The sequence below is a fragment of the Corylus avellana genome, chromosome 8 (assembly GCF_965113065.1).
Source record: "Corylus avellana chromosome 8, dhCorAvel1.hap1.2, whole genome shotgun sequence".
NCBI classification, from domain to species: Eukaryota; Viridiplantae; Streptophyta; class Magnoliopsida; order Fagales; family Betulaceae; genus Corylus; species Corylus avellana.
The window spans coordinates 18,196,430-18,340,608 of record NC_142497.1 but is presented as its reverse complement, the minus strand read 5'-3'; the positions used below and the strand labels follow the sequence as shown (position 1 = coordinate 18,340,608).

General features: G+C 36.5%; 7 protein-coding genes and 2 pseudogenes across 8 annotated transcripts; 3 read left to right on the top strand and 6 right to left on the bottom strand.

Moving 5' to 3' along the window:
* Positions 1–6,777: 6,777 nt before the first annotated feature.
* LOC132163325 (two-component response regulator-like PRR37) lies at positions 6,778–13,416 on the bottom strand. The gene is made up of 11 exons (XM_059573573.2): positions 13,154–13,416; positions 11,753–12,199; positions 11,409–11,570; positions 11,148–11,281; positions 10,629–10,790; positions 9,475–9,658; positions 8,958–9,342; positions 8,852–8,879; positions 7,750–8,526; positions 7,222–7,295; positions 6,778–7,107 (listed from the first exon to the last, which is right to left on the bottom strand). The coding sequence occupies exons 2-11, from the start codon at positions 12,111–12,113 to the stop codon at positions 7,029–7,031; spliced, it is 2,346 nt and encodes a 781-aa protein (XP_059429556.2). The 5' UTR covers positions 12,114–12,199; positions 13,154–13,416; the 3' UTR covers positions 6,778–7,028.
* A 20,533-nt stretch (positions 13,417–33,949) lies between these two features.
* On the top strand, positions 33,950–35,005 carry LOC148584224 (uncharacterized). The gene is made up of 3 exons (XM_088518807.1): positions 33,950–34,051; positions 34,212–34,415; positions 34,622–35,005. Exons 1-3 carry the CDS (start codon positions 33,950–33,952, stop codon positions 35,003–35,005), a joined length of 690 nt encoding a protein of 229 aa, XP_088374933.1.
* A 1,425-nt stretch (positions 35,006–36,430) lies between these two features.
* Positions 36,431–45,205, top strand: LOC132164313 (Polyketide synthase, enoylreductase family protein). 2 transcript variants are annotated; one of them, XM_059574803.2, is made up of 11 exons: positions 36,431–36,655; positions 36,736–36,833; positions 37,282–37,413; positions 38,395–38,538; positions 38,611–38,713; positions 38,893–38,992; positions 39,233–39,309; positions 39,421–39,499; positions 41,022–41,140; positions 41,245–41,370; positions 44,922–45,205. In XM_059574803.2, the coding sequence occupies exons 1-10, from the start codon at positions 36,489–36,491 to the stop codon at positions 41,336–41,338; spliced, it is 1,113 nt and encodes a 370-aa protein (XP_059430786.2). In that variant the 5' UTR covers positions 36,431–36,488; the 3' UTR covers positions 41,339–41,370; positions 44,922–45,205. The 2 variants fall into 2 exon arrangements, with proteins under 2 accessions (XP_059430786.2, XP_059430787.2); XM_059574804.2 differs by lacking the exon at positions 44,922–45,205 and adding an exon at positions 41,471–41,664.
* Positions 45,206–45,593: 388 nt separating this feature from the next.
* On the bottom strand, positions 45,594–50,098 carry LOC132164143 (hydrolase family protein / HAD-superfamily protein). The gene is made up of 12 exons (XM_059574576.2): positions 49,889–50,098; positions 49,670–49,773; positions 49,473–49,508; positions 49,240–49,313; positions 48,973–49,013; positions 48,494–48,565; positions 48,172–48,373; positions 47,894–47,989; positions 47,730–47,797; positions 47,433–47,637; positions 47,256–47,339; positions 45,594–45,895 (listed from the first exon to the last, which is right to left on the bottom strand). Exons 1-12 carry the CDS (start codon positions 50,011–50,013, stop codon positions 45,827–45,829), a joined length of 1,176 nt encoding a protein of 391 aa, XP_059430559.2. The 5' UTR covers positions 50,014–50,098; the 3' UTR covers positions 45,594–45,826.
* Positions 50,099–51,450: 1,352 nt separating this feature from the next.
* Positions 51,451–55,004, top strand: LOC132163042 (protease Do-like 1, chloroplastic). The gene is made up of 7 exons (XM_059573242.2): positions 51,451–51,459; positions 51,702–51,773; positions 52,305–52,342; positions 52,549–52,735; positions 52,876–53,028; positions 53,237–53,371; positions 53,855–55,004. The coding sequence occupies exons 1-7, from the start codon at positions 51,451–51,453 to the stop codon at positions 53,930–53,932; spliced, it is 672 nt and encodes a 223-aa protein (XP_059429225.2). The 3' UTR covers positions 53,933–55,004.
* Positions 55,005–55,660: 656 nt separating this feature from the next.
* Positions 55,661–60,030, bottom strand: LOC132163040 (putative receptor-like protein kinase At3g47110). Its single transcript, XM_088519148.1, has 3 exons — positions 57,351–60,030; positions 56,076–56,542; positions 55,661–55,690 (listed from the first exon to the last, which is right to left on the bottom strand). Exons 1-2 carry the CDS (start codon positions 60,028–60,030, stop codon positions 56,088–56,090), a joined length of 3,135 nt encoding a protein of 1,044 aa, XP_088375274.1. The 3' UTR covers positions 55,661–55,690; positions 56,076–56,087.
* Positions 60,031–76,628: 16,598 nt separating this feature from the next.
* Positions 76,629–77,117, bottom strand: LOC148584223 (putative receptor-like protein kinase At3g47110; annotated as a pseudogene).
* Positions 77,118–79,775: 2,658 nt separating this feature from the next.
* Positions 79,776–89,290, bottom strand: LOC148584222 (uncharacterized; annotated as a pseudogene).
* Positions 89,009–106,792, bottom strand: ATMPK13 (Protein kinase superfamily protein). The gene is made up of 6 exons (XM_059573966.2): positions 106,490–106,792; positions 105,470–105,599; positions 104,872–105,009; positions 90,136–90,468; positions 89,773–89,956; positions 89,009–89,678 (listed from the first exon to the last, which is right to left on the bottom strand). The coding sequence occupies exons 1-6, from the start codon at positions 106,642–106,644 to the stop codon at positions 89,503–89,505; spliced, it is 1,116 nt and encodes a 371-aa protein (XP_059429949.1). The 5' UTR covers positions 106,645–106,792; the 3' UTR covers positions 89,009–89,502.
* Between the last annotated feature and the right edge of the window lie 37,387 nt (positions 106,793–144,179).

The following is a 144,179-nucleotide window of genomic DNA, read 5'->3' as shown; positions in this document are numbered from 1 at the left end:
GGGGTAAGTAGGTGGTGTGTGATAGCAGACAATCAGCGCTCCACAGTTAATTCTTTTGGTTTTGGTCAACGGCCGTGAATTTTGAAGTTTTAAACCAACGCGCTTGTGTAGTTGGGTGAATAAAACCTCCCAAACCTCTTTTAATGTTGTTCGAAGGTAGTTTCAAGGGTGTTTTTTTTTTTTTTTTTTTTTTTTTTTATGATATAAATATGAGTAATAGTTTTTAATAGAGTCCACGTTTAAAAAATATTTTGTGTTTTGAATTATTTGTTAATAATTATGACAAAGTTATTTAACATTCTGTCAATATAGCTCAATTACTTATAATTATAATAGCATGAAAACCTAATAATGGATATTCTTTTTTCAAAAATAATCCTTGATGATGACTTTATTTGATTTAGTTTCATATTTATTCTGAGCATGATATTATTTCAAGCCCCAAATTGTAATTTTTTTCTTTCACTATATTAACTAAGGGGAAATGCTAAGTGTTCTTTTAACTGTGACGTGACTTTTAAAATTACCAATAGATTAAAAGTCAATAATGATAATCTTAAATTCAACAATAATTTTAAAAGTCACATCACAGTTAGGAGGACACCAGGAGAACACTAGAAAAATACTTAGCATTTCTTCTAACTAATACCTAATTATCAATTAGAAAATTATTTTAATTTATAGTGACAATAATGTTATTTGGGAAACTAGTAAAAAAAGCAAAAGATTTTGGTAATTAAGTGTTGCTGAAAAATTATAGAATTAATGGAGATTTACATTGGAGATATCAACCTCCCTTGATTTCTTCCATGGTTTTGAACTTTGTGTACGTGTACATAATAAATCAAGCAAAACAAAGCTGGAAAATGAATTTATTTTCATAATTTAGATATATTGTTATATAATAATTAAATATGTTGTTATTTTATAATTTAAATTACATAATATTATAATTTGAAATCAGAAAATCTCATTGTGTGCATTGACTTTTGTTGATTTTTGCTTCGTTGTTTTGTTTGAGTCTTATCTACCCAACTGCTATGTTACTTAATTCTACCAACTGGGTACCTGGATGAATTTAAAAGGAAAAAATGTGGGCTGTTAATTAAATGAAAAATAAATAAAAATCATTTCATTGAAGCTCTCAAGATTTCCCAACCTTGTCTGTGTGCAATCAATTCCAATCTGAAAGAGGCACACGTTTTTGTAATTTCCACCGTCAAATCTCTTGCATTTTAAAAAGGAAACAAAAATCAATTTTGCAAGTCAAATTATAATTAGAGTTCCTTTGGATCACTTAAAATGACCAATCAATATGCAATTTAGTACTCGTAAAATGGGTTCATATATCGGGTCCGTGTCAACTTGGTTAACCTATCAACTTGTTTATGTCAATTTGAACACGACACGTTTATTAAACAGGTCATAAATAGGTGACTCGTTTATGAGGCGTAATTTCTGACCGATTAAACTACCATTTAAGTACGGCGTTTCATTGATTTCAACACCAAGAGTACTGCAAGTGGGTTTTTATTTTTCGAGAGTTGTTTCCTTTAGAAATGAGAATGAAATTTAAAGAATATGCTGCTAATGAATAAAAATATAAAAATATATGACTTTTGAGGCAAATGATGAGAGGTAGTCAACTTTTGAGTGCCAAATCCTACTCCTCACAAGAAGCAAAGATGGTGCCACATCAAATTAAAGACAAAACACACATCAAAAAAGGTACATTTAACATCTGTCCAAAATAATAATAATAATAATAAGTAAGACTTTAGGGCGCGTTTGACAAAAGATTTAAAAAATGAAATATATTGAAACTGTAGCAAATTTGATTGATATAAGAAAATAAAAAAAAGTAAGAATATTTTGCAGCAAAAGACTTAAAAAATGAAGTGTATTGAAACTGTAGCAGATTTGATTGATATAAGAAAAAAAAAAAAAAAGAGTAAGAATATTTTGTAGCAAAAGACTTAAAAAATGAAGTGTATTGAAACTGTAGCAGATTTAATTGATATAAGAAAAAAAAAAAAAAAAAGTAAAAATATTTTGTATAAAAAAGTGATATATATATATATATATATATATGTTTTGTAGTAATTTTTTTTATTTAAATAGTAATAAAAAGTTATTGATGTGATGTAAAAAGTAAAAATAATGAGATTAATTTTGAGCGGAATAATTTGATTTTTTTTTTTAGTCCTTTTTGGCAAACACAACTTTAATTTTAATAAATAAATGTTTTAAAAAAGGTCAAATAAAGTTTTGGTGCAACGGTCGGTGCGAGCATTCCGAGCGTGCAACGAAATGTGTTTAATATATAATGCGTACGTTGATGCAACGAGTGGCGTAGAAAGTTCCACCGCCGGAAACAAATTGACCACTCTATATTCAAAATAACTCCTACGTACACTTGGATGGCTGTGATCGATCAACAATTATATACATACAATCCCTTATTACACTTGTCACAAATTTTATCCCTTCCATGTAAAAATATTGGAACATGTTGTGTCACTCCATACACACACACACGTGTATATATATAGGGAGAGATTGGAAATATCGCTGGCATTGTGGGATAGTTGTAAGCAGGAATGGAGCTAGTTTTGAATTTAGGGAGAGTCAAGCCAAATATTTTTTGAAAAATAGCCCATTGGCAAAAAATATCTTAATTTTTTTTTTTTTTTTAGGTCTTAAATTTTTTTTTTCCTTGTAATTTGGGGGGACCAGGGCCACAGCCGGTCCCCCCCTAAATTCATCTTTGGTTGTAAAATAAAATCATAAAAATATGATATCTAGTATTACTCATACATATATGTGGGCGCACACGCGAGTGTGAGAAAATCACAATATATAAACATGTGAGTTTAATAAGTAATTATATTCATTACTCACATTCCGCTCACATTCTCCAAAATTTGTTGCGTGATCCTCAACCAAAAAACCAATTAATCCCTATGCACCAAGTATTATGGGGTCACGCCACATAAGATTTGGAAAATGGAAAAATGATGTATAACATTACTCCAGTTTAATAGACAAAATTGAAAGAAATTTGTTATTAACGGAAATTTTTTTTAAACTAGTTTGGAAGAAATATCTTCCAACCCATTTAAAATAATGTCAAGTGTCTATAAACATTTGAAACGTTAAGTCTAATTTAGTAAACTGTTATTAATGACCTTAAGAGTTTAATATGTATTTTAAATATTTATAAATACTTAATACTATTTTAAATGAGTTAGAGAATGTTTCTTCACAATTGATTTGAAGAAAATTTCTGTCTATTTGATATTGAGTCAAATTGGAAATAAAATTAAAATAGGTTTTTCAAACAGACAATAAAAGAGACAGCCATTAATCTAATCAATGATGATTAGTTTGAAGATATCGGTGTTGTACGTGTTGTTAAGTTGGATGTTTTGAATCTTTTAATTATTAGTAATCAACTTCATCTTTTTCTTTTTCTTTTTTTTTTTTAACTCGGCGTCGTGAGGGAGACGGTATCTTTGAAAGAGACAGCCATGGAAGTGCTTTTCACATCCTTTTGGCTTTCATTATAGAGATTGGGTGAGCACTGAGCAGGAGGGGTAGCCAAACACCTCCCAATGATGTCAGTGAAGCCGTTCTTTTTAGTTTTTAAAGAATTAATGTTGTCATTTTGTTCTTTCTTTTTTTTTTAAAAAAAAAATGTTGTTGTTGGAAGATAATTTTGTTAAAATAGCATATATATATATATGGTGAGGAGGGACCCTCCACCTCCACCTCCACCACCCCCCTTCCCCTTCTCCCCCTCCTAATCCTCCCTTCCCATCTTCGCATTTTTTCTTGGTTTTCTTTGTTTTTGTAAGTGTTTTCGGCCAAAAATCAGCAATTTTGGCCGCTACTGCTCACCCTCTTGGTTGTGTTGCTTGTTTTGTTTGTTTTGAATAATAGTTTTCTCTTTAGATCTGCTGTCGTGAACAATTTACGAGAAAAATGATGTAGTTTCCCATCCGTTTTGGGTTGATGAGGAGTAGATCTAGTCTTCTCAAGAGCAGATCTGTGCTTTTATGACTATTTTTTTGTTGGGGCTGGGTTTTCTCTGTTTTTTGTTGCCCGTATTTTTGTTTGAATAAGGATTGTCCAGACTTTTGGGTTGTGGATGTGATCTGTTTTCAGAACGAGAAAGATGATCTACTTATGCATTGAATTGAATTTATTTAGAACAGATCTGATGTTATAACTGAGATCTGGTGTTATAACTGAAAAATAGTCATAAGTTAGCGGATATTGATGTCATAGATAAGTCTTAAATATTTGATTTTTATATAAAGATCTATGATTTGTAACCTTGTAACTTTGGCTATGATTTTTTAGAGTTTTTTGTTTTGTAATGTAAGAGCGTTAAGCTCATGATCCTTCAATAAGACTAAATTTTTTTCAAAATATATGTGTGTGTGATAGTTATACATTCAATTTCTGCTCTTAAGAGCTTTGTTGGTGGGTGTGGTACACTTCAAGACGTTAAGGAAACCAATTATTTGCAGCCACATTTTTGTGTGTGTTTTTTTATTTTATTATTCCTTTTAGTTTGTTGAATACACCTGCACAGCCATTTTCTGACTTCTGAAATTGTATGCTTTCATGGTCAACGTGTAATGGTGTATTATTTTTAAATTAGACAATAAAATATTTATCTTTCTTTTTACTTGAAACTAAGATAGAAGATCCATACTCACCAAAAACAAAAAAAAAAAAAAAATGACAGAAGATCCTATATATTCATCATCCACCAGAAATTAAATCTTGAAAACAAACAGCACAAATAGCGTTTGCTTTGCTTTTGCTGTTGTTAAATCTTGATCGTCCAATTCTTTTACAAGAAATGTTTTTGTCAGTTTTATAACATTAGATTTAGCTTAGGTGCTGTAGTTTTTTCAATGGTCGAAATTCAATTTCAATTTTTTCGTAAGAGAGAGTAAAATTAAATCCCAACCGTTAAAAAAAGATAACGCCAAACCTATAACAACAATACAACATGTAGGCGTGGCCCAAAATTAAATATGATAGTTAAGAGTGATGATATGGGAAAAAGATGGAGAGTATTTAATCCAAGTTAAGAGCATTGAAAGCAAGTCAAATCTATGAAGGAGTTGGTGGTGCAATTTATGGAGCAGCATTATTATGATCCTAATGCTCCTCCCACCTCCACCGTTGTAATCATGGTCGGAAAGAGACGCGGTTTTGATTAATTCATATAGCGTGCATGTTGTCAGGAAACAGTTGGCGTTGTTAGCCATCATCCAAACCATGCCTTTTCAAAAGTGGGACGCACTTTCCTCTCTACCATGAAACCCTAAAACCATTGATTCCTTTCTTGCAGCTTCTTCCCACCATTTTCGATTCTCCTCCTCCTCCCCCCCACTAAACGACAACCAACTTCTTTTTTCTAATAAACTAGACGCCCAAAAGAAAACTTATTGAACAAAAGGAGTATTGGGAAGAGAGAGAGAGAGAGGACTATACTATACATGCACGCAATCACACAAAGAAAGAAGAATATAAGTCACCTACTCTAGGGAAGTGCTTTTGACTTTTGATAGGAGCTCCACCATCATTGCAGTGGCAGAGGCAGAGGCAGAGCAACATGAATAAATTTTATGGGAGATACTGCACGCGCCTGCCATCATACAAATTGGTAATGTGCTATGATCCTATATAAACATACAGAAGAAAACTGTTACAACAATCAACATGATGTTTGGGGGTTTCCTTTTTACTATATATGAAATACTATATATGTTAATAGGAATACTATATATGAGAGAGAGAGGGGTTTCCTTTTTATTAAGGCAGAACTTTTCGGACCCACCCCTAAACCCCAGTCCCCTGCACCGCACCTTCAAAAGTTTTATTACACGGAACTGGTTAAATCGCTAGCTTTTTATCAGGGGGTGTAACCCCAAGAGATTGTTTGCACTAATGAGATATTGAACCTTGAACCTTGAAGGGAGCAAACTTATCTTATCAATGATATATGTTAGTAGGAATAGATAAGTTCAATTGGTAAAAATTTTTGGTAAAGATGAAAGTAGTTTTGGGTATAATTTTAGATTGTTTGATAATGATTTTAATTTTTAATTTGTAAATTTGTGAAGTAGAGTTATTAGTTTTGTCACTTTCTAAAATGAAGCTAGCCTTTTGATAAGGTAATAAACAAGGAAGGACCAATTAGCTATTTAACCCTTTCTTTTTATGGTAGAATGCAGGAGTCGTCCCTCTTCTCTCCCTCACACCCTTTGCATAAAGGCTGGAAGTTTCTAATTTACTTAGGTGACTTGTTCTCTCTCCCCCAACATTTTGATTCTATTTTTAAGATGGACCATTTCTTGTTTGGTTACTTAACAGTCTTGAATTAGGCTATTGACTAGATTTTATTCAGTTAAAATGACTCCAAGATTCTAGGAAAACATGTTGTAAATAGGAATTAAGCTGCATAAAATCAGGAGAAAATTAGATCGTAGATACGATACGATACCCTACATGTCTTCATCCAGGCAGGATAATCTGGTGCTCTAGAGCAGAATCAGAAATGTAATAGCGTCACCAAAAAGTGCTCTTCCAAGGTTTGTTTTACCCTGCAAGCAGGAACGACGTCGGATCCCGGGTGGGGAATCTCTGTTCACCACAGCATCCTTATTCTTATGGGGGTGAAGCTGCCAGTTGGTCCATGGCGATTGGTTCCTGCATCCTCAATACATTAACAGAAAGTAACCAAGAAGAAGGAAAGACAACACAACAAAATGACAGCTTTATTTCGTAGAGAGGTTAGGTTATCCTGTTCAACAAAATGACAGCATCCTCAATACATTAAATGTTTGTTTTCACAAATATAATAATAACACTATAAAAAAAAAAACCTTAAAGAGTGCAAATCTAATACTCCTTCCCTACATTCACAACTAGTGCTAGTCTCATGTACACAAACCCAGAAGCATTGCCCAGCACAAGGGTTATAGCGATCTGCACTCTGGCTCTTGTTATTGCGCACCGTCACAAGAATCATCCCCAGATGCATCATCTTTGCTCTCACAGTCTATTCCTGCTATTGAGTCAGACCTGAACATAAAGACAAAATTAGAAACATCGTTGTTCTCCCCTGTACTTCTGTTAAGAAACTTAAGACATCAAAAAGTAAAAAGACGATAAATTGTAATTTCCATCCCAACTCACGTTATCTGCCGAACAAATTGTCCACGGATACGAGGGCGTTGTTCTGCCAGTTTTTTCCTGCTATGGTATCGAACCTGGAAAAACAAGACACAAGGAAGACTAAGTTTCATATATCCTGGAATAATAAGCTAGACTTATATAATGATAGCAACCATATAGAATGGAAAGTGAAGTTCATATGCTCTACATAACAACTTAGAGGATCTAGAAGTATGAATTATGAATAATAGACCAATAGGTGTCAAGGACCCACCATGTCATGAGTACTATATTATAAATGAAAATGATTATTTGTTGCTTAGAGGAGATGAGTTCAGCATGATTAGGGTCAATGTGATACATTTGTCACGTAAACTATTACTGTTTTCATTCGTCAGGAGCTCACCCAGCATCATATATTATTTCCAATCAACGAATTCCATAGGCTGAAGAAGTCAGAAAATTTTTCCCCAGCAAGTTAACGGTAGGAAATAGTGGGTAGCTATGTTTTGCTCCCTAGTAAAACACACGCAAGGAAAAATGAGTTACCTTCTTTTCAAAGCATCTCTCCTTCCTTTTCTGACGAAATTTGGTCAACGCAGCCTCTCTATGTGCCACCCGTTCATCTGCTCCACTCCCACTGTTTTTCCCGCTAATGCCACCAGCTCCACTGCTTCCACCTGCCCCATTTTCACTTTCCACATTTGTTACTCCAGCATTCAAGGCAGTGCTGCTTCCATTCTGTCCATTGCAGCCATAATTACTTCCAGAAGCACTTCCATTGACGCTGTAGTTTCCAGCATTACTTTCAACGGGACCTCCTAACACATTTGATGATCCACATTGCTGAGCAGCTCCAGCCATGTTCTTCTGGGAGATATCTTCATGGTCAGGCTGCGGCTGACGCTGCTGCATGTTGTGGACATGATGGTGATAATGGTGATGGTGATGATGGTGGTGCTGGACTTGGACTTGCTGTTGTGAGCCTCTCGTTTGGGCTTGAATCTTGTTAACTTCCCCATCAGCTGCTTTCACAGTGGTTACTTGCTGGGATGAAGAAATACAACTATTCTGCACGGGTTGGAATGCAGAAGAATGAAAAGATTTGAAAGCTGATGCAGACTCTGGCTTCTCTTCATACACTTCTGGCTTGGGGATAACACATTTATTGGTGGAGGCCATGTCAATGTTGTTGCTACTCCCATTAGACTGCTGATTTGGAAGAGTGCCACTTGAATGAGAAGGAAAAGTGTGCATTGTTTCTGTATTCAGTGCGACCGAACTATTATCAAGTGGAGAACAGCTTCCTACATTCCCCATCTGTGCCTGATAAGAAGTAGGAATAATTAGACCTGCATAGAAATGAAGGTATGGCCTCTCTACACTTCTTTCCAGTCATTTTTATCAGCAGCTGCTTGCCAACCACTGTGAGACACATTATGATAAAGAGGATGCTAGTATCATTTCACTAAAAAGAAAGAGGAATCTCTCTTAAATACTGATTTCCTTTTCTTGTTGGATTGGCAGCAAACCATCCACATCACAATGTGGTGCACAATGATTGGGAAGAGAATGCAATTGTACTGGTGAAAGAAGAGGCTATGTCCAACAATATAAGGCACTTGCTGTCTAAGGTGATACAGAACATTACCCTGTTAGCAGAAGAGGCAGTATTGTATCTGCACAGTGAAGAAAATAAAATAAGTAAAAAAATTTGTTCAAAGTGTAATGTGTTAACAGCACTAGCATCCTCTTACTTCGAGAATGCTGACACATCTGAATGTCTCAGAACATTGCGGTCATCATGTGCAACATTTCCAACATCTTCTCTCAGCCTCTTCAGAGTTAGTTCCAGGGACGGAGGTTGTCTAGAATCAGAATGTGCTTTGATTTGTGAGATATCAGAAAGGCCATTTGGAATGTCAAAGTCTCTGCTTTCAGCCTCAGGATCAGTAGAATTGATAACTGCACTAACTATATTGGAAGATCCGTTTGCTGGTTTGCTGGCTAGGTTCTCACTGTTCTGCTCCAGCTGACCACTATCAGATGGCTTACTATCTACTTCGAGCAATTGATTCTGCCTTCTGCTTGCTAGATGGATAGATAGCATTTCATGTTGACATTCTGGATTTTTAGATACTTCTATTTCCAAGTTTTTATGGAATGTAACATCATCCAAAAAATAAAATGCAGATAGTTGTGTTAAAATAGTGAAAACTCAAACCAAGGATAACGCAAACAAGCCAAAAAGAGATAGATATCACTAAGACATACCAAGTTGCTCATCCTGTTCAGGGCACTCTTTTGTTTCAGTAACATGCACCCGCCTGTTGCCAACTTTTTCAGGCTTTTTATGAGTCACCTGGGCACAGGTGCTATCAGGTGCATCAGCAATTTGATCTGGAGGTGACACTAGTTGAGGGCTTTCAACTTCAGCTGCCCCTTTGGTCCATGAACTCTGCAAAGTAAGAGCATTAGTATGTTCAACTTTTGGTAGTGTCAGTATTCTAGAATCTTTTGCTCCTTATATCCTCATCTCCAGTTTAAACTTTCATATTCAGTGGCAGACTGTTGGAAATGATAATATAAGCCCATACAACTCAATTCATATACCGCAGAAGAAGTAAGACTAACACTGACATCTACGGCAAAATAATAAACCCAAAATTAGAGTTAGAAATGATGTTGAAGATGATTAATGAATAGTCACATTCAGTACACTTGTCATGGCAAGAAACTGGGGCAGACCAGGTCAAATCAAGTTATGAAGAATTTTATCCTCTATGTTATGACAGTTAATGTACTTTTCCCTTTCTTTTAATTAGGAATTTCTAATTCTACTCTAGCCCAATGATATTGATGAGGCATAGAAGGTGGGATAAAGAGGCACAGGTGTGTTATATCTTTGCCCTGATTGCATAGTGAGGGCCAATACTCAAAAGTGCCGTTAAATGGTAAATTCTTTATATCTAAGAAGCAGGTGTCCAAAGGAAGAGCTCTACACTCCAATTTTTGGTCAATGGCAGGCCCATAGTTCAAGAAGCTTGAGCTTTTCAATAGTTATTCTGAATGTCTCAGCATCTTTAGATAGGCATACTGAATAAATTAAGTTCACGGTTCAGGGGATTTGGACATTCCTCCAAGGGAGCCGAATTATTAGTTCTGAAATCACCGTATGATCTTGCTTCAATGGTCTCCGCTATAAGAAAATCTTGAACAAGCAAAATAAACCACATAAAATGGAATAAGACGCTGGAGTACATTAATGGTGACTATGCACCCTTATCCACTTATGCTTTCATCAGTAAAAGGAGTCAAAATTCAAAAGGAATATATATATATATATATATATATATATATATATATATATATATATATTAAGAAAAAGGATATGGGTATATAACTTCAAATTGTTTGTAAATAATCACCTGAGTTCCACTTCCATTGTCACTTCCATCCCGAAGACTTGGACCATTACTTCCATTATCATGCTCATCGCTGCTGCCAGTATTGTTGTCAGACTCATCATTACACTCTGATTTTGCTGATTTTCTAGTCTGTGTCCCACTTTCACTCCCACTGCCACTAGACTGAGAAATGGTGAGAAACAGAAACCAAGTTGAGGAAGTAATTTCAACACCAATTGCCCCAAAGTGAACCGCGTGGTAATAGATTGATCAAACAAAAGATAAACAAATGGACTGTAAAACTAAATATGCATAGTACTGGTTATATTTTGATAATTTAGAGCTATTGCTACAACAAGGCATCAATACTTATATTAAAAATTAAAATAAATTTTAAAAAAACAAATACTAAAAAAGTGGTAAATTACTACTTTTGAGGAAGGGGATACATGTCCACTAAAATATCCAAGAACACACTGATATTGACCTGAGTATATGTCCACATAAATTCATGAGTATGAAGCAGAAGTAGCAACTTACACTATGGCATCTTCTCCAAACATGCTGCCAGAGGTTTTTAAGTTCATTTTTCCGAATAGGTTTCACCAGAAAGTCAACCGCACCCTTGGACAGACATTTAAAGACTATACCCATCGAATCATGAGATGACATCACTGAATCATAGCTCATCAGGTTTGGCAAATAAAAGTACCAAATCAGCAATAGTTATAACAACATAAGCCTTACATTTTCGTAAGCACCAAGTTAAAAAGGCTAGAAATGCTATTAAATGATACTTACTAATTACGGGAACATTCTTGAGAGTTTTGTGGTTCATAATCTTGGATAAAAGACCAATTCCAGTTAATAAAGGCATGGCTACCTCTGTTAGGATGAGATCCATATGATTAGTTGGATCTTCTAAGATTTTCCATGCGTGAATGCCAGTAGCAACAGCAGTAACTGCAAAGACCAGATCAAGAACTAAGAAGTTTGAAGGAAAAGCCAGCACTAAGATTGAAACACAACTTCATTGGGATTTATTGGATGAACCATCAGTCCAGTCAGAGAACAAATAAGTTCTCCAGCGGCACTTGGCAGGCAAGACAAAGACCTTTCACCACCATGAAAAACAAATTACTAACCTTCATAACAGCAATTTCGTAGCAGAGCACTGACAACCTGGCGTGTAGAATCATCATTTTCAACTAGCAAAACTTTCAAAGATCTAACAGGAAGAAACCTCTCCCAACGTATCACAGGCCCTGGAAGCTGTTGTTGCAGTATCTGCAACCCATCATGAACCTGAATCAACCCTCCGGCCCCATTGCTTACATCTTGAGTTACCTCATTGTTTCTTGACTCATCTTCCTCTGACGATCCCAAGCCTTGCCCTTCACCCACTGCTTCATTACTCACTTCCTTTTTCTCGTAACACATTCTGTAATTTTGTTCTACCAACCCTCTACCCCGAACACCATCACTGTTTGCTGGAACAGCCCCCATCAACCAGTTTCAAACAGACAAGTAATTAAGAATGGATAGGCTTTGTATACATGAAACCCTTACATGTTTTCTTCAAAAATCGACCTCTGCAAACACAAAGCCCTTTAGACTCAATCTTAAACTTAGAATATGATTCATAACATATTTCTATCACAGAAGATCCTGGAGAAGGTAGAAATATTAGAACCACACTCCATCCATCATAATCTAATAAAAGATTCAACATGAAAAACAAACCACCTCTCAGAACAGAACTTGTAGAACTGTACTCCATACCCAGTAATTTCCCGGAGCAAAAACTACTAACGCAACCAAAACAAGGGCAGCCAATCTAAGGAAATTGGAATACAAGAATCTACAAGAACATTTTAACTCTAACAGCTCAAAAGGCAAAAGGATATTTACACAAACACACAAACTAAGGCTCTATATGCAACCATCATCCTTAACATATATCAGAAGTCAACCTAACCTAGATAACTCTGCCACTACCAAAAATCCCCCCTTAAAACAGATAAAAAGCCTGAAATTACTCACACGCTATACCGATCTTGAAGCTAAGAGACAATACTCCAATTAGAAGAAAAAAAATTACTAAAACAGATATATCTGTCAAGCACCCAAGTAAAAATATGCTTTGAAAAATTAAGTAAATGAATCCACAAAGAGATATTAACATTAATTTCAAAAATTCGAACAAGAAGCAACAATTATCCTCTGTATTCCAACAAAACAGAGCAAAGTAAAAGAAAATAAGCTCTTTAAGTCAAAATCTTTTATGTCTGGATTTCAAAGCTCATCTAAACAAATCGAAACAATTATACTAGATTGAAGTCTATTGCTTTATCATGTCCGAAGAAATGCAAAATTTAAAAGGAAAAAAAGCCCTATGTTTTCTACTATTTTCACGGACGCCAAACAGAGCACTATATATTAAACAAAATAAATATCCTCTAAGGATAAGATTTAGAATCCAAAAGAGAGTATTTGTAAACAAACTTTTAATATTAACCAAAAACATATTACTGGAAAAATCACACCTTAGGCGATCTTCTGACAAGGACCAAATCGCCATTGCTAAGCTCGATTTAGCACATAAAAAAATGATAATAATAAAACCAGATCAGAGCTCTAATCTGGTTTCTAATTCAAGAATCTTAAAAGCTGAAGCACGATTTTTCGAAACGTAAAAATTACGAGTTTGGAAACGTTTCAGGATTTCTTGATTTTCAGAGAAGAAAATATAGTTCGAGAAGAAAAAGCTTGACTGGTTAGGAAGTTGAGAAGCTAAAAGGTAAGAGAGAGAGAGAGAGAGAGAGAGAGAGAGGGTTGGAGAAGATATTATTCGGGGGTGCTGACGTGGAACAAATGGAGGTCCGGAGAGGCCCGAAGCCCACGTTGGAATCTAATAGTCCGACGTGGTAAGAATCAGGACCATCGATTAGTCCTAGCTGGACAAAACGTAAAGGTTAACCGTCGAAAGGATGCGCCGAATCTTATATGATCCTGCAGATCTGGGAGTCGCGACGTGGCTCTATAGAGGCGCAGTTAAAGGTTTTTTGCTTGGGCTGGAAACCCTAGACACATAGACGGCGTCGTTTCTAAGGGTCGTGTCAGGTGGTCGCTAGTTGTCTTTTACAAGGACACGTGTGGCGAGATCTAATGACAAGAGTACCCTTACCTAGTTTTTTTGTGGGCCGACATCCAACAATACCCCCATCATCCATGCTATTCATATTTTCCCCACCACTGATGGATAATAGATTCTTGTCTAACCCTTTCTTTGCCAAAACTGGCGGTCTTTATTCTCCAAGGCGGTTGACTACAATCATTTCTTGTAATGATTTCTTGTTAATAAACCTCGTATTTATACCAGCCAATTAAATGTTGTCCACTAATTTTAAAAGATGTTTTTGGATGTTATTTATTGTATATCTGTTATCTCATATGAGTAAATAGTAGATCTTATAAATTCAATGGTTAACTATAAAAAAATATAAGATAAATATGAAAAAATTATTGACTTATAGCATTTCTTTTTGTAAAATTTATTATTGAATACGTGGGACTTAGTAGACTTACATAAATTTCACATATTCAATAGTTGATTTGCACATGAAAAGAGACAGAACTACATAATGACCAACAATGGCCATGGCCCCTCCCCTTCCTCCCAAAACTCTATAGTTATAGTTAATGTGCCAAAAAAAAAATACGTTTGGCCCTGGCAAAAAATTAACTTTAGTCGTTGGCCCCATAAATAACTAAAAATAAATAAAGAATTCATGTGATTAGTTTCATGTCTCGGCTTAAAGAACGCCATATAGTTTTTCTCAGCCTAAATAATTTAAGGGTTTACCTTTTTGGTGAGGTTACAATTCTCAATATAAAACATGATTATGTTGACGATATGTTTATATTATTAACCTTTGAGATATTGCTAACCTTTTCGGTGAGTTTTTTAAATTGGAAGCATTGAGATATTTAAAAAAAAAAAAAAAAAACTCATAGTTTTTATACACAATTTTTGAGGTTTTGATGGTTCCAACTTCCAAATATCTCAATGCTTCCAAAAATATAAGAGACTAATTACTCAACAGTCCCTTGTCAGAAGTAGCATGTGCTCCAAACGAAACTCATCTTCAATGTCGTTCTCTCTGCCATTAAATTTTTATCATCAAGCATCACGATAATCTTCTTGCAACTTGCAAGCATAATCTAGATTTATGTTTATATTTCGAGTAATATTAACTAATTCTTATATTAGCTCTTTTTTTTTTTTTTGAAACTAAAAATAAAAGCTTTTATATTAATAGCCTTTGAGTATCTCCAGCAGTAATAGTGATTTTAACAGCTCAAAATATAATTTTTTTGTATTTTAATTACTAGTTTTTTATTACAACTTCCAACCGAAACATCTATTCAACTTGCTACTTTTTTTAAATATTGTTTTTTATCTTGAGAGACAAAAATAAAAAAATAAAAGTTACGAGGTGTTCACTTAAAAAGTCATTTAAAGTATTTGTTGGAGATGTTCACTCTGAATAATGCTAGAAGGCATTCAAAATATAATATGATTTTTGAAATTATTATTGACCTTATGATTAATTATTATTAAATTTTGATTAAATAGAGTGATAAAAAAATATATATATATTTTTTTAAAAAAAATGACTTATAGAATTATTGCCGCATACGCACAAATAATAATTGAATCAGCTTGAAAATAACGTTTCTTGAAGGAAAATCAGATGCTCAAATTCTCCTTTCCTTCTTTTCTTTCCCTTTGTTGGTAAAAACAAAAAAAGCAAAAAAAGCAGAAGCGTGATCCGATCGAGATGTCTTCCGAGTCAAAATCATGGGGAGTGGTAGCTCATGACCCACAATAATTAAAAAGATACGTTAAGAATAGTTGTTTTGTTTGGCCATTCTTGACCACAAAATCCCAATTTAGATTTTATACGTTTTGTCTTACATCAGTCTTCGATTTTTTTGTTAAGATGTGAGATTTTTTTTTTTTTTTTTTAGTAGAGTTACTTCATTAAAATTTAAAATTTTAATTGGATCGTGTAAACATAAACTTTACAAAGAGTTTTTGTGATAAATAGCACCACAAAGAGAACATAGCATAGTGAGGAGGGGAGGGAGTTACGATTAGGGATGGGCACGGGTTGGATTGGGGCGAGTATCACCCATTTTGGCTACCCGACCTGCATGATGCGGGTATTAAAAATCGTATCTTAAACCTGGTTGTAGAGAACATTATCCGTGGGTCTCGGGTTTTGCGGGGTGAGTCGAGGCTGAAATTGAAAGAGATTCAAAGAGAGCGAGAGAATGAAAGAGATTCAAAGAAAGAGAGAAACCTAGATGGTGTGGATGATGGTTGATCGGCGCAAGGACAAGAAAGAAGAAAGAAAGAAGAAGCAGCACAGCAATAGAAAGAGAAGAAAGAAAGAGGGAAAAAAAAGAAAAGGAACCATCGCACAAGAAATATGATGGGTATAGGGTTTAGTTAAGGTAAAATTGTAGGGCAGGTCGGGTACCTAGTAAATTCAAAAACTTATACCTGCAAGCCGACTCGACCCGCTCTGATATCTTAATGTATAACCTGGATCCGCTTTTTTTATAAGAAAATTCGAACTTGGCGGGTCGGGTCGGTGCAAGTGGGTCAGGTTATACGTGGTTTGCCCACCCCTAGTCATGATTCCCTCATCCTTGCCCCCTTGCCCCCTTTCCTCCTTCCCCTTCCTTTTTCCAACTTCCATTGTAGATCAATCAGGGCATGTATGTAACACCCCTAAAACTGGCTTTGGTCAACCTGGCAGAGTTACTGACAATTACCCAAGTTTAACAAACTAGTGGCTAAATGGGGAACCGCCCCTCTAAGCATTATCAAAGTTAATGCACAAGAAGGTGAAATAAATCTGAGAAAACTATAATCATTAGAGGGACAAGTGTAAACCTCGAATTAAAGATATGGAGCAACTAACAATAGTATAAGGCAAATCTAATAATGTCATGAAGATTTTAAAGCAAAGTCTGTAGTGACAACGATACCACTCTTGGGTTCTAGGAACAAGCTCCCTATAAGAGTAATAACCGCGTAACTCTAACAACTTAGTAATTAAATCTCACAATTGGGTATGACATAAACTCATTATTATTAAGCAAAAATAAACGTGTCGTTTTTGGTAAACATTGAAAATGAGGTGTTGTCCCCGTTAATACACCAAAAACTGTTGTTTGGTTAATAGAAGAGTGGTGTACTACTGGTGACAATCGCCTAAGTATTTTGATGCAAAAAAACTAATGTTTTATAGGTCATAATTATCATATATGGTCTACCTGAGATATTACCAATTTTCAACATGGTTGACTCTGCCCCAAGGAACCTGTAATACAATGCTGGTGCCCTGACTATTATACACTACCATTCATAACATTAGTAGCCCGACCAAGTCCGACCTCAAGTGGCCCACGCTACTAATGATGTACGTCCTATAGTGACCACTCGTTAAGGCTATATCGGTCACAAAACAACCATTGGATCTAGGCCCATATCACACATTTGACCATAAAATAAAGTCTATATAGTAAGCTCATGACCATTATACCACACGTATCGGTGTACCATGTCATACAATACATCTTATCAATCAATTACTAAAGCAATTACCAAGTTATTACAAAAATGTCCATATGCTTATATCATAAGCGTGGTCAGTCAGCTAACATATGCCATGTTTTTAAAGATAGTGTTCTTAAGTGTTTGCTTACCTCATTTGCTTGCTTGAGTCCTCCGACATCACGAATCACTATTATAACGAAACACGACTCATTGTTATAAGCAGTACTAGAGAACTCTATGGGGTTCCATTTGTGACACCCAAGGAGTTTATTAAATGACAAAAAATACTTTGGTATAAATATTAGTTTTAGATTTAATCAAATATATCTAAAAAATATATTTGATGTCTAAATTATACATCCTTAGTTTGAAGTAAGAAGTTATTGGGTTGGGATAAATGATTTAATATTTAAGATTCTATTAATTTAAATTAAATAGATATAACATGAAAGTTGTTTTTTTTTTTTAGCAAAAGGCATATGCCGTCTATTTATTCCATAGCTTGCAAAGCAGAGATGTCTGCTTGCAAAAATTCACGAATACATTCCGGTGGATTATATAACCACCCCATGTTTACATTGTCTTTAATTGTCATCCTAGCTAAAGCATGAGCCACCTTGTTCCCATCTCGACGAACATATCTCATTTCCCACGCCAGAATTGGATGTAAATAAGAGCGTATGTCCGCTGTCAACTGTCCCCTGCTACTATCATTAGGATTTTTGGAAGTTACTGCCTCAATCACATTTTTGGCATCACCTTCCAGCTGAAAACATTGCAATCCTAGTTCCTGGCATAGCTGCACCGCCAGTATTGCTCTCATGGCTTCTGCCGCTAAGGGATCCAGGGGTCCCTGTTTCGTCTGGCACCTAGCCGCCCACATCTTCCTCTAATGATCACGAACAATAGCCCCCAAACCCACTCGTCCCTGCTTAACATCAACCCCGACATCCCAATTTACTTTAAACCAGCCAGCTGGTGGCGCTGTCCATGCACTCGTCGAGAGAGCTTCAGTTCCTCCTTCTTCTGATTTACTTCGTTCCAGCAGGTTCTAAAACTGTTCTGTTGCTCGGATAGCTTGTTGAGTGAGGGACGTCGGGTGTATAAACGTCCCATTGTGGATGAAATCATTTCGCCGAAGCTAGATACGTCTTGCTATACCCACAAATTTGAGGAATTCCAAACGATCACATTTTTTGTACATCTCGTCAACGACCTGCAAGAACTCAGGTCCCTCAAAGGAACTTTTTTGGAAGCCCATGCATCCTACACTCCAAACATCACGTGCTGCCGGACACTGCCATAGGGCATGAAATGTTGTTTCAGGTTCTCGTTCACATATCGGGCAACTAGGATCGTTTAAGACCTTGCGAGAACACAGATTTGCTCTAGTTGGCAGAGAATCGTGGCATGCTCTCCATAGTAACTGTTTTTCTGTGGGTAGGATGGAGAGATGCCAAATGATTTTCCAAAGTGGGTGGTTACGATGCTGACCCGAGCCTCATGCTGAATGCAGCAACTCTCTGTCTTTTTGAATATGATACGCACTCTGGACAGAAAACACCCCCTTTGCCGTTCCCCTCCATATGAGCACATCCTCTTGCTCCGTAAGACTCACAGGAATTGATCGGATAGCCATGATCTCCTCTGGATTGAACATCTGTTCTAGTAAGTCAGAATTCCACCATTTATTATGTGTATCTATCAAAGCACTCACAGTTGCTGTCTCAGCAAGGACCCGTGGGGGAGATACAATTCGAAAAGTGGGAGGTGAGTTGAGCCAACGATCTTTCCAAATTTGAATTTTTTGTCCATTGCCAACTCGCCAAAGCAGCCCTTCTTTTACAAGATCACAAGAGCTTTGTATACTCCGCCACGCAAATGATGGTTTTTTTCCACAAGATGCTTCAAGTACCGAGCAATTGGGATAGTATTTAGTCTTCATTATTCTCCCTATTAAGCTGTCTGGATTTTTCCACAACCTCCAAATTTGCTTTACCAAGAGAGCCTTATTAAAGCATCTAAGGTCACGAAAACCCAAACCTCCGTTCGCCTTGGAATAACTCATTTTAGCCCAGCTCATCCAATGGATCCGTTTATCTTTCTCCTTATGCCCCCAATAAAATTTCATCATTAAAGAATTTATCTCGGAACATAATACCTTCGGGAGCTGAAATACGCTTATACTATATGTGGGCATCGCTTGAATCACAGCTTTTAGTAGAATCTCTTTCTCGGCCTGAGACAAGAATTTAAGCTTCCAATCTTGAAGCCTTTTCCATATTCGATCCTTGATGCTTTTAAAAGCTTGTGTACGTGATCTCCCTACTAAGGCCGGCAACCCAAGATACTTGTCATAATTTTGACTAACAGGAATTCTTGCCAACCCTTGTATTCGGGCTCTGTCACTAGAAGAAGTGTTCTAGCTAAAGAATATAGCTGTTTTGTTTGTGTTCATTTTCTGCCCCGACGCCATCTCGTACAAATGTAAAATAGATGATAAGTGATTTCATTGATGCACATTGGACCTGTAAAACAACATACTATCATCTGCGAAAAAGAGGTGGCTAATCTCCGAGCCTTTCTTTGAGGTTGGAATCCCTGACAAAATTCCCGTATAATTTGCTTGGGTGATCAAGGCAGTTAGAGCTTCTGCATACATTAAAAAGAGATAAGGTGATATGGGATCCCCTTGTCGAATGCCCCTAGACGGGGTGATCAAACCGCAATGCTTCCCATTTACAAGAATTGAATACTTCACCAAAGTGACACACATCATAATAGGGGATATCCACCGTTCATGAAAGCCCATCCGTCTCATCACCGCCTCCAAAAAACCCCATTCCACCCTATCATATGCTTTGCTCATATCGAACTTCACAGCCATAAAACCTTTCTTCCCCCTCATCCCCGTATTCATAGTATGTAAAGTTTCATAGGCTGCAAGTACATTATCCGAGATAAGGTGCCCCGGGATAAATGCACTTTGGGTAGGGCCAATAATAGTAGGTAGAATCTTCTTTAGGCGGTTTGCTAAGACCTTTGAGATAAGCTTATATAATACATTTCATAAGCTTATAGGTCGAAACTCCGTGACACTCATGGGGTTTTTTAATTTTGGGATAAGAGTTACATGGGTCAAATTCAAATCATGAGGCATCATTCCATCATTCAAAATAGCAATAATAGCTTGACATACCTCCGTTCCCATAATGGGCCAATTATTTTGGAAATAACTTGCGTTCAGCCCATCTGGACCCGGAGCTTTGAGCGGCGCCATTTGGAATAAAGCAGTTTCAATCTCCTCCATGGAAATTTTTTTCAGCAAGTCTCCATTCATACTATTCATCACCCTGCCCGTTATAGGAGTAAGACATGGAGTGAAATCACCACTCGGCTCTTTGGAGAAAAGATTTGTGAAAAAATCTACAAACGCTTCCTCCACCCCTGCTAGGTTTTCCCAACACTGCCCCTTGACATCCATAATCATCTCCACATGATTTCGTCTTCGTTTTGCATTGGCACAGGCATGGTAGTACTTCGTGTTTTGATCCCCCATTTTGAGACATTCTTCTTTTGCACGTTGACGCCACCATAGTTCCTCTTTGTATAGCAACACTTGTAATTCTGCCTCAATGTTTTTTATCTCCTGCATAGCCAGCATGTCCTCCCTTTCCTAAAGCTTGATAAGTCTCATCTGCAATTTTGAAATAGAATCGGGCAGACTGCCATGAGTTCTCTTCCTCCAATTTTTCAGCTCACTTATGCATCCTTCCAGTTTAGCATGAAGATTCTCCCAGCTTGTTTCACGGTTTGGATGACAGTTCCAAGCCAAATTAATAGCATCTTGGCATCCTGTTTCTACTACCCAGCCTGCCTCATAAAAGAACCTGGGTCCACGTCTACTCCTTTTTTGCTGGTGTGATAGTGATAAAAGTATGGGTGCATGATCCGAACAAATGGCATGTTGCACATTCACTACAGCATTAGGAAATAAATTTCTCCATGCAAGGTTTGCCACACCCCGATCAAGCCGTTCACTTATAAGCGCATTCCCCTCTTGACAATTAGTCCATGTGAATTTAGGTCCCACAAAGCCTAAATCCGATAATCCACAGACCTCCAATGTATCTTGAAAAGCTTGTATAAGGTTGTCTTGTCGAGGTTGGCCCCCCCTTTTTTTTCTGCTGCTATCAAGACTTCGTTGAAATCGCCTATACATACCCAAGGGTCCGGGTCCATCATGGCCAGCCGTTTCAACAAACTCCAGGCTTCTTGTCTCTTTGTAGCATCCGGTTGACCATAAAAACCAGTGAATTTCCACTCAACCTCCAATGCCCGATTATAAACCATTGCATTTATATGTCTTCGACTGTAATTTTGGACCTCCACATCACAGCCTTCTTCCCACAAAAGTGCCAAGCCTCCGCTTCGTCCCATGCTTTTGACCACGAACATATTCTCAAACCCCAATTTCGTCCGAAGCCCCTCTATTTTGGTTTTGCATAATTTGGTTTCCATTAAAAAAAACCAAATTGGGTTTCTTATCTTTCACCATTCGGCGAAGTTCATGAACTGTTCGAAGGTTCCCAAGCCTCTGGCAGTTCCAACTTATGACAATCATTGCGGTCGGCGGGGCTGGGTTCCAGCCTCCGTCAATCCCGAACCAATGTTTGAATTAATCTCCTCGTTGCTATGTACTGATAATGTTTCATCTCCATCATCGGCTTTTTTTTTTTTCCTGTACAATTTCCCATCGAGCAGGTTGGAGTCCTCTTCTCTATCTTTTCTTTTTGCTGCTATACTTCCCACTCGGGCCCCCCTAATGGATTTCTTAACATCAGCTAGGATTGGGCCTGAGTATGGGCCCTCCGAACTACTAAAAACAAGTGCTGGTTGAGATATAATTTCCCTTTCAACCCCCTGCCCGACAGTCCACGCTCCAACTGGAGATTTGGAATATTTTCCATTTGATCTTCCTGATGTTGCTCCCTCTATTACTTCCCCAATATTCTTTCCATTCACTGATTGGTTACGCTCCTCATCAATGTGGGAGGATTTTTTTTCGAAACGGTCCTTCAAATTTTCAACAAATCCACCATTTGTGTCCTGCCGAGAATCCGTTGAGATATTGTCATTATTTCTCCCAGACATTCTGCCTGGATTATTGTCATTACCATTTTGGTCATGATTTTGCCTTCTTCCCCAAAATACCCCTCCGGCTTCCTTCGATCTCCTTTTCCGGGCAAAACCGTCCCTGTCATAATGATCATCACTTTGTTTCCATCTCACTAGTGCAGTTTGGCCAGTCTTGGATGACTCCGGATAGCCTGCTTGCTTTTCTGGTAGTCGGGTTGGGGAACTGGCTCTCATCCATGGGCCAAATTGAGGTGTTTCCTAGTTTCGCATCATGCTCCTTTTCAGACAACCTTCTACTCCATGACACACTACTCCACAGTGGAAACAAAATTTTGGCATACGTTCATACTTAAAACCAATCAACTACGATTTTCCATCGAACTTCAACATACTTCCCCGTAAGAGGGGCTTGTAAAGATTGATCGAAATTTTTACGCGTAAAAACTCCCCTCAGCCAATGCCATCCTTATCTGTGTCCACCTCTTCCGCCTTCCCAATCGCTGCTCCAAGTTTAAATCCTACCCCGCGGCCCATACAAGCCAGGGGTAGGTTCATCATCTGCACCCAAAATGAAGCCTTATCAAATTTGAAATCTGCCGGTGAAGTGCTGCCATCAAAGTCTTCCACCAAAAGCTGATTATTCTCGAACACCTATGGCCTCCCTTCCAAAACACGCCCCTTATCCCTAGCCAATTCAAACTCAATGAGAAAGAGGTTTTCGCCCAATATTTTGAACATGAAAGATCCCCTCAATCTCCACCAGCGTACTAGCGTGGCTCTAATTGTTTCCTTGCTGACAATCCTATCTAATAAAAGTTTACCCACCACACAGGCTTGACCTCATTGAACTACCTCCTTCACTTCGGTCGACTGGATCTCTAACTCGCCAATTTCTTCATCCGCAAGGGAAAAAGTTGCCCATAGGTTGGACAGTTCCTCCGCCATTGTTGCAATTGGTTCTCACGTTCCTCTCAATAACCAGCAATAGTTAAGAGACACTGATACTTCTCATCTAGAACGCAAGCGCTAGAGAGAAAACTACACACCCGTGGGCTACATGAAAGTTGTGTTTATAGTTAGAACTATGTACATTGATGAATTAGTGAGTTACAAATAATTTACAAAATAAAAAGATAATATATATCTTTATAAAAAAAAAAAGAAAAAAAAAAGAAGTAAATTAACGTACAAAGGACCCCTCTCAAAACCTATTTTTTATGCCTATAAAAATGCAACCCACTTGCAAGTTTAAAATCTCGGTGCCCACAAGAGAATAACGGCAATTAATATATGGGAATTACGGCGCCTACAAAAAAAAAAACTACAGTTTAAGCTTTTGTTTTACCATCTTAAACTTTATGATTATTTCCATCTAGGTCCTAAAAATCTGCCTATAAATAGGCGATGGCAGTGAAGGATTTATTCAGAAAAAATTAGCTCACCCCCTCCAAGACAGTGAGAAAAAATAAAATTAAAAAAAAAAAGGAAAAAGAGAGAAAAAGAAAAAAGAAAAGAAAAGAAAAGAAAGTAACATAGAATATATATAGACTTGGAGCTTTTTCAAACTGGGATTGCTAGGTAAAAATTTTTTATTCTTAGTTTATGTCAATTAAAGTTATTATAATTTAATTTATGTCGTTATAATGTCTAAATTGCTTGGAAAAGTATGATTGAATATCTCAAGGAAGGATATTATATTCAATAATTATTTTTTAAATGTTACAAATGCGTCGTTGTACTACCTAAATTTTATTATGTATTTTACAATAGTACCGTTGTGATGCCCAAATAATGGTAGAGGTTTTTATTAAATATTACACCAATGCCGTCGTAATGCCGGTATGAAAATAAATAAATAAATACTATATAGTCGTTATGATGCCCAAATAGTATTAAGATGTTTAGATATGTCATTATAATGCCAAATTGATACCAAGATATTATAAACATGTCGTTATGCTGCCCAAATTTTTAAAATAAAGACAAAGCATGAAAATAATGTTTCTCGAGGTATTTTAAGGATCCTAAGATTTAAAACTAGGCTTATAAATAACATAAAATAAATACATGCTAATGTGATAAGTATAATACCATTGCAGAAAGGGTACAAGGGAGACTACATTTAAGGAAATTAAGCTCAAACCGGTATGTTCAAACTTACTGACCTTGCATTATTTTACAAAAGTATGTGTTATATATTTTGTTGAGCCCTATTATTTTAATCACATATATGAATATATTTTGAAATGTTTTGCATGAAAATGTATTTTCAAAGAAAATGATTTATGAAAAGAAGTTGAGTTTTGGAAGGAAAACGTGATTTGCAAATAATATAGTAATGAATGCATGTAAAGCCCAGCAGTCAGGTGTGGATTATGCACCTGACACCCCGATGTTAGGAATGGGGAAACAAAGTTGCTTAGCAGCCTAATGGTTGAGTGGGGTTACACGCTTAACACCTTAAAGCTATAAGATGGATAAATTATTAGCAACATTGCGGTTAAATGGGGTAAATATTTAGCAAACTCCTGAGGATAAATGGGAGTATTCACTTATTGTTATGATGTTATGTTATGATATGTTATGTTATGCTATGAAATGCTATACAGTTAAAGTATTTTGATTTTAATTGATGTTTTATTCATTATGTTATGAACTGTTTTACCGTTTCATATTATGAAATGTGAAGTTAATTATGTAGTAAGAAAATGCAAAGAAATATTATTCTGTGTATTTGCTATGTATTAAAATGTTTATCACCTAGTTTACTATCTAGCCATACATTTATTAAAACTCATTTGTGAAAACCTTGCATACATGGCTGTCTAGTAAACAATAGCGAGGAGATAGATTTTTCAAACAAAAGAGCGCTCTGATTACAAATGGTCAATTTGCTTGAACTTACTGAGTCGTGGACTCACCCTTCCACCTTTAAAATTGTGACAATTTTCTAGATGCGGTTGAGAAAGAGGAGGAAGAGGATGTGGCTCCGTACGAGAGTCCACACTACTTTGCATAGAACTGATAGGACGCCCCATTCATTTTGGAAGCGCTACCTTACTCAAAGTCAGTTGTAAAAATACTAGTAGTGTTTGATGTATGTATTTCAGTATGTCACTTATGACATCTTGTGATATATAGTGTGCTATTATTGACCTTGTACGTTTTGTAACATGCCGTTGGTGGCAGTTTTTGAGGAGACTAAGATACTAGTTGTTGATATATATATATATATATATATATATATATATATATATATGGGGTTGCTAAAACCTTTGTACACATTTATGGGGCTAAGGGTCGTGTAACTTGCTCTCTGGACGAGTGCTTGTTCCCTAGGGCAAGCGTTAGGCCAGGAGCTATGGTTTGACCAGAAATCTCCCAAAATGCGTCTAGGCTTCTATCTAAGGCTATGGGTTGGTATTTATTTTCTAGGTTCAAAATAAACACTTGCATCACAAGAAAACACAACACAAAGAATCAAAGAGGTGTTTAAAAGCCCTTTGAAAACATTCTTGATTTTGTTAAGAAATAGGCACATCCAAGTGAAAAACATATTATCATGCAACTTTTAAAGAGAACAAGTGTGGGTTGAAAGCCTTTCAAAATTATTCTTGGTTTTACAAGAATAATGGATACAGGGACTTGTTATGACATCTTTAAAGCTTGCAACATTAAGAGAGTAGTAACAATAATTAAAAAGAGCACAAAGGAAGGGTCAAGAAATCACTTTAGAAGATAGCAAGGCTTCACACTTTCTCCTTTCTTCCTCCAAAAACACCAAGGAAACACTCAAGGCTCACAACAACGCTCACACAGCAGTTCTAGGGAGTAATAAGGCAAAAATGAGGCTGAATGGTCGAGTGGGGGTGAGTTTATATAGGGGGAAAAGGTTGAGGGCACTGTAGGAGAAATCCTGAAAAGATACGAGCGCTCATGTACTGTTCACAACGAGTTAAAAATGCTTTTCAGGCATGCAATTTGGGTATTATCCAAGAGTTTAAAAATTAGTCAGCGAGTGCTCGTGTACTGTTCACAAAAAGTAAAAAATACTCAAATGTACGATTGGGTATTGCACTGTTCATGTGAGCGCTCGTGTGGTCCCTTGGGCAAGCGCTCGCCTAGTGAGGGTGTTTTTAGGCTTTTGCTTCTTTAAAGGTCTTAAGGGCTTGGTTTATTCAAAGAAGGTTTAGGCCACTTGTTTTAAGGCTTTGTTAACCGGTTAAGAAATCTTTAACTCTTTAAAAGAAATGGTGATTTGTCGGGATATTACAAAGTGTGTCGATGGACCATGGGGTGATTTCTAGTGGCTCATGTGATACCGGACAAAAATGGAGATGGAAAACAAGTACAGAAATTCACACTCAAATGACAGATAGAAGTTCACCACCTAAGAGATAACACCAAAGGGATACAAAATATAACCACCCAAATGATTATAACAAGGGATACATAACTAGAACACTCACCACTCTAAGGCTCACACCAAAGAGATACAGAGATACAAGGAGAACTCTCATCTCGAAAGCCAAAGGCTGATTTTTTAACACAATACTCTAGTCTAACCTACACTTACACACACAAGTATTATATAATCTTAGAACAACCCTCTACGCATAGGATAAGCATCTAATGAAGTTAAACAAGTAATAATGGCATAAAACAATCATTAATTCGTGGGGTAGCAGACAAGGGGACAAACAGCCACCTTAATGCTTATTCCCGAGAAGGCTGACCACTCCACTTGAAACCATCATAACTTTTGGCTCGCGACTCCAAATGATCTGAAACCTTTTTAATTGGAAAGATAAGATTCTAAACTTCAAGTTAGACCTAGGAATGTGTTCGAAATGATGAAGTAATGGACGACTATGATGTTTTTGAACTCACTAGAACTCTCTAGACTGCATCAAGATTTTTTCAATTTGGGCCTTGGCATTCTGATGGTCTTGTGGACTTACTTGGATTGAAGCTTTGGAAATTGTTAAATGAACTCTTGCTGGACACACCCGTGTCATACTCCCCCAGTTGATGAGGACTTGCCCTCAAGTCTGTGGTCTCTTCGATTTCTTCATATGGTGCTAAGTCACATACATTGAAAGTGGCAAATACACCATACTCTCCAGGGGGCTCAATCTTGTAAGCATTTTCTCCAATGCGTTGGAGCACTTTGAAAGGACTATCTGCTCGTGGTAGGAGCTTAGATCGTCGTTTCGCTGGAAAACATTCTGTTCGAAGATGAATCCATACCAAATCTCCTTCTTTGAAAACCATTGGCTTTCTATGCTTATTGGCCTATGTTCGATACTTCTCATTTTGCTTCTGAATATGACCTCGAACCTGCTTATGCAACTTTTTGATTCCCTTGGCTCGTTCATTAGCATTGCCACTAAATTGAATGGTTGTAGGAATTAGAGCCAAATCAAGAGGGCTAATGGGGCTTAGGCCATAGACAGCTTTAAAAGGACTACAACCAGTGGTTTAACTTGTAGACCTATTATAGGCAAATTCAGCTTAGGCAAGGAGGAGATCCCATTGACGGATGTTCTTTCCCACAAAACTCCTCAAGAGGTTTCTCAAACTTCGATTAACAACTTCAGTTTGACCATCTGTTTGGGGATGGTATGCAGAGCTGGATTAGAGGATAATTCCAAGCTTTCGCCAAAGTGTACGCCAAAAATGACCAACAAACTTGGAATCACGGTCGGAAGTGAACGTTTTGGGAATGCCCTGAAGCTTGACTATCTCTCTGAAATATAAATCAGCAACATGAGATGCATCAAGAGTTTTGTTGCAAGGAACAAAATGGGTCATCTTTGAGAATTGGTCAACCACCACCATAATAGAATCTTTGTTCCTTTTGGTTCTAGGTAAACCCACAACAAAGTCAAGACTAATATCCTCCCATGGAGCATTTGAAACAGGCAATGAGATATATAGTCTGGTGTTCTGTTTGCGACTCTTTGCGAGGTGGCAAATTCAAAATTGCTTCACGTGCCGCACAACATCTCGTACTATCTTGGGCCAAATGAAATTCTCCTGCACAAGAGCTAAAGTTTTGTCTCTGCCAAAATGACCAGCAAGACCTCCTCCATGGGCTTCTTTGATAGTGGTTTCTCTTAATGAACATTGGGGAATGCATAAATGGTTGTTTTTGAAAAGAAAACCATCTTGCAGCAAGAAATGGTTGTTAGGACCATTAGAACATTCCTTCCAAGCACAGCCAAAATTAGGATCATCTTTATAAAGTTGGTTGACAACTTTAAAACCCACAACCTGCACTTGCATGGAGTTTAACTACCTTGTGCTTAATTGAGAATGAAAAAGCTTGCAAAAACTCACTCCATTTTGCATGTCGTGTGTTGAGCTTCTGCTGGCTATTCAAGTACTTCAAAACTTCATGGTTAGAATGAAGTATAAATTCTTTGGAGAGTAGATAATGACTCCAATGCTCCAAGGCACGAACAAGAGCATAGAATTCTTTGTCATAGGTGGAATACTTCTTTCGAGAGTCATTAAGCTTTTTACTGAAAAAGGCAATTGGCTTGCCTTCTTGGTTGAGAACACCACCAATTCCCAGATTAGAAGCATCGCAATCAATTTCAAACACTTTGGAGAAATCCGTTACTTTCTGCTTAAAAAGTTCAAAGCTCTTTTGGGCTTCTTCCGTCCACTTAAACGTTCCTCCCTTAAGGCATTCTGTGATGGGAGGAATAGTGATGCTGAAGCCTTTGATGAAATGCCGGTACAATGATGAAATTCCATGAAAGCTTCTGATGTCATGAAGGGACTTGGGAATAGGCTAGCTGGTGATTGCCTCAATTTTGCTGGGATCCATCATAATCCTATGTGTGCGTCTTATGGTGAGACTGGTTCCATTAATCAAATCCAACAGCCGATATTAAATTCAATTCAATTAGACAGCCAAGATTAAATCCAATCAAAAATTCAAAATTCAAAATTTAGGAATTAGGAATAAAAATTGTGTTATTCAGTATTATTTAAGTTTAGTTTGATATTTCAATTTTAATAATTGTGATTTTAAAAATTGTGTTTTTTTCAATTGCGTTTTTTTTTTTCCTTATGTTTTTTAAATGACAGTGTCAAACGACTTTATGTCACACACACACACTAATAGTCTACCATCATATTACATATAGTATTATTTAGTTAATATATTAAAATGTTAATGCTTAACACAAGTTAAGTATAATGTCAATATTAAGATATATTGTATCTTATATGTAAACATTTATATACTTATATGATTGAATCATTATATAGGTCAATGTTATTATTCATACTTAAATAGTTAAATTATATGATCATATTATCTTACAATTCATATTAATATTATCTTAGATCTAAGATTATGTGATATACGTTTTAACACAATAACTTATGCAGGTATACCATATGGTAAAATGATTAATGATAATATCAAATATTTCTTATATATATATATGTGTGTGCGTGTGTGTGTGTGTGTGTGTGTGTGTGTATATATATATATATACACACACACACATATGCATAAATAACAAAAAACAAAGGTATATAATATATTTGTTATTATTGAGTAATGTTGACTATATATTGTTATTTGTTACTTATTAAAAAAATATAAGAGCTGAGCCTAATAAACGAGGCAAGCCTTATACGAACTTGCTCGCGAGCTTAGTCGAGTCGAGCCGAACTTGCTTTGTTTAATATTGAAGCTAGAATTCGTGTTTACGAAATTCTTCATTTAATATTCAAGTCGAGCACGAACCGAACCCGAACTCGAGCGCGAGCGGCTTGCTCCCTTAACACCCATATAACTAACATATTGTTGAATCTAATGTCAATTACTTAATTTGATATTATATAATCATATGATTAATGATTTAAATTATTATCATATTTACTTATAATCTTTTTTTTTTTTTTTTTTTTTGAATTGGACTTATTATCGAATGGTATTATGGTAATACTAAAACTCCTAAGTCCTAAATTCCTAAGGATCTAATGGTCATACACTCATACTTAAATTATATGATCATATTATTTTACAAATCACAATTCATTTTAATATAATAAAACTATCTTAGATCTAAGAATCTAAGATAATTTGATATATGTTTTCTAAGAATAAAGTATCTAATAAATAATAATGCTTCGATTCAATTGTGGTTATAAGTAACACATTGTTTAATTCAATTGTAATTATCATTGTACAATGTACATGAATAATATGAATCACATGATTAACCTGTAGACTTATGACTTATGAGTTATGTCATATTATATATGTATTATTTGTTATTATATAATCATATGATTTAATGATCAATTCATCATGTGATATAATCATATCAATTATAGTGATAATATATAAATTGCTAAAATTATAATGATAATACATTAATACTTCAATTGTGGTTATAAGTAAGAGGTAAATACTAAATAACCCCATGGGGTTTCACTTAATTTTTTTTTCCCCTATAGTTTATTTTTTTTATCACAGGAGGTCATTTCGGTTTTGATAAAAGGCCAATTCATTCTTCCATCCATTGACCGTTAGTTGACTTAACGGAACTCCACGTGAACCAATTAGAAGCTTACATTTGGCATAAGTGGCCACGTCATCACTGATGACATGGCACATAATTAAATTTTTTATTTTTTATTTTTAAAATTAAAATTAAAAAATATATATTTTTTCATTAAAAAAAAAAAAAATTGGGGGTTGGCCGAAACCACCCCCTTGGCTCCATGGGGGTGGCCGAGCCACCCCAATTTTCTTTTTAATGAAAAAAATAGATTTTTAATTTTAATTTTTTTTTAAAATTTAATTAGGTGCCACCTCATCACTGATGACGTGGCCATTTATGCCAAATGTAAGCTTCTAATTGGTCTACGTGGAATTCTGTTAGGTCAACTGATGGTCAATGGACGGAAGAATGAATTTGGTCTTTTATCAAAATTAGAAGGATCTCATGTGATAAAAAATAAACCCTAAGGGGAAAAAAAATTCAAGTGAAACCTCTAGGGGTTATTTAGTCTTTACCCCTATAAGTAACACATTGTTTAATCTAATATCAATTACTTAATTTGATATTATACAAATCACATTATCATTGTACATTAATAATATGATTAACTTGAATAAAGTATTTGAATTGTCATTTAATCATATGATTAAGTATTGATCTTATACATTTAATACTCAAATTGTGATTTAATTATCTAAAAAAAAAATGTGTGATTTAATGATCATGTGATTATATTATATGTATAAATATAATTATAATTATAATTATAATTATAAAAATATATTATATAAAAAGGCGGTTAGCGGTTACAGTTAGTAAACCCAATAACCTCTAACCGCTAACTATTAGGTGGTTATAACGGTTAGGCAGTTAGCAGTTAATACGGTTAAGAGGTTAGCGGGCGGTTAGAAATCGCCCGCATTGACACCCCTTAACCATCCGGCCCAGGAGATTTGAGGGGATGCATCTGTCCAAGTGTTGTGTCAATATCAGCCATCATAAAAGGTCGTAAAAGCCAACTATTCATGTCGATTGTCACCTGTGCCTCCAACCCTGCCAAACACTCCTCTATGCCAACCGCCCCCTCCAACATGAATAACTGCTTATAGAATTGGACAAAAGCTTCGCCAATCCCCTTCGCCTTCGACCATTCTCTCACTTCCTTGTTTGTGGCCCTCTTAATATGACTGATTCTCCTTCTATGACTTGCCCATGCATGAAAGAAGGGTTTATTTTTATCCCCATATTGATACCTTGATACCAACTTTATTTTGCTTGCTGCTTCCATTTAGTGTCCTCATGTTCCAGTAATGTTTCAATGTCAACTTGAGTTGTTAATATTTTTAGGTTGTGAATAAAAACTAATTTTTATTAGTTAATATGATTGAATGAAACTATAAAAAATATTTTTGATTTTTTGTACGAGTTGAAAATTGTTTTAAGTGAAAAAAAAAGTATTTGAAAAAAAAAAATTCTTAAAAATATTTTACTTGAACTTTAAATTCTAGAAAGACTCTTTGTTTTTTTTGTTTTTTTGTTTTTTTGTTTTTTTGAACGAGTTATCTCTTCATTGATATAACAATTAAATGTGGCAAAATGTATAATGCCAAGTATACAATTTGAAATTTTCACTACTTAAACATTATTTATGATACACACAATAGCCTCTCAAGCTATTATAAGACAATATTTATGAAATGCCACTGTCCCAATCAGTTTTAGATTTACAATAAATTCCGCTGAATCACATCTTTATCCGCTGCCAAGTCATTGATTTTCTAGCTTTTTCATCTTCGCTACTAATGCCTTAACAAACGCAATTCACTTCACTGTCTCTTCTATAGTGACAATTTTTCTTTATGCCTAATAACTCCTCTGTCATCAGTTTATGGTTTGCTCCTAGAAAGGAACCATAAGAAAAGAAATGACCGATCGGAAACCAATTCCATTATTCTTAAAGATTCGTAAAAGCAAACCATAAGAAAATGACTAAAACTCCACCCCTTAGATCGCTGTTAAAAGCAGATATACAGATAATACATTTTTATTTAAAAACAATGAAAATACAATAATAATAGAAAAAAACAACAAAAACTCAACATACCCTCACGCGTTCTACGCACCGCTGCTGGCCAGTCATGCTGACACGGGTGTGTCCAGCAAGAGTCCATTAACAATTTCCAAAGCTTTAATCCAAATAAGTCCACAAGCCCAACAGAATGCCAAGGCCCAAATTGAAGAAATCCCGATGCAGTCTAGAGAGTTCTAGTGAGTTCAAAAATATTATAGCCATCCATTACTTGATCATTTCGAACACATTCCTAGGTCTAACTTGAAGTTCAGAATCTTATCTTTTCAACTAAAAAGGTTTCAGATCATTTGGAGTTGCGAGCCAAAAGTTATGACGGTTTCAAATGGAGTGGTCAACCTTCTCGGGAATACGCATTAAGGTGGTTGTTTGTCCCCTTGTCTGCTGCCCCACAAATTAATGATTGTTTTATGCCATTATTAATTGTTGAACTTCATTAGATGCTTATCCTATGCTTAGATGGTTGTTCTAAGCTTATATAATACTTGTGTGTGCAAGTGTAGGTCAGACTAGAGTATTGTGTTAAAAAACCAGCCTTTGGCTTTTAAGAAGAGAGTTCTCTTTATATCTCTATATCTCTTTGGTGTGAGCTTTAGAGTGGTGAGTATTCTAGTTCTGTATCCCTTATTATAATTCTTTGAGTGGTGATATTCTGTATCCCTTTGGTGTTATCTATTGGATGGTGAACTTCTTTCTGTCATTTGAGTGTGAATTTGTGTACTTGTTTTCCATCTCCATTTCTATTCGGTATCAAATTGGTATCAGAGCTAAGGTTGCTCAAGTCTTGATTTCTATGGCTGCTCGTGGTCGTCGTGCTCAAGTTAACCAACCCCTAGCAACTCCACAAAGAGACCCACGAGATATCGAAAAAAACTCTCTGCAATGACATCAATTCTAAGATGTCGAAGTTTTGGTGGGGACACAAGGATAACAAGAATAAAATGGCATGGATGAGTTGGGAAAAGTTGGGCAGGGCAAAGGAGCAAGGCAGTTTGGGTTATCGAGACTTAGAGTGCTTCAATATGGCCTTGTTGGTGAAGCAAGGATGGTGCTTAATTCAATTCCCCGACTCACTGGTGGCCAAGATTTTTAAAGAGAAATACTACCCAAGTGACACGTTCTTGGAAACTCCCTTAGGCAATAAACCTTCATATGCTTGGCGTAGCATTTGGAATGTTAAACCTCTCCTGAAAGAAGGATTAATATAGCGAGTAGAAGATGGAGAGTCCATTAACATTTGGAAGGACAAGTGGATCCCATCGGCAACGACTCATGCAATCCAAAGTCCAATCCAAATTCTTGACAGTGTGGCCAAGGTTTGTGATTTGATCGACATGGATACAAATTGGTGGAATATTCCCCTTGTAGAGGAGGTGTTCAATCCGGAAGAAGCCAAGTTGATTTGTGGAATGGTGATTTGTCCAAGAACATAAATTGATTACATGGTTTGGGGAGGTACTAAGGCAGGTGTATACACGGTCCATAGTGCATACCATCTAGCCAAGGATGTATGGTCACGGGAGACTGGGGGAGCTCAACGTCAAGTTCTATGACCAACCTGTGGAAACACATATGGAAAATAAGGGGACCAAGGACAGTTAAAATGTTCCTATGGCAGGCATACAACAACATCCTTCCCACCAAGGAAAACCTGTTCAAGCGCAAGATCACAGAAGATCTTCTTTGCCCGATTTGCAAGCTAGAAGTCAAGATAGTGGGCCATATATTATGGAGATTCTCCTCAGCTAGGGACGTATGGACTGAATGTGATAAAAAGTTGCAAAAGAGTACCAGCAATGAAGAGGCCTTCTTGAACACTTTTGACAAGCTTCGGGGTTGGTTGGAGGAAGCGGAAATAGAACTAGTAGCTTGTGTGGCTAGGCAAATCTGGCTGAGAAGGAACAAGTGGGTATTTGAAGGGGAGTTCACTCCGCCGAAGCTAGTCCTCCAACAAGGTTCAGACCAAAGGGAAGCATCGGTGAAAGCAGATCAGGCTTTGTAGGATTGCACAACTTGGAATAGGCAACAAGCACAAGAATCTTGGAGGGCACCGCTTCAGGGAATCCTTAAATTCAACTGGGACACTGCACTTGACACAAATAGGAAGAAGATGGGGGTTAGGATAGTGGCTCGCAATCATGAAGGCGAATGGTGGCGATGATGTGCATGACGAAACCCTATATCTTAGACTCCACGAAGGTTGAAGCGGTAGCGGCATGAGCAACAGTAGAACTCGTAAGGCATATGGAAGTCCAACATGTTATTCTTGAGGGTGACTCTCTAGAGGTGGTGAACATGCTAAGGCAAGAAGACCGAAGTTCGACGAAGTATGGGCACTTGTTGGAAGATGCCAAGACCATTCTCCACAGCTGTTCTTCATGGGGGGTGAACCAGGTCAAGCGAGATACTAATGAAGCAGCACACAGGGTCGGTAAGTTGGCGTTGCAGCTAAACAAAACTCATCTATGGAGTGACTTTGTTCCTGAGTGTATTCGGGAGATTGTACGTAATGTTCAAGAAAAGTTCTTTTGATGAATGAAATATTCAAATTCCACTTAAAAAAAAACTCAATTTATGGCCGCAAAAGGAGTCCTCTATAAAATGAGACTAGCCTGATTAACTATGAGTACACTCGAAATAGAAACATCTAAGTGGTGGACCATTCTATGTCGTTCTAAAACAATTCCATTCTATTCTCTTTGAGCACTTGAAAATTATTTTTCTCTTTTATTTATCTCTTGCAAGTGCTCAATTTATTTCTTTGAGCTGTTTGAAAACTCTCTCTTGGAGTACAAGTTCTCAATCTGTGTCTCTTTTCGTATTGATCTATAAGTGAAATTTAACATTTATTAATGTTTTATGAATAGTTATCACAATTAAACTATGACTAATTACTAATCATTTATATAGAATTTTTGAATTGTTAATAAACCTTTAATAACAGCAAAAAAGTTTGAAATCACTTTTGGTTGTGCGTTTGGGAGGCTCAAAAGTGCGTTTAACACTTAAAAAGTCTGTTTGAAGAAAAAAATATCTGTTTGATAAAAAAATTTGAAAAGCGCTTTTAAAAGTCTAAAAAACATAAAAATGACTAAAATACACTTTTGACAAAAAAAAAACTTTTGTCAAAAAATATTTTTTTGACTTAAAATTTAAAAATTATAGATTTTTTCAAATACAATGCCAAACATGATCTGAGTCTCGTACATTGACATTGTGTTTGCATCAAAACGATAGCTCAATTGGCTGATATCACACTTAATGAAATGAATGTTACTAGATCGAATCTCATCTCCCCTCTTGTGCGAACATGCCACAAAAAGTTAAAAAAAAAAAAAAAAAAACGATAGTACGTTCTCAAGAACGGAAACCGTCTCGTGAGAAGGCAAAACGACAATGCGTATTATAACTGAGGATAAGAAAAACAGCAAAAGCGCTAAACGTAGAACAGACACACCGAAAAGCTCCAAGACGGAGAGACAGAAATGGCGTCGGTGAGATCTGTAGCTCTGAAAGCTCTGAGTGGGCCATCATGGTCACACCTCGTGCCACGGGCACAAGCCCTACGCGTGCGAGCGTTCTCGGCCACCATGTCGCCGCCGTCCAAGGCCGTCGTCTACGAGCAACACGGTCCACCCGACACTGTCACCAGGTCCTAACTCCAAACTCTATGCCACCGAGCTCTATTTCTTTTATTTTTATTTTGTTTTAGGGTTTGTGTTTGGGTTGCAGAGTGATAGAGCTACCGCCGGTAGAAGTGAGAGAGAACGACGTGTGCGTGAAAATGCTTGCCGCTCCTATCAACCCCTCCGATATCAACCGGATTGAAGGTTCTCTTTCTTCGTATTTTATTTGTTCTTCTGGTTCTATTTTAATGTGTATATTCGCAATGCATTGATTAGGGTTGATATTAAAGAGATCAGCATCCATTGGGTTGCTTAATTGAGCTAAATAACCGTGTTAAGCTTAATTGAGTAAGGCCTTTAGGTTTCTACAGTTTCATATGCAACTAAAAAGTGATATTAGGCTTGACTTTCACATTTATGATCAGCCAAACAAATCCGAATGCAGGGAATATGCGGTATATTCTTTTATATAAAATGAATGAAAAAAAGTATCAGGTTATTGAACAATGTTAATATTTTTGTTCTTCATGGCTAATTTGAATGTGATATTGCGTTCTTCTAAAATAGTTTTTTTTTTTTTTTTTTTTTTTCCGCATTTTGTCTGAAATAATTTTTGACAAGTATTAGAAATGGTTTGTGGATGTTGCTGTAGGTGTGTACCCTGTGAGGCCACAAGTGCCTGCAGTTGGAGGATATGAGGGTGTTGGAGAGATACACTCAGTGGGCTCTGCTGTTAAGGGTCTCTCGCCTGGTGATTGGGTCATCCCATCGCCACCTTCTTCTGGTATGTTTTCTGTTTGGCAGAGATATAATTAAGAGATGCTTTTCATTTACTTGGGTTTTGTTTCCCAGCATTTAGGAGGTCCTATGGATTATCAAAGTGAATTTTTATTGAATATATGTCTTACCATTATCCTAAATAGAAGTTTTTGAATACATTTCTTTTAAATAAGTAAAGATATATATATATTTTTTCCTTTAAGACGACCCAAGAATGCCAGAAGTATACAGGAGAAGACAATGGCATCAAAAAGTCGAAGTAACCAAGAATTGAAAAATATGGGACAATGCATGTAATAGCAACTACCTGAAGACTGAAGAGCAAAACTGTTTCAGTCTTTGCAGTCGCGCTGCTCACATTTTGAGTTGTTTTTATTTAAATTGCACAATTTTATCGTAAAAATGCAAAGTTGGACATGGTAAATGCTTTGCAATTATATAAAACATGATACGTTGCAATCAATGGGAAAAGGAGAAGGGGCTGGATTTAGAAGGGATGAAAAATCCACAACTTTTAACAGTTACAAGCTGTGAAAGAATGAGTTTTAAAGCTTAAGAGCATGTTTGGGATTGCATTGGGAAATAGAGATTTTAAAGCCAAAAAAAAGCTTTTTTTGAAAGAGTTTCATTTTAAAGCTTTTTTCAAAAGTGTGTTTTTACCCTTTTTAGAGTAAAAAAAATCAAAGAAGTACTTTTGGAGTTTTTTTTTATCAAATATGCCAGCTTTTTGTTTGACACAACTTTTTAGGCATTAAAAATACTTCTTAAGCTTTCAAATGCAGTCCAAAACAGGCTTTGCGGATGACTGCCAAGCTGCAAAATGTTCTTGGTTGTTAAGAAAGTTGAGAGAACCAGTTTTGTCTCATTAAGACATATAAAAAGGCATATTTTTCTGCAATTCATGGATATAAGAATATTCATCCAAACACATTTAATGTGCTTTGCTTTACCATATTGGACAATGAGAGTATTTTTTTCTGCTTAGGGACATGGCAGACTTACATTGTGAAAGATCAGGATGTCTGGCACAAAATTAATAAGGATTCACCTATGGAATATGCTGCCACAATTACTGTTAATCCTTTGACTGCTCTAAAAATGCTTGAAGACTTTGTTACTTTAAACTCAGGTACGGGCATATTCCTAATTTTTGTACTTTATACTTTTACCTGCTTAACCCTTACTAGCTTGGTTTGAATAGGAGATGTTATCGTGCAAAATGGGGCTACAAGCATTGTGGGACAGTGCATCATTCAGCTTGCACAGTATCGTGGTATCCATAGTATAAATATAACAAGGGACAGGTGCTTATCCAAAATTTTGGCTCAAAGTTCGTTAGGTTGTTTACTTCTGTGTATGTATAAACTCATAAACCATTGAGCAGTCGGTGCATGTTAGTTTTTTTTCTCATAATATTCTGCCTTAAGCAAAACAATTTTTCTATGAGAATCTTAGTTTCACTTACCGTCATCTGTTCCTGCAGGCCTGGATCAGATGAAGCAATAGAAAAGCTTAAAAATCTTGGTGCTGATGAAGTTTTTACTGAGAGTCAACTGGAAGTGAAGAATGTCAAAGGTTTCCTGGTACTGTCATCTATTGACTCATTAAAGTTGGTACTGTCTGATGTAGGGGAAATCAGAGGTGTTTATCCTTTCCCATATGTAAAGGCTGGTTAAACGCATTGTTCTCTGGCAGTTATCTTTGTTTCTTAGAATATGAGTTGTTCAGCTATGTTTTTTTCATTTTACATCTCATAAATGTGGTGCACTAATCATGACTTGTTGATTCTGATGTTTTCTAATTTACTCTCATTAATGTGCTAGGGTAGTCTACCAGAACCTGCTTTGGGATTTAACTGTGTCGGTGGAAATGCTGCTTCTTTGGTTCTCAAATTTTTGAGGTGTCATAAACTATGTTTTTTTTTTTAATAGAAAATTAAGCATTTTTAATTTGGCTCTGAAATCTAATATTCTTCGAGATATGTAATGATTTTTTCTTTCTTTTTTTTCAGGCAGGGAGGAACTATGGTAACATATGGTGGAATGTCTAAGAAACCTATTACTGTATCAACGTCATCTTTCATTTTTAAAGTGAGCCATGCTTTCCTTTCCTCTTTGTTTAGTAGTTTTCCTCGTCTAATTATTAATTGTTGGAGTAAAGGTTCAGCAATTAAGAAACTGCATGTTTGTTATTTAAGCTAAACTGGGATGAGGAGTAAATGTGACTGAAGTAAAAACACTAGAGAATTCTAAATAAATTGGTAACCAGTAGATTGAAATAACCTTGAAGTGGCCTTTTTTTTTTTTTAACATAATAAACCTTCATTGAGAAGGTCTAATCACAAAAAGAGGGCTAGGAACTGTCAATTGGTAGATATAAGAAGAACCAGTTGAAGGAAGTTGGAGATAAGAGTAAATATTAAAGACGACAGTACTATAACTGACAATGATATCTCGATTACTTATGTATCAAAATAATAAAAAAACTATAGCTGAACATGATAGCTGTCTTTAGCTCTAGATATCAACTACTATATGTCTGGCCAACTCCAACTGGTCGGCAGGATAAGATTGATGGAAATCCATGTACCATTCTTTTACTAAAGTAAGTGTTCCACCGCTCAATACATGCATTTGTAAAGAAAACAAAAAATAAAGGAATTGTGTAGTTGCATGACAGTTGTGTCGTTTCTGTCCAAATATCTATTATTTGCTGTCCTTGCATAACAATTGTATAGTTGAACATTCTTCAAGATACATTTGGTTTTTGATGTCAATTCTGTATGCTTTGAAATAGTTGTCACACTGGGTATGCTCGATTCTCATTCAGATACATGCATGAAATTGAGTTACTGTTGAGGTTGCAAGTCACCAGCTAGCTCTTAGAGTATAACTGGCTGTAGTATATGATGAAAAAGTAATGCCATTGAAGTTCTGCGATTCACTGGTTTATCTGATTAGTTTTTTGAAAGTTAGCCATTCAATCTTCATCATACTCCTATCCCGAATATAATCCTGGAGTGGACAATATGATAAAGCCAAATTCACTATGAAAAGGTCTATTAGTTTCTCGTTGTATTTTTATTGATTGCATTTTGCTTCTTTAAACAATTAGGATGATACTTCCTGGTCTGGATGCATGTAATGTGTTCCGGGCTCTATGCAAGCTCATAATGCAATGAATTTTATATTGCCATTTGTGCAATGCTATCTTCTGGTTGACCTTTTTGGATTTTCCTTCTATTCCTGCATCATCTATTTGAGAGATTTGAAGTTCCAATTAAAAAGTAAAGGAGGCATGAATGTGAACTTCTCCAATTATTAATCTGAGATAAGGCTTGACACATGCAAAACTAAACTGGGGTAGGAAGACGTCAAGAAAGATAATATGGTCTGAAAAGAAGGGAAATAGAGGATTGGCATTGCCATACAGTGGGTTTTGATTTTTTGGCTAATGAGTTTTGGGATTTTGTTTCATCTTTCTAAATGAAACGGTTTTTTATGCTTATCATTCTCAATATACATGCTTTTGTCTAAGCAGAAAAAATATTCAGTACTGTCATCAGAACTATACCTGTCTGTGATATCATGTTTGCATCTATCTGTTTTGCAGGACCTTTCTTTGAGGGGATTCTGGTTACAGAAATGGATGGGTACAGATAAAGCAAAAGAGTGCAGAAGTATGATAGATTACCTCCTGGACCGAGCACGAGAAGGGAAGTTAAAATATGAGTATGTTATTTTTCATAGACAAAATTACTTGCCGCCATTTGGTTTATATCTTTCTGATCATGTACTATATCAGCATGTTATATACTGGGTGCTCCTCTTTGCAGGATGGAACTGGTTCCCTTTAACAATTTTCACAGTGCATTAGATAAGGCACTTGGAAAAATAGGGAGCCAACCAAAACAGGTCCTCACATTCTAATTACAAATCAAGACTGAAGGCGAATGTTTGAGGTAATCCTATGCATTGTGTCGAAGTTCTAGGGTTTTGATTTTCTATTACACACCATTACAGACTCCAATGACACAGCGAGAGTCCAAACTTCTTTACCAGGAAATTTGAGTGTCATGGAAGCACCATTATTAGTAGAAAGATCAGCAGTCAAATTGCTTAACTTTATAGTCACTTTCTTTTAAAAGTATATTTTATAAGATATGATATGACAATAGAAATTGTAACGGACATGTGCATCTGTGCATGGGAAGCAATGGCTCCATTTGTTAATGCTTATTAGAGGGTGTTATTTGTGTTTTGTTTGAAAAAACGTTGAAAATAGAATTTAGTGTTATGTGTTTTTTGTTCATGTTTTTGTTCTAAATTTAGGGAGGGTTTCAGATTTCATATTCAGATCCCCTAAAATCCTCTAGCAAGGGCTTCAATTCCTGGATTATGCCCCCTTTCAGCCAACCACCCTTAAGGGGATGACTGGTTGGATTGCCTTTGCATTTGTTTTGGGTTGGTCGGCCACCCTTAAGTTGTATTTTGGAGCGATTTGTCATCCTAAGCTGTATTTGACGATGTCTGACCACTCCAATATAGCTAATGAGGGTGATTGGACTATTCTAAGCTATTTTAGAGGTGATTCAGCCACCCCGTCAGTTGTTTTAGGTGATCTGTCCATCCCTTCAAGGGTGGTTGCTTGAAGGGGAAAAGGGTTTAAAATATTTTTAAACTAAAATTGATGTTATGGATGAACAATCTAGATTTAAAGAAATGCATGGAATTGGAATTCCTCATACTTCAATTGGAAGTCCATCCTCATTTTGCCCCTTCAGTAGTTTGAAGGCCTCTTTCACGTGGAAGACTTTGAACTTTGAAGCGACCAATGAAAGACAGAAAATGATGTTTAGCCAGGGATGACAAATGCTAATGCCCTAAAAAAAAAAAAAAGAAAAAAAAAAAGAGAAAGTCCTTGTGACAAGGATACTTTTGGGGAAAAATATAAAAAAGCCCCTCAAACTACCAGCCGTTTTCGATTTAGCCCCCTGATGTTCCAAAAGTGATAAAGTGGCCCCCTAAACTACCAAAATTTTGCATTTTGGCCACTCTGTTAGTCAAAACCGTTAGTCTGGACGGAAACTGCAAAACGACGCCGTTTTATTAGGGTAAGTTACGAAAATGCCCTTGTATGATTTTTGTTGTTTTTTTTTTGGTTAAAGCAGGAGCAAAACGGCGCCGTTTTTGCTTAGGGAAATAATTGTATATATTCTTTCAATTTTCATCGTCTCCTTCACGCAGCCCCGATTGTCGCCTTCACGCAGCTCCTGCACGCTCAGATGGTTGTCGTCACTTTCAGGGATACCTAGTTGGACATGGAGTCAAAATTGGTTCACGATAAGAGGGAAAAGTTGTGAGGAAAGCAATATTATTATGGATGATATTGAAAGTGACGCCGATATAATTTGTGGGTTAGCCATAGATTCCATTGTTAACAGTGTGGAAGAGCTGGAGAGCACAGTTGGTGGAGAGGGGTTGTTGAATTTTTCAAGTTACAATGTAAATAGTAGCTGTGAGAATTTATTAGGTTTGTGTAAATGTAGGAAAAGTAGTGTAGCTTTGAGCAATTTTAGTTTTGAGAGGAACATAGACAAGTTGTTTCTTCCTTCAATTTCAAGTTTTTAAAGTTCATAAACAAATCATATCTCTCTCTCTCTCTCTCTCTCTCTCTCTCGCACACGCACCAACACAGATACGCACAAGTTTTTAAAGTTCATAAACAAATCATCCCGATCAGGCAGATGGCACCGTGCGGGGGGCTGCGTGAAGGAGAGGATCAGGGCTGCGTGAAGGAGACGATGAAGATTGAAAGAATATATACAACTATTACCCTAAGCAAAAACGGCGCCGTTTTGCTCCTGCTTTAAAAAATAATAATAATAAAAAAAATAAAAAAATAAAAAATAAATTAAAAATCATACAAGGGCATTTTTGTAACTTACCTTAATAAAACGGCGTCGTTTTGCAGTTTCCGTCCAGACTAACGATTTTGACTAACGAAGTGGCCAAAATGTAAAAGTTTGGTAGTTTGAAGGGCTACTTTATCACTTTTGAAACATCATGGGGCTAAATCGAAAACAGTTGGTAGTTTGGGGGGCTTTTTTATATTTTTCCCATACTTTTGAGATAAATTTTTGAGTTAGCCCACGAAAACAAATAACACCTCAATTTTAAAATTTTTTTCTTCAGTTTTAGCAGCTTAAGTTTATTGAAAATTGTGAAATAGGTCCTTAAATTACACTTTCTCCCAATTTAGTAACGTTGGTCCATCTAAGGCGATACGCACCATTTTGAAACTGAGGCGCACTGTTGTGTGGAGTTCCAGTTCAGATTAAACGTCGACACATATGACACGTAGGATCAAAACATTCCGTTTTGTTATGTTACTGAGGAGCTCCTTATTCTGTCGAGGACTCGAGATGGAGGGAATCAAAGTGAATAATAAATATGAGGAAGGAAATTATAAATCTAGGTTAATTATTTGAATCCCTAAATTACCATCATTGTCAGTAGTGTGAAGAAAATTCTTCTTGCTTCCATCATCTACGGTCTGAAAAATCAAACTTTAAGCAATTGAAGAAAGCCAATTTCTTGCGAGACGATACCCTGAACGTTAAAGTGACGGTAATTTCCTTAAAGTGCTATTATTTTAATTTTTTGCAACTATTTGTGGTTTTGAGTTTCAATTTTGAGTGTCACTTTTAGTATGTTGGGTGTTTTGTTGCGAAAACGACCCACAACCCACAAATGTATTGAAAATATGTGTCGGTTTTGTAGATGTTTTTTTAGTGTCAATAGTGGGTCATCCTTAGAGTGATGAAACTATTTGTGTATGTTTTATTGATTTGTTGAAGTGCCAATTTTACGGTGTAAGTGGTTGAGTTGTGAAAATTATGTGGGCCGTTATGGATGTGGGTCATACTTCGTTGGTTGATGGTGGATGTAATAGTAATTAATTACGAAATTTGTGGTATTTTGCTAGTTGTGTGATCTTTATGTGAATAAAGAAACATGTGCCACATGGCTGCTATCGCTTTAAGAGCCTGTTCGAGATTGCGTTTGAGAAATAGAGTTTTTAAGTTAAAAAATATTTTTGGCAATTTTTAGATTTTTTGGATCCTTAAAAGCCCTTTTAATTTTTCAAACAAGTATTTTTTTCTTCAAACAGATTTTTTGAGTGTTAAAAGCACTTTTAGGCTCCTCAAATGCAATCTCAAATAGGCGATAAATTGGTTTGATGGTTTTGTAGTCCACGACTCCACACCATTGGTATTTATCCAATTTTATTCAGATTGTGGTACAATGTTTGTTAACCCATGCAACGTCGTTGTTTGTCTTTCGTGCAAACCTGTGCCTATACAAACATGTGCTTACTCTTACTGTATTGAAAACCCTAGGTTTAAATACCCTCTCATTGTCCTAGAGCTGAGCTTAATATTATAACTTTGAATTGATTTGAGGGTTTGTATGGTTTATCCTATTAATGATGCTTTAATCATCCTCATAGGCATGTTGGTCAATGTAAATATTCACCATGGTGAGGCAATAGATCATAATCCATTCAAGTATAGTAGGTATTTTGAAGGCCTCGTACACGTGGAAGACTTTGAAGCGACCGATGAGAGACAGTAAAGGATGATTAGCTGGAGATGACAAATGCTAAAGCCAAAAAAAGAAAAATTCCTTGTAATAACCATTTCTATTATCTGTAACTCGAATTCTTTGACCATGGAGGAAGCAATTTTCAAGTCTATAATACAATCGAGTGATGTAATTCGCATTTCAAGAACACCTCCTCATGAACTTCTAATCAGTTCAAGTTCTATCTTTGATCATGTTGGGTTTAGGAAATAATCAGGCTGCATTGCTTCAACTCTACCACTGACCACTGTACCCCCTTTCCTTGGCCCTCTTCAAACAATGGTCGACGGATAAAATTTTTCTCTAAACTGAGTTGAAAGAATTTCCTATAACACAGTTTATAGAATTGCCATGTGCCCATTAACATTTGAGAAACATAGTTTTTTAATTGACATATGATAAGCACGTGAAAATCACTACAGGTGGACAAACTTGATGCCATTATAGCATTACTCTTGAACGTCTTGGAGCCTGGTCTTCTTTTTGAACTATTGCAGACATAAAATTAAGGGAGAGATGAGGTAAAAAAAGAAAGAAAGAAAGAAAGAAAGTCCTTTAAATAAATGAATAATTTTTTATGAATCAATGTCATTACAGAAAATATTTGAAAATGGTTAACAAAATGAGTTGATCAGATTATGCAAAACTAGCAGGAACTAGGTAGGTCATCGTTGTTTAGTTTAGATAACATTCCTAGACCTAGACTGCTTCCTCCATATATCTCTCGATCACCAGTAAAAAAAATTCAAACCTTGAGGACAAGTAACGGATCTATAAATTTAATGAGGTGCACTCCTTTCTCAAAATATAGTCCACTGCTTCTTCTACGGTGTCAACAACCTGCACAAGCAACACAGGGAGTTCAGATAATTTTCATCCAACTTGAATCTTGACAGGGAAATTGTTGCAGAGTTATCAAGTTTTCATCTTTACCATTTTATTTGGGAAGCTTTGCTTAGTGTGCCTCCAACATTGCTCTTTGTTTCAATAGTTTAAGATAAAGAAGCAATTCAACATTGGGAGAACTACTAATTTTTACTACATTTTCTTACAAATTGACATGGTAGTTTACGTGACTCAATGATGCCACATAAGCCTTAAAAAAAGCAAAAATATGAAATATAAAAAAGGCAAATTAAAGGAGGAGTGACCAGACCACCCCTCCATTTTAACCTTTGAGGTGATGGTCAGCCACCCCCACCCACTCCCATTGGTGGCTGGCTACACCACCCCCTGAGCCATTGGGTTAGTCGCAACCATCCCCCATGAGGCATGGGAGGAGGTCATGGCCACCCTGAAAGTCATTGAGGTAGTTGCGTCTACCCCCAAAGGGCACACTTTCATCGTGATGCACTGCTGAGCCAGACGTTCCTCCTTCATTGTGATACCCTGCTGAGCACCACAGAATCCACCAAGATCTAGTAGCTTCAGCGCGATTTGTGCTCGAGTCATGAACTAGATCTGGTGCAAAACAGACCGCAAGCTGAATTGCCGTGGAGCAGAGCTTCAGCATGGTGATGCTGTGGTTGGACGACCTTGAAGTGGTGGGTCGGTTGGCCGTCCTCAAGGACAAAGACCAATGTTCATAGTGGTCAGATGGGATCTACGCATAAAAGCCCAATGAAACCTCCACATACTCCGGCGATGCATTGGGTGCATGATCTGGATTGACTCCAATGGTGGGACTTGCTTAGAACGGCCTTGGGGATGGCTGACGTGATAAGTTTAGTATTTTAGTGGCTTACATGGCATTGCCACGTCAGCTTGTAAGGTACTGCAGTAAATTTTGTAGTATTCCAAGCAGCACTCTCTATTAACACTTCTTCAGCCCATTGGTGAGGTAGGGTTGAGATAGAATTGGGACCAAGCTTACAAATAACTAACAATGCAATCATCCCCCCGCCCAAAGAAAAAATCGCACTTGTAAAACCCACATCCCCTACGGCTCCCCAACCCTCCATAATAGAAAAAGGCATGCTACTCTTTAAAACTTGATTTCACCAAATATTAACAGATAATAAAAAAACATGTGATTTCTAACCTATAACAATTTGCATGCATGGACTTGTAATTTATTGGTTTTCCTTGATCACCACCCCCAAAAAAAGAAAAGAAAAAAGAAAGAACATATTATGAGATAAAATAAATATGACACTAGATTTGCACAATACACTACTACAGGAGTTCATCAAACACTAACCAGGTCTGCTGGAAAATCGGCATCATTTTCCTTTCCCTTAAAAACCCCCGTCCTAGTCAGAATGGAAAACCAGGGATGTCCTGCCTGAAAAAGCAAAATATAATAATCTATTGTGGTATCCTTCTTATGTACCAATAGTGTTCACAATGTACAAAAATATGAAACCAAGAGACAAACCTGCTGTGCACCTTTGATGTCAACTGAAGGATTATCTCCTATCATATATAGTGTCTTGAAATGACTTTCATCAATTGCATGGTTCACAAGAGGTAGTTCATGGTCAAGAGATGATGCAAGTTGCTTTAGTAAAGTTTCAGCATTCTTGAATACAAATGGATTTGGCTTCCCGAAAGATGTATACTCCAGAGCATTAGGGTGAATTCTGCATAATTAAAGTAGTGCATGTAGAACAGTGCATTACACATGATATAAGAGTATACCACAATCTAGTTTAAGTATTTTCTCTACCCTTACCTATTGAAAATGGATTCTAATGCAATTCTGAAAGCTCCCATGCCAAGACGTTCAGAAGGAAAAGTAGCCTACCTTTGGCGACACCTTGTCAGTATCTCGTAGTTTTAATAGGAATAGTTATATAGGCACTCAAGAAAGCAATTTCGCTATTCATCACAACTAACCTGGTATTTAAGGTCATCATGTGCAAAATATAGAGGTGGTTGGTGTCCAATTTCCCTTTCAGGAAGACCTCCGGTTCTTAAAATGTCACAGAGAACCTGATACCATGATCTATTTTAGTCAGCTGAGAAATTAAAAGTTTCCCACACCAAGAATATTACACTTGAGATCCAGGGGCAGGGGGGCCACATGTCACACTGCATGCATAAATCAAGAAACATACTACTAAATGGCATAAAAGATGTTCATATGATCAGATAAACAACTGGTTTAGGATAACCTGAATGTCTCTGCTCCAGTCAACAGAATCGCTAACAATAAATGCTGCCTGAACTCTCTGCGAGTAAACACTCTTTCTTGGAGCTATCTGCTCAAAACTGCTACTTTGATTAGTAACCAGCTTAGTTGTCCATTTTTTGTATTTTGCCAGTGGATCAATGCCATCAAAGCAGGATGCATATTCATCTATCGACATCACGTTTCTGCAAATAAAATCAATCAGCTCGAAGTCATTCAGGGGCACCTTAGATTATATTTGAGAATTTATACGACATTCAACAAATGTGAATCACAAAGACAATACAACAAGGCAAAAGCCTTACTTAAATCCATATTCAAACATCACTGCAGCAGGTTCACCTTTTCCAACGGCTACAATGAATTCATTCTCATATCTGGACAACACAAGATGTAATCATTAAAGAGAGGAACATAAAGAGATGAATTTGATCTTATCAATGAAATGAAGTAGTTCTCCATCTTAGTTCAGGCTTTCTACTCTCCCCAAGATCAAGATTCTGAAATTATTCCAATTGTTGTAACATATCATAAGATGTACTCCTTTGTTTGGCATGTCTAATCTTTCGTTATTCTCTAAATTCTGTCACACACATTACATGGAATAGAATATGATAAATAGACATATCTAAATGCATGTGTTGCTTCTAATGGTTTAAGCACATGTACGAGCTTTGTTCAGAGCCTTTTATCATCATGCACATTAATTTTTTTGATTGCACATCATTGATTTGCATACCAAGTTGGATATTAACGACAAATCACAATCAGTTTGAAGGCATACCTATTCACTAGCTGTCTAAAAGGAGAATGGCCCTGTAACACCTGAGAAATAATTGTACTTAAAACAATGAGAAACAAAAATCAATACAAAAACAAAAGCCCAGGAGTTCTGTGGTCAAATACCATCCATTTCTCAGGATATTAACGACAAATCACAATCACTTAAACAAGCATGCCTGCCTAGCAAATTGTCATACATGGTTGACAATAGAAAAGGAAGAGAAAAACAGCACTTCAAAACTATTTTTGAAGATCTTCACAATTGTACCTGTGATGGCAAAATTTTTACACCCAAGAGTTCACTTAACTCTAAAGCTCTTTTGGATTCACGAAAACCACCTCCTGTTAACTCAAAGCACCAACATTAACTATTAAATCATACACTCGATATGTAAATCCAAAACCCAGTTTCTCTAAAATACAACTTCCAACAAAAAAAAGCACACAACCTTTTTCAAGAAAACACTGTAGTCTCGAAAATTAAGTACATGGGTGACTAACCATTTGTCAAGAAAACATAAGGAATCTTCAAATCACCTGCTTGCAAAATAAGAGCAGAAAAATGCCAACAATTAATACTGACAAAGAAAAACGAATTTTTATTTTTTTGGGCACAAACTGATAATCAAACATAAAAATGTGAAATCAACCCAAAACCAAATAAACAAAATATTGCAGAAACACATAGAGGGTAGTACCAGAGTCATCATATAACCTTCTCAAAGCTAGTGGGGATCCTCCGATGGGAGTGTGGTCGCGCAAAACGACACCGTCGATGTCAAACGCAATACCAAAAGAAGGCCTGTAGTTAAATCATCAATCACCCAGAATCAAAACACCAAAACTAAGCTCTAAAGGATTAGGTGTATATATATATATATAGATTAAAAAAGAAAAGAAAAAAGTGAGTGAATAACCGTTGGGATTGCGAGCAAAGCTGAGAGAACGAGCGTGAAAATAGTAGGGAAAGAAGTGACGGCAGTTGCTTTGTGTTTGGACGATGACGCGTTTGTGAAGCCCTTCTGAGGATTCCAAAGCTCATCTTGTAGCTGATGAAAATGAGGAAAGCTCTGGAAATCTCCTTTCGTTTGCCAAACTGCCCAACCAACTATGGAAGTTCAAGCTGGTGTCAGGAACATTTTAGAATATTGAGTTAAATTCACTTTAGAGGATTATAAATTGCTAAGGTATTTTGTAATGTTTCAAAAAATTTTAATTTAGACTCTTCATTACTAATTTTCATCTAATTGGATAGAAATTATTTCACGTACGTCTCACATAAAATTAATTCCCCTCCAATGTTTAAAAGTTGGTAATGTATTTCCTAATGTTTCAAAAATTTTCAATTTAGACCCTTCATTATTAATTTCCGACGGAAATTATTTCACGTACGTCTCACGTGAAATTTTGATGCCCTTTATTCCAATTTTTTTCTCATTAAAATCTATGAAATTAAGTAATTACCCTCAATTTATAGGTTTTAATTAGGGTAATTATGTAATTTAATATATTTTAATAAGGACAAAATTAAAATAGAGGGCATCAAAATCACACGTGAGACGCACGTGGGATGATTTCCGTTCAATTAGACAAAAATTAGTAATAGAGGCTCTGAATTGAAATTTTTTGAAACATTAGAGGGTACATTGCCAATTTTTAAACATTTTTAAAATTACGTATAAAGTTTGATTTCACTTAATAATAAGTAAGCACAATGTAGAACTTAACAGAGCATTTCTTATAGACTACTAATTTTATGTGGGTTACTCATTTCTTTTTGATATGGGACTTAGTGTTACAATTAGATTTCATCAATATTTTAACTTGAATTTAAGGTACCTTAGATTTTTTTTTTTTTTCTTTTTTCTCCTCATTGAAGTCCCAACAAATAGGATGCACAATACTTCTTCTTTAATATAAACGAGGAACTCAAGCATATTTTATGAAAAAACAAAAAAAGTACACTTCTAGTGTGGAAAAAAAAAAAAAAGTGTAAATAATGATAAGGTGTTTATTCGATATTATTGATTTTCATAGGCATTGATAATATTACTTCAAGATCCGAATTGTATAGAAATCAAATGCAAATAATGCATATATATATATATAGAACATCTAATTTTTATTCAAAAAGAAAAATGAATCATTTGTGTTTTTCTTTTTTACTATCTTAAAAAAAAAAAAAAAAAAAAATCTTGATATATTAAATATTCTAGGGGAAAATTCACTTTACACCTTGAAGGTTTAGGAAAATTGACTAATTATTTTGAAAAATAATAGTGCAAATTTGATTAACAAAGGACAAAACAAAAGAAGAAGTCATAGCCATTTCACGTGTAAACTCAACACAACCATATTGAATTAAGACAGAAATCAAGTCAACCCATCTCAATCATTTCACCATTTGACCTAAACTTTTATTCTTATCATGGTATTTCTATTAGTTTGATAAAGCCTAATTAAGGTTTAAATCTAATTAATGAGCCAGGTTAAATAATAAATTCTCATTTTTAACCTAATTATGACATTTTGAAACTCATCCAACATTTATCATAGTCCAGCAAATCTGACCACAAAGGAATCGTCATAGCAAACAGAGAATCTAATTAAGGGAAGAACTAAACTGCACAGAGAGTAAAAAGATAAAAGGTACTAATTTCAGATAAGTAAAACCGCAATGCAAACAGAGAATACCGACACAAGCACATGCTTATGAGCAAAACAGCATAGAACATACCTGACCCTGTTGGTATCTCCGCAGACCTGCTTGTTGGTCAAAAAGTTTATGCTATTGGGAACCCTGTGAGTAATACTTATTAATCTGCTTGCAGAATATATACTTTAATTGCAGTATTGCGTCAAAGTTGATTGTTTTGCTGTTATTTGAACAATATTACTACTATAGGATTACAGAGAACAATTCACTTTTGGCGAGCAAGGAAATAGTTGATTTCTTAGTTATTTAAATAACACCAAGTGTTAATTTTTTTTATCTATTTTTAATCCATGTGTGACAGATCACTTAGCTATTAAGCACATAAATTCATTTGCTTTTCATCTCATCTGGCCAAAGATGTCCCTAGCTATTAAGCACAAAATCATTTTTTGGTCTATAAGGATTAGAGCTTAATAGTGGCAGGATGCTTCCGGATAGTTGGTGGCTTGTCACTTTACTATTCATTAGAGTTTGTTACCTATAGTTGCCTCCAACTCTGCAAATTGCTAAGGAGTGCCTGATCAAGACTTCGAGCATGATTTACCGTGAATGTCACCAATTGCAGTTTATTATGGTTCAAATGAATTAATCCTCTGTTTTATTGTTTACTTTTGCAGTTTGGACTTGATCATACTCTTACAACTGGTGTTATCAGGTACAAAGCCTGTTGGGGTTTATTATCTTAATGCTAGTATATGTTTTTTAATACTATTTGAATTTTCTCTGTAAAGAATAAGCCAACATGACTATCAAGAAATGTGGCCTTTCATGTTAATTATCAAGAAATTAGAATGTCTTAACATGTATAAACAAATATGTGTTTTCTAATGTGTTCTTTATGTTTTGCTGTGGGCTTCGCAGAGAAATCAGTTCTGCTGCTACTGGCCGACCCATTCAGGATGTTATACAGACCGATGCTGCCATTAATCCTGGTAATAGTGGAGGGCCACTGTTAGATAGTGCAGGAAACCTTATCGGGATAAATACAGCTATATATTCTCCGTCTGGTGCGTCCTCTGGTGTTGGATTTTCGATCCCTGTCGACACTGTGAGTTATTATGTAGGCCTTATTTTTTTTTTTTCTTCATAGGAGAACTTTGGTATTAGCATCACTAGATCTAACTGAGGCAAAACTTCCTTATTTTATGCTGTAGACCAAGTCACTAATCATCATTCTTCCATATCCAGGTAGGTGGCATTGTTGACCAGTTAGTGAGATTTGGGAAGGTCACAAGACCAATTTTAGGGATAAAGTTTGCTCCTGATCAGTCTGCAGAGCAATTAGGGGTAAGTGGGGTGCTTGTCTTAGATGCTTCTGCTAATGGTCCAGCTGGTAAAGCGGTATGCACATATTCTATCCTTGAGTTTTATTTTACTTTGAAATGAATTTTCTGTCAGAAAAGTGGAATGCTCATTTTTGTTTAATATTTTGTATATCATTGTAGTTCGTTTCCTGGTTTAATATTATTTCTTTTACTGACATAAGCTTCTTAAGGTTGAAGGTTTTCTGCTTTCATTTAATCAGAGTTGATCAATCTCTATGCTGCAGGGCCTGCTACCAACTAAACGTGATGCCTATGGTAGGCTCATTTTGGGTGACATCATAACATCTGTGAATGGTAGAAAGGTCACCAATGGCAGTGATTTGTACAGAATTCTTGAACAATGTAAAGTGGGTGATACGGTATGGTGTTGTTTTGATTTCTTCAATATTCTTATGCTCTCTCTGTCTCTCTCTCTGGGATGGGAGATGTGAGGGGTAGAGTTGGTTTTTTCAAAATCGAAATCTTTCCTCTGATGACAATGAGCCATAGAATTTAAAACTTCATATGCTAATGTTTAGCGGTGAAGTATGAGAAAACATGGAAGAAGACTTATTTGAACATTCAGACAATTTTTGTGTGAGGAAATTCCATAGTGGAAGCTTTTGGACATTGGACATTGCGGAATGTAAATCACATCAATTAAATGCATGGCCTGAGCATATATATAGGATGTTATAAAAATTTCAACTTCTTGAGATTAACAGCGAGCTTAACCCATTGGCTTATCATGCAATAGATGAACTATTGCCTGAAGATATAAGGTGGTTAATTAAAAATTTCTTTAGATCCGAAGATGATTCTGTTAGTTTCTAAAAGTGTATGTTAATTATTTTGACATTCAGGTGACTGTGGAGGTGTTGCGCAGCGATCACAAGGAGAAGATTGCTGTAATGCTTGAACCGAAGCCTGATGAGTCATGATACACCTAGTGGTCCGGCATGTATATTTTAGGTACATATATATTTATATATTTAAGCACAGTAGATATACCTTGTTTTTGTGGCCTATTTCTTCTGGAATCTTTCCCACAAAATTGTTAAGCGCCAAGGATAGCTCTTGGAGAGAAGAAATATTTCCCAAGGAAGGTGAGATGCGTCCTGTCAAATTGTTTCCTCCAATCTGAAGCATCTCAAGCTTCTTCAAAAAGCCAAGCTCAACAGGAATGTTCCCAGTAAGTTTATTCCTTGTGAAGTCCATCACTCTGAGGTCAGGACAGTTGGTGAAGTTGCTCGGGATCTCCCCTGTCAACGAGTTATTGCTAAGAAGGAGATTCTGCAGTCTGAACAAATGAGTAACTTGTGGAATTTTGCCGTATATGAAGTTGTCGTGGAGATCAAACAACCTAAGAAAGCTGAGGTTGCCAATGAAAGGTGATATGGATCCACGCAAAGCATAGCCTTGTAGGTCCAAGGCTGTAACTCTTTGATGCTGACGGCTACATGAAATCCCCTGCCATCTGCAAAAGTTGATAGAATCATTCCAGGAGCTCAAGATGTTATGTGGGTCGTCTGCTATTAATTCTCTGAATCTGAACAAAGCCAGACGATCTGTCTCATTTATTGGAGCGGCAGCAATAGTACATTATGAGAAGCAGAGAAAGTTGAAGGAGGTGAAATATTGGAACAAGGCAGAGCAAGATGCAGAACATTATGAGAGTTCTTGTCAACTTCATCCATCTAATATATATCCAGCTACCATTACCAAGAGCCACTATTGGAGACCAGTATGGCATGAAACGACATAATAGTATGGAAATCATTGGCTGAGAATTGAAATAAGTGTTTCTATTCAATTCTAATAAGCTTGTTGCGGCTGCATATCTTTTTAAGGTACATTTGACTTGAAGGAGGTGAGTAGGAGACAAAATGGTGGTCGAGAGGATGCCTTTCAAAGCAATTGTCTTTGAGTTTCAACTTGAGTTAGCATTAATTAACAAAATAAACAAAATGTGGAATTGTTGACTTTTGCTTTCAATATAAATCTGTTCAACCATTCTGCCCGGGCCATGATTATATATCTTTTTTTCTTTGTAGAAATGGGCAACACATCTTTATAATAAGGTTAATTTGGACAGGTTTTTAATATATTACGGTGTTTACATCATTCACATGTTTGGTTTGGTTTGGTTTGGTTATCCTCGTCTACTTGATGACGTGTTGGCTGCCTACACAGAAAATCATGCCTCATGCCTGTTAGAATATATTTAGAATATTTTCTGATTTTATATTATTGATTTATATTTTTTTAAGTATAAGTCAATTAAAATTAAGCATACACAATTCGCATTAGAGACACATTACACACTTGTGATTTGCCTCACTAACATCCATCGCATCACAAAATGACTCTGCTGGTCTCATGGGCGATGTATTTCCTTGCAATCATAATTAATATTCAATGGATCGGAACTTTTTTTTCTGTAAATTTTAAAACTAGACTTGATGAAATATATATAGAATAAAGATTCGTAATACATGTAGATCAAAAGTCGGTTTGATTTATTCCAACAAAACACATACGTGCACAAACAGCCAAGACAATGCTAGCTCAACACACTACAAGCATTCGGGTCATTAGCGTCCAAATTTTTAAAAAGAAACTAAAAAAAAAAAAGGGCGTTACAAAGAGACTTTTCTACAACCATACTTCTTCACAAAGCTCCGTTTCCTACAAAACAACTTTTGCTCAAAAAACATAAGGAAACAAAAATCAAATCACTTAAAAAGTTACCAGTGGACTTAAAGAATTAAGATATCTTATAATTGTTTGTCCAAATTGCATTGAATTTGGGTAGCCACCATGAGGACATATGTGGGGCGTATGTGCCTTGGGCAACTTAGGGTTTGGGCTTCCTCAACCGAGAATAATTGGGCCCTACACTTCTCCTTGCTATGAGGTTACTCGAATTGCACGCAATTTGGGCAATTAATTATAATGGATCACAAATCAAACGTAAACAAGGTGAAAACTCTTAAATGAATGTTTTGATCCTAATAATATTGCTGGAAAGTCTACTTGTCTATCATTCGATAAACTTATATATCAAAATTTGTAGTGCCTTACCTTACTTGGTCCTTATTCATGGATCCTAACTTGTAGAAAATCATTTTTGATCCGATGTAGTTCCCTGGTGACATCTTCCATCTTCATTCTTTCATTTGGCGCTGCTAATGAACAAGCAAGGCTGATCTTGAAAATTGAAAGTAGGCACTTTTGCACATTAGAATTCATATGGCTTAGGTTCTCAATAAAGACTCTTTCTTCTACTGCCTCAATATCATTGTGATCATCGTTGTTGTAGTCATCTTCTTTTGTTGCCACTTCTAAATCTTCCACTTCTCTTGTGAGAAGATTTGGGTCTACAACTTGAACAAGTTTTTCTGTCGATGCCATTTTAACAAAGTTATGAAGGTTGAAACCATCTGTAAACATTTTGTCGGTGGGTCTCTTTCCTGTGAACATCTCCAACAAAAAAATCCCATAGCTATAGACATCTCCTTGTGCTGATGCCTCACCACCCATTCCATACTCTGCAATTCATATATTTCATACATAAAGTTAACGTGGTAATGATTTCAAATAGCGGTTTAATACATAATTTAAAAGAGTTGGGATTTTATATTTAGAAGCAACATATTTTATTTAGTCTTAGAAAATAATGTGAAAAATATTCTGTATTCTACAATTAGAACTCGTCAAATGTTTTGGGATTTTGGATAATAAAATAGGTCAATAATAGAATCCTATCAACTAATCATTGTCGTTCCTTCGTTTTAACTTATTTGTTGGACAAACTAAAGAGTATGTTAAAATATTAATTTAAACTCTTAAAATTCACAATTTCTTATCGACTCAATTTTTTAGGATAAATGGTAATTTAAAGTAAGTTTTAAGTCTAAACCTTGTACCCGTAATTTATCCCATACTTGAATTAAAATAATCCACATATTGTCTGGTCCAATGCAGATATGCATGTCTTTTCTTATATATGCACGCCTTATTAATCTCTATCAAAGCCTAAATACGATATGTGACCAATATTTTCAAGCAATGTATACAAAAGACCGGTTTTATTTTGAAAAAAGTTGTTCTCACCATTTTTATGGCAGGGTTTACATGTTCCCCTTCTTGTTAATTAGCCGACATATAAATTTGATATATATATATATATATATATATATATATATATATATATATATATATATATATATATATATGTATCTAATGGACATGTTATCAAAATAAGTATGGAGAGCATAGTAAAAAGACGGTTAGTAATACTTTTCAACTTGAACAAAATCATGATTTAAAGGATTTAAGATCGAAGTAGTGATGTACCTGGAGCAGCATAGCCAATAGTACCCTTTATTCCAGCTGTGCTAGTTTGATTTTGAGAATCATCATTTGTTGCAAAGAGGATCCTTGCCAAACCAAAATCACTTACTTTAGCAATCATGTCATCGTCAAGAAGAACATTGCTTGGCTTCAAATCACAATGAATGATTGGTGTTTCACAATAATCATGTAGATAATGTAGTGAAGAAGCTACATCAATCGCAATATTTAGTCTTTGAAGGAGGTTCAAATATCTTTGTGGACTTTCATTCTCTCTATCATGGTGCAGCCACTTGTCTAAGTTTCCATTTGCCATGAATTCGTAAACTAGTGCTTTGAATTCATTGCCGTTATAGTCCACGCTTGAGCAACAAGTTAAGATCTTCACGAGATTCCGATGCCGTATATTTCTTAACGCATTACATTCAGCCATGAAACTCTTGGAAGCTCCTTTCTGTTGAAGGTTCAACACTTTCACAGCAACCATCCTTTTTTCTTGATCAAGAATTCCTTTATATACAGAGCCAAAACCACCAGATCCAATTAAATTGCTAGGAGAAAATCCGTCAGTAGTTTGATAGAGCTCCTTGTATGAAACATTTGAAAGAAAGTTGGTTTTGGGGAGTGTAGAAGATGATTCTTTTTCTGATTTTCTCCTCCTATAAAGGAAAACAAATGATGAAAATAGAATAAAACATAAAACCCCACTAACAATTATGGCAGTTAATTTGAATATATGGGATTTTCCTTGCTTCATAACTTTGACATCGCATGCTTGTAGTTTTAGTTCTGTGATACCTCCACAAAGCTTTTTATTTCCTATCACTGATATTTCACTTGCATTTCGGAAGACTCCCTTGGTTGGTACCTCGCCTACCAAATTGTTGAATGAAAGATTCAAATACAGTAAAACATAAATTTTCTGTAGATCTTTAGGAATTATTCCCGAAAAATTGTTTCGTGAAAGATCTGCATAATGAAGGTCTTTCAAGGAAGATAGTGATGGAGGTAAGTTTCCTTCTAATGAATTACCCTGCAAGTAAAGGTTCTGCAAACTCGAGCAATCTCCAATGGTTGTAGGAATCTCACCAAACAAATTGTTTTCGGAGACATCCAAATGCACAATATTTTTCAAATTGCTTATTTCCGTTGGTAGGATGCCTGTTAATGAGTTGTGTGATAAGTTGAGTCCTAGTAATTGGGAAGAAAAACTCGTTTTGGGTATGGCTCCACTCAGGTTATTTTCTGAAATATCTAAGTACTGCAAACTTTTGAAGTTTCCAAAACTTGATGGAATGCTTCCGTCCAATTTGTTCTGTGATAGGAAAAGTTCGACCAATTGAGAGAGGTTCCCTAGCGAGGATGGTATGGGTCCCGACAATCTGTTTCCATACAAATACAATCCTTGCAGATTGTGTAACTTTCCAAAATAAGTGGGAATGGGTCCTGTGAACAAGTTTTCATACATGGCGAGAAGATTCAAGTTGATGAGATTCTCTAATGCTGCAGAAATAATTCCAGATATTTGATTGCCATAAATATATAAATCACTGAGTTGCTTCGACAAATTTCCTATAGAATCAGGTAAACTGCCTCCAAAATTGTTATCAAAAAACCCTAGCCTTTCAAGTTTGGTGCAGTTTTCTAAAGATGTTAAAAAATCCAAGTCCTTTACTGAATTACTTCCAAGATTATTTCCACCAACAACTAAAAGAGAGAGATTTAGCAGGTTGCCTAGATCAGTTGGAACTTGTCCCACGAAATTGTTATAGGAGAGATCAAGATATTCAAGCTGGGAAGCATTGGATAGAGAAACTGGGATTGGACCAGAGAATTCGCTATCAGCGATGTTCAAGATTCGGAGATTAGAGAGAGTGAGGCCTATATTGGCTGGAAGAGTGCCATTAAGTCGGTTACCTCCGACTTCAATGATCTTCAAAGTTGATATATTGTAAAAGGAATAAGGGAACGTACCAAATATATCATTTTCCACAACTGTGAAGTAAACTAACCTTTGCAAATGACCCATTTCATCTGGAATATTTCCCACCAAATAATTAAGCGCAAAGCCAAGTGCTTGGAGTGAAGAAACATTTCCCAGAGAAGGTGGGATGCCTCCCGTCAAATGATTTGTGGAAACGTCAAGCCACACAAGCCTCTTTAAAGAGCCGAGTTCAACAGGAATATTCCTAGTAAGGTTATTACTTTGGAAGTCCAGGACTCTGAGTTGCGGACAGTTGGTGAAGTTGCTTGGAATTTCCCCCGTTAACAAGTTACTGCTAAGATTGAGATGTTGTAGCCGGAGCAAATGAGTAACTTGTTGTGGAATTTCGCCGTGTAAGAAGTTTTCTGAGAGGTTGACCACCCTAAGAAAGCTGAGGTTGGCAATGTAAGGTGATATGGATCCACTGAAGGTATAGCCACGCAGGTCCAAGGCCGTAACTCTTTGATGCTTTCGGCCGCATGTAATTCCCTGCCATTTGCAAAAGTGGATGGAATCATTCCAAGAGGTGAAGATGTGAAATGGGTCATTGGTTATCATTTCTTTGAATTTGAGCAGAGCCATACGATCACTCTCGCTTGTTGGAGGGGCAGCAACCACAGTGATAGGTTGCAGACGAAGTAGGGTTATAGAAAAGAGAAGAATGACATCAAGGTATAAGTTGCGGCTATGAAGCTTCATTGGTAATGGAGAGAAGCAGAAAGTTGGTGAATTAATATTGGTGTAAGGCAGAGTGAGATACAACAAGGACTTGAATTTATGGTGTGAATTTACTATAGCCAATTTTCAACACACGATGTACGTTCTTGGACTCTTCTTTTAGGACTTGGATGTTATTGACTGAGAATATGAGATCCCCTCAAATTACTTAAAATTGAAAAATTTCATGTTACAAAATTGTGACCATTTATTTTAAATTTAATGATCTATAAAATGTTAATTGTTTTTGCATAACCGAGACATTAAGACTCGGTTCGGTTTGCAGAATAGACCCTTGGATTGGACTAGCTAACACTAGGTATAGCTAATCTTTTGTTTGGTAACACTCTATTTCTAGGAATAGTCTATTCTCATGGGACTACTAATCACATACACGCAAAGTTAGCTAAGTTACTCGAAAATGAGTGGTTTAGTTAATCATTTACTGTGAAATTAAAATTATTGTGTAAATTGCCACAAAACCCCATACCCTTCTCACATCCACAATCTCTCTTCTCTGCGCAAGGTATCTCTCTCCCCCTCTCTTCTCTATTTCTTGGATATTTCGTTCTCTCTCTAATTCTTTATATTTTGTTCTCTCTTTCTTTCTCTATCTCACTATTTCTCGTATTTGCGTCTTTCTCTTTCTCTATCTCTCTCTCTTTTTTCACGGATTATTCTGGTACAGTTTTTCTGCAAGTGCAGACGGATTTTTTTTTTTCTCTGTACCATTTCCTTAGTTTTTTATTTTATTTTTTATTCTGTTTTTTTATTTCTTTTGATTCTGTTTTTTTATTTCTTTTGATTTTTGTATTGTTTCTGCATAGTTTATATGTACTAATATGTTTTTTTTTTCTTCTCTGATTCATGAATTTTGTCTGATTCACTGAATTATAAAACTAAAACGGTTTTTTTTTTTTAAAAAAAAAAAAAAAAACTAAAACTGAATTATAATATTTTATGTTTTATTCTCCGTGTATATGTTTGATTCTCTGTTTCTGCATAGTTTAAACTAAAACAGATTTTTTTTTTCTCTGATTCACTGGTTCTCTCTTATCTGATTCATGAATTAATATATATATATATATATATATATATATATATATATATATAGTTGTTTATGTTTCCAAAAAAAAAAAGTCCTTAATAATATAAATTGTATTTGTATTATAAGGGTATTTTAAGAAATTTGACTATAATACGATTTCATTCATCAACTTATTGCATTGTACCAAATGAAGGAAAAAAATTAGCTAGTCTATTCCAAAGTTACAGTCAAACAAATGAATAAGAATAACTAATATATTCCACACTCTTCTATTCCTAGCAGTAGCTAATCATTTTCTAATGGACTAGACAATTCACAAACTAAACGATGCCTAAATGATTTTATGATGAAGCTTCATTGGAAGGGAGAGAACTCAGAGAAGGGAAGCAACGTATTTGTGAGCAAGATACAGAGTATTATGTATGTGTGATCTTTGTAGGACTCACTTAAGGGGGTATGAATTTATAATTTTCAAAGCACAAGTTCTTGAGTCCTTGACATCCCTGATACGTAATATCTTGAACGCGTGACAAGCTAGTGGGCCAATTCTTTTGGCAGAACACTGAAAAATACTTCCCTAGTTCCTACCATGACTAGAAAGGCTTTGACCGAACCCTAAAAGGTTTGTTTCTGCAATTAATTAATGTCTTGGGGTTGTTTTCGGAAGAAAAATCTTAAAAGACAGCAAGTAGTGATGTCTTATTGTCCTATCATGTCTTTACACCCTTACAATCCATGGATATGTCTTATTGTTTCTCTCTGAAAATATCCAATCGAAAATGATTGCTAAGCTAATAAAACATCTATAGATCATTTTTGGCCTCTCTCAACCTCAAAAACTAACTTAAGATGTGAGACTTTCTTTCACACTTATAAAGTGACCACCAACCCATTCCACAACCGATGTGAGATAATCTCAACAATCTTCTCCTTACACATAGGGTCCTGAGTCGGAGCAGCGACAACTCGTTTCTCCCATGGACTGTTGGGCCGAAACTTATTGGTAAACTTAGACTTTGATACCAGTGTTGGGTAGTTTTGGGCCTCTCTCAACCTCAAAAGCTAGCTTAAGAGATAAGGCTTTCCCTCACACTTATAAAGTGACTACCAGCTCATTCCACAACCGATGTGGGATAACCCCAATAGGATAGGTGGCCAGTTTCCTTCTATTGCCTATCTTCGTTGTTTCTTTCTCTATGGAAAATTATTCTTCGAAATCACCCTCTTTTTGGTCTTGTTATTTCTCTTACGTATAAGCTCGAAGTTCAAACTCTACTCCGGTGGGCATGTTTAATTAAAATGAGAGGGTGAATTAATAGTGTTAATGTTCGAACTCAAAATCTTTGATTTTGATAACATATTAAATCACTAATTATTTCAAAAATTTTAAAAATAAAAAGAAATAAATTTAATTATTTAATAAGTATTACAACACAAGCCACAGCGGCGGAGAGCAAGATACAGAGTATTATGTGTGCTATTGGTAGGGTTTAGGGTGTTAGAGAATTTTCATGGCACGAGTTCTTGAATCCTTGACCCGCTGATATGAAATATCTTGAACGCGTGAGAAGTGGGCCAAAAGAAATTGTTACAAGTCTTTTGGCAGAAGACTAAAAAGACTTCACTAGCATGACTCAAAGTCTTTGGCAACTTACGCTTATAGATGAAGCCTTAAGATAATATTTGCTCTCCAATTAGAGAGAGAAGTGTAAAAAAAAAAATTAGAAAATGACATTTAAAGAAAGTTGAGAGTTATAATAGATAATCTATTGGAGTTTGCATTAAAACATTGTCAATGTCCCCCATAATCCTATAAATTCAGGAAAAAAACAAAATTAAAAAATTAAAAATTAAAAACGAAAAAGGATTTTTTTTTTTTTTAAAAAAAAAAAACGAAAATTTCAATTTTTATATAAAAAAATCAATTTTTTTTTTAAATTTTTTTTAATTATATATATATATATATATATATATATATATATATATATACACATTGTTTTATGTTTATTCTAAAAGTTTTCGTGTTTTTTATTTTATTTTACTAACGATAATTTCATCATCGGGGGAACATTGACAAATTTTGGTAGTTTAGAAGATATTGTCGCAATTGAAAGTTTGAGAGAATATTATCAATTGGGTAATAGTTTAAAGGGAATATATAGACTTTCTCCATTATTTTTTAAGGCTATTAGAATATTTAAGTATCAATTTAAAGTTTGATTGAAATAGTAAAGGTATTAATGATATAAAAGTCCGCAACTAGTTGTAAAGTTTATTTATTGTGGAGACTTTTGTTATAAACAGCCCCAGCCCCTTTTTCTTTGTAATGGAGGTTGTAACATTCTTGAAATTGCACATTCTTTGTATTTGTAAACGGATCATTTTCAGCATTCATTCATTCATTCACTCAATCGTACGTCAAATCCATCCACTAGACACCTTTGTGGCCTATCTAGGCCTTGGGACATCCTTAAAATTCGATTTTTCAAAAGACAAAGATCCATAAATATCTAAAAGTTTCACGTGATTAATTTTTACCCAACCTTTTTAGTTTTGTCCCCTTCCTAAAATTTTCCCTAGTCAAGTTTAAGAGGTCTAACGCATTTAATTAAATGACTCGAGTAGGCCTTGGGACATCCTCAAAATTCTGATTTTTCAAAAGACAAAGATCCATAAATACCTAAAAGTTTCACGTGATTAATTTTTACCTAACCTTTTTAGTTTTGTCCCCTTCCGAAAATTTTCCCTAGTCAAGTTTAAGAGGCTTAGCGCATTTAAAAGGAGTGCTCCAAAACGTACGTACCCACTTTTCTTACTTTCACTGTCCTTTTTTGGAGCTTTTCTTACTTTCACCTTTTTTCCCCGACGACCGCCTTATTTCTCCTTTCTCTCCCCCCACTCACGCCAACATGCTCCCCACGCGTACCGGACAGCTCACTACCCACTTCCAAATTTGTTTTTTTCTTCTTTTGTCTTTTCCACTTTGTCTCACACACCTCCCCCAATCAAGCACTAATCAGCTATATATATATATATATATAATAGCTGAAATCTCATTCAGAAATGTCTTAAAATTACAACATATCGGCTATATCAGGCATAAAAAATTAAAAAAACAAAAAAAACTATATATATAAAATAGTTGAAACTTCATTCAAAAGTGTCTTAAAATTGAGACATATTAGCTATATTGGACATAAAAAAAAAAATATAAAAAAAATCAGCCAACTATCCCAATTATTTAAAATGCTATTTTTTTTTTTCTCTTTATATTTTCAATGTTTTCATTTTAAACCATGTATACTTATGGGAACAAATTTTCATTAAACATGTTTTTTTATTTTTCCTATTCAATTTAAATCATATATACTTATAGGACCAAAGATTTAAACATGTTTTAATGTATATGAATTAAACTAAAATAAAACCTCTTATGTTTTATGGGATTTTTTTCCGTTTATGTGATTTACTCAATTTTCGACCATTTTGAAAGTGTTTTTATGCTTTTGAAGGAAAAAATTTATTTATAAATATAAATGGAACATAAATACTTTCGAAACATCAACAAAAATTAAGCATTTCACATGATGTAAGGATTGATTTGATTGCGTTAAATGTTTAGTGAAATATTTTGTTTTATTTTGTATATATATATTAGTTTGCGTTGAAATATAATAGGTATTACAAAGATAATATTATAAACTAATGCTTTGATAATCAAAATCCACAGCTTTTCTTCTTGCATATATTTTCATTTTAAACTACTCACATGAGAACAAATATTTTAACATTTTTTAATTTATATGGAGTAAATTAAAATTAAGAGTCTTATTTTATTATTATTTTTTTAAATCATTTGAATGGTTTTATGAAATTTTTTTTGTTCATTTTTATGATTTACTCGAATTTTTTTTGAATTTTTTTTGTTTTTGAAAGCAAAAGAAGATACAAGTTTATTTGATTGTTGTCTAGAAAAGGAATAAAAACGCTTTCAGAACACCAAAGAGATAATTAAGCATTAAACATGACGTGAAATGATTTATTTGATTGCATTAAATATTGATATGTGATATATTTTTACACATATGGGAACAAAAAATTTAATATGCTTAATTTTAATGGATTAAAATAAAATTAAGTGTCATATGATAGTACTTTTTTTGTTTGTTGTGATTTATATATTCATGCAACGTTTTGTATAACTTTGTGTCACTATGTTTAGTAATGTACTGATGTATAACTTTGTTTTTTTTTATTATTATTATTTAAAGATGTGAGATATAATTTTATACGTCATTTTTAACTTATAATGAAAAGAACAATGAAGATGTGTTTAAATTTTAAAATTAAATTATAATGAAGAATCTTGCGCATAACGCAGGTTATAAGCTAGTATATATATGTAAAATAGCTAACTCCCTCACCGAAGTGCCCTAATATTTCAGCATATGCCGTGAACCCATTTTTCTTTAAGGCTAAACCGGTTTTTTAACTCATAATTTTTGAACCAATTTTTTAAGAGTGATTTGGTTTTTTAAGCATGAACCAATCATTAAATTAGCTTAATTAAAGATATTTAATTATATTTCAATAATTTTTCTTATATGTGATTTCATTAAGTTCAAAAATTTAATGCAAGATTTATTTTTTCAGAATTTTCTACTCCCCAAACTATAGTAGAAAGACAACATTTTAAATTTAAAAACATACTACATTAATTACTCATAATCGGCCATATCGGTAATAAATAAAAATAATAATAATAAAAAAACAACCAATTTATTGGTATTTCTTTATGCACTGGAGTCTTGATTTTTTTTTTTTTCTTTTTTTGGAACAGAAATCTGAGGATTTTATTGATTAAAGACGAGCATAAACTCCTACAGGGCAGAACAAAAAACTCTTATAGCACAAAGCATAAAACTTTGCAAAATAATAGCTACATGTTATAAGGTTACAAAGTCATAGATACAAACAAACATTCCTACAATCAAGTGTTATCTATGACTTCAATCTTCCGCTACCACACATACAAATACAATTAAAGAGCAAATCTGCTCCGAGCCAAATTTCCTAAAAAAAATTTATTTAAACTGGCCACGAGAGATAACCCTCTCACACCGAACTATCTAGGCCATGAGAAATAACCCCTCACACCGAACTATCCAGGCCATAAGAAATAAACCCTCACACCTAATTAGTCATCCTTGCTCATGAGGGCAGATCTAGAGAGAAGAAACTTCTTATTCAAAACAAAAAACAGAAACAAACAACCAGCAAGCAGTAGCAGTGGCCAAGAAGGAGATGAATGACAGAACACAGTAGAAGGTGGACGGATGCATAGGGTAAAGGCTGAAGTTTTCGATCTAGTTGGAGAACACCTACAAACATAAAGAAAAAATAAAATAAAAACCAAAAGAGGAGGGGGAGGGTAGGAGCGGGGAGTAGAAGCCGAAGGGGAGTCAAATCTGTTTTCTGAGGATAAAAACCTTCGTCTTGATTGATTATTTAAATGCAATCATAGAACTTCAGTTGTGAAGAAATTTTTTGTGAAACAACAAAAATAGTGATGGTTAATTTTTGTGAATAAATATCTTTAGTCCAATTAAGGTCCTTAATTAGGATAGAAGTAACTAGGGATGAAAAAGCGCTTGCGGTTATTGCCAATAACTGCTAATTGTTACCGCTTAGGAGGTTAGCGGATAGCGGTTAGTAAACATATAACCGCCCGTTATAACCACTTTTTTCAAAGTTGGGCCTTTGGTAAAATTCCTTTATAAAGGAAGCCGAAACTACCAGTTCCTATTAAATTTCTTGGCGATAATTCGCTAGTCATGTGATGCAGTTTTGTGTATGAAACTTTTGAAATAATGTCACTTTCTAAGAGAGTGAAAGATGATTTCTTTCCTGATTTTTTCCTCTTGTAAATAATAAGAGATAAAGCAAGCATAATCATGAAAAACACAGCCCCACAAACAATTATGACTACTAATTTGAAAGCATGAGATTTTCTTTGTTTGATAACTTTGATGTTGCATGCTTTCAATTGCAGGATCGAGATACCCCCACAAAGCTTTTTATTTCAATCACTGATATTGTGCTTGCATTACTGAAGACTCCTTTTGTTGGCACCTCACCTTCCAAATTATTAAAAGAAAGATTCAAATATCGCAAAATAAAGAGTTTCTGTAGATAATTCAGAATCAAGCGTGACAAGTTGTTTCGTGAAAGATCTAAATAGAGAAGGCCTTTCAAGGAAGCCAGAGACGGAGGCAAGGTTCCTTGAAGTGAATTACCCTCTAAGTAAAGGTACTCCAAGCCCCAGCAATCTCCAATAGTTGTAGGAATCTCACGAGATAGATTATTGTCAGAGACATCCAATTGATACAGACTCTTTAAATTGCCTACTGCCAATGGTAAGGTGCCAGTTAATGAGTTTTGTGATAAGTTGAATTCTAGTAATTGTTCCCAGTAAGTTTATTCCTTGTGAAGTCCATGACTCTGAGATCACACTACAAACAATCTGCCCTTTATTGACGTGTCTAAATGGACACGTCAAAAAAAATATCTTTGTCGTGTTGGATTTTAACACGTCAAAAATTTTTGACGTATCAGATTGGCACGTCAAAATTTTTTGACGTGTTCCATTAACACTTCAAAACTTTTTGACGTGTCATTTCTAACACGTCAAAACTTTTTGACATGTCTAACTAATACGTCAAAAATTACAATTAATTATAATTATAATTAGGTATTAATTGGTATCAAAAATATGTATTAAAAAAATAATGTAGTGAATTAATTTTAATTGGCATGAAAAATTAATTTTATCATATTAGTATAAATTAATTGGTATATATGTATACGTATATATCACATGCATGCCAATTAATATATATATCATATGCATGCATATATATGATATTATCATATGTATGCATGCATAATCATACTACTGTATATATACCAATTAATATCATATATATGATATTATCATATGTGTACATGCATAATCATACTATTGTATATATACCAATTAATATCATATATATGATATTAATTATCATATATATGCATGCATAATCATACTATTGTATACCAATTAATATAATTATCACATGCATGCTTATAAATCAACCATTTCATTAATATTAATTTGAATATGATATTATCATGCATAATATTGAGCCCTCATGATATTATCATGCTATCATATTCAGTAATATTAATATGATAACCATATTAATTTTTAAAAAATATATAAGTCATACAGAATACTTTTATTTTATAAGACCCGCAAACCTCACATGAACTCGACCAACACAAAATATGTGGTCGGTGAGTGGATTATTAAGTCCTCATTAAAAAATGGATTTAATTATCTGTACATTTAGAATATTAATTTATTTATTCTCTAATTAGTTTTAAGTATATTGTATGGATAATGTGTTATATAAGAGAAAAAAAAATGATATAATGAATAAATAAATGATATAAATTAAAATTTAAAAGTTTAAAAATTTAAGTTGGTATTTTTGACGTGTCAGATATGACACATCAAGAAGTTCTTGATGTGTCACATGTGAACACGTCAAGAAATTTTGACGTGCCACAAGAAGCTCCTCGGGAAGGCGCAATTCCAGCTGGAGTTGTGCCTTCCCTTTTTTTTTTTTTTTTTCATCTCTTTCTTTCTCTCCCCCGTGCTACGTACTAGACCTCCATCCCCTCCGCCATTTTTTTTTTTTTTTTTTTTCAGCTTCAGCCTGCTGTGCTTCACACAGCCCTCCCCTCTGCATTTCTCTCACCCGCTCTCTCTCTCTCTCACTACGTACCTAGCTCGCCGTTCTCTCTCTTTTTCACGTTCTCTCTCTCTTAGCCATGCCCGTCACCGCCACTTCTCCCTCCAGTAATCATGACCTCAAACTCTAGCGGCCTCTCATGTGTTCTTCGACTCTCGAAAATCAGGTATATATATATATATATATATATATATATATATATATATATATATATATTTATTTATTTATTTATTTATTATATAAATATATAATTTACAGTGTATATTATTATATATTGTTGATGTAGTTATATTAGCAAATTAAGTTTACATGTTAGCTAATTAATTTATTTGTTTGACATATATGTTTTGTATGGTGAGAATATTGTTTAATGTATTTGCATGCATGCAAAATTACGTACCCTAATATTTTTAAATTAGGTTTTTTTGCAGATTTTTGCATTTAGATTTAGACCCATATTTTGTGTAGGTTTTGCTTTTGCACATTATCAGAACCAAAAATAAAAAAATAAAAAAATAACAAATAACAAATAACAAATGCATATTTATTTTGGTCGTTAATTTATGTTTAGATTTTGAAAATTTAGAATAAGTATGTAAATGTTAAGAACGAAAAAGCAAAAGAAAACAAATAACATAGCTAGATGGATTTATTTTATCTACACTCCCCATATATAACAAATGCATAAATGTTATAATAAACGGAAAAAAAAAAAAAAAAAAAAAAAAAAAAAAAAAAACCAACATTTAACCTAGCTAGCTATATATAATTTATCTAGGGCCCCATATATAAAAAATTAATTTAGATCTTACAAATTTAGATTATGTAAATATCATAAAAAACGAAAACAAAAAAATTACAACAAATAAGATAGCTACATCTATTTTATCTAGGGTCCCCATGTATAACAAATGTATTTAAATTTGGACCTTAATTTTGTTTAGGTTTTGCAAATTTAGATTATGTATATGTTATAATTAAAACTAAATGTATGTGTTTATTTGTTAAAAATAAACAAACAATTGAAACGATGTACTTAAAGAAATACACTAAAAAAAAAAAAATAACATCTAATTAACTAACTTAGATTTATTTTATTCAGTTAGGGTTTCAGTAACTAAAGCTATGGACAAGAGTTGGATGACAAAGTCTAGAGGTACGAGGGAATACAGAGACGAGTGTAGATTATTCATGGACTTCGCAGTTAGGAACTGTACAATCCCTGATGAAAAAATTCATTGCCCATGTAAGGCGTGTTGTAATAAGCAGTGCCACCCGCCAAGTTCGGTATTTGACATTTGACAGGGGGCAAAGGAATAATGACTACATGCAAAAGCTGGTATTATCACGGTGAGAAGCCTGTCCGGTCTCCTGTTGCAGTCTCTACTTTGACTACCACGATCACAGATAAGGAAATAGGCACAGCACAAGGTGAAAACATGCAATCAATGTTGCGTGATCTATTTAGTATGCATAGTGTCATGGAAGACAATTGTGAGCCTGAAGTGGTGGTATAGGGGAATGAAGAAACTGTGAATGAAGAAGCCGACGATGGTGACGTACTAAAGTACTACAACTTGCTTAAGAAGGCAGAGAAGCTACTTCATGATGAGACCAAATATAGCAAGCTTAGTGCTACTGTACATCTGTACAACTTGAAGTGTGTTGGCGGACTTAGTAACGCAATATTTTCATCTTTCCTTGAGTTCATCAATCAGTTGCTGCCTCCGAGTGAAGAAGCTTTGATAGTTAATACATATGATGCGAAAAAGTTTCTAAGGGACATAGGCCTCGGGTAAGAGAAGATCCCGGCGTGTCATAATGATTGTATGTTATTTTAGAAGAACAATAAGGATTTGGATACATGTACTATTTGTGAAGTATCCAAGTGGAAAGATAAAATTCATTTGGATGAGGATGGTCAACCCATATCATCGAGTAAGAAACGACCGGTTAAGGTGTTGCGGTGGTTTCCACTCATACCACGACTACATAGACTGTTTATGTCAGAGCATACTGCCCCTATATGAGGTGGCATGCAAAAGGCCGAACTAAGGACGGTGTATTAAGGCATCCGGCCGATGGTGAAGCGTGGAGAACATTCGATAATTTACATCCAGACTTCTCAGCGGACAGCAGGAACGTCAGGCTTGAACTAATCTCAGATGGATTTAATCCATTCGGGAACATGAGCACATCCAACAGCACTTGGCTTGTAATGCTTGTACCGTACAACTTGCCTCCTTGAACGTTCATAAAACAAATGTCATTTATATTATCCCTGATAATCTCGGGCTTAAAGTCACCTGGAATGGATATATATGTCTACTTTCGACCCTTAATTGAGGAGTTACAGGCACTATGGACTGTAGGTGTACGCACATTTGATGTGTCCAAGAAAAAGAACTTTGTGTTGCGAGCGCAGTTGATGTGGACAATTAATGACTTCTCAGCATACGCAGATTTGTCCGGGTGGCCTAACAGGGGTGAGAAGACATGTCCCCTGCTATATGTACTCGACAAGGTCAAATAGGTTAAAACACAGCAATAAATTTTGTTATATAGGGCACATGCGATACTTGCCCATGGATCATCCATGGAGGAGGAGCAAAAGAACATTTGACGGCAAGCAAGAATTAGAATGTGCCCCCGATGTGCCAAGTGGAGATGAAATCTTTAGACAATTAGAAGATATGGCATTTGTGGATAAGAATGCTGGTAAGACAAGGACGGATAATAAGAAAAAAGATAAGAAACGGAAGAAGAGTGGGCCTATAGAAAGAGGAGGCGAGATGCTAACGTATTGTGGAAGAAGAAAAATGTTTTTTTTAGGTTGCCGTATTGGAAAGATAATCTATTGCGTCACAACCTTTATGTCATGCACATTGAAAAAAATGTGATAGACAACATACTTGTCACAATACTGGACATTCCAGGGAAAACGAATGACAACCTCCAAGCCCGCACAGACTTGCCAGAAATGGGGTTGAGACATACACTTCATCCATACACGGGCGAAGATGGTCAAACATATATGCCTGCAGCTTACCACACGATGTCTAAGGATGAGAAGACACATTTTTTGAAAGTGCTTCAAAATGTAAGGGTGCCGGATAGATATGCCTCGAACATTTTCCGATGTGTACGACTTAGTGATCGTACGATATCTGGTTTGAAGAGCCATGACAGTCACATCATTATGCAACAACTTCTCCCTATTGCATTGTATGGATCACTGCCAGGTAACGTAGTTAGACCATTTCTCGGGATGTCTGCATTCTTCAGGGGCCTATGTTCAACGTCATTGACACAAGAGGATATGGACCGACTAGAAGTTGACATCTGTATCACTTTGTGCTAGATGGAATAGGTCTTCCCCCAAATTTTTTTACCGTGATGGTTCACTTGGTCGTGCATCTTGTCCGTGAATGCCGACTCAGCAGACTAGTACAGTATAGGTGGATGTATCCAGCAGAGAGGTAAAATAACTTTACGATTATTCATCAATTTATTTTCCTCCGTTATAAAACCGTCACTAACTGTAATGAATGAATTATGTTCATATGTAGGAGCTTTAGGGGGTTCAAATCTAATGTTTGCAATAAAACAGCTTCTGAGGGTTGCATTGCGAAGAGCTACATAGGAATTGAGTTGGTGGCGATCTGCTCGAGGTATTTAGATAACGCACTAACATTTCACAATAGGGCTCAAAGAAACCTGGATGGTTCAAAGGGGACGAAAACACAAGTCATCCTCGACCGTGTCACATTGACACAAATTCACCCATACATTATGTTTAACTCATACGAGTTCCTTCAACTATGGACGTAAGTCCTGTTACTAGTTTATGCAACTTCAATATCACTTTGTACCCTTAGTTGTGAATTATAATATAATTTAAATTTCGTATTGTAGGGTGCTCATGGATACACATAGGCGGTCATGCGATAGAGGGCGAATGACGGAGGATCAGTTGGAAACCCAATATCATGCCCTGTTTTACGATTGGTACCGTGACTACGTAAGAGTACCTTGATGTTTAACTATTACAGTCAGATTATATTTATTTATTGGTTCATAACAACTAACAAAACTAACTTCTTTATGGTCAATTGTACGTAATATACTCGCAGGTCGATCGATTGGACGATCGACGCAGGAAGGAAATAGGTGACAAACTGGTTATGCATTATAGAGGGCCGAAAGAGACAGCTACCAGATATAACAGATATGTGGTTAACGGGAAGCTATTTCGCACTCATGCATTCGATGCCGAAAAGAGGATGCAGAACAGCAGTGTGTGCGTGCCGACTATAGATGGTGAAACGTACTATGGGAAGTTGACAGAAATAATTGAGGTGGAGTACTTTGACAAGACCAAGTATGTTTTGTTCAAGTGCGATTGGGTGGACAACACGAGAGATAGGGGGTACAAGGTAGACGAGTATGACATGATGCTTGTCAGCTTCAAAAACCTTATCCACCAGGGTCAAGAAATTACTGATGAGCCGTATGTGCTAATGTCACAAGTTGTCCAAGTCTTTTACGTCGAAGATGAAAGGGACCCTAATTGGTTTTGTGTTGTCAGGACTAAACCTAGAAACGTATACGACGTTGGTCAAGGTGAAGGTCCTGATGATGAATATGCTGACTATCACGAGTGTGAGCCGCTCTTATTGACCAGCAATAATGAAGTGGATCTGTAGGATGACATTGACTACATCTGACAAGACTTAGATCCTATGTAATAGTATGTGGTTTAAAAAAAATTTGCTCTAATAATATATGTAGTTCACATTAATTGACTTGTTTTCTGTTATTTTTTTCTACATTGATTGGTTATTCTGGTGCATATTTTATTTATTGTATACATAATTAATTGAGTGCGTTATGTATTTCACAGGTTCATACGAGTACTAGGGGCAAGAGTAGACAATGGAGTTCCCCGCATGTAGAGGACCAGGGGTATAGACCAGTACTTCCTGAGCATGTGGAAGGGTCTCAGTCATATCAGTCTCAGCCGGTTCCCGTATGACACGGAGCAACCATATGATCGCCTTACTCCGCTGCCTACGATGAGTGCGTTAGGGATTTGTGCACATGGCGAGGTAGAGCGGTTGTTCCCCCCCCCCCCCCTGAGGAGAACACAGGTATCCCATACTGTGAGCCATCCCAGCTGATGATAGAGAGACACAGTACTATCCGGAGGACGTGGATGATGGCTTAGGTGACCCGCATTCGCCAGCTCCGGACAATAAGTAAGTATATATGCTTCAAATACCAATATTAAATACGTATATAATTTATGTTGTTACTATTGAATTCTAAATAATTAACATTTGCAATTATTAATGTGTTAGGCATTGCGCAAGACGGGCACACCCAAATTCAGGTGGTGAACATCCCACCATTGAACAAGATGTGGGATGTCCCCCCTGGGCAATAGGTCGTGTGCGAGTACAATAGGGCCTGTCAGCCTGTAGGATTTAGCGGGGTAAAATTTCGAAGGTCGACCGGCAACATCATAATGAGCGGGAATTATATTAGACTACGAGACTAATGGACGGATGTACGGCCCCGTATGAATGAGGATATATGGGACGCCCGGATGGTATGGTTAAACTCTTTCTTCTATTTTCGCATGTGTATTTTAATATTTTCAACGTTGTTAATGCGTAAATTATATACCTAACTTTTTCAACTTGTACAGGGTTGAGTTCTACATCCCGCCTGAGTACAATCTTGAGGCAATTAAAAGAAACGCATTCAGAGACATGGGCGTGAAGCTGAAGAGTTGGAGACACTTGATAAAACGCACGTTAAAAATCAAGCTGGGCAATACTCCAGACACAGTGAAGGCGAGAGAATGGGTCAGGATCCCGTTTCGGCATACAACTCCGAGGACTTGAATGTCTTGTTGGCTAAATGGTGCGACCCGAAGAATCAGGTAGGTCAGAAGTGTAGTTTAATTAATTGTAATTGTGTTAGGCCTGACATTTTAAGGGTGGTATTCATGTAGGAGTATGCTGCCTATATAAAGGCATTGCAAGCAAAAAACAACACACCTTACTGCACCGAGTCGATGAGCTTCGCTAGGGTGACACATCAAGAGGTATTTATCTTATTTACCGCATATATATTGATTTTTTTTTCTATGCAGACCTTATCTTTGGGCACTACTTTGATTCGAGCGCAAAATTATATCTCGACACACACGAAGAAGGATGGTGGCTATCTAAATGAAATAGTCAGGGAGAGTTGTGTAAGTACTCACCGATATATATTTTGATAAATTATTTATGATTAACCTTCCTTATATGAGATACTAACTTGTTATTTAACGTACATGAGAGGATGAAGAAATTGATGTCCACTGACCCGGCATTGACATCAATCGTGACTGAAGGGACGGTACGGTGGACACCTAATGATGCGTATGCTCAGGCGTACAGAAATAAGTCTGAGTATGCTGGCAGGGTCCGACAGGTGGGTCTGAATGTTCTGCTGGTGCAGGGCAGCATACATTCGTACTATACACCGTCCCAGGCACGGTCTCAGAATCTTGGGAGTTTCTCGTTCTCACAGATGACAGATAGGATTAGAGAACTTGAAGAGGAGCGGGCAGAACAAAGATGTGTGATGGATGAGATGGCCAAGTAAATTGAAGAACAAAAAGCCTAGATAGCAGAGAAAGATGCCATCTTTTAGGCCCGTTTCCGTCAGCTTGAGGCTATGTTCGCGTCGACCTCTGGATCTGCGCCTTACAGAGGTAATGATATATTTTGTGTTGTTTTTCTAACAGTTGTTAACTGTTAAAAACCCTTAGGCTTCACAAAAGTCCCAGTTAGCAATGCTTTGTTATAGTGGTCCATTTTAGAACTAACATATATATTTGCATCACTGTATAGACATGTCTCAAATTTTTGTATTGATTATTATTGGTTCACAATTCATTTGCAGGTAATGCAGATTAAGCGTTGGGGGATGACTTTTTTGGAGTTGGACTGAGAACGTCGTTTATCATCACTGTTTGTATATATTTTGTTTATTGGTTTGTATATAGTCGTTTGTTGATGTATATAGTTAGATCAAACTATATGTTTGTTGAGACTAATTAAAACTTATTTGTAGCAGATAGTCTAGAAGTGTTTGATTGTATATTTGTTTTGCCTTGTGTTGGAACGGCGTTTTCGATGTATATATCTGTTTTGTTATGTGTTGTGTTGGAACGTAGTATATGTGTTGGAATTTTGTTTAATGAAGTTGTATTGGAATTTCATATGTATTGAATGTATGGGAAATTGGATATGTATTAGATATTGAATATTAGATATGTATTGCATATGTATTGAATATTGGATATGTATTGGAATTGTGTTGGATATTGGAATTGTAATATTTAATTGAATATATATATATATATATATATATATATATATATATATATATATATATATATATATATATATTTTGACGTGTCAAATGGAGTGACACGTCAAAAAAATCTCCAAATTTTTTGCTGCCACGCCAAAATTTAGAACGTTAAAATTTTTTTTGACGTGGCAACACTGCCATGTCAAAAAAAAATTTCACGTGCTGAAACTCGACACGTCAAAATTTTTTGACGTGGCACTGTAGACACGTCAAAAATCTAAAATCGGTTTAGAAATGTCAAAAGGCGTACGTCAGAAGGGGTTTCTGATGTGACACGTCAAAAACTCCTAGTCAAAAATTCACTGCATTTTTGTAGTGACAGGACAGTTGGTCAAGTTGCTCGGGATCTCCCTTGTCAATGAGTTTTTGCTAAGAAGGAGATTCTGCAGTCTGAACAAATGAGTAACTTCTTGTGGAATTTTGCCGTATATGAAGTTGTCTTGGAGATCAACCAACCTAAGAAAGTTGAGGTTGCCAATGAAAGGTGATATGGATCCACGCAAAGCATAGCCTTGTAGGTCCAAGGCTGTAACTCTTTGATGCTGGCGGCCATATGTAATCCTCTGCCAACTGCAAAAGTTGATAGAATCATTCCAGGAGCTCAAGATGTTATGCGGGTCGTCTGCTATTAATTCTTTGAATCTGAACAAAGGCAGACGATAGGTCTCATTTGTTGGAGTGGCAGCAATACTGGTTGGTCGCTAGCAGAGTAAGCTGATAGAAGAGAGAAGAATGACATGAAGGTTTATGAAGCATAATGCACGTATGTTGAGGATGTGAAGCTTCATTGGGTTGGAGAAGCAAAGAAAGTAGGTGAAATATTGGTGCAAGGCAGAGCAAGATGCAGAACATTATTAGAGTTCTTGTCAACTTCATCCATCATTCCATCTAATATATATCCAGCTACCATTACCAAGAGCCACTATAGTAGACCAGTATGGCATGAAAGTATGAATCGACATAATAGTAATTCAGCATTTGAAGACCTTCTGGAATCTGGATAATTTATGGAAATCACTGGCTGAGAATTCAAAGGAGTGTTTCTATTCAATTCTAAATAAGTCAAAGATATGCTTGTTGCGGCATTCGTGTTAAGGTACATTTGACTTGAAGGAGGTGAGTAAGAGACAAAATGGTGGTCGAGATCCAGGATGCCTTTTAAAGCATTTTACAAAAAAGGAGAAGAATGACACCAACTCACCAAGGTATGTAGTGCATAGTCCAAGTAGTTGCGGGTATGAAGCTTCATTGGAATGGGGAGAAGGGAAGCAGAGTATTTGTGAGATATTGTGCGAGGCATAGCAATGTAGGACTCACTTGAGATCCCCTCCAATTACTTAAAATTGGAGATTCTCATGTCATGAAATCGTGGCCCTTTATTTTAAATCTAGTGGTTTATAAAATGTCAGCTGCTTTTGTATAACCAATGCATTAAATTTTGATTTCAAGCTAGCTTTTATTTTATCGAAATTTAAATGATTTTATAAATTATTGAATTTAAAATGAAGGGCCACGATTTCGTAACATGAGAATATCATATTCTTCTCGTATACAAGATTGGAGTTGAAGGAAAAGACACAGTGATTTCGTTGAAACAATACAGCACACAGAGCAATGTGCCAAGAAATGGATGGATGATTAATGGCATTTTTGCGAAAGTGCAAAAGTGAAAAAGTGAAAATGTTTTTATGTTAATATTTTTGGAAAATGGTGATGAACCTTGTCTAAGCCAACTCCAACCCTTTTACCAAACAAGGCCTAAACATGACCGCTATGACACGGTTCCCAGCAACAAGTGCGAATTCAGAAGCTAGAAATCCCACATTTGATAGTGGACTTGGGATATGGGTTTTCAATTTCAACAAGCTTAGATTTTGGGAATTTGAGACCACCCTAGTGGAAGACTTTTGAGGTGTCTGCCACTAGCAATAACAATACGGTGCCATGAGCGAGAGCGAGAGAAAGAAGTGAAAGAATTTAATTAAAAACAATATTTAAAAAATCTAGAAAGTTATATTGAAAAGTTAGTAGCTAAAAAAATAAGAGAAAAAGTAAAATTTATTTTTCATCTTTTCTTTTATCCATCTTTATATACTGAATGGGTAAATTCATCATTAAATTTGTGTGTGATTCACATAAATTCACAAATTCAATAAATAATTCATTGAATTTACCAAAAAAAAAAAATAGTTAAAAAAAATAATATATAACATAACTCAAAATATAGTTTAGTTTATTTTTTATTTTAATGTTTAAAAGAATATGGGTACGTATTATAGGAATTAAAAAAAATAAAATGTAGCCTTTTTTACACATTTTAGTAGTTTGATGGACTACTTTAATACATTTTGAATATTGTAGGACTCTATTACAAACGGGTGTTAGTTTGAAGGGCTTTTTATATTTTTTCCCAAAATATAATTATATTTTAAATAGTTAAAATAGCCGCCCCCTTGAAGATAGTCTAAGGTCTAAAATCTTCCTTCAACACCAAGAAAAATTTTCATAAGTCCTCACATCCAAAACCCTTTATTCCTAATGTAGTGGTTTGATGTTGCGAATCATTCGTTGTGGGATGTAGTTGTTTTCGCATGAGGCTCTATCTTAAACATACACAATTTGCATTAGAGACGAATAACACACTTGTGATTTGCCGCACTTACATCCATTGCATCACAAAATGACTCTGTTGGTCTCATGGGTGATGTAGCTTCCTGTACTTATTTTACTTGCGATCAGGATAATAATTAATATTCAATGAAACTTTTATTTTTCTGTAAATTTTAAGACTAGACTCGATGAAATATATATAGAATAAAGATTCGTACATAATACATGTAGATCAAAAGTGAGTTTGATTTATTCCAACAAAACACATACGCCCACAAACAGCCAAACCAATGCTAGCTCAACATGGGCATTACAAAGCAACTAAAAAAAAAAAAAAAAAAAAAAAAAAAAAAAACATGGGCTTTACAAAAGAGACTTTTCTACGACCATACTTTTTCACAAAGCTCCGTATTCCTACAAAATTACATGGTACAATAAACAAAACAACTTTTGCTCAAAAAAACATGAATCAAATTCACTTATAAAGTTACATGTAGACTTAAAGAATTAGAATATCTTATAATTGATTGTCCAAATTGCATTGAATTTGGGTAGCCACCATGAGGGCAGATGTGGGGCCTATGTTCCTTGGGTAACCTAGGGTTTGGGCTCCCTTGGCCCAGAATAAATAGACCCTACAGTTGGCTTTGCTGTGAGGTTACTCGAATTGCATGCAATTTGGGCAGTTAATTATAATGGATCACAAATCAAACGTAAAAGAGGTGAAAACTCTTAAATGAATGTTTTGATCCTAATAATATCGGTGGAAAGTCTACTTGTCTATCATTCGATAAACTTATAATTCAAAATTTGTACTGCCTTACCTTACTTGGTCCTTATTCATGGATCCCAACTTGTAGAAAATCATTTTTGATTCGATGTAGTTCCCTGGTGACATCTTCCATCTTCATTCTATCATTTGGCACTGCTAATGAACAAGGAAGGCTGACCTTGAAAATTGAAAGTATGCACTTTTGCACATTAGAATTCATCTGGCTTAGGTTCTCAATAATGACTCTTTCTTCTAGTGCCTCAATATCATCGTGGTCACCGTTGTTGTAGTTATCTTCTTCTGTTGCCACTTCTAAATCTTCCACTTCTCTTGTAAGAAGATTTGGGTCTACAACTTGCACAATTTTTTTGCCGATGCCATTTTAACAAAGTTATGAAGGTTGAAACTATCTTTAAATATTTTGTCAATGGGTCTCTTTCCTATGAACATCTCCAACACAAATATTCCATAGCTATAGACATCTCCTTGTGTTGATGTCTCACCACTCATTCTATGCTCTGCAATTCATATATTCCAAATTTGCACAATTAACATAATAATAATTACAAATAGTTGTTTAGTACATAATTTAAAATATTTGGGATTTAAAATTTAGAATTTACATATTTTATTTAGCCTTAAAAAATAATGTGACAAATAGTGTGTAATTTAAGTTAAGAACTTGTGAAAAATTTTGGGAAATTGGATGATAAATGAGGCCAATATTAGGATCAGATCAACTAATATTTTCTTTTTATTTGTATTTGTTGGACCAATTAAAGTGTCGATAACGGCCTTCTGACAAGACATGACTTCATGTATGGCCACAAAGAATAGCTGGCCTGGACCGTAATATTTATTGATGAAGTATTTTTATACACACAAAATTGTCCTAGCTATATCAAAGCCTAAATCTCACATGTGACCAATATTCCCGAGCTATAACAAAAGGCCAGTTTCCTCTTGAAAAAAAATTATTCCCAACATTTTTACAGCAGGGTTTACACTCTTTTACTTCTTTCTTAGTCGACGTATTTGATACATCTAATTGACATGCAATCAGAATAATTAAGCATGGAGAGACTTAAGGAAATAGCATCAACAATGCTAAAATGAAGATGTAGAGCATAGTACATATGGGTAGTGACATTTCAATTTGAACAAAATCATGATTTAGAGTGTTGGGTAATGGACTAGCCCACTATTTATTCAACAGTCCTCAGGCCCAGTCTGAGGAAGCCCAAGCCCGAGACCTGGATCCGAGACCTGCGTATCCGAGATCATGAATCCGAGACTTGCGTATCCGAGACCATGAAATCCAAGACCCCCTTAGTCGAGACTGTGAAGTCCGAGATTAACTTAGGACCAGTGGCGGAGCCAAGAATTGATTTTAGTAGGGGCGACATTAAAATAATAAAATAATATTTTATTTTTTATAATATAAAAAAAAATGATAAATACAATTTAAAATAAAAATATTTCATAACACTATAAAAAATTTATTCTTCATGAAGCTTATATGACTATCATTTATTTGATACTTTTTCTTCTTTTTGTCCACTGAAATTCACTGTCCTCCAAAAATCAACCTGAAAAGAGATATTGTAGGAAATAGTACTAAGAAATTAGATTTTTTTTTTTTTCTAATTATACTAAGAAATTAGTTGATTGATATGTTAGTTGACTAGTATCTTCTTACAAAATGATGAAAAGTCTAGAGACTTAATAACTTATGAGCATGTTTGAAATTACATAGAAAAATAGAACTTTGTCTCTAAAATTTTGTTAAAAAAAATTTCCATTGAAAAACTTTAAGGGCTGCATTTGGATCCCCTCCGGTCCGTTTGGACTAGAGGGGATCCGGTCCTTGTTATTGTAGGGGAATAATTGTCTCCAAAATTTTGGTACCATGTCTTAAGAGTTTTTTTTTATTTTCTTTTTACAATTACTAATGTTTGGTAATAAAATGAATAAAAAAAAAATGCATTTAGAAGCAAAAATGGATAAAAAAAAAAGAAGAAAAAAAAAAGGAAGACATGTAGTGATTTTTTTATTTCATTATAGCAAAATAAATGGTTAATGTGATTTTTATTTTCAAAAAAAAAAAAAAAAAAAATTGCATAACAAACTTTAGTAGGTGTTTGGGTGCATGGAGAAACAATACATTAAGACAATTCTCTTCCTGAGTTTACTTATATAATTGACAAAAACCCAATAAAAAATAGCTAAAAAAAAAAAAAAAAAAGTAATTGAAGCCTGCTTTACTTGACCCACGTAGAGACTACAAATTACTTTTCTTTCTCAAGCCATAAGCCACCTCACCTATATCTCTCATCAATCAACACCTCAACATGTAATTAATGCTTCCACCTACTCAACTTTAGCACTTTTTCAATTCTTGGTCATCTAGATTTTTCTCTGCGCCTCCATACAAACACAAACTAGAAGAGGTGAAGAAAATAAGATTTTACTCTGCGGCCTGCGCCTTCATGCTGAACAAGCAGGGGCGAACCAAGAAATGAGGAGGAGGGCTTGAGCACAAAAATTTAAAAATGACCTTATAATTTTTTTTTTTTCAAAATTTTTGTAGGGGCGGGCGCCCCTGCCCTACTCCTGCGTAGATCCGCCACTACTCAGGACATACAGGTCTTGATAAAGGGAATAACTCCGATATCCTAAAAGATGCTGCTTTTAATAAATAAGTAATCTTGTTATTTATTAAGGTATCATATCTTTTTACAATCCAAATCCTACATATATCAATGAAGATATGTCAGTTGATATCTAAGATCACAAAAGCGATCAAGTACCACTCGGACGCTCTAATTTAGCATGGCCTAAAAGTTACAAGGCTGATCCTCTGATCTCAGGCCACTAAAATCACGGACTAACTAACAAACATGATCCTTCATTCAAATGTTTGTTCAGCTGATATCAAGGGATAAGATTCCTGAATGTGTGGGAAATCAAATTCTCTCCTTGCCTATAAATACAAGTTATATTATCAAAGCAAAAGTAATCACAACTCTCGTTATCTGAGCTTTGTAGTTGTTGCTAATATCCTTTCTCTTTCCCATTCTGACTTAGGCATCAGAGTGTTCACGCCGGCTCACCCCCGGTCACTTTGATCCTTCTTTAATCTTTGTTGTGCAGCTCAAATCATTCGTGCGTTGGTCAAATCAAGCTTGTCAGGCGTGCCACATCATCATACAGAAAACTATGCATCAACATTGAGGATATAAGATACATGTAAGTAGTTAATTAAAAAAAAAAAAAAAGGATAAATGTAAGTAGTTATGTACCAGGCGCAGCATAGCCAATAGTACCTTTCATTCAAACTGTGCTAGTTTGACTATGAGAAACATCATTCGGTGTAAAATGGATCTTTGCCAAACCAAAATCACTTACTTTAGCAATCATGTCATCGTCAAGAAGAACATTGCTTGGCTTTAGATCGCAATGAATGATTGGTGCTTCACAGTGATCATGAAGATAATGTAGTGCAGAAGCTACATCAATCACAATATTTAGTCTTTGAAGGAGGCTCAAATGTCTTGGTCGATTTTCATTGTCGATATCTTGGTGCAGCCACCTATCTAAGTTTCCATTTTCCATGAATTCGTAAACTAGAGCTTTGAAATCATTGTCGTTGTATTCCATGCTGGAGCAACAAGTTAAAATCTTAACAAGATTCCAATGGCGTATATTTCTTAACGCATTGCATTCAGCCATGAAACTCTTGGTAGCTCCTTTTTGTCAAAGGTTCAATACTTTCATATATAGTAGCCATCTTTGTTCCAATGTTCAAGAATTCCCTTATATACCGAGCTGCAACTATCATATCCAATTAAATTGTTAGGAGAAAATCCGTCATTCGTTTGATAAAACTCCTTGTATGAAACATTTGAAAGTTGGTTGGTTTTTGGGAGTATAGAAGATGATTCTTTTTTGGATTTTCTCCTCCTATAAAGGACAATAAATGATGAAAATAGGATGAAAAATAAAATCCCACTAACAACTATGACCGTTAATTTGAATACATGGGATTTTCCTTGCTTCATAACTTTGACATCACATGCTTGTAGTTTTAGTTCTGGGATACCTTCACAAAACTTTTTTTTTCCTATCACTGATATTACACTTGCATTTCGGAAGACTCCCTCCATTGGTATCTCACCCACCAAATTGTTAAATGAAATATTCAAATACAGTAGAACAAAAACCTTTTGTAAATCTTTCGGAATTATTCCTGAAAAATTGTTTCGTGAAAGATCTGCATGGTGAAGGTCTTTCAAGGAAGCCGTAGATGGAGGCAAGTTTCCTTCAAATGAATTACCCTGCAAGTAAAGGTTCTGCAAACTCAAGCAATCTCCAATGGTTATAGGAATCTCACCAAACAAATTGTTTTAAGAGACATCCAATTCTAAAATATTTTTCAAGTTGCATACATCCATCGGTAGGATGCCTGTTAGTGAGTTTTGTGACAAGTAGAGTTTTAGTAATCGGGAAGAAAATACTCATTTTGGATATGGCTCCACCAAGGTTATTTTCTGAAATATCTAAGTACCGCAAACTTTTGCAGTTTCCAAAACTTGATGGAATGTTTCCTTCCAATTTGTTCTGATATAAGGAAAGTTCGACCAATTGACTGAGGTTTCCTAGAGATGATGGTATGTGCCCTGACAATCTGTTTCCATACAAATACAATCCTTGCAGCCTTTGAAACTTCCCAAAATAAGTGGGAATGGGTCCTCTAAACAAGTTTTCATGCATGGAGAGAAGACTTAAGTTGATGAGATTCTCTAATGCAACAGGAATAATTCCAGATATTTTATTGCCATAAATATATATAAATCACTTAGTTGCTTCGACAAATTTCCTATAGAATCTGGTAAAGTGCCTCCGAAATTTTTATCAAAAAAACCTAGCCTTTCAAGTTTGGTGCAGTTTTCCAAAGATGTTAAAAAATCCAAGTCCTTGACTGAATTACTTCCAAGATTATTTCCACCAACAACTAAAACAGAGAGATTTAGCAGGTTGCCTAGATCAGTTGGAACGTGTCCCACAAAATTGTTTCTGGAGAGATCAAGATATTCAAGCTGGGAAACATTGGATAGTGAAACTGGGATTAGACCAGAGAGTTGATTAGTAGTGATGGACAAAAATTGGAGATTAGGGAGAGTAAGGCTTATGTTGGCTGGAAGAGTGCCATTAAGCCGGTTAACTCTGACATCAATGGTCCTCAAAGTTGACATATTGCAAAGGGAATAAGGGAACGTGCCAAACAAATTAGTTTCCACAACTCCGAAGAAATATTACCTTTGCAAATGGCCTATTTCATCTGGAATATTTCCCACAAAATAATTAAACGAAAAGTGAAGTACTTTGAGTGAAGAAACATTTCCCAGAGAAGGTGGGATGCCTCCCGTCAAATGATTTGAGGCAACGTCAAGCCACACAAGCCTCTTTAAAGAGCCGAGTTCAACGGAAATATTCCTAGTAAGATTATTCCTTTGGAAATCCAGGACTCTGAGTTGAGGACAGTTGGTGAAGTTGCTTAGAATTTCCCCTGTTAACAAGTTGCTGCTAAGATTGAGATGTTGCAGGCGGAACAAATGAGTAACTTGTTGTGAAATTTCGCCGTGTAAGAAGTTGTCTGAGAGGGAGACCACCCTAAGAAAGCTAAGGCTGCCAACGTATGGTGATATGGATCCACCTAAATTATAGCCAGGTAGGTCCATGGCCGTAACTCTTTGATGCTTGGGGCCGCATGTAACTCCCTGCCCGTTGCAGAAGTGGATGGAATCATTCCAAGAGGTGAAGATGGTAAATGGGTCATTGGGTATCATTTCTTTGAATTTGAGCAAACCCAAACGATCTGTCTCGTTTGTTGGAGCGGCAGCTGCAAGCCTGCAAGAGTGGTAGGTAGGAAGCAAAGTAGGCTTACTCTTACAGAAAGATAAAAATAACACCAAGGTATGTAGTGCATAGTGCAAGTAAGTTACGGGTATGAAGCTTCATTGGAATGGCGAGAAGAGAAGCAGAGTATTTGTGAAATATTGTGCGAGGCAGAGGAAGATACAGAGTATTATATATGTAGGGGTAAATTGTTTCAAAACACAAGTTCTAGAGTCCTTGACACACACCGGCGGAGCCCCCCTGCACCTGGCCTGCTAAATTAACGTTGACAAAGTCTTCGGCCGGCCGAATCTTTGTCCAAGAAGAAGTAGACGTCCAGCCCACTCCTTTTTTTTTCTTTCTTTTTTTTCAAATGTCTTGATGTTGTTTTCAAATATCCTATTGCTCTATCATTGAGTTGCAAACTTGCAATTTTTTCAAATGATATGCTGCATAAGATTAAAATAATAATAATAATAAATAAATAAATAAATTTAGAAGAAAAAAAATGCGGGTTAAATACTCTTTTTGTCTCCTAGGGTTTCTATACTTTTTTTTTTTTTCTTGGGGTTTCATTTTTATCAAATGAATTACTTGTGATTTTCATAAAGACCAAGATACTATTTCCGTTAAAATTTCGTCCAAAATTTAACAGAATGTCACGTCAGCACCAATTAAATGTCGCTACGTGTCATATAATTATTTTTAGAAAAAAAAAATTAAAAAGATTAAAAATATATATTGTTTCAAAAAATAAATAAATAAATTTGAGGGTTGCCGTAGCCACCCCTTGGCCATTTTGGGGTGGCTGGCCATCCCCACGGCCGGATGGGGGTGGCCAGGCCACCCCAAGGAGCCCAAGGGGTGACCAAAACCACCCCTAGTGGGTTTGGTATAAACTTAACCTCGAAATTTAAACTGGGTTTTGATATAATAAACTTAACTTCTTATAGATTTCTTTATTTTGGGATTCTAGTGGACGTATAGCAATGTATATAAAGCTAAGGATCTACTAACAGGGAAAATAGTGGCTTTGAAGAATGTTGGGTTCAATAACTTAGAGCCAGAGAGCTCGAATCTTTTTCATTTTTTTTTTAAAATTAATTATATAACATGTGAGGACATTTGATTGGTGTCGACGCGGTGTTCGGTTAAGTCTTGGACGGAATTTTAACGAAGATATTATCTTGGTCTTTATAAAAACAAAAAACAAAAAAAAAAATGCATTACTTTTGATGAGTTGATCTATTCTGATTTTTTGTTTGTCATTTTCGGTGTTTATTTTATGCATGGAATTTTGTTGGGAACCTTTAGTTTGATTTTTGCAGAATATGTCACAAATACTCTGCAAAAATTACGGATTTACAGCAGAGACTCAAAGAATAATTATTTCTCACACATTTTACAAAATATATATTACACTTGCAACTTTGCTAAACAGGAGTTGAATCATTAGTGTCATCAGTACGTTGGTTGATGCTTCACTCTATGAATTTTGTGAGAATAATCATCAGCCTACAAAACTTTTGAGGCCAATAGAAAATTTTGAACATGTCAATCCCTCTCAAGACCATGGAAAGTAGTTGAATAACTTGGTGCTTTTAAACATGTCAATCCCTCCCGAGAGAGAGGTGCATGCTTCTAAAGAAATTACGCCCCTCTTGAAAATGCATGCTCCCCGTAGTATTCAACCAAATCTTCCCCTCCAATGGGTGTTAATGTGGCCACGTGGTTGTAACACATGCCACATTTTCTAGCTTAAGTTGCACATGTTGCGTATTTGCACACGTACTACTCGAGAAAAGATTTAAGTCATATTTCATTTCAGGAATTGGAAGTCATTTGAGGTTGCACGGAGAAAGAATAAGAAGAATTGGGCTTAGAAAACAATACCTCCTGACATTATTCTCATATATTTTGGTGCATTACCATATGCTTAAATACAAATGTTTGTAAGAAAATATATTGTCTTAAACATGTAGATCATCAAAAGTAGGTTTGATTTATTCCAACAAAATAAATACTCCCCCAATCAGCCAAGCCAATGCTCTATGGGGTCATTACAAAGGAGACTTTTTGCAATCTGATCATTTCTTTACAAAGCTCCACACTACAAAAAAAAAACAAGGTTTATGAATGCTTGGAATAGAGACGCTTTAATAAAACATCCCTTATAGGGACGTTTTATTGTGTAAACGACACAAAATAAAATTAGCAACGCCTGCGCAGAAAAACATCTCCTTAATTCGGGACATTCTAATAGGGCATGCCCTAATTTAGTTAATTAAGTGTGCCTAGCTAGCAAGTGCCCTTAATTCGGGATGCCTGCTATCCAGATGCCCTTAGTTAGCAGGCGCCCTTAATTAAGTGCACCTGGCTGGCAAACGCCCCAAATTAAGGCCGCCTGGCTGGCAAGCGCCCTTAATTCGGAACGCCTGCTATCCAAGCGCCTTTAATTAGGGGCGCCTGCCAGTTAGGCACCATTAATTAAGTGCACCTGGCTGACAAGCGCCCTTAATTCGAGACGCTTGCTATCCAGGCCCCTTAAGCGCCTCTAATTAAGGGCGCCTGACTTGCAAGCACACCAAAATTAATGTTTGAGCAGCTAGTTCCCCTGTATAATTAAAAATAATTTTGGTGCGCTTGCTATCCAGGCGCCCTTAACTAAGATGTGGTACACTTTGTCTTTATAATATCATCATTTTGGATTTAGATGTCTTATGAGATATGAGATTGTATATATGGATTACATATGTATTGTGATATATGTATAAGATTGATGAATGGAGAAAATATTTATGTATCCACTTAATATAGTGCCATGTGTCTATAAACATTTAAAAGACACATTAAATTTAGTCTAAGTTAGTAAACTGCTATTAATAACGTTAAGAATTTAATGTGCCTTTTAAATGTTTATAGACACATGGTATTATTTTTAATGGGTTGGAAGATATTTCTTCTAGACTGGCAATGGGTTGAAAGATATTTCCTCTAGAGGAAATTTCTGTCTTTTTTATTTATTTATTTTTTTTGTTCTTTGGATTTTTAGCATTCTTAAAACGGTGACGTCCCATTTGTTAAATCTACATGCACACACTACAGTACTTATACAATTGAAGTTCATGATTTTGGTGACAAATATTTCAAATGCAATTCCTCATGATTTTGGCCCTCATATTTTGTTGTATTGGGAAAGGAAAAGTTTTTTTTAAAAAAAAAAACACATGAATTTCTAACAACCCCCAGGGCCAACATAATCCTTCCTTCCATGCGTTTTCTATTTTCAAAATAAAAACACTCAAAATTACTTCACATTTGTCACACCAGAACGCTTATCAAATAAAAAACAAAAAAAGCACTTTGGGCCAACATAATCCAAAAAGCAACCCCCATGACTAATGTCACAAGAATGCAATTACATTCCACTGAGACATGGTAATCTTGAAGCAATAGAGAATCTCCAGACATATGCATCAGAGTAATACAAACATTCGAATATACAAATCACACGAATTGTGCTTATGTTTTATGTTCTTTTTCGCTTAGAAAAATTGGATTTACATGTACAAATCACAGCCACAAGAGAACATAGCCTTCTTTTATGCATACCAACCCCTCAATGGGCACTGGATTCCAGAAAGGAATGAATCCAGTAACTTCACCCAGCACTACACTCATGAGCAAATTGCCATTTGCTGACCGGAAACAAGAGAGAAGAGGAGGAAGGGAGAACCTATCTCCCTAAATGCTATGCTTGATTATACATAAGCTTACATATAGTATATGTATATATATAGTATACTTCCCTCCAAACGAAAATCTCACTCTTATAACTAGGACTTCAGTGAACCAAACCAGGGAAACAAGGAGAGTTACTGGTGATGGTGAGCTTACTCTATCATGTCATCTGGGTTGAAATTTAGAGACTCCTCCCATATGAGCTCCTTTATATCTTCCTCATTCAAGGATGTCTGCTCAAAACCAAAGATGAAAGGAGACGGACAAGTGGGCTCCTCGTTTATCTCGTGAAGACCAGATAGGTATGGGTGATTCAGTGCTTCCTCAACTTTACATGTACAATAAAAAAAAAAATGATATCCTTAGCAGATGAATGACTGAGAACAATGAAATGGAAATTTGTTCAAAGCTTTGAGGAATACCAGTTATGCGTTTGGATGGATCAAACACTAGCATTTTCTCTGCAAGATTAATTGCCAATGGGGACACATTTGGGTACTTCTCTATAAAGGGTTGCCTTGGGAAACGAGGCAGCTGCTTGACGTACTTTCGAGCATTATCACTTCTTAAAAATCCAAGATCTGAATCATCTGGTGAACCTAACAGCTATTTGGAGAATTTAAGAAAGAAACAGAAAACCAAGCATAAAACCATTAGGTTACCTGAAGAAGATATGCAACTTTTCTCGACAGTACCTACAAGGAGTGCCCACTCTATATCTAAACCCTATTCATGCATATCACATCTACTGAATTGAAATATGGAAAGAGTTAAAGCACAAGTACCTCAGTTATAAGCATCAACTGCTGAACATAGTCTTTACCAGGAAATAGTGGCTCCCTTCTGAGAATCTCCAGGAAAATGCAACCAACTGACCAAATATCAATGGCTGCAGTGTATTCTGAACAGTTCAGTAGCAATTCAGGGGCTCGATACCATCGAGTTACAACATATTCTGTCATGAAATCCGTCTCTGAGGTAGTTCTTGCAAGCCCAAAGTCACAAATCTTGAGGTCACAGTTTGCATCGAGAAGCAGGTTGCTTGGCTTCAAATCTCGGTGCAAAACACTTGCAGAGTGTATGTACTTCAATCCCCTTAGTAATTGATATAGAAAATACTGCCAAAGCATTTAAAGAAACTGTTTTAATATATATTATTTAAAATTATATTTCAAACATTTTTTCTAGTAATAAGAATATTACCAACCAGCTACCTTTTATTTATTTATTTATTATTATTATTTTTATTATTTGGATTATGCAACAAAGTATGTTGTGACAAAATAATTTTTAGCATCCCAAAGAAGATGAAAAGAAGACACTAAAATAATCCAATCACACGGGACACCAATATTTAACATAGTTCGACTTAATAAACCTATATCCACATGTGGAGACGACTAGGAAGAAATTCACTATTAAAAGATGAAGTATAAACAATAGCAGAGAGAAGACACTCAAAACCCCAAATGCTTCTAATACACCTAAATCTCACTCTCATACAAAAGAAAATTTTGACAAGAAAAGAAATCTAACTCTCAATTCCCTACTCCATGCAACACTATAAAGGTGATAAAATTGAAGTTGTGTGGCTCTCTCTTTGTTCTTTCTATAAGTACAAATATATAAGAGTCACAAGTTGGTTGCCAAAAGTCCAACTCGACTAGGAGAAGGAATTTCAACTTGGAGTAGAATTTCATGTTGGCTAAAGACTCCTATTGCAAGTTAGACAAAACACTACAGCCGAAACCTATTTGTAGAAAAAAACTTGCGCTGCCCATGTGACAAACATCAAGTCATTTATGTCACAAATCTCCACTTTGACTTGAATTTCATCAAATCTCCAATGCAATCTTCTCATGACGTCTCCTTCAACACCCCAAAGGGTAATCACGGACTACAAACACTAATCAAGTCAAAGAAATGCTTGAACTTGAGAACCGAAACTGGTTTAGTCAACATATCTGCTGGAGTAATTCTCTTCACTGTGATATCACCCATTGTCACAACCTCCTGAAAAAAATGATATCTAACATCAATGTGCTTGGTCCTCTCATGATATATTTGATTTTTGGTCAAATGTATTATGCTTTGGCTATCACAAAACACAACAGTCTCATCCTATAGCAAATGCAAATCGCCAACCCAGACCTCTCAACCAAATTGCTTCTTTCACCACCTCTATCGCTACCATATACTTTGCCTCCATGATGGACAAGGCATCTGTCAATTGTAATGCTGCTTTCCAACTAATGGCACACCCCAAGACAAAACATAACCCGTCAGAAATCTCATCTTCTCCATGAAACTGTAATCAATTTAACGACTTTGTCATACACTAAACAAACATCTGTAGTGCTCTGTACGTACCAAAGTATTCATTTCACTACCTGTTAGTGAATCTGATGTAGCGTTACTTAGTGGGCTGCAGTGAAGAACATCAATAAGCAGCGGATAAATAACTCCAGATCTAGATTCTATCAAAGATCTAAGAATTCTTCTTGACAAAACTAGATACTCTCTAGGTTTTGAAGGAAAAGAGGAATAAACTCAACTCTGAGTATTCTCATTAATCAAAATCAATAATAAACAACAACTGTCTTTCTCTGGAGGCTATAAGGATATATTTATAGCCCACAACCCTAAACATAATAAAATATGACATAAATACCCCCAAAACCTTAATTTTGTTATTAATAAAATAACAAAATATTGACTCCCAAAACCCTAATCCTACTAAAACAAGGAAATAAAGGCAGCTTAACCTAATTTAAAACGCAGAATATAACATAAGCAGCTCCATGTGCGATCCATCGCCGCACAACCAGGGGCCTGGTGCGCAAGTATCTGGAAGTGCACTCGATCGCACTTCCAAGGGACCTGCGATCTGAATCATTCTTCCCTTGTTGGAGAAAATTCGCCCTTGAATTCGACCGGTTCTTTCCACGGTCCCTCGGATGTCCAATCAACTCATTCCACTCGCCCTTCCTCAAGATCAAAACAAGGCAACACCCCAAAATAAACGTGACGCTTCTCATGATCGAAATACCTTGATGGTTGTCATGAAAGCCCCATACAGCATTTGACAATACTTCAGATTTGCTCTTCGTTCGTGTTGAAGATATTTTAAATTCTCCTAAAGAAGATTATGGTGAGTTTTATGCGGATCAGAAAAATTATATGTTCACAAGGGAAACAATGGTTGACCAATTCTTGAGTATCTTTATGGCACATGGAATGGAGAAGGAACGAACGAAGAGCAAAAAAGATACTCAAGAATTGAGTACCTTCTCCATTCTTGAGTACCTTCTCCATTCCATGTACCATAAAGATACTCAAGAATTGGTCAACCATTGTTTCCCTTGTGAACATATAATTTTTCTCATCCGCATAAAACTCACCATAATCTTCTTTAGGAGAATTTAAAATATCTTCAACATTAAGGAAATCAACATCATCAACCTCTTCACCATTAAAATTAGACACTTCACCTGAAAGGTCTTCATCAATCTCTTTATAATCGCCAACATCATCGGTGGGTTCATCTCCCAATGGGTCATCTTCGGGATAGAGACCGCCAAACATGGGAAAAAACTCGTCTTCTTCATGCTCCTCTGTAGGTCTTTCCTCTTCCCATGAGTCATCTTCTTCAGAATAGAGACCGCCAAACATGGAAAAAAACCCATCTTCTTCGTGCTCCTCCGTAAGTCTTTCCTCTTCTCATGAGTCATCTTCTTCGGGCTCCTCATCATAGGTTGGTGGGGAATCCCAATCCATGAATCCTTACGAAAGATCTTCAACATCTTCATGTCTGAACTCTTCATCAATGAATTCGGACTCCTGAAACTCTTCATCCACAGATTCTTTTTTCTCCTCCACAGAATATGGATTCTTCATCAATGAATTCAGACTCCTGAAACTCTTCATCCACAGATTCTTTTTTCTCCTCCATAGAATATGGATTCGGTTTATGGATTTGTGGTTGGCAAGCAGGGGTCCAATTGGCCTGTCGTGGACTCTTCACCTCACTCCATGTTTCTCTATTTTCTTTGTCACAGCCATAGACCCTTGGCTCCAATTTTGTGACTTCTGGCCCATGGTATAACTATGGGGCAAGAAAGCGATCCGCATATATTTCAATAGTTTTTTCCAACTATTGATCTTCAATTTGCCTTCCCGCTTCCTAGTTTTCTTCAGTTGTTGCCACCACGCACCAACTCTTCCCCGAAATGTATGTACCACCAAAGAGACTCGTTGTTCATCGGACACCCCATTGAATTCAAAAACCTCTTCAACAGCCAACACCCAATCCAAAAATTTGCCAGGTTCTAGATCCCCGTCGAATTTCAGAATTTTGAGTTCGAATTTACTTACCCACCGATTGGCATGAGCTTGCACAAGGTGCTGACATCCGTGCGTTTGGCGCTCCGCAAACGGGTTTCTAGATCCGTTCCTATGTTGACCACACAAGTTGGATAATTGGGTAGTGAGGTCTTCAATTTGATCCCTCATAACCCTGAATCGATCCTCTGTGTGTTGCCAAGGTTCAGCGATAGATTTGCCTTCCACCTCCACGAATCGCTATCTTGGTTAGCGACGACAATTGTTCGGCCCACCACTTATGTGCCTCAAATGAATCGCCGATTGCTCCATACGTGCTATCTCCGTGCGCACGTACACCTCATTCATGTCTGCAAAGCGATTGCTCCTCCCCATTCATGGAAAATAACTGAGCTCTGATACCAACTGATGCAGCGTGACTTAGTGGGTTGCAGCGAAGAACATCAATAAGCAGCGGATAAATAACTTCAGATCTAGATTCTATCAAAGATCTAAGAATTCTTCTTGACAAACCTAGAAACTCTCTAGGTTTTGAAGGAAAAAAGAAATAAACTCAACTTTGAGTATTCTCATTAATCAAAATCAATAATAAACAATTGTCTTTCTCTAGAGGCTATAAGCATATATTTATAGCCCACAACCCTAAACATAATAAAATATGACATAAATACCCCCAAAACCCTAAACCTAATAAAATAACAAAATATTGACTCCCAAAACCCTAATCCTATTAAAACAAGGAAATAAAGACGGCTTAACCTAATTTAAAACGCAAAATATAACATAAGCAGCTCTGTGTGCGATCGATCGCAGGTACAAGGGCAATCGATCACACAACCAGGGGCCTGGTGCGCAAGTGTCAGGAAGTGCGCACATGTAGGTCCCCTGATGTAGATCGCAGGTCCCCTGGCAGGGGACCTGCGATCTACATCAGAATCTTGCCAAGACTGGCCATGTAATAAGTAAGATTGCTTGTGAAATATTTGGGGAAGTGTACACCACCATTGCCTACATGATGCTCCCAACTACACTAAAGTAAGCAACACGTGACATAAATTGCTCTCCCTCCTCATTTTGTAGTGATAACGCTACTAAAAGTCTGAAATGATCACCAAGTGGAGTACTCACTAGTTTAGAATTTTGCATACCGAAGTGTCAAGAACTTTCTCAATGAACTTTTTTTTGAGACAAGTACAACTTTTTCGCTTTTCTATCCTTCGGATTTTTCTTCGCAACATCCAAATCCTTCATTTCAAACTCATCGCCCAACTGAGATTTCAACCTCTTAATGTCCAACTTGCTTTTAGCAACAATAAGCATATCATTCACACAAAGCAACAAATAGATAAACAAAACATATCACAATTGCTTGTAATACACACAACTGTCATAATTACTTCTAGTGTAACTATGCCCGACCATAAAGTTGTCAAAGCACTTGACCACTCTGCCTCAAAAAATCCATCTCTACATAAAGGCTCAGGGAAAAAGACTTGCAAATCTTTAAACAGTTCCTATAGCCATGGTGCTAGTAGCCTATAGCCACGGGTACCTGGCTCAGCTCAGTCTTCAAACCTCTCAACACCTTAAAAAATTGGAAGCGAGACTATAATTCCAACTTCAACTCCAAAGTGTCCTCTCGGAGGCAGGCCAAGACATTGCCCCTACGATCAGCTCTCCTAACCTCTCTTCCTAGAGAGATCGCTTAAACTCACTCAATTGAACTTGAGCGGTACGGCTCAAACTCTAGGCCCACTTGTTCATCTCTTCAACAACCTCTAGCCTTCCCCGAAGGGCCACCAAGGCCCGTTCAGCTGCCGCCAGACGATCATATGCGTGGGCTTGCTCATGCTCAACCTCCTATTTTGCAGCCCATGATGTCACTTCTACAAGGAGCGAAGCCTCCAAGTCGCTCATCAAATGGGTAATGACCACATGAAGATGGGCATTCTCCTCAAAAAAATTCGAAGCTTCTCCACTAAAGCCACAGAGTTTGGAGGCGCACGTGACGTCACCCTGAGCCAACAACTCACATAAGCGTTGCGAGGGCCCCTATGCATGCCTATCCACTTCACCATCTGTGCCAATAGGGAATCGCAATGCCAGCGCTTTAACCAAATCACCAAGAGTATGGAGTCGAGTCGAGTATTCTCCTTCTATCAAGAACCTTCACCGGTTTTTGTCCCCCCTTTCCCCAAAGGAGAGCACGACCCTTGCTGCTATTGGAAGGAGGTGGGGGCCATATCTCAATCTGCTGAAAACCATCACCCCGTTCCACTTCTTCCAGCAACACAGGCCTCTCGTGACGAGAGGGAGAATGTACAATTTTTGTCGATGTAGTCGACCCCTCCATGGGAATAGGCACCGCAATAGCCGTCCCCTCAAGTCCTTTCACATCAGATATATGCCTAAACTCGCCTAGGTCCCTCAACAAGTTCAGACGGGAGGTGCGCAAGTTGGAGTTAAGAGTTAGGTGAATCCACGTTAATCACCTCCAGCAATCCTACTCGAGAAGCAGTTGAGGAAGCAGAATCACAACTAAGGCCACGATGCGATTCAAAATTGTAAGGGGCACCCTCACATTGTCCTTATCTCTCTTCCTAAACAAACCGCTCAACCTCCCTCAATTGAACCTGTGCGGTATAGCTCAAACTCTAGGCCCACCTGGCCATCTTGTCAACGGCCTCTAGCCTCCCCTCAAAGAGCTCCCAAGGCCCGCTTAGCTGTCGCCAAGCGATCATATGTGTGGGCCTGATCACGCTCAACCACCCTCCTTTGCAGCCCATGATGCCTCCATCTACAAAGAGCTAAGCCTCCAAGTCACTCATGAAATAGGCAATTACCATGTGAAGACGGGCATTCTCCTCCTTAGAAACTCGAATTACGTTGTGGCCCCACTTTGTGAACACATCGCTCTTCGTGAACACACCGCTCAGCCTCCCTCAATTGAACTTGGGCAATATACCCAAACTCTAGGCCCACGTGGCCATCTCTCTTCAACGGCCTCTAGTCTCCCCTAAAGAACCAGCAACGCTTGCTCAGCCGGTGCCACGCGATCATATGAATGGGCCTGCTCATGCTCAATCTCCTCTTTTGCAGCCCACGTGGCCGTTTCTATAAGAAGTGAAACTTCCAAGTCACTCATCAAACGGGCAACAACCATGCGAAGACGGGCATTGTACTTCTTAAAAACTCAAAGCTTCTCCATGAGAGCCACCGACTCTGGAGGCGTGCGTGACGCCCCGAGCACCACTTTAGGGCAACCGCTGCAAAATGTCGCTGCTTCTACAGCACCCTGAGCTAGTAGTTCATATAAGCGTCGCGAGGCCCTCTCCACAAGCCTAACCACTTTGCCATCCGCGCCAACAGGGATGCGCCAGCACTTCAACCAATTCAACATAAAGAGGGAGTTGAGCCCGCTCCTCCTATCGACAAGCATCACTGGTCTCTGTCCCCCCTCCCCCAAAGGAGAGCACTTCCCTTGCTACTGTTGGAAGGAGGTGTGGGCAGTATCTCAATCTGCTGAAAAATGTAACCCCCCTCCATTTCTTCCAACGACATAGGCCTCTCTAGACCAAAGGGGGATTTTACAATTTATGTTGATGTTGTCATCCCCTCCATAGGAATAGGCATTGCATTAGCCATCCCCTTGAGTATTTCCTCATCAGCGATATGCCCAGACCCGCCTAGGTCCCTCGACGAGTCCAAACAGGAGGTGTGATAGTTGGAGTTGGTGAATCCACGCTAATCACCTTTGTCGATCTTGCATTAAGAAATAGACAAGGAAGCAAAATCACAGCTGGGGCCACGAAGCAATTTGGAATCGCAAGAGGCACCCTCACATTGATCTAACGTCTCTTCCTGGACAAACTACTCTGCCTCCCTCAATTGAACTTGAGCGGTAAAGTTCAAACTCTAGGTCCACCCAGCCATCTCTTCAACAACCTTTAGCTTCCCCCAAAGAGGCCCCAAGGCCCGCTCAACCATCACCATGCGATCACATGTGTGCCTGCTTATGTTGAACCTCCTCTTTTGTAGCCCATGATGCTGTTCTACAATAAGCAAAGCCCCCAAGTCACTCACCAAACGAGCAACGACCACGCGAAGACGCCCCGAGCACCACTTCAGGACAACCATTGCAAAATGTCACTGCTTATAGCACCCTGAGCCAGAAGTTCACATCAACGCTACGAGGCCCTCTCTGTATGCCTAACGACATCGCCATAGCGCCAAAAAAGGGTAGCCACACATGCACTTCAATCAAATCACCAAGAAGAGGGAGTCAAGTCCGCTCTTCCTGTCGAGAGGCTTCACCGATCTCTGTCCCCCCCACCTACCACGAGATCACGACTCTTGCTGCTGCTTGAAGGATGTAAGGACCATATCTCAGTCCACTGAAAAACGTCACCCCTCTACTTCTTTCGGTGATAAAGGCCTCTCATGACCTGAAGGATAATGTAAAATTTATGTCGATGCCGCCGACTAAACAAATCAGTCGTCCTTTCGAGTCCTTCCTCGTCAGTGATATGCCCAAACCCGCCTGAGTCCCATGACAAGTCTAGACGAGAGATGAGTTGATAGGTACCCAAGGTTGGATAGTGATGTGAGATGTGATTTAAAAGCTCCTTTCGTGTAGGAGAGACCACAATTCTTCACTTAGGGTAGAAGAACACTACAATACTCCACTCAGGTTAGGAGAAGACCATAAAGACATACTTCTAATTCATTCGCTCCTTCTCATTAATAACCATATGACCTTTAAATAGAAATACAAGTAGATAAAGCTTAAAGTGATAACACCTAAAGTTTTAATATTCAAATTCAAATAAACTCTAATTCTAATAAACTAATCCTAATATTAAATAATCTAATTCTAATGAATTGCATGAATTCAACTATTATCCTATCTAATCATAACATTATCCCTATCATTCCTACCCCCTTAAAATGACCTTGTCCTCAAGGTCCAATAAAATAAAATAGAAAGTAAAACAACTAAAAATAAAAAACTATAAAAAGTTGCACATAACGTTTTAAACGTTTTCTTCTTGGGCGTGTGATTTTCTTAGGGTATTGTTTGCAATTAGACTTGGTAGGAATACCCACAGGTAAACAAGCATAAGTGGCCACATATGGCAGCACTACCAGATGGTCCGTGCATTGGTGAGGACACCAGTGGCTTGGGGTCGTTTTGGGTTGGTGACACCGGTGATTTTTGGCAAATCTTCGGTTGTGGAGTAACGAATCTATGGTGGGCTAGAGCCTGAGCACTTTGATTGTTCTGGTGGTTGGTTTGTGATGGTTTGTGGACATATGGGTAAGACGCTGGTTTGCAGGAGGGATGTACTCCCGTAGGTGTTGGGTTGTGGTTGTGGAAGGCCGGTGGACATTCGGTGGGAGCAAAGGTTCTGTTGGAGGCCATGTTTGTGGGTAGCAGAAGCTCTGGGTTGACGATGGTGGCACTGTAACATTGAAGCAGTGGCGTTGGGCTGGATGTGGGTCCTGTGGGACGTTTGGTGGCGAACGTTGGCCGGACTCCGGCGATGGACTTGGCACCGAGTTTTGTCGTGAAGCCTCTCTGTGAGTTTGGAATGTGTTGTCCAAAATTTTTTTCAAAGATCAGTCAATGCTCTCTTTCCAATATCGTTCAAGGCTCCTGTCGGACAACTTCTGCATTGCTTCTTTGATCCCTTTCATGTCTGCTTCCAATATTTGAATATGTTCTTCGTCTGTAGCCATGGCAGCGATTTTGGTTTACTAGACTCTAGTGAGGGTTGAGGCACGGGCTTTTTGTATGTGGAACGGGTTGCTTGTTTGTGGGGTATTTTCTAGTTTGAGCAGAATTGGATTGAAACAGCTTTGATACCAATTGATAGGTACTCAAGGTTGGGTAGTGATGTGAGATGTGATTTGAGAGCTCTTTTCGGGTAGGAGAAACCACAATTCTTCACTTAGGGTAGAAGAACACCACAATACTCCACTCAAGGTAGGAGAAGATCACAAATACATACATCTAATTCATTCTCTCATTCTCATTAATAACCAAATGGTCTTTAAATAGAAATACAAGTAGATAAAGCTTAAAGTGATAACACCTAAAGTTCTAATATTCAAATTCAAATAAACTCTAATTCTAATAACCTAATCCTAATATTAAATAAACTAATACTAATTTAAATAATCTAATCCTAATGAATTGGAATTGCATTCCTTATCCCTATCATGACCACATTGACAACCTCCAGCGACCCTGCCCAAGAAGCAGCCAAGGAAGCAGAGTCACAGCTGGGCCCACGAGACAATTAAGGATCGCAAGGGGCACCCTCGCATGGTCCTAACCTCTCTTCCTCGACATATCACTAGGCCTCTTTCAACTAAACCGGGCAGTATAGCTCAAACTCTAGGCCCACTTGGCCATCTCTTCGACGGCCTCTAGCCTACCCCATAGAGCTCCCCGCTCAGCCACCACCACGCAATCATATGTGTGGGCTTGCTCACGCTCAACCTCCTCTTTTGGAGCTAATGATGCCACTTCTACAAGAAGCAAAACTTCCAAGTCACTCATCAAAAGGGCAACGACCACGCGATCTCCTTAGAAACTCAAAGCTTCAACACCGACTCTAGAGGCGTGCGTGACTGTCCCATACACCCTCTCCCATACACCACTTCAGGGCAACCGCTGCAAAATGTCGTTGCTTCACATAAGCCCCCCCACCAATAAGGAGTAGCCACACACCAGCACTTCAACCAAATCACCAAGAACAGGAAGTCGAGTCCACACCTCATGTCGAGAAGCATCACTGGTGGTGGGTGAATCCACTTCTACTGGACACATAGGCCTCTCGTGACCTGAAGGGCAAGGGCATGGACCTAACCTCTCTTCCTAGATAGACCGCTCGCCCTTCCTCAATTGAACTTGGGCAGTATAGTTCAAACCATAAGCCCACCTGGCCATCTCTTCAACGACCTCTAGCCTGCCCAGAAGAGCCTCCAAGGCCCATTAAGCCGCCACCACACAATCATATTTGTGGGCCTGCTCATGCTCAACCTCTTTTTTTGCAACCGATGATGCTGCTTCTACAAGAAGCAAAGCCTCAAAGTCACTAAAAGGTTCTGCACTAGAGCCACCAACTATGGAGGCACACGTAACATCCCGAGCACCACTTTAGGGCACCCTGAGACAACAATTCACATAAACATTGCTACTTCTAGGCTAACAACTGCGCCATCCGCATAAAAAAGGAGTAGCCTCTCTAGCACTTCAACCAACACCAAGAAGATGGAGTCGAGTCCGCTCCTCATGTTGAGAAGCTTCACTAGTCTATGCACCAGTGAAGCTTCACATACACCACTTCAGGGCAACCACTGCAAAATGTCGTTGCTTCACATAAGCCCCCACCAATAAGGAGTAGCCACACCAGAACTTCAACCAAATCACCAAGAATAGGAAGTTGAGTCCACACCTCATGTCAAGAAGCATCACTGGTGGCGGGTGAATCCACTTCTACCGGACGCATATGCCTATCGTGACCTGAAGGGCAAGGGCATGGACCTAACCTCTCTTCCTAGATAGACCGCTCAACCTTCCTCAATTGAACTTGGGCAATATAGTTCAAACTCTAAGCCCACCTGGCCATCTCTTCAACGACCTCTAGCCTGCCCAGAAGAGCCTCCAAGGCCCATTAAGCCACCACCACACAATCATATTTGTGGGCCTGCTCATGCTCAACCTCTTTTTTTGCAACCGATGATGCTACTTCTACAAGAAGCAAAGCCTCAAAGTCACTCAAAGGTTCTGCACTAGAGCCACAAGCTATGGAGGCACACGTAACATCCCGAGCACCCTGAGACAACAATTCACATAAACATTGCTGCTTCTAGGCTAACAACTGCGCCATCCGCATAAAAAAGGAGTAGCCTCTCTAGCACTTTAACCAACACCAAGAAGATGGAGTCGAGTCCGCTCCTCATGTTGAGAAGCTTCATTGGTCTATGCCCCCCCTCCTCTTAGAGGGGACTACAACCCTTGGTGCTACTTGGAGGAGGTGTGGACAATATCTTAGTGTGCTAAAAAAGTCACCCCCCTCCACTTCTTCTAGCGACATATGCCTCTCGTGACCTGAAGGAGAGTGTAAACTTTATGTTGATGTCGTTGACCGTTCCATAGGAACAGACACCACACCAGCCATCATGTCAAGTCCTTCCTCATCAGCAATATGCCCAAACCCGCCTAGGCCCCTCAGCAAGTCCAGTCAGGAGGTGCGCAAGTTGTAGTCAGGTGAATCCACACTGATGACCTTCGGCAATCTCATCTGAGAAGCAGTAGAGGAAGCAGAATCACAGCTAGGGCCTCGTAACGATTCAACATAGCAAGGACCACCCTTGCATTGCCCAAATTATTCTTCAGACTCCACCACAAAAAATTTTGGACCCCAAACATCTACAAATATCCAAACAATCCTACTCAAATGGGAGGAAGAGGGCTTAACCCGGCAGGACCATGAACCCAAATAGTCCTACTTCTCACTTAATTTCCATTGGCCTTACACAAGTAGTCCAAGGGAATTAGGAGACTACTGAAATGGAAGATCACATGTCCTAAGTCCTACCTAGCCCACCAAGCCCACCAAGCCCACGGATCCTTCCCAACCCATGCAGGTCTTGCAAGTGCCAAGCACAATAAACATGCCAAAAGTCCACTTAAGGCAACAAATCTCCACGAAGGAATGACATATCACTCCTTGAAAGGCATTGTCTGAAGGAGGAAGGTTTGTGTCCTCCAAGGAAGGAAAACCATACCCAAAAGGAGCGGGAAATTCGAAGCCAGAATCTCGAAGGAATCAACGCCGAAATCAGGGATTCACATTTCAAGGGAGCCTCGCCAATGGGAAGAGAGCCCACGGCCCTCCCCCAATCATGGCCAAGAATGGGGGGAGGAACCAGCCATAAAGCTTGATGGAGGAGACAGACAAACGTACGCACAAAAATATTCCCTACCCCTTGATCTACAATTATCTCCTACTCTTTTGCAACCTATTACTGACTTTAGCATTGAAGGTGGTGCCATCTCCCTCCCCCCTTCTGCGCGGCGCTCCACCACTAACGCTCTTGCAGTTTTGTAGGGTTCAGAGTTGCTAGCTACCAAGCGTGATAACTGCATTAACAATTTCAAGAATACAGGCTTTAGTTTTGCCAAAGTTTAAAATAGGTCCCTTATATTACTTTACCATCAAAGTTAACGGTTTGTTATCTGCTACATGTGTCTCATTTGACACATCATGAACACTCTAATGCAATGCCACGTCAACAAAACCAAAGTATTTTGTTACTATGGATTTGCTCTTTAGGTTCTAATGTTTTGTGTTTTTCTAAGTTCTACAAGTAGATCAATTGTTTTTTGTGGGTCTTTAATTTGTTTTCGTTTTCGTTTTCGTTTTCGTTTTTGTTTTCGTTTTCGTTTTGCTTTTGCTTTTGCTTTTGCTGTGCTGTGCTTTGTTTTGTTTTGTAAAGAATGACTTAGCACTTGTTGACGTGGCATTGCACTAGGGTGTTCATGACGTGTCATCAAATGAGACACGTGTAGCATATGACAAACCGTTTAACTTTGATGATAAAGTGACAAAGGGCCCTATTTTAAACTTGGACAAAACCTAAAGACTATATTCTTGAAATTGACAACTCAATAACTAAATCCAAATGAGATGGAAACCTAAGGACTAAATATGATTTTTCCCAATAACACATTGTTAAGTGTTACCTATAGACTATAGTTATCGAGTTGAGCCAAGCTTGTTGAGTAACCGGCTCAGCTCGAATGGTATTCTCAACGAGCCCAACCAAGCTTCCAACAAGCCGAGCTTGGACACATGTTTCATAGCTAAACTCAAATAAGCATCCTCATAAGCAAGCTAGTCTTGAAATCCTAAAGCTCGGCTCGCTCGTCTTGATTACAGGCCTACTCAAAACCCAAATGAGAATTTTGACAAAAAGAGAAATCTTTCTCTAAATTCCCTATGTCGTGTGGCACTACAAAGGTGAGAAAATTGAAGCTATGCGGCTCTCTCTTTGTTCTCTCAAAGTTTCATGTTGTGCAAATATGATAGGAGTAACAAGTCAATTGCCAAAAGTCCAACTCAACTAAGAGAAGGAATTCAACTTGGAGTAGAATTTCATTTTGGCTAAAGACTCCCATTGCAAGTTGGACAAAACACTACAACCGAAACCCTATTTGAAGGAAAAAACTTGAGTGGCCCATGTGACTGGATGAAACATCTAGTCACTCATGTCACAAATTAACTAGACAAATTGTAGAATATCTTAAATATATTTTCAAAGTGAACTGCATTTGATTATGAGAAATACAGAAACTAATGAAAAAGCAAAGGACAATTGCATATAGTATAAATGGGGTTAAAGATGATATGCATCGACCTAAGGTTACAAATTAGCTAATCAAATATTTGAAGTAATCTTTTGATCTCTAGGGCAGCTCTTCCCCAGCCCCCACCCCATTCCCACTCCAAGTGTGATGTATAGTGAGTGTGAGAGAGAGTTAAATAGATGCAAAAATCACTCATTCCTTATCCTCTTTCACACCAATGTTTTCTCGATCACCCCTAGGCAAGTGAAAATTAATTTTGTGAAGTGTTAATGCAACAATCTGGATACTCCTTCCATTGTTTCTTGAGCACAATCGCGAAAATGTTAAAAAGGTCCATGGCTATTAATTTTCTTTTATTCAAAGGGAAGACCACATCGTATGAATTGTTCCAACTGGTCAGCAACAACACCAATATTCTTCAAGCTCAATAGACTTATGCCTCTATGTATCAAAATATGAAATTCAGAATAGCAAGAGATATCAAAAATGTGAAATAAAAAAATAAAATAAAAAATAAAAAATTTAAAAAAACTTAAAAAAACTCAATACAAAGCAAAGACTCATTCTTTTAGCATATGTGTTTACCAAAACTGTAGAGTCAACAAGCTTAATACACAAAACACTCATCAAAAGATGTTTCTTCTACATATGAACACTCATAAGGCATTAAAAACAAACCCTTCACCATGATTAGATATGTAAAATGAATCATGTTTAACTCAAAATCAGTTGGGTTTTTTTCACTGATTAAAAGTATAGGTCCACTGCATCTTGGTTATTAAGGGGAATCACTACTTACCTGACAGTGATCATCTGTCAAAGCCTGGCTAGAGCGTATTATCTGATGTAGGTCAGTATCCATTAGCTCATATACGATATACACATCATTAAAATTTTCCCTTTCTGGTGGCCTTATGATGTCCTTAATTTTGATAATCTGCACATTAACAATGCAGCAGATTAGTTCTTGCAGCAAAAAAAAAAGGATCAGCAGGTGCACATATGACATATCCACTGCAGTACACCATTTAGCAAAATGTGCATTTATCTATGATAGCATTACATTGTGCACAAAATTAAATCCACGTGAAATAAAAATAACAAAAGAGCTTCAATAAAGATTATTGTAACATGACATGAATGGTATTTATTGAGTATACAATTGTGAGTGTAAGTTGAATCCCATACTGAATAGATGCTATAGGTGTGAATTGTTAATATAACATAATTAAGTTCAAAATAATAGGTTTAAACTTTTAAGTTTAGAAGACTCGCAATATATGATATTATGGTCTGACTCAAAAACTCTTCAAGGGTTAATCTTTCCAATAGTACTGTAAACTTTGCATGAAATACTAACAACAGAGGATATGTGACCCTTAACAACTGAAATTTACATTTTCATGGTCCATGTGGCAGAGGAGTTTGATCTCTCGAAGTGTCCTTTTACCATCAATCCTGTTGTCAAAAGCATTTCCGATTTTCTTGATTGCAACCTCTTCTTTGGTCTCAGCATTTGTCGCACAACTGCAATAAGGAAATGATAACCGCCCCCAATTTTACCAATTAAACTTACAGACTCTAATAAATATTTAATCAAAGGTAAATACATGAACATCTAATTTATTGATGGAAGGTGTAAAAACATGAATAAGTTATGCTTCTTGTATTAAAGTAAAAGCCTCGGAATCACACTAAAAGTATGAGGATTCGAACATGTCAGCAAAGCATAACCTTATGAACATCCCGTAGAATGATTCACAAGATCATCAACATTTAATCACCGTACCTCCATCAATTTATGGGATTTTCATTCGTAAGGCATTAAAATTGATATAAGCCAGCGCAATACAGCAAGAGGGAAAAAATATATATATATATATATATTTGAAAAAAAAAAAAAAAAAAAAAAAAAAAAAAAAGGGAACCCAATGTTCAGATTTTTAATTACATTTAGTATTATCCAATTATATAACGATCATAACTTAATAAGATCGAAACTATAAGAGTTAGCCTTTTCCCACTACAAATTATCTATAAAACCAGTACCAAGATCTTTTATTTTTTAAATTTAATTGGTAGAATATAAAAGTAATCCCCACTGTTGACCTAACTACTTATCTCTGTTGACTTAAAACTCATCTTTTATTGGATTATACAAACAAACAAACAAACAGGATCTAAGCGATTCGTTTCTGTGTTTTCTTTTGCTTTTAAATAAAAGACAAAGCGGGTCAAAGAAACCCAAAAAGAAAGAAGATGAAAAAACAAAAATAAATAAATAAATAAAAGAATATTCAGAATCAAAATAGACATTCATCGCAAGCAGCAAAGAGAGAGGTGAAAAGAGCAAGCGAAAGCTGAGATTCGAATGCAAAAGGTAAAGCCTGGAAAGGAAAGTAAAGCAGAAAACATACCAAACGATGCCGTATGCGCCGCGACCGACGGGGTGTATAGGAGGGACGTATTTGGCGGAGACCTCAAAGAGGCTTCCCAGGACGTTGTACTGCACGTATCGCCCTCCGTGCGTGGGAACTCCTCTCGCTTCACTCTCCCCTGCTTCAATCTCCATCTCTCTCTCTCTCTCTCTCTCGCTCTCGCTCTCTTCTCTGAAGAAAAAAAACAAAGCTTTTTCACAGTCTCTCTCTTTCTCTCAGACACCCACAAAAGAGATGAAGATAAAAGGAAAAGGGGGCGTGGAAGAAAAAGGATGCAATTGCTTTCGCGTAGGGACCATTTGGAAATTTATTACCGTGTGTTTGAAATTTGAATGTGGAATTGCGTGAACGGTCAATTAGCGGACCGCGACTAGCCGTTGAATTCCACCTAGGATTGAATTGAAGGAAGGAATGGGACTACTGACTACATAGTTATTGACTTATTGGGCCTAGTTGACCTGGGGCCTGGGCTGATATGAATTTTCAATGTCTTTCTTATATTCTTAATTTCATAATTCGGCTATTTTCAAAAAAAAAAAAAAAAAAAAAATCCTAAAGGAAATTGGGTCAAAAATCCAAAATAAGGATTACCTTTTTAATTTCACTGAATTTTAAAAAGTCACTATTACCTTTTGAATGTTAAAAAAATATATATATATATATCTAAGAACGGATAAACACTGTCACATCAACCTAATAAAATAAGAGTAAAACGGGAATATAAAATATACCATTACTCTTGATAAAATCCCGATTCTGCTTTTAAAATTTTGTGTTTTTAAAAACCCACACATATTGTTTTCAAATCACCCATAAATATTAAATAGGGCATTTTTGACAATTTTATTTAAAAATATACATTTGACCTAGCTAGGAAATCATATGACAACGTACACTTAAAGTTGTCTAATGTGAACGATATATGGATCCAAGTTGGGGTTCCGTCCGCCATACGCCATTTTGCCATTTTGGCTTTCAATTTTATGTGTGTGGTGTTTCTGTTAATCTCGCTTAGAAATTTCATTTAATCACAAAAATATGTATTTATGAAAAGCCAGCCAACCACAAGGCAAGGCAAAATGTACAAGGCAACATCGCCATCCATGAACCAAAGAGAAGAAGTTTTAAATATAATAATTTTATCACTTATATTTGCTTAACAAGGAAGGAAGCCCATCAAAGAAAATTAAAAAATAATAAAAAATAAATGAGAAACTTTACTTTGGACTCCTGAACTACCGCGCGTCTTGAGAAGACCAGAGACGGAGGGAGGGGGAGACCAAGGTGGGCCATGGTGCCCCCCAAAATAAGGAAAAAAAAAATTTATAAGTAAAAATAAAAATAAAATAAAAGGTAAAGTAATGTTTTAATTTTAATCATTTGGCCCCCTTCCAAAAAAACATTTGGCCCTATTTTTAGATTTTTTTGGCCATATCCAATAAAAACTTTTGGCCATATTCTTAATTTTTTTTAGGCCACACCTATTAAGTTTTTTTATTTTTGGTTCTTACTTTCAAATGTCTATTTTTTAGCCCTTACTTTCAAATGCTCACTTTTTTTTTGCCCTTACGGGTAGTCTTTAGTTTATAAAAAACAATCAAAATAACTTTTTTTAATAAAAAAATTTTAAAGAACCGAAAAAAAAAAATTTGGTTGGCCCCCTCCCATAAAATTTTTTGGCTCCGTCCCTGAAGACCCTTCCAAAATTCAATAACTCTCAATTTACACACATGAACTTTCAATTTCAATCAATTTACCTCCCTCAGTCAGATTTTAAACTTTAAAAGTGATAAAATGATGTTTATACCCTGATTTTTTTTTTATAAAAATATAAATTTACCCTTAATTTCCTTTTTTTCAAAAATCGAAGGGTAATTTAGTTTTTTTAGGCATTTTCGTTAGAATTTAACAACTAAAACTAACAAAGGAGGGTAAATTGATTGAAATTGAAAGATCATGGGTGTAAATTGAGAATTTTTAAATTTTTGAGGGTCTTTTCAAAATACGTAATAATTTAAGGGTCTAAAGTAAAATTTCTAAAATATATATATATACACAAAAGGAAGTCAAGAAACAAGAGTAATGCTACAAGCCTACACCCACACACATTTCTATACACTAATTACTATTAGATTTAAGATTGAATTTCATTGAATTTTAATTCACTGTAAATTTTAAAAACTACCTATAAATATGAAAAATGAGTGTAAAAAAAGGGAAAATGTGCGTAGCCATTTTTTAAGAAACAAATATATGAATCTAAAAGAATGATTGTCAACATGTAAGCCTGCACGTGGAAAATAATCAGACATGATTAGAAAACGGTGTTCCCTCGCATTGACTTCAATTTATAGGCAGACATGAAACTTATATCTTGTTTGTTTCACATAATCAAGAGATTGTTTGGAATTGTGTTAAAAATAGTGTTTAAAAAAATCATTTTCAAGTGTGATTTGACTTTTTATTGAACAAATGCTTATAAAAATTAAAATTAATGACTGATATTTACGGTCACATCATTATAGTTATATGACAGTAATATAAGAGTCTATTAAATATTATTTCCTCATTTTTTTTTTACCAAACAAATTAACCTTTTGTTTGACACAATACATAAAAAGTATTTTTTTAAGGTCTTTGACTTTTAACACAATCTAGAAAAGACTCTAAAGCTATGTTTGGCAAAGGCAAGCCACGCACTGTAGCACTGTTCCAGCTACAGAGTGCTACAGTGCGGGGCTGACATTTGCCCAGCTTTTTCTTCTTCTTTTTTTTTTTTAAGCAAAATATTAAAAAAAAAAAAAACAAAACAAAAAACAAAAAAAACAGAGGGGAAAGATGGGGTGGTTCCAGCCACCCCTTGGCCAAAATGAGGTGGCCGGACCACCCCATTTTTGGCCAAGGGGGTGGCTGGAGCCACCCTCTGGCCGATCTGGGGGTGGTCGAACCACCCCCGTGGCCAAGGGGGTGGTCCGGCCACCCCCTTGGCCCAAAAAAAAAAAAGAAAAAAGGATCGGTGCATTTGGGGGTAGCCGGACCACCCCCAAGGGGCTGGGGGTGGTTTCGGCCACCCCATACGGCCGGTATGGGGTGGCCGAAACTACCCCAGCCCTTTGGGGGTGCTCCGGCCACCACCAAATACACCCCTTCCTTTTTTTTTTTTTTTTTTTTTGGCCAAGGGGGTGGCCGGACCACCCCCTTGGCCATGAGGGTGGTCGAACCACCCCCAGATCGGCCTGGGGGTGGCTCCAGCCACCCCATCGTTCTCCTCCCTTTCTTTTTTTTTTTTTTTTTGTTTTGAAAAAAAAAATTCACGTGCAGCAATTTTTAACCCAATTTTACTACTTTGGTTTTTTTAAAAAAAAAAAAAAAAAAATTACAAAGTCAAGATTGGTGTCAAATTGCACTGAAGCTGAAACAGTACCGTTCCAGCTACAGTGCGGGGCTTTCCCTTGCCGAACGTAGCTTAAAATTTTTAGGCGTTTCTTTTGGGTTTTGGAAAAGATTTTTCCCACGTGCTACAGCCTAGATAGAGGACTAGAAGGAGGCGGTGAGGTAGGAAGGCTGCTGGTTGATAATACTAGTCAACGCGACCAATCACAAATTCCTATTCGCGAGTAACACACGTGGCGGCAGAATTTTTTATTTTTTTTTTATTTTTATGTCTCGCCACGTGGTTGCTCTCTCTTCTGCTTCCATGTCGGTTTTTATATGCGTGCTCCTCGTCAACGTGGAAGCAGCAAGGGTCGCCACCTTGACTACGTTATGGTGCCCACCATGATTACGTTGGCATTGAATTTACAACTCTTTATGCAATTATACGCTCTATGCCATTCTCCTATTTTTAGGGAAAATTTTACTTTGACCCCATGAACTTTTATTTGATTTTATAAATTTTTCTTAAATTTTTAAATTTTTCATTTTGGATTTTTGAACTTTCAATTACTCTCAATATGGACCCTCCGTCAAATTTTAAACGTTACATAACGTTTATACCCCTAACTTTTGTATAAAATTCTAACTTCGAAAACTTTTTTTATTTAAAAAAAAAATGAAAATTAAGGACATTTTGGTCCTTTTCTGTATTTTTAACGGCTAAAATAACGAAAGAGTTCTAATTGAGAGTAATTGAAAGTTCATGGGTTCAAAATGAGAGATTTGGATGTTTAGGGGGTTTGTAAAATCCGGTAGAAGTTCAGGGGGCCAAAATAAAGTTTCACCTAATTTTTATTTGGAAAAATTACAGTTTACCCCCTCAAAGTTGACAGTGTTTTTCAATTCAAATACCAAAGTTTCAATTTTTGCAATCCACCCCCACAAAATTCCAATTTTTTTTTCAATTCAACCAATATTACGGTTATTACCTCAAAATTTCCATATTGCCCCTAATTTTTTTTTATTTTTTTTTTATGAAAAAAATAATAAATTTGGGGCTACGAAAATGGCTAGATGGCCGTAGCCACCCCGGATATTTTTTAAAATTTTTATAAAAAATAAATAAAAATTAGAGGTAATATGGTAAGTTTTGGATATAATCGGTCAAATTGTAAAAATTTGAAACTTTGGAGGGGTGAATTGCAAAAATTAAAACTTTAGTGTTTGAATTGAAAAACGCTGTCAACTTTAGGGGGGTAAACTGTAATTTTTCCTTTTTATTTTTCAATTTCATGTAATGGGTACTTGTAATTAAATTTAAAATTTAAAATAAATGCAAAATTAATCCATATGATTAGCCTAAATTAATTACTAATCTTTGAGGAGGCGCCACCCCGGAGGTGAACATGGGGTGGCTTGCGGGTAAGGCTAACAATTTAACCCACGAACCTGATAAGAATACGACATGTAATGGTTAAACGCGTTCAGGTCATAAACAGGTCACTTGTATATGACTCGTTTAATAAACACATCGTGTTTGGGTTTGACATAAATGAGTTAACTAGGTTCACGGATTGACACATTTATACAATTTATTTGTTTTATAAAATTTTATTTTTATTTTTTTAAAAGTAAATTTTAAGTTTAACTTAAATTTAGGGTTGACAATTTAACCCATGAACCCGACACGAACATGACAAGTTGTTTTAGGGTTAGGGTTTAGGTTAAATGGGATTGTGTCATAAACGAGTTATGACATGTTTAATAAACGTGTCGTGTTCAGGTTGACATAAACGAGTTGGCTGGTTAACCGAGGGTTGACACGAACCCGACACGTGAACTCGTTTTGCCAACCATACTCAAGGGCCACCCTAGCCAAATCTAGGGATGACCTGAAGGCTACCACCACCTCAGGGGTGTTCGTGCACCACCTCCATGGCCACCTCCGAGTATGGGTGAAAATGCGGGCGAATAATAATTGCCCACATCCACTATCCTCACTTATCAGCTATCCGCAAATGTGAATGCAGATAGTGGTTTTAGGGTATGCGGATATTATCCACATCCGCATTCTTTTATATATTTAATATATATTAAAATTTAAAAAAGTCAACATTACCTCTTAATTTTTTTATTTTTTATTTTTAAATAAGAATTAATCCAAGAAATGATAGATACCATCACATCAACCCAATAAAATGAGGGTGAAATGGGAATGTAAAATGTACCATTACTCTTGATAATATCCTAGTTCTGCTTTTAAAATTTTGTGTTTTTAAAAACACACGCACACTATTTTCAAATCACCCATAAATATTAAATAGAACATTTTTGACAATTTTATTTAAAAATATACATTTGACCTAGCTAGGAAATCATACGACAGCGTACACTTAAAGTTGTCTAATGTGAACGATGGATCCAAGTTGGGGTTCCGTCCGCCATACGCCATTTTTGGCTTTCAATTTTATGTATATATACACACACTAGCTATAGATTAGATTAAATTAGATTAAATTAGATGTCATATTTTAAAAAATCTAAAAAAATTCTAATCCGTCGAGGCGGCTCTACGATCGAACGCACGCATGAGTTGGCATGAGTTTGTTGCGAGTGAAGAAAAAGTGGGACTTGTTTATCCAGATACGTCTCCTTCTCACAAGCCTCCGATCTTCTACTTCTCACGAGCCTCCGGTCTTCTACCGGCTTTTCTATTTTTATTTTTTATTTTTTTAATTAGGTTAGAGAATGCTTAACCCGCAAGGTTGAATGGAGGGGGTCCTTATCCGAAATTTGTGAAAACCCTTGCCTTGTCCGCAAACCTCTTATAAATCCAGCTTTGCTCTCTCGCTTTGTAAGAACCACACCTTCACATCTCTGTTTCGCCTCTGTTTTTTCACATCTCTGTTTCGCCTCTGTTTCTTCACATCCTCTCTCTCTTAAGCTTCAAAACTAGCTATGGATATCCAGTACTTGACGGAACCGACAGACGCAGAAACGATAAGTATGAAACCACACGCAGGAACCTGCCCTCCTGTGGCTCGGAGAGGCCAGATCATAGGACACACAGAAACCTTCCCTCCTGTGCCTCGAAGAGGCCAGATCACAGACAAGATATTGGAAGGCCTTGCAGTCAAAGTCAGGTCCATGGTGGGTGGGTTCGGAGGAAACAAAACTGAAATTCCAAATGGGTGCAACTCAGATGCCTCATCCGATTCACGACCAACCCGGTTGATGACTGAAACAAACCCAACTTCTCATGCTGTGATTCCAGGCTCTGTTACAACCTAGTATTATCCTACTGTTTGTATATTGTTTATTTTTTTAACTTATCAATTTTTATTTTTATTTTTTTTTGTAAATAAATTGTGTAATTAGGTGTTGATGAATTAATAATAGTGATTCCTGGCTCTGTAAAATTATGTTGTGATTGATAATCTATCTTTTCTTTTTCTTTTCTTATTTTTTCAATTTTGGATTCTTCAATTAGCCTCCTCCCTTTCCCCTCACCAATGGCCCGCGACCTGAGACCACAAACGCCAAGCACTGTTGACAACCCACCAACTAAGCAACATCTCCTGCGACGAGCTACCACGGTCAAAATCCTCAAATTTAGAAATTCCCAATCCACTGTCAAAATCCATCTTCCATTACTTACCTCCAAGTACCAATGACAACGAGCCACCCACACACATATTTTCTCTCTCTATCTTTCTTTCTCTCACTGCTTGGGGTTGTGGTCTCAGGTGGCCGTCTCTCGGTTAGGAGAGAGGGAAGAGGAACACACTCTTTGTCATAAAGCTAAACTTTTAGTGAATAATAACAAAATTCACCCTTTGTCAGAAATGATTGAATGATAAGTATGGTGGAATATTGTGCTCCATTTCTTTGTGTTGAACTTCTCTCCTATTTCCTTCTCTAGTTACTTTCATTTGTTTTTCAATTTTTTCTTTTTAATATTTCAACCAATAGGATTTTATACCAAATTGGAAGGGGTCCCTAGAAATTGCATCACCATAATCACTAAATGTTTTGAAAAAAGAGGTTTCCTTTAGAATGGCTTGCTCCTCTTTCCTAGCATCTTCACATTTTTGGAAACTAGGGTCGTGCACACACCATTTAATAAATCATATTTTTGTAATGGAAAACAAAACACTTTTTTAAATGAAGTCGTTATTGAGCATAGCAAAATGGGGGAGGGATTTACAACTCTAAACCAATAGCAGATAGTTCGGTGGCATCTCTTTAGCTTCCTCAAGAGGAAAAAGAAAGAAAAAAAAAGAGGTAAAGATGTGCACGACCCTAGTTTCCAGAAATGTGAAGATACTAGGAAAGAAGAGTAAGATATTCTAAAGTGAGGCCTCATTTTTCAAAACATTTGGTGATTAGGGTGATGCAATTTCTAGGGCCCCCTTCCAATTTGGTATGAAAACCTATTGGTTGAAATATTAAAAAAAAAAAAATTGAAAAAAAAAAAAAGAAAAAAAGAAGAAGAAGAAACTAACTAAAGAAGGAAATAGGTGAGATTGTGAGAAGAAATGGAGCACAATGTTATTCCACCGTACTTATTTATCATTTCTGACAAAAGGGTGAATTTTGTCATTATTCGCGAAATAGTTGAGCTTTATACCAATGCGGCTGGACGTAGGCAGTCCAACAAGCAAAGAAAGGTTCAAATATTTTATTTTATATATATATATTTTTTTTTGTAAAGTTCACTTAACCTTCTCAAACTACTACCCCAATTATAATTTATCTTCTAAACTATTAATTACGACAATTTACCCCATAAACTACCAAAACAATGACAATGCACCCCCTAATGCTAGCAAAATATCGAAATTATCCTTATAAAATTTTCATTAAGATAAAAATACTCTTAAAATTTTGAAAAAAAAATTAATTAACTTTTAGTATTTTTGTTTTTATTTTAGTAAGGGTAATTTCTTCTTTTTTAAAAAATTGGGAGTACATTGTCATTATTTTGGTAGTTTTAGAGGTAAATTGTCGCAATTAATAGTTTGGGGGGTAGATTGTCATTGGGGTGGTAGTTTGAAGGAGTTAAGTGAACTTTACCCTATATTCTACATGCTTCTTCATACATCAATTGTTTATTTATTTACTTATATATATTAGGAAAAAATCCTCTTAACCACCTCAAACTACCACTACAATGATAATATCCCCCAAACTATTAATTGCGACAATTTATCCCTCAAACTGCCAAAATAATGACAATATACTCCCAAATGCTAAAAAATGACACAATTACCCCTATAAAATTTTCAATAAGACAAACAAATCACTTAAAATTTGAAAAAAAAAATTCAATATATTTAAAATTTAAAAAATAAATATTAAAATATTAAAAAGGTTTGGGCCACCCCCATTGGGCTAAGAGGGTGGCTTGGCTACCCCAAATGGCCAGAATGGGGGTGGCTTGCCCCAAATTTGACACGTATGTAGTTTGAAAGTTGTAGAGGAGTGGGATTTCCCCGGAGAGATTATTTCGGCTGAAATTGCTGGAGGAAAGAGAAGTACAATGAGATATAGAAGATGGGATCTCATTGCTAAAGTTGTTTGCGCTGATGTTAATCCTTAAAAACATGGGTAAATTGAAGATTTCATTCCCCTTTGTTCCGTTTCAAGAAACCGCCGCTGTATTAAATGCACCTTTAAAAGATGCGACTCACCAAGCCGCGTATGCATCGACACGTGGCCACCAAGAATGCAACCATGCCGAGCCTGATGCGTGGCGTTGTACCTTAAAGACTGACAAGCAAGCTGTCAATTGTTCCTCGGGAATGCCAATCGACCCGACAAACCATTTGCTTGGGAATCTGAAAAGACAAAATTACCACTTGCAAAAGAATTCTCTCACCGATGATAGCTCGGGATTCAAGAGCCGACCCATTCTGAAGAACATGAAATTTTCACAGTCATCTGGACCAGGAAATTGGGGGATAACTGTTGAGTCATGAATTGACCACATAAGGCCCAATAGGCCTTTAAGCCCAATAGGCCTTTAGGCCCAGCCTAAGGATATGATTGTCACCAACAAACTTGGAACTCTCCTAGCACCTTAAGAAAGCCACCTTTATTCGCTAGTATAGTCTAGCTGTCCACCAAACTGAGACATGTGTACCAAGCATTACTCAGGCGAACGCGTCCATTGCCAGCAAGGCCAAACAGCATGATCCACGATCTTAGGTTCCTGAGATCGTGGAGCCACCAATAACCTGCATCCCTTCATCTACGCTGCAAAGAAGATAAGGATGCAGAGCCAAAGATCAAGGGGCGATAACTACCACCTGATGCTTATAAAAGGGAAGCCCCAATTCATAAATGGCTTATCACAATTCTCTCTCAAGCTCTCATTGCGTTTATATTTTCTCTTTAAGCAAATCACTAACTTAGGCATCGGAGCTATCCCCTACCGGCGCACCACCGCAACTCTGATCCTACTCTTTCGGTTTTGCAGCCCAACGATTCCTCGGTCATAGTGTCACACACCATTCCGGCTATCCCTCGTATAGCGTGCCACGCCACTCCCAGAAAACTGTCATCAGCAACCAAAAGGAATGTTCGGTTTCAAATTGTCCGAAACAGAATTTTTTCTCTCTAGTTTCCTAGAGGAGAAGGAAAATTTTTCAGGTCTATTCTCTAGATTGTGGAAGGGGGATCGGTTTTTCTACACTCGGAGCAAGGTGTATTGGAGGAGATATTTGATGGCAAATGATCTGACTGATTTGTGGCAGAATTTAAAACTAGCGGAGGATGAAAGTGTGGAAGTTATTGTTCAAGAAAAGGCTTTTGAAGGGATTGTGGAGAGTGGGAATTCATGTCTCGTGGGAAAGTTGATATCTGATAGGATTATTGGCAAGGATTCTATAAGATCAAAGTTGGTGAGAGGATGGAAACCTACGGGGACAACATCATTTAAGGTGTTGGGTGATAATCTGTTCTTGGTAGATTTTGAGCATGCATGGGACAATATTAGGGTCTTGGAGGGCAGACCTTGGGTGTTTGAAGGGAGTTTGTTTTCATGATGGAATTACACCACCATTGGAGATACCTTTCGTAAAAGCGGTATTTTGGGTGCGGATGTTAAAACTACCGTTAGCTTGCATGGGATACACTGTTGGCTACCAAATTGACTCTACAATGGGATTGGTTAAGGAGGTTGACACTGATGATGAAGGCATTGGCTGGGGAAAGTATTTACGAGTAAGGGTGAAGATAGATCTTACTAAGCCAATAACCAGAGGACGGCGTATTAATCTACTGGGAAATCATTGTGGATTCCTTTTTAATATGAAAGGCCTCCCCACTTTGTTTTCTCTGTGGTATGTTTTGCCATAGGGTTCTTGGGTGTAGTAATAAAAATGAGGATAAACCACAATTTGGCACTTGGCTCAGGATTGAGCCACCTGCATGGCGGAAGGAGCAGGGGGGGCCGTGGTTTGGTTCAAGAAACGGGGATAGTGCACCTTCACCATCTTCACAAGCAGGAACAAATAGTTCATCTCACATGGACAGTGACCTAAATGTGATGACAACTCTGAAGATGTCTAGTGCCTGAGTGCGACTTACAACAGTTGGGAGGGAGGTCCGGCGAGGGGAAGTTTTCCAGGAAGAAGTTAGGGGGGCAGAAATTGAGGGAACGGTTATGGATACTCCTAAACCGCTGGGGGTTTTTACTTTTGGAATTCATGCAAACAACACTGATGTTCACCTAGATAAAGAAAGATGCGTAGAAGGGGGCGTGGTGATAACTGAAGATATCTCGGGAGGTTTGGTGTCTTCCAGCAGGTTGGATAACATAGGTGGACTGACTAGGCTTCTTTTTCCAATTTCTTTGAAAGGGCCCATCAATTCACTAGTCACAGATTCTAGACCCAAGCCCACACAGGATATGTCTACAAATTTGTCTGGAGTTTGTGTTACGCTAGGAAATAAATTCCAAGCATAGAAACAAATTCCAGAGAAGGGGCTGAGGAACTGGAAAAGGAGTGCGTGTGTGGAACAAACAGCACCAGTTGTAGTATAAACAAAAAATCTGGGAAAAGAAAGCAAGAGACCTTACAGGGGGTAGTATGGGTCATGAGGATGAAAAGATTGTTGGCGTTATGGGAAAAGGCAGGAAACGAGGAAATTATGGGTTGAGGGCTGCAATGGCTGATTTGAAGGATGGGGCGGAGGCTATTTCACAACCCCGCAAGTCGTAGTGAGCATCTTGAGTTGGAATTGTCGAGAGCTTGGGAACCCCTGGACAGTTTGCGACCTTTGCCAGATGGTGAAGGAAAAGAAACCTAAAATGGTCTTTGTAATGGAGACTAAGTTACACTCTAAGAAGTTTGAGCGCATTCATATAAAAGCGGGGTTTGGCAGTGTTTCCGGGGTTGATAGTGTGGGGCGAAGCGGAGGTTTGGCACTGTTTTGGGCTAATGATTTTTCAGTGGACATTCAGAATTACAGCAGGCGCCATATAAATGTAGAGGTACGAACAACTTTGTTGGATCCAAAATGGAAATTTACTGGGTTCTATGGAAACCCAGAAGCATGGAAACGATATGAGTCATGGAGTTTGCTGCGACATATTAGCACCTTGACCCAAAGCACGTGACTGTGCGCTGGAGATTTTAACGAGATCTTGGAGGATGCAGAAAAATATGGGGTGCAGAACAGATCTCGGTGGCAAATGGAGTAGTTTATTTTAACCTTGGAATTTTGTCATCTTCATGACCTTGGGTTTTTTGGCCCTAAATACACGTGGTGTAACAGAAGGAATGGGAGACATTTTATTATGGAAAGGCTAGATAGAGCCATAGGAAATCCTGAATGGTTTGATTCGCATCCTGGTACGCGGGTTGATGTCTTGGCGACTCGAAGCTCAGTTCATGCGGCAATCTCCATTTCTTTACTTCCAGCTTTGGCAGGGCAAGGAAGGGGACAACCTAGATTCCGTTTCGAAGTAGCTTGGAACAAAAATGAGCATACCTGTGAGATAATCAGGAAGGTTTGGAGGATAAAAAAGCCTAGTGGAGATGGTTGGGGGGCTATGCAACATAATTTAGAGGAGAGAAAAAAAGTTTTATTGCAATGGAGAAGAATTAATGCTAACCCGGTTGAAGGAATTATCAAGCAAAAGATTAGGGACATTAAAACTTTGCAGGAGAATGATGGGCTTCTAGATATGGATTATATTTGTGTGTTGTAGCAGGATGTTAGTGTGCTTATGGAAGAGGAAGAGTTGAAGTGGAGGCAAAGAGCTAAGGAATTATGGCTTACAGAGGGGGACAAAAACACAGTTTTTTCTTGCTTGCGCGTCTCAGAGAAAACATGTGAATATGATTACTCAAATTTTGGATGAAGGGGGCAATGTTTGTAGTACTACAGAAGGAATCCAAGAAGCTTTCATCCAATATTATGACAATCTGTTTACCTCAACTATACAAGCAGGTAACGTGGAAATTCTGGAGGAGATGAATGGGAGAGTTTCAGCGGCTATGAATGCCAAATTGACAAGAGAACTTTCTACCGAGGAGATTCAAGCCTCAATTCAGCAAATGGCACCTTTAAAAGCCCCGAGTCCTGGCGGATTTCTAGTCTGTTTTTATTAGGAAAATTGGGCTACCCTAGGTGGGAAGATATGTGAAGCATTTTTTTTAAGTTTTTTAAATTCAGCCGTCTAGATGCAACTGTGAATAAAACACATATTGCTTTGATTCCGAAATTAAAAAAACCCCTCTAAAGTGTCAGAATATCGTCCTATAAGTCTCTATAACGTTCTTTACAAAATCCTGGCTAAGGTTCTTGCAAACCGTTTGAAAGGCGTCCTCCCTCATATTATTTCATGGAACCAGAGTGCCGTTATTCCGGGACGGCTAATCTCAGATAATATTTTAATGGCATATGAAGCTTTGCACACTATGCACTCACGAATGTGGGGGTAAGCAAGGGTATATGGCACTCAAGCTTGATTTGAGTAAGGCGTATGACAGGGTGGAGTAGAGTTTTTTGGAAGAGGTTATGAAGAAATTGGGGCTTGATTTGAAATGGATCCGGTGGATTATGGAGTGTGTTACAATGGTACAACACGTAGTGATTGTTAATAGAAATCTTGTGGGAAATATTAGACCATCGAGAGGAATAAAACAAGGTGATCCTCTATCTCCTTATTTTTTCCTGTTGTGTGCAGAAGTTCTGAGTTTTAAACTACAACAGGCCGAATGTAGAGGTTGGTTAATAGGAGTGCCCACATCCCCAGGAGGTCCTAGATTGAATCATTTGTTCTTTGCGAACGACAGTCTAATCTATTGCAAGGCACAACCCGAGGATTAGAGATCTCTCACACAATTACTGGAGGAGTATGAGCTTGCATCAGGGCAACAACTGAATAGATCAGGGCAATGGCTGAATAGAGACAAAACTTCTATTTTCTTCAGTAGGAACACGAGTCAGGAGATGAGGGAGTGCATTCTCCAATTGTCAGGAGTTCCGGCTACACAGAGATACTTGGGTCTTCCGGCTCTTATGGGTAAATCTTGAGTCAGAGAATTCCAAGATATTATAGAGAAAGTCCGGAAACGACTTACGGATTGGAAAACAAAATTCTTGTCTCAGGTAGGGAAAGAGATTCTTATAAAAGCTGTGGCACAGGCTATCCCTACTTATAGTATGAGTATATTTCTGTTACCAAAGACTCTTTCCAGGGAATTGAATTCACTTATGCAGAAGTTTTGGTAGGGCCATAAGGAGAATGCCAGGAAAATACATTGGATGAACTGGGATAATATGGGTTTCTCGAAATCACAAGGGGGTATGGGCTTCCAAGACCTTATTTCTTTTAATAAAGCTCTCCTAGTGCAGTTTTGGAGGTTGATGCAACAACTAGAAAGTCTAGCTAGAAAAATCTTGAAAGCAAAATATTATCCGAGGGGATCATTGCTAGGGGTAAAGGTGGGGAGTCGTCCTTCACTGGCATGGCGTAGCATATTGGTAACAAGGGAGTTGGTTTAGGAAGAGTTGATTTGGCGTATCGGGGATGGAAAATTGGTGTATATATGGGGAGATAAATGGATTCCATGTCCAACAAACTTTGCAATACAATCTCCACACACCATTTTGAAGGAGGACGCTACGGGAAGTGAGCTTATTGATATGGGCATGGGGGGTTGGAATGTGGATTTTATTCGTAATACTTTCCAAAGATCTAAAGCTGATACTATTTGTAGCTTGCCCTTAAGTAGATATCATTCTCCAGATAGATTGATTTGGAGGGCTACTAAAACAAGTGATTTTACCGTAAGGAGTGCTTATTTCTTGGAAAAAGAAAGAATGGCGAGAGAGAAGGGGGAAGGATCAAACCAGACTGGTAATAACATTTTCTAGAAGACTCTAGGGTTTAAAGGTTCCAAATGCTGCCGAAGTTTTTATTTGGAGGGCTTGCAACAATATTTTACCCATAAAGGATAATTTATTGAAGAGGGGGGTTGTTAAGGATGATCTGTGTTTAATCTGTGGGCTGTGCAGAAAAACTGTTCAACACATACTATGTGAGTGTCCATCGGCTATAGACGTCTGGGGAGCTTGTAAGCGCACTACCTAGAAAAGCTCTTTGACAGTGTCCTCTTCCATGGCTATTATGACTAGAATGGTATTGCAGTGTGGGGAGGAAGAGATATCTTTGTTTGCAATTACTGCGTGGAAGATTTGGCATAGGCGAAATGGGGTTTTACATGGTGAGAAATTTCACTCATCCGAACCAGTTGGTTAGGGAAGCTGAAGAATCTTATCGAGTATTTAAAGATGCAAGCGGGCTGCAATCCCAGAATAATATGATCATGTCCCCTGTGAAGTGGAGGGCCCCATCTTTTGGAAGATATGAGGTGAATTGGGACATAGCACTAGGTTTAGAACAGAAACGTATGGGTGTGGGAATCCTTGTACGTTATTTTAGGGTTATGTGCATGTGGCTTTGAGCAGCACAAATCCAAGCTACTCTGGAACCAGTGTGTGCAGAAGCAATGGGTGCATTAGTGGTTGCTGAACTAAGTAAAGACCTGAGACTACAAGATGTAATATTGGAAGGAGATTGTCTACAAGTGGTCAATGCTATTAGGGACAGTAAATCATCATGGAGCCCCTATGGACAGATAGTTGGGGATGTTCGAGTGGTCCTTCATTCACGGAGGAGCTGGATGATTTGTCACGTGAAAAGAGAAGCAAATGCAGCGGCACATGAGCTTGTGAGTGCAGCGATGAGGAATCCAACAAATCATATTTGGATAGAAGAGACACCTTATTGTATATTTGATTTAGTTAATTTAGAGCGTTCAACTCTTTAATTTAGAGTTTTTGTAAAACTCTAAATGTTTTCTCGGTTTTATGATATGAAAGATGAATTGTTATTTTTTATTTTTTTATTTTTTATTTTTTAAAAAAATGAGAGAAAAAAATTGAACCGAAATTGTGTCAAAAAATTATGCCTCTATCATTTCTTGCTCTGAAAACGCGGAGAGAGAGGGGGCATGAGAGAGAAGAAAAAAACATAAAGAACATCATTAAAGCAAAAAGGCCTCAAAACACTCCACAACGATAATTGTACCATAAAAACCATCCCCTTTTTTGATTTCCAGACATGTAGAACACCCAGGGAGTTCCTTACCACTCTTCTCAGCTGCTTGCGTGTGACGCACGACACATTTTTTTTACTGATCGTTGCTCAACTGTTTGACTGGTTGGTCGGTGTTTGATCGTTATTTATTAGAGCATTCCCAGCAGACTCCCTATAAGGGAGTCTGTTCCCTATGTGTAGGGAATATGTCCAAAAAATCACAAAAAATATCCCACAGCAGATTCCCTAAATAAGCCTCAACCATGAGGATCGCTACAGTAGAACCCAAAGTATAGGGTTCTACTATTGCGATCCTTATGATTATTAAATTAAAAAAAAAAAAAAAAAAAAAAACATTTCTCTCTCTTCTTTACACTCTCCTCTCTCCTCTCTCCTCTTACAATTCTCTCTCCTCTCTCATCTCATATATATAATATAATTAAAAAAATAAATATTTTAATGATATAGGGAATGATTAAGGGAAGCTATTGAGGCGTATTTTGACATAAAGAAACAAAAAGTAGTTTGAATCCTTAAATATAGGAAAAATAACGAGGAAGCTGCTGGGAATGCTCTTACATAAGTATGATGATGTTGCAATTAATATAAACTTAAGGTTCAATAAAAGCTTGAAAAATAAAAATTGATGAGAGAGTTGTATGTATGAAATTATAATGATGTCATTTCTCTATTTTTTTTTTAAAAAAAAAAAAATTCAAACAAATTAACCTTTTATTTGACACTATTTTTATGCACTAAAAAGTAATTTTGTTTTTTAAGGTCTTTGACTTTTAACACAACCTAAAAAAGAAACGCAAGCTACGAAGGGCTGCTGGTTGAAAGTACCAGTCCAGGTGACAGACCAATCACAAATTCCTATACGTGAATAACGCACGTGTGGTGGTTTGTATCCAGAAGTTGATCTTCTGCGTGGGTCCCCACGTGGAAGCACAAGTTGATTTGTATCCAAAAGTTTTGAGAAATGATAAAAGGTATAATTTTTTGGCATAATTTTAGCCTAATTTTTCTTTTATATAGTCATTTTTAATATATATATATATATATATATATATATATATATATATAGTCCTTTTTTTTTTATGGAGAAATACTATATATCCTATGTAGTCCTTTGTTTTATTGAGAAATGCTATAGTGCAATAAAAAAATTATTTTTGACCTATTAAAGTCTTAGGTGGTAAGAGATCATAGGCTTCATCTGTAATTGTTGTGGACAGATAGTTGGGGACGTTCGAGTGGTCCTTAATTCACGGAGGAGCTGGATGATTTGTCACGTGAAAAGGGAAGCAAATGCAGCGGCACACGAGCTTGCAAGAGCAGCGGTGAGGAATCCAACAGATCATATTTGGATAAAAGAGACACCTTATTGTATATTTGATTTAGTTAATTTAGAGCGTTTAGCTCTTTAATTTGTAGATTTTGTAAAACTCTAAATGTTTTCACGGTTTTATGATATGAAAGATGAATTGTTATTTAAAAAATAATAATAATAATAATTTTTTTTAAAAAAAAAAAAAAAAAAAAAAAAGGGGAGAAAAATTGGACCGAAATTGTGTAAAAAAATTATGCCTCTATCATTTCGTGTTCTAAAAGCGTGGAGAGAGAGAGGGCATGAGAGCAAAAAAGAAACATAAAGAACGTCATTAGAGCAAAAAGTCCTCAAAACACTCCACAACGATAATTGTACCATAAAAACCATCCCCTTTTTTGATTTCCAGACATATAGAACACCCAGGATATACTCTTGATAAATAAAATATGCAATAAATTTTAATTCACTATCCATCGGACACCTGATCATTACACAATCCATCAACTCCAATGACTAGGGTTGACAGAAAAAATAAAAAATAAAAAAATAAATATCAATAAGACAATAAACATAAGTAAATAGCCCGACAGGGTCCAATTCCCATCTTGAACCCTTCCAATTCCAACCCTCCCCCAATCTTTTTTCCATTTTTCCAAGAAAACTATTTGGCAGGCAAAAAACTAAGAAATGAAAGGTTATTGTTTTTTTTTAAATATATATATATATACAAACAATATAATACGATTAGCCTGCAAAAGACCCAGAAAACAGAGCTTCAGAAGGGTGTAGCTAAGCCGAAGCGAGCATCTGGGCTATCCTCCGTTGGAGTTGCGGCTGGAGTTGTTGTGTTTGAGCTGAGCAAGCCTCCAGTCTCGGCGTGCTTTCCTCCGCCGCATCCACAACACACCAAGGAGCCGATTGTGAGCCCAAGGCCTTTGAATATTTTGCCTTTGATCTGGCCCCTCCTCGGCGGAAACCTATATTCGTATTTGTTCTTGGGTTTCGATTCTGTCACTATCACTTCGGAGAAGTGGGTATCCATAATTTCAAGCTAGAGAGAAAGAGAGAGAGAGAGAGAGAGAGAGAATTTGAGATGGTGAGTGGCGAGAGGAATGGATTGGGAGGTTACTTTAATAGACAGTTTTTACTTCCTTAGAGCATTCCCAATGGAAGAGCCATATTTTTATGTAAAATAGCTCTTCAAAACTTACTTTTATCTAGTTTAGCTAAGTTATTTTTAAGTGTTTTCACATCCGATTAGCTATATTAATAAAAAAAAGGTGGGAAAAGATTTGGGAAAAATATAAAGTAGGAGAGAGAAACACTAAAAAATAAAATGGCTCCCGTAAAAAGTGCTGCTACATTTAACTTTTTTTTTAGCTCTTCTAATCAAATATCTATTTTACATATATTTTTGGCTCATCCAATGTGGGAGGTTTTTTGAACATTTGAAGAGCTATTCTAGATAAAAGTAACATTTGGCTCTTCCATTGAGAATGCTCTTACCTTTCTTCTCAGCTGCTTGCGTACGACGCACGACACATTTTTTTTACTGATCGTTGCTCAACTGTTTGACTGGTTGGTCGGTGTTTGATCGTTATTTATTACATAAGTATGATGATGTTGTAATTAATATAAACTTATGGTTCGATAAAAAAGCTTGTAAAAATAAAAATTAATGAGAGAGTTGTATGTATGAAAATACAATGAATGTCATTTCTCTATTTTTTTTATTTTTATTTTCAGACAAATTAAACCTTTTATTTGACACTATTTTTATGCACTAAAAAGTAATTTCGTTTTTTAAGGTCTTTGACTTTTAGCACAATCTAAAAAAGAAACGCAAGGTACGGAGGGCTGCTGGTTGAAAGTAGGAGTAATGCTATTCAGAAGTAGTCCAGATGACAGACCAATCACAAATTCCTATACGTGAATAACGCACGTGGTGGTTTGTATCTAGAAGTTGATCTTCTGCGTGGGTCGCACGCTGTGGTGGTTTGTATCCAGAAGTTGATCTTCTGCGTGGGTCCCACGCGTGTGGTGGTTTGTATCCAGAAGTCTATCTTCTGCGTGGGTCGCCACGTGGAAGCAGAAGTTGATTTGTATAAAAAAAATATAGAGAAATGTTAAAGATATAATTTTTTGGCATAATTTTAGCCTAATTTTTCTCTTATGTAGTCATTTTTTTTATAAATAAAATAATGATAAAAAATATATTCTATGTAGTCCTTTTTTTATTTGGTATATATATATTTTTTTAAAAAATGGTCTTTTTCTTTATAATAATGACCATTTTTATATATATAAAAAAGGGACCATTTTAATGAAGAAAAATACCATTTTTTTTTTAAAAAAAAAAATCAAATAAAAAAAGGAGCACATAAAATGTTATTGCTTAAGAATTTTTTATTTTTTATTTATTTTGTTTTCAAAAGAAATAAAAAATAAAATAAAAGTGTGGCCAAAGTTGTGCCAAAAAATTGTGCATTTATCATGTCTCAAAGTTTAACATGAAAGCAGTGGCTTAGAGTATAGCTTCAGTGTTTTGCTTTCCATTACAAAAATATGATGTCCACCATAGTTTCCAAAAGTGTGAAGATACTAGGAAAGAGGAGCAAGCCATTCTAGGGTGATGCAATTTCTAGGGGCCCTTCCAATTTGGTATAAAAATGGTTGAAGTGTTAACAAAATAAATTGAAAAACAAAAGAAACTTACTAGAGAAGGAAATAGGTGAGAAGTACAACACCAAGAAATGGAGCACAATATTCCACTATACTTATTATTCAATCATTTCTGACAAAAAAGTGAATTTTGTAATTATTGCTAAAAAGTTGAGCTCTTTGACAATGGCGGCGGGATGTAGCGTAGTACAACAAGCGAAGAAAATGTTCTGCTATATTATTTTAGGAGAAACTTCACTTATCCTTATAAATTTATACGTCTTTTGTAAATATTTCTTTCATATTTAAAGTCCCTTATTTTGATGTATCGAACTTTAATTTTTTTTCTAATTTTTTCATTTCGTTAGGATTTTTTGTTAAATCCTAATGGAGGGGTGGAAAATTATTAAAATACCCTTAATTTTTATTAAAAAATAATTTTTTTTAAACAAAAACTCTTGACCCATGGGTTTACCGGTGGATCTAACCCACCTGTATTATGACCCACGGGTCAAATTATTATATATATATTAAAAAAAAAAAAAAAAAAAAAAAAGGAAAAAGAAAGTGACGGTGGGTCAAGTGGGTCACTAAGGTGGGCCACCAAGCTGACAATGGCAGGTCACCTAGGTGACCCACGATGGATGGGTGGGGCGGGTCACAATCGTGGGTCAAGTGACCCACCGTCATTTTCTTCTTTTTTTTATTTTTCTATTTTTATTTTTTATATAATAATTATAAAATAATTTGTTATTTATAAATAAGGGTAAATTTGAAATTTTAAAAAATTGTAGGGGTATAAAGGGCTTTTACTCATTCTACCGTTTTATTTAACTGCAATATTTAACGGTATGGGGTATTTGGAACAAAACGAAAGTTCGATACACTAAAGGGAAAAACTTTAAATATTATGAGGTGTTTGTAAAAGGTGCGTAAATTCATAGGGGTAAGTGAAGTTTTCCAATTATATTATATTCTTCATGCTTGTTCACAAATCACTTGTTTATTTATTTATTTACTATTATTATTATTATTATTATTATTATTTAATAATTTATGAATTGATAATAGTTAAAATTATTCATAAGTTTTCTGCGGATGTGATGATGTTAGTGTTTTTTTTTTTTTTTTTGGTTCTATAAGGTAAACCCATGACTATGTTGTGAAGCATCATTTTGTTGTGTGATCTTTTCTTTTTCTTTATTTATTTTTTCAATTTTTGGATTATTCAATTAGCCAAAGTAGAGTCTTGCTATACGGCGGACATAGACCTTTAGAAAAACATTTTTTTTTGTGTGTGTGGAGAAACTTAGTCTCTCTTCGTTTCTCTCTTCTCACATTTTCAGACAAATCTTCTTCTCTCTCCTCTTACCGACAGCCAGCCATTGGAGACCACGAACGCCGAGCACTATTGAGGACCAATCCACTGGTCTTATTCAAAAGCAACGAAAAATACAATAATAACATAAAAAAACAAAACAAAAAACAAAAAACCCAATACACCCTCATGCAATTCACCAAATCTAAGAAAGGTGACGGCCAACCTATCGGTTTTGTTGCTAGAACGCACTCTGAGGATCATCGACACATACACACCAATCGATTTATAGTAGAGACAAGAAAAGGAGGAAGGAGGAGGGAGAAGGGAGGAGGCCCTTCCCACTCTGCTATGCTCAGTCAGCTTCATTTAGAAAGGTGTATTGTTATCCATTATAAAAATATGATTAATTAAATGGTATATGCATGTACCCTAGTTTCCAAAAAATGTGAAAAATACTAGGAAAGAGGAGCAAGCCATTCTAAAGGGAGGCCTCATTTTTCAAAACAATTAGGGTGATGCAATTTCTAGTGCCCCTTCCAATTTGGTATTAAAAAAAAAAAAAAACCTATTGGTTGAAATATTAAAAAAATAATAATAATAGAAGAAACTTACTAGAGAAGGAAATAGGTGAGAAGTTCAAGAAATGGACCACAAAATATTCCACCACACTTAATCAATTCTGACAAAAGGGTGAATTTTGTAATTATTCGCTAAAAAGCTAAGCTTTATGAAAATGTGGCTTGACGTAGGCAGTCCAAGTCCAACAAGCAAAGAAAGGTTCTAAAATGTTATATTATATTCTTCATGCTTCTTCATACATCACTTGTTTATTTATTTATTTGCTTTATATATATTATTTAATAATTTATGATGGGCTCCCAACATAAAGGGACAAAACGGTAAACAGTTGATACTCCATAGAACTTGACCCAAAGGGAGAATTCAAATAACCTGACCAGGCATGGGTGTAAATGATCCTTTGGAGTATATACTATAATTTATTCTATTTTTATATTATTATTTACCTATTTTGCAGATCTTTGTTAACTGAATATGAAACTTCCAAAGAACAAAATTCTACTGTTTAGGTAAGGAAATTTAATAAGCACGGCGAGCAAAACGTGCATTATGAAAAGCATTAGATTCTCTACTGGCAAAGGCAAAAAAAATAATAAAAAAAAAGCATAAAAATTTTTGGGAAAAATTCACTTTACCCCATAAGTTTCAAGAATTTTTTAATCTAATGTTTAAAAATTGATAATGTATCTCCTAATGTTTCAAAAAATTTTAATTCAGACCATTCATTATAAATTTTTGTCTAATTGGACATAAATCATCCGTGTGTCTCGCGTGAAATTTTGATGCCCTCTAGTCTAATTTTGCCATCATTAAAATTTATGAAATTACGTAATTACCCTCATTAAAACCTATGAAATTGAGGGTAATTATGTAATTTTATAGGTTTTAATGATGACAAAATTAGAATAAAGGGCATCAAAATCTCACGTGAAACGCATATGAGATGATTTCCGTCCAATTAGACGGAAATTAGTAACGAAGAGTCTGAATTGAAATTTTTGAAATATTAGGGGTGCATTATCAATTTTTAAACATTGGAGTTCGAATTGAAAAACTTCTGAAACTTTAAGGGGTAAAGTGAATTTAACCCAACATTTTTTGAGGGCTACCCAAGCTTGCATGCCTGCACGTGACAAAATTTATGCGAAAGAGATTCTTTTTGTATTTGTATTATATATTTTAGATCGAAATCCTGTTTTACTTAGAAGGGATTAATATTTAATCATTTATAGAATTGATAGAAAAATATGAATTTAATTATTTTAATTAATATTTTAACACCTTTAATTAATCATGGCTTATGAAAGTGTTTAATTAAAGAGTCTTATTTCTGGTAGTTATTACCACAACTACCACATTCTCCTTCTTCAAGTTGAAGAATACTACCATGAAGCTTCTGAAAACAGGGCAATCTTAGAAATACCATATCATCTTAATTTCCTCTTTTGATTTGATAAAAAATATTAAGCATTAATTGAACTACTGCTTCTAGAAATGGCACTTTTTTTTTAAAATTGCTATTTATATTAATTTTCTTGCAATCTAATTAGTCTATTTAGTAATTATTTGTTTTAGATTTTTTTTTTTTTTTATGTGATTTCAGTTTTTTTTTTTTTTTTTTGTTTTCTTTCTAACTTAAAAGTTATTCCATGATACAGAGTTGTCCAAAGCGAGAGACAGGGGGATTACTTTCCCAGTCCAAATCCAGGAATCAGGATTAAGGTTGTCTACTTCTTCAGTAAAGGGAGAGACAGAGATGGCAAACACAATCTCAAAGCCTCCATAGATATGATCCTCTTAATTTATAATTTCCAAACTTCCAGACCCCCAAATTCAATTTCCCATTAAATACAACCAAATCTTCTCTCTCTCTCTCTCTTTCTCTCTCTCTCTCTCAAGGATATAACTTTGGCTAATTGATGAATCCAAAATTTGAAAAAAAGAAAAGAAAAAGAAACAAGAACACAGAACAAAATTATAATTCACAACACATCTGCAGAAAACTGTTGGATAATCTCAACTCATCAGATTACACATTCCATTTCATCCAACAATCACACTCACAAAAAAAAAAAAAAAAAAAAAAAAAAAAAAAAAAAAACTAAAAACTAAATAGCTTACAGGGTCTTAAGGCTCTGTTTGGTAAAAGCCTCCCACCATTCTTTAAAAAATTCAACTTCTAACATTCATAATTTTTATATCACATTTATCACTTTTTACAACTATTCAAATCAAAAAAATCAATACAACACAAAAAAATTTCACTTTTCCATATCAAATAAACTTGTTCTTTTTACATCAATCCCTTTTTACTATAAGAAAAAACCCCAAAGCTTTTACCAAACATAGCCTAAAAGACTAAAACTATATGTACATAGAGAGAGAGAAAATAAAATAAAATAAAAGCTAAAAAAATTAGAAGTATACAATTATACAAACAGTAGAGACCCTGGAATCAAAGCTTCAGAGGGTGGGGTTTACATCAACCTGATGGGTCAGGAGGATGAGGCATCTGAGTTGTACCCACTTGGAATTGTAGCCAGGGTTGTGGAATTTGGGCTGAGAGAGCCTCCGATTTCATTCTTCTTTCCTCCGAACCCGGCCACGATTCCGGCCTTAATGACTTTGAGTATCTTGACTTTGATCTGGCCTCTCCGAGGAGGGAGGCTTTGTGCGTGTGTCTTCGCGTTCATGGATTCCGCGAAGTAGGCATCCATAGCTTTGAAGCTAGAGAGAAAGGAAATGCGAAGAAACAGAGGCGAGAGCGAGAGCAAGAGCGAGAGCAAGAGCAAGAGAGTGCTGCTTCTCTTCGTTTTTTGGAAAGTACAGAGAAGAGCTCTAGTTATAAAGGAGGCTTTGGGGGAACAATAGAATGGAATATTCCCTCCACCCTTGGCTTGCAAGCGAAGGCACCGTAAACTTACTTCGTTTTTTTTTTTTTTTGAGCAGAAAAATTACTTCACTTACCAGTCAAAATGCATAAATAAATTATCAAAATATTAATGTATTTAGATACTGAATTATTAACGGTATTAAATATTATTAAATTTAAAACAACACTAGAATTTTTTTTTTTAAAAAAAAATTATTCTATGGAATATCTTAAAAATGTTATTTAAACTTCATCCATTTATTCATATGAGAAATATTAGAGTTCCAACTTATTGTCCAATTTAAGTCTAACTTTTGAACTAAAGCTCCGTTTACGTAAAATGGTTTTCTTCGTAAAATATTTTTAGAAAAGTCATTTTCCCTGAAAATATTTTCCGTCGAAAACATTTTACAACGTTTATCATGCACACAGAAAATATATATTTTTTAATATCTTTTTTTATATTTTTTTTTTTTCAATAAGGTCCCCGTAGGGACCTGCACGGGACTTGTTCGAGACTCTGCAGGGACCTGCCTGGGACCCCACCGGAACTTAACCGGAACTTGTCCGGGACCTCGCTGGAACCTACCTGGGACTTGACCGAGACCTACTCGGGACCCGCCTAGGACCCGCCCGGGACCTGCCCGAGACCCGCCCGGGACCTGCCCGAGACTTGCCCGGAACCCACCCTAGACTTGACCGGGACCCGCCCGGGACCTGACCGGGACCCACTCGGGACCTGCCCGGGACCCCAGTCGGAGCTGCTTGGGACCCCTACGGGACCCGCCCGGGACTTGACTAGGACCTGCCAGGGACCCCGCAAGGACCTGCCTAGGACTTGACCAGGACTTGACCGGGACTTGCTCGGGACCTGCCAGGGACTTGACCGGGACCTTGCTGGGACTTGACCAGGACCCGCATGGGACCCCGCCGGGACTTGACCGGAACCTGCCTGGGACCCACCGAGACTAGACCAGGACCCACCCAAGACTTGCTCGGGACCTCACCGGGTCCCGGTCAGGTCCCGGGCGGGTCCTGGGCAAGTCCCGATTAGGTTGTGGGCAAGTCCCGGGCAAATCCCAAGCGGGTCCTGGGTGGGTCCCGGTCAAGTCTTGGGCAGGTCCCGGGCGGGTCCCGGTCAAGTCTCGATCAGGTCCCGGGACAAGTCTTGGGCGGGTCCCGGTCAAGTCCTGGCAAGGTTCTGGGCGGATCTTGGCAAGGTCCATCGATTTAAGAATGAGATGCTCATAGTTAGAAAATGATTTACGATTTTCAAAATCGTAAACCATTTTCCGAAAATTAAAGAAGAATTTTCGGTCAAAAGGAAAATATTTTCCATTGACCACTATTTTACGTCGAAGTAAACACCGTAAAATACGAAAATCATTTTCTGACGTGCTACTAATGCCACGTCAGAAAATTTTCTGACGTGGCAGTTCTACCACGTCAAAAAATTTTCTGACGTGGTAGAACTCCAACGTCAGAAAATTTAGTTTTTTTTTTTTTATTTGTTTGTTGAATTTACGATTAATTGCTTTTTTGTTTGCACCTTTCAATTTGTTTGATGTTGTTTAATCTTGAATTTTTGGTCAAGAAATTTGCTCCACTGCTTTGGTCATTGAATGATTGGCAGCCACAACATGGGTCGTCGAGAAAGCTTTTCTGCCAAGAGGCCTTAATTTCATCTCATTTTTCAAAATGTCAAGGTTTGATTGGAATTTGACAATGTTGTTGATCTTAGATTAATAGATAGAGCCACAGAGAACCTGTCCGGCCAACCGTAGCCAGCACTTCCATGCCTAGTGTTTTGCTATGTAAGCTTAAAAAATGTACTACCAAAGAACTGCAGAAGAACACTAAAGTGTACATTCAGAAAACGGAGGAGCTCTTGTATATATACCTGTGAGGAGCTCTTGTAGGGGCTAGAAACGGAGGGAGAGAGGACGACGACGGCCGGAGATCGATGGCGGAAAGACGGTCGGCGGGTTTAGCTACGGAGGATCGGAGACTTCGTGAGAGAGAAACTACTGAGCTTGAGAGAGAGTATATATATATATGGCCGGTGGGTGGAGAAGAGAAAAAAAAAAAAAAAAAGCTTGATCAAGCTTCAGCTATGGCGGAAGAAAGAAAGAAAATGGAGAAAACAAGAGAAAAAGAAAAAGCTGAGAGCTATACCTTGGGCAGTGGTCTTCCAGCTGGGGGACATAAAAGATATATAAAAAAATAATGAATATTCAAATATTCAAATATTCAAAGCTGAGAGATGGGACGTATGCGAGCGGGGATTCCTGAAGCGCTCCTTCGCTTGAGGGGATTCCTGACGGATATTTTTACCACGTCAGGAAATTCTGACGTGCCAGGTGTTGCACGTCAGAAATTTTTGACGTGCCACACCTGGCACGTCAGAAAAGCACTCTAAAAAACAAAATAATCTGCACATATATATAAGTTTAATTTATATATATGTTCTGACGTGGTAGTTTGCCACGTCAGAAAAATTCTGATGTGGCACACCAGCACGTCAGAAATATTTTGACGTGTTGGACAGCTACGTCAGAAAAATTCTGACGTGTTGGACAGCCACGTCAGAATTTTCTGACGTGGTAAAAGTTGCCACGTCAGAAAATATATAATTTTTTCTTTTTTTTAAATCGTTAAAATTTTTCAGACGTTCCAATTTTTAGCACGTCAGAATTTTCTGACGTGTTAAAATTGACATGTCAGAAAAATTCTGACGTGTCACTGTTCACACGTCAGAAAATTAATTTATGACGTTTTAAAATTAATCCGTCAGAAATTTTCTGACGTGGCAACAAAACATGTACTGTAGCCACGTCAGAAAATGCCATTTTTTTTGTAGTGTTAGCTGGATTACACCGTGGTCGAGAGCGATGAAAAAATATGTCACGTGGCTTTAAGTAGAATAGACCACCATTCAAAAAAAAAAAAAAAAAAAAAAAAAAAAAGAATAGACCACCATTGTCTGCGTGGCGCTTCAAGAGAGGAGAGAATGAGATGCTTTTTTTTTTTTTTTTTTTTTTGCCCTTTTAATTTATATTCGTTGAATTGAAGTTCAAGTTTGTTGGAATAACATATATTTATTATATTTTAAATCCTAGCAGCAATGCTGTAAGCCATTCTCATTTTTTTAAAATAAAAAACATTGATGCGACTTCTAAATTTATAATTATATTAAAATTTAATAGTAATTTATCATAAATTTAATAATAAATTAAAATGTCACATTAATTTTAAAGAGATAAAAAAATGACATAAAAAAAACTTATAGTATTATTCTTATAATACCAATAAAAATATAAATAACACTAACTATAACGACTTAGGAAAAAGTGCTAGCTACATCTGCGTTATTACACTAAAAGGACTAGTTAATTTGAAACTTTCCTAAAATTCATTATAAAGCTCAGTTTCACCTAATATTTAGGCAATGTAAGACTTAGCATCAATAACTATTTTTATAAATCACTCACTCTATGTGGGCTTCTTCTTATCTTCTCAATATGAGACCGAGGTGTTAGAAACTCTCTATCCTAAATTCCTGACATCCTCGTTAGGGCCACGTTATGCAATACTCCAGTGCCACACGACCTGGCGTTACTTGGTGGCTTGGAACACAATCTCCATGTAGAAACAGTCCATGCAAGCATGATACATGGATACCCAATCCATACCTAAAATAATATCAAATCTGCTCATCTCAAAGATAACGAGATTCGCTGGCATGACATGACCTTCAATTAGAATAGGACAACCCTTAAGGCCACTTTTGGGTTTATTGATGCCATAATAGGGGTAGTAGCCACAGATGTGGCTAGCGTTTTTTCTCTAGGTCATTACACTAACATTATAAGCAAAAGATGCATACAAATATAATGGACACCAACACTGTCAGTATTGCATCAATTTGCAATTAACAAGTCAGGTGCTAAAAAATACTCATATATGGTTTGTTTTGAGGTTTTTTCTTTAGAAATGTTTTCACATAAAATAGTTTTTGCCATTCGGAAAATGAGCAATGTGGAAACAATCAACAACTTTCGACAACTTCTGGCAAAGGTTTAGCAGTGGTTTGACAAACTTTAGTAATTTAAGAAGAAGAAGAAGCTCAAATTCAAAAAATTGTTACAATTTTAAAAGATAAAAATCATTTTATAATTTTTTTTTTTAAAAAAAAATAGTAATTTTTGATCGTACTAAACACCGAATATTTTATAAAAGAACAAAAAGGAGCATTACTCCGAAAATTTCAACTGCATGAACAGTAATTTAAAAAAAACTTTTTAAAAAGAAGCAAATGAACAATAGAAAGGCTGAAAGTGAGACCAAAGAACAAAGAGAGCAATAGCAAAACATTTGCAAAAGAAACAAAAGGGAAAACAAGCCCAAAGCATTACAAAACACAAGCCCAGCTGGCAAGCTTGTGGGCTGCGCTTAGCACATCTGGACTGCTTACAAATAGAGCAAACCATGAAAGCAAGGAGAGAGAAGTCCTATTAATAGCATGAGCAAAATTTTGAATAAATTTTTAGGATAAATGTAAAATTGGCCCTTGTGATAGGCCTAAATTACAAATAACTTTCTGTAGTATAACAAATAATTTATAAATTCTTGTTCTTGGCCTAAATTACAAATCACTTCATATAGTATAAAAAATAATTTATAGGTCATCGAGTAGATCAAAATAACAGTCTACTCTTTTCGTTAAGTAAATTAACAGAATCCGTTACTTTTTCACATCATACTGCTATTGTAAATTAACCTAATCTCTTTTTTTATCTCCAAAATTTTATTCCGTGCATAACCCTTTCTCATTTTCATGTTTCTCACCACGATTTTGGAGCATTTTATAAGAATTGCATTTTGTGAAGTATTTGAGGAAGATGAAGATGGGAGAGGGTTATGCATGAGGTAAAATTTTGGGGAAATAAGAGATTAAGTTCATTTATTGTAACAGTATGACGTAGAGTAATGATTGATGTGTAATCTTAGCTGGCATAATTGTTATTTTTGAAAGTCATGAATTAATAATAACACGAGTCACATTTTTGTTGGATATGACCTAGCAGCCTCACCAAATTTTACTCACCAAAATAATTAAAAGTGCATTTTTGGTTATTTTAACAACTCACATTTTTACAGCACCAATAGTAGCCTCACAATTTTAACAATTTACTCTTACTATTCTATTTAAATATTATTTTTCAAAGATTTGTTTATTCTTAGAAAAAGGACAGAGAGAAAGTAAAGCAAAAAAGAAGAGAAAGAAATGAGTTGTTTAATTAATAGATGAGTAAACAATGCTTTTTATATTTTGTGAGTACTGTTCACTTCACTTTTTTTTTTTTTTTTTATGGGTTAAAGTAGTGAGCCTGAAAAATGGAGATTTAAGCTACTTTTGTTAAATTGTCTCACCAAAATAACTCAAAAATGGTTTTGGTGAGGCTGCAAGGAGTGCTCTAACATAAATTGATTTAAAAGAGTAAACTGTTATTTTAGTATACCTTGAGGACTTATAAATTATTTTTTATACCATATTGAGTGATTTGTAATTTAGGCTAACCATATGGACCTATAAATTATTTTTTATACTACATGTAGTCGTCTATAATTTATTCAAAATGGATACATGTCATTTTTATAGACTGGGTTGGAAGAAAATTCTGTCCTTTTCTTTAACGATCTTAACAATCATTTATTGCTCTTCTACTACTTAAGAAACATTGATTTTTGAGTAACTCAAATATGTTAAGAAGACACTTGGCATTTGTTAACGTGAGTTTGAAGAAATTTTCTCTAAACTGGTGTCCTAAAAAACTAAGTCATATTGTCACAAGGGCAAATAGATACGTCATCTCTTATAGATTGTGCCACATGTACACCACACAATCTCATACTTGGCACGTCAGCATCACTTGCCACGTCAATATTTAACATATTATGTCAATATAGTAAATACATGTATCTCCGTATTTATTTATCCTATGTGCGGAAGGTTTAAATTCTTTGTTGAGGAAAGCTATGGAAGAGGGCATTGTGACAGGGATTCCGACATCAAAAAGGGGTCCTCGTATTAGCCATCTCTTCTTTGCGGATGATAGCCTCATTTTTTGTAGGCCGACACTTGCCCAATGGGAGGGACTGTCCAATATTCTACGTGAGTATAAGACGGTGTCGGGGCAATGGCTTAATAATAACAAGATCTTCATTTTCTTTAGCAAAAATACGGTATAGGAGGGGAAGAAGGCTATATTGGAAGCTGTGGGTATTCCGGTAACACAAAGGTATGATTCCTATTTAGACCTACCGGTGTTGGTTGGAAAATCCTGAACTGTTGCTTTTAAAAGTATTCTGGACCGCGTATGGAAAATGTTGGAGGATTGGAAATTAAAATTCCTATCCCAGGCGGGGAAGGAAATTTTATTGAAAGTTGTCATCTATGCGATTCTTACCTAAGGCATGAATGTTTTTCTTTTCCCGAAGACTTTGTGTTCGACAATAAATTCACAAATGCAAAAATTTTGGTGGGGTTATTGTAAGAATGAATCAAGTGTACATTGGATGAGTTGGAGGCGGGCTTATCAAAAAAGGAAGGTGGTTTGGGCTTTCGCGACTTCAATCTTTTTAACAAATTTCTTCTCGCTAAACAATGTTGGCGGTTGTGGGCCCAACCGGATAGTTTGGTAGCAAGGATTATGGAGGTGAAGTATTTTCGGGGTGGCTCTATTCTTGATGCACGAGTGGGGCATCGACCTTCTTTTGCTTGGAGGAGCACCATTGGTTCTTGCAACATATTAAAGGAAAGGTTAATATGGCGTGTGGGAGAATGGCTCACATATTCGGATTTGGAAAGATAAATGACTTCCCCAACCGGATAGTTTGGTAGCAAGGATTATGGAGGCGAAGTATTTTCGGGGTGGCTCTATTCTTGATGCACGAGTGGGGCATCGACCTTCTTTTGCTTGGAGGAGCATCATTGGTTCTTGCAACATATTAAAGGAAAGGTTAATATGGCGTGTGGGAGAATGGCTCACATATTCGGATTTGGAAAGATAAATGACTTCCCCAACCGGCTACATTTCGTATTGAATCATCTCCTCGGTTACTAGACTCGGACGCCACTGTTGATAAGCTCATTGACACAGACACTAAATGGTGGGACATTCAGCTCTTGGAACATTTATTTGATAAGGAAGAGGCCCAAATGGTTCAATCAATTCCGCTTAGTGTTACAAATCAGAGGGATACTCTTATTTGGAGAGGGACAGCAAACGGCTTATTCTTTGTGCGAAGTGCTTATTATATACAACAAGAACTAGTTGCTGGATCCACGGCAGAATGCTCAACTAGCGCTGGAAAGGTGGATGTGTGGAAAAATATTTGGGCTTTGTCTATTCCTCCAGTTGATATACTTTCTACCCGTGCCAATCTTTGTAAGAAAATGATCATCACAGACCCTTCACGTCCATTTTGTGGGGCTGAGGTCAAAACTGTGTTTCATATACTCTGGCAGTGCCCGTCTGCTAGGGACGTGTGGGGCATGTGCTGTACGAAAATTCAGAAGAGTTATTTTTCTGGCCCTGATTTCTTACTGGGAGTGGAGGGAGTTTTCTGTAAATGTGGGTTGGAGGATGTTAAAACTTTTGTAGGAGTTGCTCGTAGGATTTGGATGCGGCGGAATGAGGTGCTGCATGGCGGTAATTTCTTGACGCCAGGCACGATTATCCAACTGACTCAGAGATCCGTGGCAAACTTTAAAAGGGCTTATGAAGAAGGGGATGCAAACCACCCACCTGAATGTGTTCAGGGTCTGTCGAGTTGGGTTGCTCCTGCCTTGGGGTGGGTTAAGGCAAATTGGGATGCGGTGCCGGATTCTTCGTTGGGTTGGATGGGTTTCGGGTGTTAGGAAATTAATCCTATTTCTCAAGACCCATGAGATGCAAAAATAAGAAGAATGCGGAATAACAAAGATAAGCAATCACACACGACACAAAGATTTAAGTGGTTCGGCTTAACAAGCCTACATCCACTGGCGGAGACAACCCGGAGAAAATCCACTATCAAAAGATGGAGTACAAAAATAGTAGAAAGAAAATCACTCAGATCCCAAGGCCCCAATACACCCAAATCTCACTATCACATAAGAAAGATTATTCCCAAAATATAATACAAAAGACAGATGTATAAACTCTTCTTTTGCTGGAAGAGATGGCGGCTGATCTCTATTTTCTTCTCTCACTCTGCAGCACCTTTTTTCTTCTAATCACTTGTTTTTGGCTCCTCAAAAAACCACCAAGAAGAAAATACCCTTGCTGCCCTTGTACCTCCTTCTCTCAAATTCTCTCTTTTTTCTCTTCCCTTTGGTGCTTCACGTTTTTGGCACACACACAAATTCACCTTGTGCTTTGTTCCTTATATAGAAGCTTAACTCTCCTTTTACATGTTGGTCTAGGACTTCTACTATAAGTCAAACAATGAGTCCAATAACACATAGGAGAAAGACTCCAAAACAAACTTGGACAAAAGTCTCCTAAACCCAAAAGGAGTAAACCGGTTGAACCAAAAAACCTCTCCTACTTGAAGAAGGAGACAAAACATTGGGTCCCACCATGACTTTTAATTCAAGTCATACTTAACATCGGGGTGCTGGTGAGAGATCATACTGGGTTTGTACGTGCAGCACGCTGCATGACTCAACTAGGTTTTCTCTCTCCGGCGGCAGCAGAAGCAAGAGCGGCATTTGTGGCAATTTAGCTCTGCAATGATATGGGCTTTTCACAAGTTCAGTTGGAAGGTGATGCCAAGGGAGTGGTTGATGTTGTACGGGATATGAGCTGCTCAAATTTTAGTCGAATTAGACCTTTGGTGGAAAATGTTAAATTTGCTGTGTAGGTTTTCTCTCAATGGCGGATAGACTTAGTGAAGAGGGACGGCAATAGGGCTGCCCATGAACTTGCTAACTTGGCTATTAAGAATGTTATAGCGAAAACTTGGATCGATGCTCTTCCTGATTTTATTCGCGATTTTATTCAACTAGAGCATTTTGCTCTAGTTGGTTGATTTGAGAATGAGAATTCCACTACTATTTCAAAATAAAAAAAATACATGTATGTTAACAAAATTCTGAAAATAAAAAATTGGCCAGTTCTCCTCTTCCAGCCGTCCATGTAATCAGTATTCTTAGTAGTTCTTTGTTCATTTTTGAGTTTGGAAGTTGGAACATTAGAGATAAGCGTTATGATAGGGCCGGCAATTTTGACACGACCCGCGAATCCGACAAGAACACGATACGAAAAAACAGGTATTGGGTTTGGGCTAATCGGGTTCGGGTCGTAATCGGGTCTACCCGATTAAGACCCGAAAATTTCGTGTCTGGCGGGTCGACCCGCCAGACCCGGTTTTTTTTTTTTTTTCCTTTTTTCTGGACCCGGCGACCCGGTTTTTTTTTCTTGGTTTTTTTCTGGACCCGGCAACAGTTCACGCACGCTGGCACGCACGAATCTCGCCTCACTGCCTACGACTCCTCACGTCAGTCTTAGTATCCATGGTTGGAATAAAACTTTTGGTATACAAGGCATTAGCAATCAATTTTTTTTTTCTATAAAACTGAAGGGAATCTAAAGCAATCATCTCATAAATATTGTCTAATCCAGACAGCAATTGCTTTAATTTTACAGCTGTATCAAATTCTGCATTATATTGCACATCCTTTTAGTCTTTCTTAGGAGAGGTAGATAATTAAATGTAAGCAATGAATTACAAAATGACAAAATTAAATAAGCAAATGATAATTGTTAATTGTAGATAAAAATTAAAAAACTTTATTTAAGTTGAAAAAAAGAAAAGTGGTTGTTGATTAGGGGGAACACAGGCTACACGCGCTGGGATGTGTGTGTGAACGCCAATTGATTTGTGGATGTGAAACATCAACTGAATATCCAAATTTCAATGGATGGCTACCGACCCATGGTGGATGCCTCTCTAAGCATTGATGCCATTGTTTGTTTCGGATAGCAAATTTGTGATCTTTAGAAAAACTTTACTGTACTTTAGTAACTTTACCTTATCGTTGCTAAAATGAAAATTACTTAAATTATAACTATTCTATTATATTACACATTTTGATAAATGTATTTGCACAATTAAATAAGGGTCTTGGTCTTCTATGGCTTTCATGGAATTCAAAAATATTGAGTCTTGGCCCAGGGTTGGATGCTAAAAAAAATGTCTGAGAATTTGTATCTTTGTTTAAATTAATTTTTTAACACTTTTGTTACATGTGGGACTAAATTATAAGTGGACTATTTTAATAAATGAACTTACTTGTTTTAACTTTTAACTTTTAAGTTTAGGTGAAATTATGAGTTTAGTAATTTATTTTGGAGTACAATTTGTCAATTACGGTCACTTTCCAATTTTTTTTTTTTTCTTATTCTTTATTAAAGCCTTTAATCTCTTAGAACTCAATTTTTTGCATTGACTATATTGATGTATAATGTATTAGTATTATTATTACAATTTTGAATTTTAATTTTTTTTTTTTTAAAAAAAATTATAGTTTAGGGTAATCGGGTCGTGTCGGGTCGTGTCTACCCGTTTATACCCGGTTATTTTAAACGGGTAAAACGGGTCGTGTCGGGTTACCCGGTTATTTTCGTATCGTAATCGTGTCAAACCCGATTATCCGTTTAGCTAAACGGGTCGTGTCTGGGTATAGGCTAATCGTGTAACGGGTACTCGCGGGTCATAATCGGGTCGTGTATGGGTACCCATTTTGCCACCCCGGTTATGAGACTTAGAAGATAACTAGAGTTTACATGTTTGTTTTTAAGCATTTTGACGATATTGAGATTGTATATCTCACTTTCTCCCCCATTAAAAAGTTAGAAAAACTTTTGATAATTCTCCCGCAGTAGTGGCTATTTTAACTACCCAAAACACTTTTTTATTTATTTCTTTTTTCTTTTTCAATTTTGGTTATTACATTTTCAAAACAAACTCAAGAGAGTATCTATTTCGATGAATGATACAGCCTTAACTTCGGGCCAATTTTTTTTCTTATTTTTTAATTTAAAAAAATAACAAAATTAAAAGTTAAAAAAGTTTCTGAAGCAATAATTTCTATTTTGGTCCTTCTTTTATTTGGTATTTTTTAAAAAAATAAAAATTGTATTTTTATTCATAATAATTGCCATTTTTTTAAAATGGTCATTATTATGAAGAAAAATATAATTTTTATTTTTTTAAAAAATACCAAATAAAAGAAGGACCAAAATAAAAATTATTGCTTCAGAAACTTTTTTAATTTTTAATTTTATTATTTTTTAAATTAAAAAATAAGGAAAAAGTTTCTGAAGCAAAATACAGTTTTTATTTTTTAAAAAATACAGAAAAAATAATAACCAAAATAAAAATGATTGCTTCAAAAACTTTTTTTATTTTTTAAATTAAAAAATAGGGCAAAAGTTGGCTCAAAGTTGGGCAAAATAGTTATGCCTTTATCATTTTCTATCTATTTCACTCTTTACTTTCTTTAACTATTATCTTTCAATGTTTTGAAGGAGAGAGAAACTAATAAAAACACAAAAACTAAACCATTATCCTCAATATTATATTCACTCAATGTGATTCAGTAAACTTTCATCATATGTGAAAGTTTATTGTAGCAAACATTTTATTTTGAAGCATATGTTGGAGTAAAAATGTGAGAATGGAAGCGTGTGTATTATTGAAAAGTAAACATGCTTTCATTCTCACATTTTTACTCAAAAAGCTCTTTGTTTTTTTTTAAGCAAAAAAGGTTGGAGGGAGAGACCAATTGTGTCTTTTTTACTTGGGTGTGACTATAGTAGCACTAACCCTGCGGGAGATTGCTCAGGAGGGACCTAAACGGTGGAAACCGCAGGCGCACCTTCAGGACCAGCAAAGCCATAGCTTAACCACCCTCCCCACAACGGCATTAATGGGAACCAAGATGGTTTCAAGCATGTGGATTCTCCATTGCAGACATTCGAACCCACACCCTAATACTTACCTAACTACTTGAAAATTTCTTTGGGCCATTGAACCACCACCCTTGATAGTTGAAATGACATTTAAAATCACCATTAGATTTGGACTTAATCACTATCAAATTTTATATTCAATAGTAATTTTAAAAGTCATGTTAGAAAGAGTATATATATATATATAAAATTGATTTGTAAGCATAAATAAGGACTAGCAGCTTTTTGAAGATACTGTTCACAATACAAAAAATTAAAAAATAAACTAATAATTAGTATAGAAAAGTGAAAAAGTGATATTGAAAAGTGAAAAAATTTTGTTTTGTAGTGATTTTTTTTATTTGAATAGTAATAAAAAGTAAATGATATGATATAAAAAATGAATGATGCAATATAAAAATGAGAATGTTTTTTATGTTGATTTTTTTGAAAAAATAAAGTAAATTATGTGCAGGAGTAGTGTCTTTTTTAACAAACACTACCTAGGGGTCGCATTCACCATGAGATCGTCCTGCTTGGCCCAACCCTTCTTGTCGTCATGAGTTGGTCAAGAAATATATTCCAATTTTTTACTTTTTATATTTTTTTTATCTTAACGTCTATTTCAATTTAAACGCGTCGCAGATTGGAGAGATGACATTAACGCGGTATTGAGACATAAGAGATTGTTTTATGATTCACTCGGTTGCAACTTGCAAGTCGTCTTCTACATTATATTGGTAAAAGCTAATATATAATGACATTATAATTTGTAATTATATGTGCATTTTCAGCATAAGATAACGTAAACGGAATAATATGATTACTTTTTGGAGTTAATACCGTTAACACTTTAATACAAATTATTTGGAGTGTAACATGAAAAATAAATAAATAAACAAAAGAA

What these genes read in the sequence shown, in the direction of transcription:
- LOC132163040 (XM_088519148.1), bottom strand. Translation starts at nt 60,030, where the DNA reads ATGAAGCTTCATAGCCGCAACTTATACCTTGATGTCATTCTTCTCTTT. An exon ending in TATTGGCTATGCTGCTCCAG is followed by an intron (nt 56,543 to 57,350) that starts GTACATCACTAC and finishes TATGAATTGCAG; the next exon opens with AGTATGGAATGGGTGGTGAG.
- LOC148584224 (XM_088518807.1), top strand. Translation starts at nt 33,950, where the DNA reads ATGGATGAGTTGGGAAAAGTTGGGCAGGGCAAAGGAGCAAGGCAGTTT. An exon ending in TTGTTGGTGAAGCAAGGATG is followed by an intron (nt 34,052 to 34,211) that starts GTGCTTAATTCA and finishes GGATTAATATAG; the next exon opens with CGAGTAGAAGATGGAGAGTC. An exon ending in CCAAGTTGATTTGTGGAATG is followed by an intron (nt 34,416 to 34,621) that starts GTGATTTGTCCA and finishes TTCCTATGGCAG; the next exon opens with GCATACAACAACATCCTTCC.
- ATMPK13 (XM_059573966.2), bottom strand. Translation starts at nt 106,644, where the DNA reads ATGGAGATTGAAGCAGGGGAGAGTGAAGCGAGAGGAGTTCCCACGCAC. An exon ending in TGACAGATGATCACTGTCAG is followed by an intron (nt 90,469 to 104,871) that starts GTAAGTAGTGAT and finishes ATGCTTTGGCAG; the next exon opens with TATTTTCTATATCAATTACT. An exon ending in TCCATCCAAACGCATAACTG is followed by an intron (nt 89,679 to 89,772) that starts GTATTCCTCAAA and finishes GTACATGTAAAG; the next exon opens with TTGAGGAAGCACTGAATCAC.
- LOC132163042 (XM_059573242.2), top strand. An exon ending in TTTATGCTATTGGGAACCCT is followed by an intron (nt 51,774 to 52,304) that starts GTGAGTAATACT and finishes TTACTTTTGCAG; the next exon opens with TTTGGACTTGATCATACTCT. An exon ending in TTTCGATCCCTGTCGACACT is followed by an intron (nt 52,736 to 52,875) that starts GTGAGTTATTAT and finishes TTCCATATCCAG; the next exon opens with GTAGGTGGCATTGTTGACCA.
- LOC132163325 (XM_059573573.2), bottom strand. Translation starts at nt 12,113, where the DNA reads ATGGGGGCTGTTCCAGCAAACAGTGATGGTGTTCGGGGTAGAGGGTTG. An exon ending in GATGTGTCAGCATTCTCGAA is followed by an intron (nt 8,880 to 8,957) that starts GTAAGAGGATGC and finishes TTCACTGTGCAG; the next exon opens with ATACAATACTGCCTCTTCTG. An exon ending in AGAGATGCTTTGAAAAGAAG is followed by an intron (nt 7,296 to 7,749) that starts GTAACTCATTTT and finishes TTGTTTTTCCAG; the next exon opens with GTTCGATACCATAGCAGGAA.
- LOC132164143 (XM_059574576.2), bottom strand. Translation starts at nt 50,013, where the DNA reads ATGAGCTTTGGAATCCTCAGAAGGGCTTCACAAACGCGTCATCGTCCA. An exon ending in TTATGTTTTCTTGACAAATG is followed by an intron (nt 49,314 to 49,472) that starts GTTAGTCACCCA and finishes TTGAGTTAACAG; the next exon opens with GAGGTGGTTTTCGTGAATCC. An exon ending in ATGTTTGAATATGGATTTAA is followed by an intron (nt 48,374 to 48,493) that starts GTAAGGCTTTTG and finishes TTTTATTTGCAG; the next exon opens with AAACGTGATGTCGATAGATG.
- LOC132164313 (XM_059574803.2), top strand. Translation starts at nt 36,489, where the DNA reads ATGGCGTCGGTGAGATCTGTAGCTCTGAAAGCTCTGAGTGGGCCATCA. An exon ending in CGATATCAACCGGATTGAAG is followed by an intron (nt 36,834 to 37,281) that starts GTTCTCTTTCTT and finishes ATGTTGCTGTAG; the next exon opens with GTGTGTACCCTGTGAGGCCA. An exon ending in GAAGGGAAGTTAAAATATGA is followed by an intron (nt 41,141 to 41,244) that starts GTATGTTATTTT and finishes TCCTCTTTGCAG; the next exon opens with GATGGAACTGGTTCCCTTTA.